General features: G+C 61.1%; 4 protein-coding genes across 8 annotated transcripts; 1 reads left to right on the forward strand and 3 right to left on the reverse strand.

Moving 5' to 3' along the window:
- Window positions 1-12,315: 12,315 nt before the first annotated feature.
- On the reverse strand, window positions 12,316-16,810 carry C4H8orf90 (chromosome 4 C8orf90 homolog). The gene is given in 3 exon segments (XM_085024291.1): window positions 12,316-12,366; window positions 12,368-12,822; window positions 16,744-16,810. Coding segments are annotated over 3 exon segments (573 nt in total).
- An 8,449-nt stretch (window positions 16,811-25,259) lies between these two features.
- Window positions 25,260-87,297, forward strand: LOC100517649 (maestro heat-like repeat family member 5). Of its 5 annotated transcripts, none has more exons than XM_085021004.1 (30): window positions 25,260-25,434; window positions 32,073-32,254; window positions 33,358-33,503; window positions 34,078-34,206; window positions 37,840-37,999; window positions 39,542-39,594; window positions 47,058-47,165; window positions 47,455-47,571; window positions 47,849-47,968; window positions 48,878-49,024; window positions 49,587-49,709; window positions 50,426-50,505; window positions 52,679-52,814; window positions 54,138-54,233; window positions 56,063-56,167; window positions 57,979-58,114; window positions 58,414-58,583; window positions 62,215-62,364; window positions 62,866-63,020; window positions 73,486-73,645; window positions 74,594-74,775; window positions 79,457-79,594; window positions 80,026-80,140; window positions 80,811-80,954; window positions 84,092-84,268; window positions 84,776-84,931; window positions 85,308-85,430; window positions 85,557-85,659; window positions 85,865-85,939; window positions 86,213-87,297. In XM_085021004.1, the coding sequence occupies exons 1-30, from the start codon at window positions 25,355-25,357 to the stop codon at window positions 86,308-86,310; spliced, it is 3,864 nt and encodes a 1,287-aa protein (XP_084877130.1). In that variant the 5' UTR covers window positions 25,260-25,354; the 3' UTR covers window positions 86,311-87,297. The 5 variants fall into 5 exon arrangements, with proteins under 5 accessions (XP_084877130.1, XP_084877132.1, XP_084877129.1 ...); XM_085021006.1 differs by having other exon boundaries at window positions 85,311-85,430; window positions 86,213-86,439; XM_085021003.1 differs by having other exon boundaries at window positions 25,272-25,434; window positions 58,411-58,583.
- Window positions 87,298-88,551: 1,254 nt separating this feature from the next.
- On the reverse strand, window positions 88,552-94,813 carry PTP4A3 (protein tyrosine phosphatase 4A3). The gene is made up of 5 exons (XM_021088815.2): window positions 94,268-94,813; window positions 92,473-92,565; window positions 91,142-91,272; window positions 90,574-90,648; window positions 88,552-89,270 (listed from the first exon to the last, which is right to left on the reverse strand). Exons 1-5 carry the CDS (start codon window positions 94,370-94,372, stop codon window positions 89,153-89,155), a joined length of 522 nt encoding a protein of 173 aa, XP_020944474.1. The 5' UTR covers window positions 94,373-94,813; the 3' UTR covers window positions 88,552-89,152.
- A 96-nt stretch (window positions 94,814-94,909) lies between these two features.
- Window positions 94,910-110,135, reverse strand: LOC146403639 (uncharacterized). The gene is made up of 6 exons (XM_085024285.1): window positions 110,075-110,135; window positions 109,837-109,937; window positions 108,692-108,856; window positions 107,838-108,097; window positions 107,019-107,247; window positions 94,910-95,137 (listed from the first exon to the last, which is right to left on the reverse strand). Exons 1-6 carry the CDS (start codon window positions 110,133-110,135, stop codon window positions 94,910-94,912), a joined length of 1,044 nt encoding a protein of 347 aa, XP_084880411.1.
- Between the last annotated feature and the right edge of the window lie 27,736 nt (window positions 110,136-137,871).

Here is a 137,871-nt window from a genome sequence, read left to right on the forward strand (position 1 = left end):
GTCAGCAGCACGCGGTGATGAGACGGCAGCTCCCGCAACGGGAGAGCCACCCTGAGGAGTGGGCCCTGCCGAGGCCTGAGCTGCAAACTGGGGTGGGGAGGACCCAGGGAGGACCCCGTGGGGTCTGAGAGCAGACAGGGGAGGGGCATCGGGCTGCCCCAAGGGCCTCGGCACCAGGCAGGCCTGGCCGCAGCCCCTGGTCGTTCTGGAGCCCTGGACAGGCCAGCTCCAAACCCCGCACCTCTATGCCCTCCTCTTGAAAACCGACCTTGGGGCCCTTCCGCAAGGTTTGCGGGAAAGATGGGGTCATTTTTAGAACTCTGCAAAGGCCAGCACCTTACAGACACTCTGGATCTCCAAGACCTCGGGGGCGGGGGGCGCAACTGTCCCGTGTTCCAGTGAGAGGATGGTCCTGGGAGGTGACGAGTGCCCAGGGCCACGGGGCTGCGCGGTGGGCGGCGGCGGCAGGTCTGAGCCCGGGTGCCCTGATGCTGCAGCCTTGCCACGGCCTCTTCCCCGTTCTACACTGGCCTGGCCTCTGCAGTCCCAGGACCCAGACCCAGGAAGGACCCAGGCCCAGGAGTGTCACAGAGGGTCACAGAGCCAGAGGTGACATCTGGATGTAAGGCCACACATGGGGATGCTGCCAGGGCCACGTTCTCCTGGGCAAGGGCGGCTAGGTGACCTTGTTACTCGAAATAGAGCCACAGGTGCTCTTCCCCACGCCCCCCGGGAGCGCGGCCAAGGGGCAGCGGGGGTGCCAGGCTCCCGTGACAGTGAAAGGACTGCCCGCAGGCTCGTGTGAGGCCAACGGTACCTGGCTCTGGATTGGGACCTGGTTTTCGGGCATGTGGCCCTGAAGGGCGGAGGCCCAGGAGCAGACTTGTTGTCACCGCTGCGACCTGTGCTCGAGCATCAGGCCCTTCACGGGGCCCTGGTTTGGCCCCATCAACACCAAAGGGGCAAAACATCAAGCGAGTTACTGCGAAGGTGGCTGTGTTACTATGTGGGTCCCTGAAAGCATCTTGGGGAGCCCCCTCGGGGTTCCATGGGCCCCACTTTGAGCGCTGGCAAGTTAAGGTGTGAGCTCCGGGAGGGCAGGCATTTCCTGGGTTTGGTTCCTCCAGGAGCAGCACCGGCTCTTAGGGGCAGGTCTGTGGAGTGAGGCGTGATCCCACTTTCCACAGAAGCCCCGAGACAGAGGGTGCTGGGCCCAACCCCACACGCCAGCCCGCCCTGCCCTCCGGGCCCTCGCCCTGTTTGTTCTTGTGCCCAAATGCCGCGTCCCCACACCTCCTCCCCCCAATTCAGGCTCAGCCACGAGGTGCCCTCACCCCAGCAGCCTCCACCCTGCCTCCCAGCCACCCTCACCAACCACGACCCTCTACCTGCATGTCTCCCACCACTGCGACCCAGGCTCCTGCGGGAGGGACGGCTTCTCATCCACGGTGTGTTGCCTGGTCTGCTCGTGAACCTCAGCCTGCCCCGGGCGGCCTCTGCAGGGCCCATGTCAGGGGTCTGGCTGACCTGAGCACAGCCCCGGCCGTACCCCTCTGCAGCGGTGGAAACACGGGGACCTCGCCCTGCATTCCGCAAGTCTGTGATGGAGTCTGCACCCCGGGCTCAGCGGCCAGAGCCACGGATAATGGACACAAGCCGCCATCCCTCCCTCGGGGCTCAGGGATCCAGCCAGGCCTGGACTCCCAACTCCGCTGGGGTGGGGGGCGGGTGGCAGGAGAGCAGGTTTGGGGCAGGCGGGGGGAAGAAGAGATGAGTTTGGGCGCCGTGGGCCCCCGAGAAGAGAGGTCTTTGAAGGAGGGACAAGGACCCCGGCCTCACAGAGGAGACACTGTGGAGGAGAGGGGAAGAGAAGGAGGGTCCCTTCCCAAAGCCTTAAGGGACTTGCTGTTTCCACTGGAGGCTCCAGCAAAGGGGCAGGGGTGGTGGGTGTGCGTCTAAGGGCTCCGTCCGCGCACACCCTCAAGGTTCCATCCGTGGCTGGGATCCAGGCTCAGCCTGGGGCCAAGGTCAGAGTTCAGCGTGTGGCTGGGATCAGGGCTCAGCCTGCGATCAGGGTCATGGCTCAGTACACAGCCAGGGATCAGGGCTCAGTTCACGACCAAGATCAGGGTTCCAGTTGTGACCAGGGTCAGTGCCCTGGCTGTGGCTGAGAGAGGAAGGTCAGCCAGGGCCAGGCCATCTGGAATCCCCACCAGGCTCTGACGCCGGTGCCCCATGGGCGTGGCGTCTGCGAAAGGGGAGATCCAGAGAGACTGGCTGTCGCTTCTGATGGCAAACCACGCTTGTTTTGCCTGATTTTTTTCTCCCTTCCCCTACCCTCAGCCCAGCCAGGCAGCAGGGGAAGGTGTAATTAAAAATCAGGTTTGTTAACACGAACGCGGCGTACATAATATTTAAAACATCCAAGCGCCTTTAACTCGCTGCCGACATGCATTTGCTCATTAAGCAGGAATTTTTTTTATGGCGACAACACTGCAAATAGCTCTTATTAAAATGCTCAAAACACCATCTGGTCCTTCGCTGAGGCTCCGAAGCGTTGCGGAGGTGGCCCAGCATGCCTGGGGTCCCGGAGACTCCCAGCGGGCCGGCTGGATCCGCTCCCCCAGCTCCCTGAGTTCTCCGGAGCCGTATCTGCAGCCTGGCACTTGGCCCCGCAGCACCCCATCCTACAGACGAGGGGACTGAGGCTGGGAGGCCCTTGCCCGGAGGAGCACAACTAATAAGAGGACACGCCTGGCTGTGAGCCCGAGCCTCTCTGGAGGCAGGAGGTACGGAAGGCGCTGGGCAGCCTCATCTGTCCACAGACTCTGGACAGAGGCGTGCAAAGCTGGGCTGACACAGTCCAGCTGCAGGGCATCCCAAAGGGGCACCATCCCCTGGGGCCTGAGTCCACTCCCTCATGGGCTGACTGCCCGCCCACAGGGTGCCCCAGGGTGGGAGGGGCTGCTGGGCCTCCTGAGCAGCCCTGGGGTCCAGGCCATGTCCAGCAGGGCTGAGGAAGAGCCCCTGGGATGGGTGGCTTTGAGCACCGCCCCCCCCCACAATCTGCTGGCTGGGAGGTCCCAGAGAGGTTGGGGGTGGGGCATGTTGCCAGGAGAGCTGAGAGTCCAGGGCCCTTCTCAGTGGCACCCCTGACCCCATCCAGAGCTTCAGCCAGAGGGGCAGATGCCCCGGCCATCCGGCCCAGGCAGGGACAGGTGCAATCCTCCCGCCCTCCTCACCCACGGGGCCCACCCTCGGCCCCTTCTCCTGCTGCTCCCTCCGCCCTCTGCCCACTCCCACCCATGCTCTGGCCTCCTTCACCACTGGGCGAGCTCCCTGCTCAAGCCCTGTGCCAGGACAGACTGACAGACACGAGAGAGCCCCACCTCCGCCCTGAGGACTCGGCCCTCAGGCCGTTTACAGACCCAGGAAGGTCAGGAGCCCCTCCCCGCCCACACCCAGGGCAGGCATCGCAGCTGACACAGCGGAGACCTCCTCGGCAGAGGCAGCCCAGGCCACGTGGAGCCTACCTGCCATCCCCCCGGTGATGGGGGAAGGGGGGGCATAGGTCAGCTTTGAGGGCAGGGGTGGGGCCCAATTCTGGCCCAAGGTTCTAGTCCACAGCCCCCTCACCAGCGTTTCCCTCTTGCCTTGGGCACGCAGACACACGAGGCACAGCCCTGCCAGGAGCAGATGGCACCGAGCAGAGAGAATCACTCAGAGCGACAACAGGAGAACCCCAAGGGATCCCCACCTGGGGTGTGGGAGGATCCACGGAGGCTTCCTGGAGGAGGTGTGCAAAAAAGGAGATTATCTGTGCTGAGGGAGGGGAGGCCAGAGAGCATCGGGGGAGGAGGTGCCCGGGTCTGTGCCAGAGGGATGCGGAGGCCGGAGAGCAGCGGGCGAGGAGGTGCCTGGTTCCTGGGGGTGGGCCTGGGGGTGGGAGGAGCCAGGGAGTCATCGGCAGAGGATGCCAAGTGAGAAACTGGTCCAGGGGCCGCAGCAGCCATGCTCACCCTTCAGCCTTGGTGGGCTTAGAGGTGCTCTTCCTGAAGCCCAGGGGGCCGGGGTGGGGGAATGGAGGGTCACCCTGAAAAGGCTTAAAGGGAAGACGGGTGGGGGGATGGAGGGGGGTCCCATGGGGCAGGTGGGGCTGGTGAGAGGGCCAAGACCAGCCAGGAGGGACAAAAGAGACGGAGGGAGGCAGGAGGGACCGCAAAACACTGTGTCCTGCCCCCACCTCTGCGGCCCTCCCAGCAGTGACTTCTGCAGCTTCCAAGGGGCTCTTGCGGACACAGGTATCCCAGCTGGCCCGGTTCTCAGCTTGGGGGACTCTGGAAGTTCCCCTGAGCCCTCTCAGCCTCAGTGTCCTCATCAGTAAAATGGGCGGACAATCACAGAGCTCAGAGAGCTGGGAGACAGGGGGCAGGGGCGGGGGGGGGCAGCTTCAGGACCAGCAAAGCCTTTGTATTATTTGTGAACAAAGACCACAGACACACACACACACACACCCGCACACACACACACACGTCTGCACAACCACGCACATGCACAGACACGCATGCACATGAGAGCTCGGGGCTCTGCACACCTGTCCTCAACCCCCCGTCCACAGATGTGGCTTCCGTCAGGATTAAAAGACATTGACCTCATACTCTGATTATAAGAACATACCAACCACATATTGCAGTTAATAAACTGATTGAAGACCCAATAAAAATTAAAACACAGATGAAGCATTCCACGCGGGCAACCTGCAGAAAGCCTCCACACAACCTCTGGGACTCTCACGGCTCAGCCCGACCTCCCAGCGGCAACCCGTCCTGGGGTCGAGCTCCAGGCTGGGCCTGGGGGCTCAGAGAGTGGGGGACTCCCGCCCCTGCTCCCTTCCCAAGCAAGAAGTGGCAGTTTTTAGAAAGTGTCAACTTATTCCCAGCTGTTGTTGCCGAAAAAGGAAAAAAAGCAAAACCTCTCCTTGGTTTCAAGGAAACTCACAACAACTTCTGAAAACCGTGTGAAGTGATGGGTGTGCTCCTTTTCCTGAATATTCAGCAGAGGCCAGAGGCCCCACGAGGTTTGGAGCCACTGGAAGTGGGCGGAGCGGCCCGGGACCTCTTTGGGGTCTGGCATGGTTCCTCCCGGGGCCACGCCAGGCTTCCTGAAAGGAAGCTTCTTTTCTTTCTCTTTCTTCCCAGGAATAATGGCTCTTGACAGAAACGACTCCCGCTAGCAATTAGCCGTGAGGAGTGCAGAACTCGGCTGCAGAAGTAGAGGAAGCTCGCCTGGAGAGGGTGGGCGACAATCGCACATTCAGGGACTTGGAACAAATGTGCATCAGGGGAGGGAGGGAGCTCCCAGGACTCTTCCCAGCTGACACCAGCGGGTGGTGGCTGACGACAGGGCTGGGGGCAGGGGACGAGGCCACCCCAGGGACTCTCATCCATGACAGACACAGGTGGCTTGAGGCTCCGAGCCCATGACCTTGAGCGCTAGGGGAGAGGACGGGTCTCCCCTGGGGACCCTGCAATCCTGAGCCGGCTGAGCTGCACGGCCTGTCCTCCAATTAGCACCATGGTGAACCCCCAGCTGCACACCCAGCGCTTTGTGTCACAGATGAGACCAGGGATCGGAGAGGCCGGGGCCCAGGGCCATCTGAGGAAGCAGAAACCTGCTGCGTCCCTCGGCCCGGCCGTGGGCAGATTTCAGTCTCCCCTACAGGGAAAATGGGGAACGTGGGAGCCGCCTGGTCTAGGGCACGCCCTGCCCCTGTCCTGGGGCCCTGGCCGGCCCAGCAGATGCTTGAAAGTGACAGAACCCTGTAAACCTCCAGGCCCTGCCCTCCGGGCTTGTCCTGTCTCCACCCCAGCTTGTCCCTGAGACTCCCACAAACTCTGTTGTTTGGGAGAAGGGTGCCTAGGCGCCAGTTCCTCCTCTTAATTTAATTTCAGGGCTCGTTAGCGCTCAGTAATTAAAGGCCACGGGAGCACTCATCACCCTGGCAACAGCCCAGCACCGAGGTCTTAAAGGGACCTCAGCAGCCCCTGCTGGGGATGGTTCCCACCCCTAGGAGAAGAAGCAGACCTGAGGCCAAGTGTCGGCGTGCCCATTTCACAGATAAGAAGCTGCCCAGCCGGGGGGGCTCCAGGAGCCCCTCTCCTGCGCCATCCAAGCATCTCAGCCGCCACCAGACAAGCCCTAACTCCACGCTGAGTCTGTGTCCAACACGCACATCTGCCTTCAGGCCCCACCCTGCTGAGCCTGCCACCCCTGGGCCCCCAGCTCCCCAGGGTGCCTCCTCTGCAGCACCCCCATCTCAGGGCATGGAAACCCCACCCTTCCTGCTGCCCCAGCCCCAGCCCCCACCCCAACCTTGGGCCTCCCTGGCTCTTTGTCTCTCTGTTCACATTGACCTTCAGGAAAGCCCACTGGCACTGCCCCCGTTCCGTTGGGATCTCCGGCAGGGCTCACCTGGACTTCTGCCACTGCCTCCAACGCTCCCCGCCTCCACTCAGGCCCGCCCCCAAGCCTATTGTCAACCCACAGCAGCCAAGTGATCCTTCGAGGCCAGTGTTTCTCAAGCCGGCTTCTGCTATCTGCCCCCAACACCCAAGGAGTCTTTTTAAACACGTTTTCGTGACTTGCCCCCGTGAAATGTTAACAGCACAGGTGAGCCGGGCACCTGCGTGTGCAGAGTGCATACCTGTGCTTCCCACGGGGACAGTAAGCTTCCATCACTCCCCAAGAACCAGATTCTCCCCTTGGGGCAAAGTTGGCACCACCCCCTTATGAATGCATACTTTAAAGCATTAATGAGATCATATCCTGGCTGGAAACCCACCCACAGGACAAGCCAGAGTCCCCTCGGTCAGGTCCTGACCCCACTTGAGAAGCTGGCCTCCTCCACTTGCGCCCACTTGGGCCCCAGTGTCGGACAGACACGGACCTGCCCCATTCCCTGCCCCCTGTTCCCTTCCCCAGCCTCTGCCTCCCCTCTGCTCACAGATCCACCCTCTGGGGGCCTCCCCCCCAACCTGCCCGCCGCCCCTCACCACCCACTCCCTCCCAGGGCAGGGCCTCCAGTCCCCACTCCCCGCCAGGTCCCAGGGCAGAGAGAGAGTCTGAAATGCAGCAAGACCTCAGGGAGAGGTGAGAAGGAGCCTCGGGGCCCAGGAGACGGAGGCTGTAGAAGGGCCGGAGGGGGCCACGCCAACCCTCCTGCCACGGGCCCCGCAGAACCGCCTCCATGACGCCTCTTCACAGCCCCCTGAGCCTCTTTTACAGATGAGGAAACTGAGGCCCAGAGAAAGGAAGCAACTCGGCCCAAGTCACACGTCCACGTCTGCAGACCTAGGAAGGAACCCAGGTCCTGGGCAGGTGGCCTGGGCACTCACGTCCCTGAGTTGGTTGAACTCTCTGCTCTCACTAATTGTGTTGTTTTGTTTTGTTTTTGGCCAAAGTTCCGGGACCAGGGATCAAATCCGCACCACAGCAGCCATAGGAGCCTCAGCGGTAACGAAGCCAGATCCTTAATCTGCTGAGCGACCAGGGAACTCCCCCTGTCTCACTTTGCACTGGGCCTACACATCCTGCAGCCAGTCCCGCCTGCGGGAGCGTGTATCAGTCAGGAGAGGCTAGGCGATGCTGCAGGAAGAAACACCCCCAAATCGCAAGGGCTGGGGCAACAGCGGGCAATTTCTCACTCCCGCTGCAGGTGCCTCCCAGGACTCAGGATGGTGGTGGCACTGTCACCAGTGCCACCGATCACATGGCAGAGGGAGAAAGGACTCCAGAGGGTTGCCCTGGCAGTAAGTGCTCTGCCCAGAAGCGACAGATGCCATGGTGACCACAACTCGCTGGCCAGCACGAGTCACTGACCCCACCAACGGCAGGGCGACTGCAGAGGCAGGAACAGCAGACATTTGCTGAATTACACGAGTGGCCCACAGTCCCACACCTAAGCCAGAGCCTCGGGGAGGCCCTGAGCTTGGCCTTGAGCTCTTCAAGGGGGCTGCGGCCTGGCCCCGGCCTCGTTGTTCTTCCAGGCTGAACACAGACTGCACGGAAGGGGGAGGGACGCCAAGTGGTCTTCGCAGCAACTCAGATAATCCTCCATCGGAAAGTCTAACACAATCAATTTGGGGAGCCGGCCGACATCACAACACAGCAATTAGGAACAACTTTCAACTCTCGGCTTCCTTTGAAGATTGTAATTGCAATTAATTAAACATCCTCACTGCTCCTCGGAGTCTGTTCCGAGGAAACCGGAGCATAGGAGGGGGGTGGGGGGGGGGGCCCTGACCCCTGGTCCCAGCAGCCCAGGGATCAAATGGGAACCACTGGCTCCTTTGAACATGGAAGGGCATGAAGTCTCTGTCTCCCTGGGAACGCGGTGGGCTGGGAGGGAGAAGGAACGCCTCTTCGGGTTCTGAGCTTGGGGAGCCCCAAGACACCCAGCCCCTCTGCTCAGCAAGGTCACAGCCCCACGCCACATTCCCGCATTCAGAGCCCCCGCTGCTACCAAGCAGGTTCTAGGGGCCTGCCCAGGGGGCTGCGGTGCCAGCTGTGAGGTTAGTCACAGAGGCGTGGAGAGGCGGGATGTTCCGGGCTCCGGGGAGGAGAAGCAGGACCCTGGACAGAGGAGGGGCCGCCCTGAGTAAGGTCAGAGCAGCTGGCCCCTGACACAACAGCCAAGATATTTCAGCAGAGACCAGGGGCTTGGTTCTGAGAAGACAGCCGAATCTTCTGGCAAGTCAAAGGGAGGATGGTGGGGGTGGAAGGTTGCCACCCAGATCTAGGATCTGCAACTTTTAAAAGAATGGGGTTCCCTCCAATTTTCAAAACTAAGTGGAATCATCATTCTTAAAATTCTAACCCCTCAGCCTAAGACTTGAAAGCCAGCCCCAGAGAGGACAGTGAAGCCAGAGCAGAGAGGCAAGCAGCCCAGAAATCAAGCCCAAGAATGCTTAGAGCCAAGGGGCACAGATGTGCTCTGAGCATCCCAGTAGCCAGGGCAAAAAGGGCAGGGAGAAGAAGGCTCCATGCTGTCCCTGTGAGGGAGGCGGCTCCTGAGTCCTGGGAGGGATGGCCCCACACTCATCTAGGGGCACTGAGCAGATGTCCTGATGTCTCCCAACCCCAACCCGTGGGCTTCGCTTTTTGCTGCTGTTTTTTTAGGGCCGCACTCACGACACATGGAGGTTCCCAGGCTTTGGGTTGAATCAGAGACACTCTGCCAGCCTGCACCACAGCCACAGCCATGCAGGATCTGAGCTGCGTCTGCGACCTACATGACAGCTCATGGCAACTTCGGATCCTTAACCCACTGAGCAAGGCCAGGGATGGAACCTGAGTCCTCATGGATACTAGTTGAGTTTGTTACCCCTGAGCCATGATGGGAACTCCCCTGTGGGCTTCTTGATACAGGCCAGTCTTCCCTCCCTGAGTGCTTGGTCCCAGCACCAGCCCCACAGTGAGTGGGTGGTCAGGAGACAGGTTAGACAACCAACTCTGCCTCACGTGAAAGAGCAGAGCCTTGCTGTGGCCATTTCTGACCTAGCTTCTCCCCGGGAACAGCATATCTAACAGGAAGAGAAAATGCATAATTTGGTAGAAAAAGTCACCCCTGGGGCCCAATCCCAGCCCTCACGGCTGCCGGTTGTGATGGACGAAGCGGCCATCTCCCCAGCATCTCTTCCATCCTCCCCATCCTGGGCCTCCATGGTGTTCCTGGCCTTATTCTTACATTCTAGCCAAGGTAACTCCACCCTCTGGCCACAGGGATTGGTTCAGGAAACACATGTCTAAGCCAATCAACACAGAGTACTCCCTGGTTCGGGAGTGGGCGTATGACCCCACTGGACCAATGGGCCATCCAGGGAGGCTTCTTGGGACTTGAGATGGGTTCATTCCTCTGCGGGACCAACAGAAAACCAGTGGCTTCTCTCCTTCTTGGCATCCAGGGAGGCTGAAAAGGCAGGAGGTGCATCGGCCATGCTGCTACCATTGAAGACAGACTGGATCAAACCTTGAGCCCCAGGATCAAGCCTTACCTGAAGCTCAGTTTATTTCTGGACCTTCCAGTCGCATGAACCATTTCTGAACTTTTTGCAGTTTAAGTCTGTTGGAGCCAGACCTTCTGTGCCTGTAACCTGAGTCCTAACGGCACGCTGGCTTATACTCCTGGGCAAGTCCCTTCCTCTCTCTAGACCCCAATGTCCTCATCTGTCCACTGATTTCACGGAAGTGCCCAGAGGATGAAACGATGCAGCGAACGTGAAAGGGCTTGGGGATTCTAGAGCACCGTGCCCCACGAGGGGTGGCCTCCATGGGACAGTGTGTCTCCCTTCTTGCTCTGACCTCACAGCCCCTGCGTCCGGTCCTGTGATCCTTGAAGCATCTCTTCTTGCCCAGCCTTTGCTCAGGCTGTCCCCTCTGCCTGAGCACCCTCCCCCGTGTCCACACGACCGCCTCCTCCTCCTCAACCACCCTGTTTGAAAGGGGGCCTGTCCCTACTCGTTTTCTTCGTAGACCTTACCACTGTTGGGCTTTTTTTTTTTTAACATCATGTTTATTTCTTAAGTAGGTTCCTTATTTGGGGTCTTTCTCCCCTAGGTTAGTGCTTCTCAAACTAGTGGTGGTGAAGGACCAGCTCTTTTGATTTCCAATCTGTCACATGCCAACACTTTCATAAACTACATTAAAAATACATTCCCAGAAAAATTTCTAGTTAAAGAGCATACTACATGTTAACCCCAAATTCTTCTTATAATATACTTATTGTTATGCTTTGCAGTCATACAACTATTCTGCCAACCTGTTATAAAAATTCCTAAACGGTTCCTCCGCATTTCTGCTGTTTTCAGGGGAGGTGCATGCTCGATTCCCACAGGGCAGGGAGGCAGTGATTAAACACCGACTTCCCTGTCCCTGGAGGGATGGTGGTCCCCCGGGTTGTCTCTTGGGCTCCCCAGAGGGACCTCCAGTCACCCACAGGACTAACTTGCCCCTTGAGGCTTCTTTCCCTTCTCTGTCTCACTTCCTCACGCCCCTACCTGTGTTTCCGTGTCACCTCCCACATGAACCACCTGCACTCAAACCCACGTCTCGGGGGGGGGGGCCTTCTGGGGACACCCAAGCAATTCGCACACAACACAGGCTACATAATCCCTGACACCATTGCTCTTGCACCACTGGGGTTCACACACGTGAGGATTACACTGTACCCACGGCACGTCTCTAGAAAACTGGAGAGACAACTCCACAAGTGGAGAGGAGGCAGGAGCAGGGCTGAGGGTCTTAGGGGGCACTGGTGGAAGAAGGTGGGGACCCATCCTCCAGAGTCCAAGGCCCCCTCATCCCCAGCTGAGCGCTTCCTGTCACTGGTTCTCTGGCAAATCAAGCAAGACTTTAGAAACACCATCTCTGCCCGTGACCAGGGAGCTATGAATAACTCTTAGGTTAGAAGAAACGGGGAAAACTCTGATCCATCTGCTCTCGAGGAAGGATTCGCCCTCCCAGCCCACCTGCATCCCCTGCACACCTGGAATCCAAACCCCCAAAAAGAGGAAACCTGAGCCTCTGGCCCACTGGTCTGCTGGTCAGAGGAGGAAGCCACCGGGGGTCATGCATACAGGGGCTCAGCCGGGCCACCGGCCACCCACAGCAGACAGGCGTCTGCCAGGGCTGGTCACCTACAGAGGGAAACACCCCCGGGATGGAGGCCGTGCCCAGTTCTCTCAGGCCCACCCACAAGGGGTAGGGGTGGGGTGGCAGGAAGCACCCCCTTCCTCCCAGAGCCAGCGGGGGAGCAGCTGTGCTGGGCACTGTGCCAGGCAGTGTCCCCCCCACCCCACCCACATCCCTTTCCCTGTCACATGCTCTGCCCGCCCACCCTGCGCTCCAAATCCTGCTGCCCCAGCCCCTTTGCTCTGCACCTACCCCCACCCCAGATCCTGATGCCCCACTGGCAGGGAAAACAGGACCCCTGCTGAACTTGGGGGCAGACAGGCAGGAACCAACTCCCAGCTGCTCCCCAGAGCAGTCGGGACCTCAGGTCCTGACCTGCCAGATGGGCTCGTCAACCCGGACTCTGGGCTGTGTTCACCCCTCAGAGCAGGCGCTGTGGTGGAGGGCGGGCCACCACCCTCACCATCGGAGGCTCTATCTCTCCCGCGGGGGGCTCCAGCCTGGCCAGCCCTCCCTGCTGACACTGCGACTTCACTCCTTCCTCCACCCTCGGGGTCCAGGTGGCACCAAGGCAGATCCGCGGGGGGTCTGGCAAAAAGCCTCAGGTGGGCGAGGCAGAAGCACTCTTTATTCACTTTCTCGGGGGCTGGGCTTAGCCCAGCCTGGGGGCACCCCCGCCAGGGGAGGCCGACTCGGGCCCAGGGGGCCCCAGGAAGGCACTGCCCACGGCGGGCACGGGTGCGAGCAGCACAAGGCCGGGCCGGGGGCCGGCGCCCGCGTGCGCATAGCTTAGCGCCAGCTGCTCCAGGCGCCGCTTGCGCACGGCCGCCTGCGCCGTGTTGTGCAGGGGCCGCAGCAGCGCGGGGGGCGGCGCGCCCGGGCCCCGCAGCAGGAAGTCGAAGCCCGTGCGGTCGTGCGGGTCATAGAAGAGCGGCCCGCGGGCTGGGTCGGGCCCAGGCGGCCAGGCGAACGGGAAGGGCAGCGTGAAGTCCTCGGTTAGCACGCGGATGGCGAAGTCGTCCTCCTTGCCCAGCGCGCGGTAGGCGCGTCCGATGCCGCGGAAGTGCGCCTCCCAGAGCTGCGCGTCCCCGCCGTAGATGTCCGGGAACGGGAGCTCCTGGGGCGCGGCAGGACCTGCGGAAAGGGGTCACCAAGTGGCCAAGGATAAGCGACACCCGACAACGGCCGGTGGCCAGGAGAGAAGCCATGAAGGCAAAGGAGGCCACGTGGAGGCCGAGAGGGAAGGGGAGGCAGGAGGGGGGCACACCCCCAAGAGACAGCACCGGTGGGCTCTGAGGGGCAGAAAGGCCTTGAAAGCCGTGTTAGAGGGAGCCGCTAAATACAATTTGGGTGGAACGTTCCAGATGGAGAGGAGTCTGAAGGGTTTGGCAGGACCATGGTGTAGACCCCTGCGCTTGCCACATCAGGGGCGACCTGTTCCCTCTGGGTTGAAAGTTGATCCTCGGCCATGCAGATAATGGACTGTGGGGGCCCAGCCTGCAGTCGGGTCAGATCCAGGTAAGGGTAGAGTGGGACAAGGACAGGAGAAGCCCTCGGCAGGGCACATGCTCAAGAGCCAGATGTCAGGCTTGTAGACGGAGCTGGGCAGGAGCCCAGCCCGGGCGCAGCAACCCTGGGACCAGCGGGTGGAGCAGCTTCGCCCAGAAAAGGGCTGAGGTAGGGAGCCCAGCTGGTTCTGTGCCTGATGGACACTCCACCCCCATGCCTGGGGCACATCCCAGGAGAAGTGGGACATCTCTGGTCGCGTGGATTCCTGGAGGTGAGGCCTGTTAAATCCAGTGCCCGCTCTCAGAGGACCACGTGTGGATGGCACAGCACTGCGCATCTGCCTTTGGGGCCCCTGTATCCTTGAGGCTCATCCACGGCCCCAGGCAACAGTCCGGGCCACTGCTCCAGGCCCACCCCTGGCGTGGGCTCCCGAGCCCAGCTCTGGGCCCCTCATTCAGGAGAGACCCTGTGCTTCTTGCCTGCCTTCCTTCAGCAAAGGTGCTTAGCTCTGAGGGTACCGAGGGGAGCAAAGCAGCCATGGGCGCTCGGAGCACAGCCCAGGGAGGGGTACAGACAAGCCTCGAGGACTCAGGACAGCCCGGACCGCTCCCTGGGCACAGGTAGGACTGGGGGGCATGGGAGGAGGCGATGGATGAACCTATACAGGGCTGTGACCGTGGATGCTCAGGTTTTCCAACACCCCTGCAAGGGGGTGACAGTGTTCAAGGGGAGACAACGCTCAGCTGTTTTACTGCTGAGGATACAGACCCAGAGAAGCCACGCACTAATCCGACCGCACTCCCAACCGTGTGACCATGCGCCACTGTGCCACACTGTCCTGGCTCAGCACCTCTCCTCCCTTCACCCAAGGACCCGTGGGGCTCTGGCTTGTGCCAGGCACCACCACAGCTTCAAGCAACACATGCTCAGCTCCTCCCAAGTGCCAGGGCCAGGAACTGGCAGCCCTGGGTCGGACGGCCTCCCGTCCACCTGGAGAGCCTGTGCCTTAGATTCCCCTTCTAAAAAAAATGGAGCCGCCGAGCCTGTTCTCCCACCACCGCAGCTGAACCTCTTTGTCACTGGAAAGTGCTTTCCTTGCTAGACGAGCCAAAGCAGCTGCTCCCAGAGCCATGGACATGGGACGTGGGACTCGGGAGAGGCCGTGGACCAGCTCTGCCCGAGGTGTGAGGCCAGAGGGACCAGCTTGGGGCCCGTTGCACTCAGCACCATGGACAGATCCAAGGCAGCCTTGCAGGTGCTTCAGATTCTGATGGACAGAAGGGCAGTGCCCGCATCCCAGGCAGCCTGTCCTTTCCACCAGGCCACTCCTCCCTGAGGGCCTCCAGGATGCGTGGCTGAGACACAGGGCTGCCCTGGTGTCTCCACCACTGGCCTGGCCTGGCAGTTAGTACTAGTGCGTGGGTGGGCAGTCAAGGGGAGCTGTGGGCTGTTGAGGTGGGGGTGAGAGAAAGCTGGGGGAGGGGAGTGTGGATGGGCCCTCGGGAGAGGGGAGGGGAGGCTGCTGGATGCAGGGGAGGAGTGACCCCTCTGACTTGCAGTTAACCAGGCGAGTCCTGCGTTTGGGGTGCAGACACCTGAGGGGGGAAGGGCAGCAGCACAGAGACCAAGAGGCAGCCAGGGCCGTGACCCAGGGAAGAGGGCTGGGGGCTCGGTCACGATGGCCGAGAGAAGCTCGCAGATTCTGAGCGTGTCTTGAAGGTGGGACCCACGGGCCCTGCTGATGGAGGGGAAGTGGCGGGGGCGGGGGTGTGGAGGGAAGATACTGAGGTTTTCAGCCTGAGCAGCCGGAGGAAAGGGGCTCCCGTTTGCCGAGAGAGGAGCAGGGCGAGGAGCCGAGCGTCTCATTTTGGAAGGGGATGTCTTCAGACAGGCCGGGAAGAGTGCAGAGGCCCGAGGCTGGAGTTGAGACGGGGGCTGCAGGCTGGAGCTACACAGATGCCTCGGAGGGAGGTGGTATTTAAGCCACAGAACTGGATGGGACACGCCAGGACAGAAAGAGAAGAGGCCTGAACAGCCAGCCTGGGGCCCCGGCTCAGCGGGTCAGGGAGAGGAGGATTGGGCAGTGACGCAGGGGGACGACCAGGAGCGTGAGCAGTTGTGGGAACCACGCGAAGAGGCTGGGAGACCCCCAGAGCAGAGAACGGACCCCAGGTTTGGCAGCGTGGAGGTCACCGATAACCCGGAGCTGCCGTAGCCAAATGCTAGAAAGAAGGAGGTGGCTCCAGGGGCTTCAGGAGCAGAGAGGGGAAGGTGGAGGCAGCAGGTGTAAGTAGCCTTTTCCAGGAACTTGGCTAGAAAAGGGGGGCGGAGGACTAGGGTGGTAGCTAAAGGGACGTGGGTCAGCAGACAGGACATACAACCGCATGCTTTATGCGGGAAAGGTCTCAGGGTACAGGGGAGGAGGGCGGGGAGGTGCTGGGGCGGTGGGGAAGACCCGCCTCGCTGGGGAAGGGGTGGGCCATGCGGGGAGCAGGCGGGAGACGGGGGCAGGCACAGGTGCGGGCGGGCGGGCGGCCCGTGGTGCTGGGAACCTGTGGGAATCCTCTTTCTCCATGCAAAAGGGAGCAAGGCCAGCAGCTGAGTGGGAGAAGGGAAGGAGGGGTGGGGGCTGCGGGCGGAAGGTGCAGGGTTGTTGCTAAGAGAGACGAGTGACTGGACAGGAGGAGCGAGGCAGTGGGACCCGTGGCTCGTCACGAAGCCTCCCCTGCAGCTCGCAGTCAGGAATTGAAAGAGAGCATGAGCGCGGTTGAGTTTATCCCCAGCTCCGCTCATCTGTATGGGTGCAGGTGAGGGGTGGGCGGAGAGCTGGGGCTTGCCAGGCTGTACAGTCAAAGGACAGGCCCGGGGAAGGGTGGGGGGAGGACGTGAGGAGCTGGTTCAGCTGGGGGGGGGGAACAGGCGGGAGGAGGCGGGAAATCTGCTGGAAACGGGACTGCGGTTCTGCCCACGGAGCGCCCAAGGGCTGCTCCAGAGACGGGGGTCAGGGCCCGCTGCAGTTTGGATGCCGCCAAGGCCAAGGACATGACCAGGGTGTGGGTGGCTGGGGAGCGGGGGCGGGGGCTGGGGACACGTCTCCTGGAGAGGAGTCTGGGGACGGAGGGGCCAGGAGAGGAAGGAAAACCCCAAGGTGATGAGAGAAGAGACAGAGAGGGGGTCAGTGGCCAGAGTCAAAATTCAAGCAGTGGGGGACAGTGACCTCTGGGGTGGGTGACTGCCCCTCCCCAGCACCAATGAGAATGAACTTCTGAGAATCGAGGCCCAGCACCGGGGTTTTAGGGAGGGGAAGGGAGGGGGCTCTGAGGAGTGAAGCGGACCCTGACCCACCTCCAGGTTCAGGGGCCCAGGGCTGCAGGACCCCTGGGAGCGCAGCAGGACAGCAGGAAGAACGGTTGGGGATGAGGTCCATGCCCCCTGGCCTAGCCCCCCGCCCAGGGTAGAGTGGCTGCCTCCTCTCGCCCTTTCTCAGAGCCTGGGATGCCGCGGACACCCCTTCTCCTCCATCCCTGCCCCCGCCACGCGTCTCACCTGGAGGGGCTACAGGACATGGGGGCAGACCTGCCGTGCTGGGGTCCCCGGAACAGGGGGAAGCCATGGCAGCAGCCTGGGGTCTGGCTTGTTTACCTGGCTGCCCGGGAGACCGGGGGAGGGGCTTTCTGAGTGGGAGAGAATCTTGCATTTAAAGGGGCCCCACCTGGAATCATGGAGGGGGAGAGTCAGCAGACACAGGGGCCCCTCCCCTGCACCCCCCAACTCACCTGGCCCTGCTCAGGAGCCATCGGGACCCCACCCCAGCACTCAGAGACTCCCCCTGCACCAAGCTAGTAGGCCCCAGGAAGCCCTCCCTGCTTATTCCACACCTTAGATCCTACAAGGCCCAGCTGGCTGTCCCATTAGCAGTCACCTTGTCAGATTAGGTCCTGCCCCTGCCGCCTGTGGGCTCCGTGTATCCTGGTGAGGACACCGAGGTGCAACAGGTGACACGCAGCCTCTATCTCTGAGTCCCCAGCCCCTACCGCTTAGCCGCCGCCGCCTGACCAGTTCGGGCTCTGCCCGCCTCATTGGAGTCACCAGTCAGGTGCCACCCTCAGGCCTTGGAAGATACGTGAGCTGGAGGTGGGGACACTGTGATTCCCAGCCTTGTCCTCTCCCCTCCCTGGAAGCCCCTCAAGGGCAGGCCTGGGCATCTCCTCTGGGCCAGCCCCTGTGCATGGGCACCCAGTCCTGTGGGAGGCCCAAGTCCCTCCTCCCCAAGTGAGCACACCCACCCATTCCCACTCGAAAGAAGAGGAGATGGGGCAGGGGCTCCTGCAGGCTGGAGGCAAGGTACCACCCTGAACCTGTTCCCATCTGCAAAATGGGCTCAAACCAGCCTGCCTGAGGTTAAATGGGAAAAGCCGTGAGCTTAGGGGAGGGAGGATACCCGGTGACAACACGGGGAGACTCCACCTGCTCACAGATTGAGCTGGCTGCCCTCCAGGTGAGGGATCTTGGTGCCAAAGGGCCTCCACCTTACAGGGCATCGGGGCTGGACCGGACCCTCCAGCTCTCCTCTGGAAGCCCACCCTAACAACAGAGGCAGCACGGGCACTAGAGAGAATCCCCGCATTCCTCAAGCTGGCAGACGGGGTGGCACGGTGTGCCCCTACCCACCCCAGCTGGCCCGCAGCTACCCTCTCCTGTCCCAAGATGCCCCAGCACCAGCACCAGCCCCGAGAACCGTTTCTGGGGTCCTGCCTCTGGCACAGAGGCCCACGCCCTGAGTGCCCTTGGGGACCCAGAGCCCCATCAGCCCCCATATGGGGCTGATACCCTGCCAGGTGGGCCCTGGGCTGGGACGCAGAGGAGGCCTGGAGGCTGAGGGCTTGGCCCTCCCAACTCGTGGGCAGGAGCCTAGCCAGCCCTCAGGGCTCAAAGGCAGCTCTGGGTGACACGTGGCCATGTTTCACAGCCCCAGCCGTGTTTTCCATGGCCCCATGTTCCAGCCATACGGGCCCCCAGATGCCGGCTCTGGGGGGAGGCGTTGTACCGGCTCAGTTCAGCCTGGTGAGCTCCCGGCAGCGGCTCGCTAACCACATGGAGGGGCTAACACTGGAGAAAAACCCTTGAGTGACATTCTCACTTAAAGACGGACACTGAGCAGACAGGACAGGCGTGTTAGTGCCGCTCAACCACAGTGTAGTAGGGGGACATCTCAACTGCAGTGACAAAGAGACCCCGACACAGTGGCTTCAATGACGTGGAGTCTTGCCCCCGGCCCCACAGGACCCAGGCAGCCTGGATGCCCAGGGCGGGTCCGGGGCCCAGGCTCCTCCCCGCTGTGGCTCCGCCCCTCGAGGGCGTGGTCTCCTCAGCGGATGCCCCAGGCATCCTCACCCAGGAAGAGAGGGGTAGGGGGCAGTCACAGGCCAGCAGCTTCCTTTAAGATCAGTAGCGGGCGACCAGGCACTCGCTTCTCAAATGCCAGGGTGAGGATTAAGCCACGTGGTCGCTGTCGGCTGCAAGCGAGGCTGGGGAATGTAGTCCATACCTGGGCAGCCAGGTGCTCAGCGTTGGGAGGGACAGCTTGCCCCCTGCCACCGTATTCAAGTCAGACCCAGTGTGTGTTCGTGTGGGCCGCCCTCGAAGCACGTTGTCCTGTTTCCTCCGGCCTCTGTTGACAACACAAACTTGGTGGTTTAAAGCTGTGTCCCTGGGGAGTTCCCTAGTGGCCCAGTGGATTAAGGATCCAGCGCTGTCCCACTATGGCGCAGGTTGCTGCTGTGGTAGATTCCATCCCTGGCCCCAGAACTTCCGCAAGCCGCGGGTGCAGCCAATAAAATAAAACAAACTAAAAGAAAGTACAGTAGTACCACTGGGATGTCATCAAAGTGAGCGCTCCCCCAGCCCCCAGAGAGAACCTGCTTCTGTTTCTGGCAGCTGCCAGCATCCCTTGGCCCCCCTGCCCTGTGGGCACACGGCCTCCTCCTCTTCTGCCTGTGTCGGAACTTCCTCTGTCTCCCTCCATAAGGATGCTGCGATTGCTTTAAGGGGCCACCTAGATAATCCGGATAATCTCCCCATCTGGAGATTCTTATCTTAATCACAGCCACAAAGCCCTTTTTTGCCATATAAGGCAACAATTACAGTTCCAGGGATTGGAACTTAGATATCTCTGGGAGCCATTATTCAGCCTAGCTCACGGTAGAGACAGAAGGAAGCCAGTGATAAAGGGTGTTATCTGGCAAGTGGTTATCTCTGGGAGCCACTGGGACTCAGTCCCACGGGCCAACCTGTCAAGGGGTGAGGGGCTAGTCTCCCACCTGCCTCATCAGTCATGGGTCAAGCCCTGCTCCCAGGTGGGGTGACTCCCTGGCACCTTCCGCCAGGGACCAGAGAGCCCTTCAGACAAAGAAACACAGGGCCTGGCATTGAGCAACAGGAATGGGAAGGCTGGCATTGAGCTCCCAGGCGACAGGGTGGGAGTTCTACATCACCTGCCCCAGCCCCCACCTCAGGGGGCCTTCAGCCTGCTGGTGAGAGGGACACGGGACAAGTCAGCAAATAAGCGCCAGCGGTGATGGGTGTGGAGGAGGCAATCAGGGACCGCGTGAGTGGCAGTGGCAGGGGGACGTCCATGCACTGCTCCAGGTCAAGGGCAGCTTCCTGGGGAAAGGATATTGAAGCTGAGGGTAAAGATGGGGTGTCCCGTGAAGGGAGAGAAAGAGGGTCTGAGGACGTGCAAAGGCCCTGTGGCAGCAAGGAGCTCAGTACCCTGAGGAGCCAGAAACAGCCCAAGAGGCCTGGTGGCTGGCAAGCAGTGAGCGGAGAGAGGGGCAAGGGCATGAAGCCAGAGCGGGGGAGACCCGTGGGGAGCCCGCCGAGGGCCTTCTGCAGCCTGGGGTCCACACCCAATGCTGCTCCCTCCTCCACCAGCACCTTTGCCTCCCTTCTCAGCAGCGCCCCCACTGCACGCTCCCCCCACCTCCCCCAGCAGGGGAGGGAGGGGCGGAGGGGGCCAGGCTGAGGGCAGCGGGCAACATGGGTGCAGGCTGCGGGCACAGAATGGGGAGCTCCGGAGGGGGGGTGCCAGGCCCTGCAGGACCCGTGCAGCCCACACTCCCCGCATAATCCTCTCCGGGCGCTGCCTCCGCCTCCTGGTTATTTTTAAAATCTCATTTTCAGAAAGTGGAGGAGAAAACCTCTTTCTTTGCCTTTCTTCCCCTCTTTTTTCTGGGAAAGCTTAGGAGAGGGGTGTGGGGGGAGGAGGGAACTGGCGGTGCGCCTGGTGGCAACCAGGGCCCGGCTGACTCTGCACCCATCCCGTGGGCCCCAGAGACGCAAGGCAGGCCCCCTCCTTGGTGGTCTTCTTCGAAGGGGCTCATCTGCTGCTTTCACCCAGTGGGCGTTTTGTGGGTACCTACCAGTGCGGGGGCACTGCAGGGAGGGGATCCTGGGTCTCCACCTTCATGGGGCAAAGAGTCTTATGGGGAGAAGGCCCAACGGGGGAGCCCCAGGGCTGGGAGCTGGGGGAGGGGCAGCGGCTGCCTGGAGCAGGGCAGGGGGTTCTAGCGGGTGAGGACTGGCTGCATGAGCAGGGCCCGTGAGCCTGGGCGGGCTGGCAGGACCCAGACGGACCCAGGGGCCAGGGACGCCATGGGCCTGCCAGGCAGGTGCTCCCGCAGAGATTCAGCAGGGGAGGAACTCCCTGAGCCAGCAGGTGCCAGAGCCGAGGCCGGAGGAGGAGAGCCAGGGGAGGTCCCAGGGCCCAGGCTTGGCATCCCAGCTCTGCGACCTGAGGCTGGGCTGGGCATGCGCTCTGGTTTTAAACTTGGGGGAGGCTGTCAGGTGGTCTGATGGAGCCACTGTGCTCCTGGGAAACCATCCTTGGGGAGGAGAGCCTGCCTGCCCGGCACCTCCCCTTGGTACCCCGGCCTCCACCACCAGAACTCAGAGAGGTCATGTGGAACCAACCACAGCAGCAAAAAGAAATGCTACGGGAGCCCAGAGAAATCAGAGACGGCATCACAGAGGAGGTGACCTGGGCTGGGGTTCTCCAAGGGCGAATACGAGAGCGCAAGGAGTTTCTTTTCTTTTTTTCTTTTTGTTTTCCTTTTTACAGATGCACCTAAGGCCAGGGGCAGCACTGGAGCTGCAGCTGCTGGCCTCACCACAGCCACAGCAATACCCGATCAGAGCCGCATATGTGACCTACCCCAAAGCTTACAGCAATGCCAGATCCTTAACCCACTTATCGAAGCCAGGGGCCAAATCCACATCCTCCTGGAGACTATGGCGGGTCCTTAACACGCTGAGCCCCAGGGGAACTCCACCAAGGAGTTTCTTTAGGAAAGCAGGGATGGGGGCATGGGCTTGACACTGGAGATGGTATAGCAGACTTATTCGAGAGCAGGGACCACAGTGATAGAGCCGTGCAGGGGGAGAGACTGGGCTCGGCTCTAAATACAGCAGGGCCAGTGGGGGTTTACAGCCAAGGAGCGGGATGGCTGTGGGAGGCCAGTGGCTGGAAGATTACTAAGAGGAGATATCAGGCGTGGGGGGTTCCAGCTGAATTGCTGGATGCTCACGCCTCACCTGGGGGAGGTGGCGAAGAAGGAACCTGATCAGGTGGGGGCAAGCAGTTCTTGCTAAAGCTGCATTTTACGAGGAATGCACAGATGGGCCAGGAGAAGGTTCCAGGGCCCGACTAAAGCTTGGTCAAGCAAAGAATCTTTGTCAGGGGTTCCAGGAGGAAGCACAAAGGCTCAGTGGGCTGAGCTGGCAGCATCTGGGAACCAGAGGAGCTGGATGGGTGGGGGTGGGGGATGGGGGGCCTGGGTAGCAGGGCAGGGGCTGGGCTCCTGGGCCCTGGCTCAGGCCCCTCCTCTTTGGGGCAGTAACAGCAGCCTCCTGTATGATCCCCAGCAGGAGCTAGAGCTCCAGGCTCCCAGGAGGGGGACACTGTGCCACGGCCAGAGGTGGGATGAGCAGGAGCTCTCCCACAGCTGCCGCCCCCAGTGGGTAGCAGTGTCATACCCCCCAGGTCTGCCGGGTGCCCGGGTGATGGGATGCCAGGGCCCCGTTCCCGACCTGCTGTATGGATCAGGAGGGCTGCAGGTGGGGAGAGCCCATCACTGCGGACGCCTAACCACCCTCCCCTCCGGGCACCTCCGCCTGAGTCCTGCCTGGGCCCGCAGTGCCATCTGCTGACAGATCCGGGAGGCGCGGGCAGGAGGGGCCCCAAGGCCAGGTGAGCTCTGCTACCAGGAACGATGGGTGTGCTGGGGAGACAGGTGTGAGGGGGTCCAGAGCCCTCACGCTAACTCTGGGCTGAGGCTTGAGGGCCTGCGTTTGAACCTGGCTCCACTGACTGCTGTGTGACCACCAGCCAGTTCCTGACCCTCTCTGAGCATCATCCCGATCCCAGGGTGGTGAACACACCTGGTTCCCAGGTTGCCGTGAAAAGTGGCCACCAGGCTGGGAGCCCACAGCCAGCTGAGGCTGTGCCCCTGATGCTGGAGGTGCTCCCCAGTTCCTGAGAGGTTCACGTGGGAAGCAGGCATGAGGCATGACCCAGCCAGGAGCCTGCAACCGAGATGTCTCCATTTTCAAACCAGGTGAAGGGAGCCAGAGATGGACGAGGATGAGATCCAGGTCTCAATAGGTGTCCTTCCCCCTGTCCCCTGGGGTTAATGTCTGTCCACCCCCACCCCCACCCCCACCCCCATGTGATGCTGGAATCCCTGCCCCCCACCCTTCCCCCTCCCCGACTTCCTGCCTCCAGGGACCCTGCAGGCATAGGGGTGCACTCCCTCTAAAGCAGCCTGTTCATTGTCCGGCCGGGGCTCGCTGGAAAGTTCTCCCGTGGAAATGAGGTTGCAGAAAAGCACTGTCATCCAGATCTGAATTAGTCTAGGGCCTTCCAAGAGCCCAAAGGCCCCAGGCGAAGGTCTGGGGCCAGGACCCACAAAGCCCCAGAACTCATCCTCCTAAGAGGCCAGCCTCTCTCCCTACCCTACTTCTCCTCCCCGGAATCCTATAGAGGGTGGGTAGCCGTGGAGGACGCACCCCCACATCCCTAAGGGGAGGACTGGGGGCCCAACCTGCCTGGTCCAGATCTAACAACCACTCACCGAGAAAACAAATAAAAAAACAGACACCCTGGCTTGAAGCATCGCATGTCACCATGGCGTAGATGCCCCAGCTGCCACAGCGTCGGGCAGAGATGCTCGATTCCTCGCCACGTGTAGCTGGAGAGCCGGCTCTAAATAACCTCTAGGACAGAGGTGACGGTAAAACACTCAAATCAGCAGGAAGGATTGAGTTGGGGCTGCTTACTGAATCTGTTTTTAGTAGAGTCCACCTAATTGGAAGCGTCTATGGCGGGACTGAACAACCACCTCTCAAAATGGCTGAGAATTTCAGCACCAGGCAGGCAAGCCTGCAGGCCACCAGGCGAAGTGGCTCAGGAACACATCGGGAAGACTTGGGGGCCTCAGAGAGGGGACACGGCCAAACGCCTATTCCGGCAGCTGTGCTGGGTCAGGTCTCCCAGGGACCCTCCTTCTCCAGCGGCATTGGGGACCCAGTTTTCAACAGTGCCCTTCATGAGGCTGAGAGGAGGGGAGAGTGCGAATCGGGCTACGGGAGGCTACCTTCATTTCAGAGCCACCTGAGCAAACAGCAGCCCCTCTGTACCTTGGAGAGAAGCTCAGAAGCCAGCTCCTGGCCTGAGGTGAGGGTGAAGACGCGAGGGGTTCTGTGAGCCCCCCCATAAATACGCCCTCCTCCTTCTGCTCCCCGCGGCCCTCCCAGCCCCGGATCCCCGCATCTCAGGGTGGGAACCCGTGATCCCTTTTTACACGTGTTGTTCACCAAATTTACAGCTGGTGCGGCCGCCCAGGCATCCCGCTTGTGCTAAGCGCCTCTTGCAGAAAGTGATTTGAGTCTCAGGACAGGCCGGGGAGGGGGCACTGTCAGCCCGTTTGTTAGGTGTCACAGCCTCAGAAAGGTCACCCAGACCGCCGAACCAGAGCCGGGGGTTGAACCCGGGGCCAGCTCTAAAGCCCCCGAGGCCTCGGTGGTGGGCACTTGCCAACTGTTGTCCCTGAGGCTGTCCCCGCAGTGGCCCTGGCCCCGTACCTGGCTGTCTCCAGGATGCAGTGTGGCCACGGGGACTCTTCCAGCCCCTGGCTGGGCAGGGGAGGGGCCAGTGAGCCAGAGCAGCAGGTGCAGGTGCCAACCGCCCGTGGGCCCTGGAGCCTCCTCTCCGGTAGCCCCTCCGTACCCAGCCCCGCGCCGAAGGCCTCCAACAGCTGAGAATGGTGACAAGGGCACACGCTGGGAGTCCCGTCTGCCTTCTGGACCCAGCTTCACCTGCAGCCATGCAACTGGACCACAAGTGGGAATCCCTGGGAGTTCCTGTTGTGGCTCAGAGGTAAGAAGCTGACTAGTATCCCTGAGGATACGGGCTCCATCCCTGACTCCTGCGTTGCTGTGGCTGTGGTGTAGGCCAGCAGCTGCAGCTCCAGTTCAACCCCCTAGCCCGGGAACTTCCATATGCCGTGGGTGTGACCATAAAAAGTAAAAACAAAAGCAAAAACAAGGGGGAGCCTGCTGTGGAGCAGCCCCGAGACAGCTTCTGTGCGGCAGGCCTCTCACAATCCTGTCTCTGCCACCTTGTCCCTGCGTGGAGCAGGTGGTAGTTATAACTGCTGCGTAACAAACGACCCCAGACTTAGGAACTGAAGACACACATTTACTGCCTCACGGTTGCTGGGCTCAGGAATCCAGGTGTGGGTCAGCTGAGGCTCCCGCCTCTGGTGTCTCGCAGCTTCATCTAGGTGTCTGCTGGGGCTAGCACAGGTGGCCAGGGGACAGCTGAGAACCAGAGGTGGGGGGTTAGGGCCCAGGCCACACGGGGGAAATAGACACACACACACACACACACACACACACACACGTGTCGTGCCCAGAGCACAGCGGCCAAATCCACCTTTCCTGTCCCTGGGTCCGTGGAAAGGTGCCGTGGGTGCTGGCACCATTATGACCTCAGGGGTGAGGTCAGGGCTGGCTGGGGTGGGGGAGGGGCACTCAGAGATGGGGCTGCCCCCCCAGGCATGAGGACAGAGCTGGCAGCACCTCCAAACTGCACTGCAGCATGGACAGGCAGCACTCCGAAAAGCCACACAGCCACTCCACGGCTGACAGGACGTCCTTAGCCAGGTCCCAGAACCCCAGGTCAGCCCAGCGCCAGAGGGGCACGTGCGAGCCAGGGCAGCAAGGGGCTGAGGAGGGAGGGTCCTGCCACCAGAGCAGCCCAGGTGGCGGGGGCGAGGGTTGGGCCCCCACCTGGCAGCCCTTGACCTGGTGCAGGGAAGGGGGAGGGAGGGGATGGGGGGGACACGAATTCCAGCAGTGGCTTCACCGTCTTGCTGCCCAGTGACCACTGACTGCTGGTGGGGGCAGACGAGCGTGAGCGAGCGAGTGGACAGATGGACAGACCACGGACAGACTGTCCACCTGCTTCCCTCAACTTCAGCTTCTTTGTCTGCAAAACAGAGGACACGGCAGGGCCACATCCTCACAGGCTCAAGGAATGGACACAGAGGGAGGCTCCTCCTGGGTTCCAGCCCCGCATCCCCGGGGTCCCGGGCAGGCCCAAGGGCAGCTGCACCTCCCAGGTCCAGCGGTGGGTCGGCAGCTGCCCAGCGGGCTCCCTCCGCTGCCTCCCCGGCCCCCCATCCCTGGGTGTGCGCCTCGGGGCGTTCCCGGCCCCATGGCTCATGGCCCCATGGCTATGGCTGTCGCCGAGGGGGTGGCTCGTACCTCCTCTGACGCAGCCACTGACTCTGCTGCGTCCCGGCTCACGTCCAGGGTGGGAAGACCTTCCCCCACATTCTCTGTCTTTAGAGATGCCGTCGGCTCTGGTCGCTGGGGCTGGGATGCAGCTCTGGGCTGAGTCTCAGAAGCCTCCTGGGCACAGAAGGAGGCTGGCTTGTGTGAAAGGCCAGCTCTCTGAGAGGCCGTGGAGGCCGGGCCTTCCAGGAGCCGTCCAGCGAGCACTGAGCCCGGCTGGCCACGGTCCGTGGGATGCAGGCCTTGGCGATGGGAGGATGGGGACAGGCAGCCTCCTGCAGAGGCTGCGCGTCCTGGGACGGGTCCCTGAACCTCTCTGTGTCTCAGCACCTTGTGGGCTTGCGGTGAGGACAGCATGGACAGGATCGAGCCCCCAACACATGGTCTTCCTCGTTGGTGGCAGCAGAGGCGCTGGGGAGAGGGGTGGCAGGTGGAGGGGAGGTGCTGGGAAGGGAGGCCCTTGGCCCCTCTCAAGCAGGAGGAGCAGCCCTGTTCCCCAAAGGCCTCCGTCCACCCCCACTCAGCCATGTCCTCAGTCATCCCTCTGGGCACCTCCTGGACAGCTTTACCAGCCAAGCCTCCCTGACCCTCCTATTTAAAATAACCCCCACGGGAGCTCCCGCTGGGGCCCAGCAGGACAGCCCTGGGACACAAGTTCAATCCCCAGCCCGGTGCAGTGGGTTAAGGATCCAGTATGGCCACAGCAGAAGCTTGGCTCTGATCCCTGGCCTGGAAACTCCATATGCCAGGGGGTGGACAAAAAGAGAAAAAAAATAACCCCCGGAGCTTGTCCACTGCCTGTCTTACTTGACTTTTGTCCTTGTCACTGTCCCCAGAGCATGAGTGCCACAAGGGAAGGAGTTCGTGTTCTGTCCCCTGATGAGCCCCCAGGTCCTGGAGAGGTGCCTGGTGCATAGCAAAGCCTTTGCTAAACACTCACTGAAGGGAGGCAGGCAGGAAGGCGGCTGCTCATGGCACCGCACTGGGCTCAGGGACTGCGGAGCTGGTCAGCCATCCTCGAGCCCCCAGTCTCCATTCCCTACACTCTGCCGCCATCCCGGCATGTCCCCTGGGCACTGGAGCTTCCTGAGGACAGCACTGAGGCCACAGTGTCACCAACACTCAGACGTGCAGGAATACAACTCCTTGGGCAACCCCGGGAGTGTCCCCTGCCTGGCCACTCGTCCCCAAAGAGGCAGATGGTAGGGAGGTAGGAGGGTCCCCAGGCTGGGTGAGGTCAAAGGGTGGGGAAGGGGGTCCCCCCACTGCAAGCAGGAATGCCACCTGGGAGGGGCTGAGGGAGGCAGGGCAGCTGGTAGCAGCTGCAGGACAAGAGGGGGTGGTCCCACCAGCCAAGGAAGGACCCAGGAGCACGCCCTTGGCAGCCTTTGCTCAGGGCCTGCGCTGGGACATGCCGGGGGCCCAGAGGCAGCCAGCACACCCACAGGGAGACTTGGGAGGGAAAAGGAACCAGGGGTTAGTCAGTGATGCCACCAGGGTTCAGAGCACCTCGGGGAGAGCCACAGGGGACCATCGACCAGCCAGGGAGGCAGGGACACAAGCCCGGATGCTCCTACCCAGCCAAGAGGCTGAAGGGTGGCTTCAGGTGGCCCTCGCAGGGGACAAGGAGGAAGCAGGGTGACCAGCGGCCGTGGCTCAGGCTCCCTGCGCCGCATCCTCACAGCCCTTGGTGTTTTCCGGGTTTTCTGGCTTCATCCGTGTTGCAGCAGACGTGTACCGATCCCCCACTGCGGTTCTGTCCCTCGTGAGGCCTGACGCCATGGGCTTTAGGGCTAATTTGCCACTCGCTTTTCCCCTTTGGTGAAACATCCATTTGAATCTGTTGCCGGTATTTTCTTAGGTGTTCATGTTTGTGTTGCATCGTGTGCGTTATTTGCATATTTCAGATACAGTCCGTTATCAGATGCGTGATTTGCAAATACTTCCTCCAAGTCCGAAATTTCTCTTTCGTTTTTTTTATAGGTGTCTTTCAAAAAGAAGCTCTTCATTTTGGGAAATTGATCCACGTTTTATTTTACAGATAGTGCTTTTGGTGTTACATGCAAAACATCTTTGTCCAATTCAAGGTCACAAAGAGTTCCTCCTATATTTTCTTCTAGAAGTTTTAGGATTTTTGGTTTTACCTTAAAGTCTGCTATCTATTTGGAGTTCACTTATATAAAAAAAATGAGGTATAAGTTGGGATTTTTTTTATGTGTATATCAGATTATTGCAACACTGTTTGTTGACTCGACTATCCTTTCTTCTTTTTTTAGACCATCCTTTCTTAACTGAATTGCTTTTGCACCTTATCACAACGTGTATCTTTCTCTGGACTCCACGTTTCGTTCCACTTGTTTATATTTCTGTGCTTTCATCAGTATCACACTGTCAGGATTCCTGTAGTTTTATAGTAAGTCATCAAATCAATAGTGTTGATCCTCCGTTTGGTCTTCCTCAAAATTGTTTTGGCCATTTTCTTTCTTTCTTTTTTTTTTTTTTTTTTTTTTTTGTCTTTTGTCTTTTTGTTTTTGTTGTTGCTATTTCTTGGGCCGCTCCCGCGGCATATGGAGGTTCCCAGGCTAGGGGTCGAATCGGAGCTGTAGCCACTGCCCAGGCCAGAGCCACAGCAACGCGGGATCCGAGCCGCGTCTGCAACCTACACCACAGCTCACGGCAACACCGGATCGTTAACCCACTGAGCAAGGGCAGGGACCGAACCCGCAACCTCATGGTTCCTAGTCGGATTCGTTAACCTTCCCCTCAAAATACTGCCATCAAATAGTAGGGTTAATATCTACCTTGTCAGTTTTGGAGAGAGGGATATTAAAATCAACTGTGGCTGTTGATTGTCTATTCCTCCTTTCAGTTGTGTCTTTTTTGCTTCCTGTATCTTGAAGTTCCTTATTAGGTTCCTGAACATGTACAACTGGTAAGTCAAATTGATGAATGACCTTTTATCGTTATAAACTGATTCTCTTTATTCCTGGTTATATTATTTGCCTGAAAATATCCTTTGATATTAATATCCACTCCAGTTTTCTTTAGATTAATGTTAGCATGCTGTATCATTTTCCATCCTTTTATTTTTGCTCAATTTGTGTGAATTATATTTCAAATGTATTTCTTATAGGTAGCATATAATTGGATCTTGCTGCTTTATTCAGTTTGACAGTCCCTACTATTTGATGGCAGTATTTTGAGGGGAAGGCCATGCCCATGGCATGCAGAAGTTTCCAGGCTAGGGACTGAACCCACACCACAACAGTGACAATGCTGGATCGTTATCCCACTGAGCCACCAGGGAACTCCTTGATTGCAGTATTTAAATCATTTATATTTAATGTGACTATTGACATGATTTGAATTTAATCTTCTGACTTGATATTTCTTTTCTCTTTGCCTCCTCTTGTCTTTGTTCTATTTTTCCTTTTTATTTTCTATTTTTGAATGTTGCTTCACTGTCCTTTGCCTTTTGCATCATTTCTGACAAGAACTAATTCTTATTCTTACGGCCCTCATTCTTACCTTTTTTTTTTTTTTTTTTCATTCTTATCTGCATACCTTCATACAAAATGTGGGGGTTTTTTTCCTCTGAATGTTTTTAAGATTTTCTCTTATCATTGGTTTTAAGCAATTTTGTTTCGCTGTGACTTGGTGTCATTTTCTTCATATGCTTTTGCTTGGGATTCAATGCGTTTCCTGGCTCTATGTGTTTATAGTTTTCATTAACCTGAAAACCTCAGATAGTATTTCTTCTTTGTCCTCTCTCCTTCTCCTCTGAAGACTCAAATTACACTATGCCCTTTTCCACTGTCCCGCAAATCACTGATGCTGCTCCCTTTTTTTCAGTGTCTTTCTATTAGTATTACATTTTGGGGTGGTTTCTGTTTTATCCTCAGGTTCACTCATTTTTGCTTCTACAGTGTCTAATCTTCTGTTAAAACTCATTCTGTATATTCTTAATCTTAAACGTTGTATTTTTCGTCTTTTTTACAATTTCTGTGTCTTTCCTTACTGTGCTTGTGTTTTAATCTCCTGTGTTGATCATAAGGAATAGAATTACAATAGCTTTTCATGTCCTTACCTGTATCATTTGTGTCATTTGTGTGTTGCTTTTGATCAATTGATTTTTCTCCTTACAATGGGGGTCATATTGTCTCGCTGTTTTTGCACACCTGGTAATTTTCTATTCAGTGCTAGGCATTGTGAATTTTTACCTTTTGGGGTACTGAATATTCCTGTACTTTATAAATATGCTTGAGCTTTGTTCTGGGATGTAATTCGATTATTTTAAAACAATTTGGTCCTTTTGAGGCATGCCTTTAGGCTTTGTCAGGGAAGGAAAGGCATTCTTGTCTAGGGCTGCATTTTCTCCTCCGCTGCTGAGATAACACCATTCACAGCGCTCTGACTAATGCCCTATGAATTACAAAGTTTTCCACTCCGGCTGATGAAAAAAAGGAGCTGTTCTCAGCCTGGGTGAGCTCCAAGGATTGTTTCCTCTGCTCCTTTTGGGGGGCTCCTCTTTGCACATACACTGATCAGCACACAGATAAAGCCTTGGGCTGGGGGTCGGGGCAGGCGGGCTGCTGGAACCCTCCGGAGCTTGCATTCCTTGCCTATGCCCTACAAACTCCGGCCACCTTGGCCTCCCCCGACTTCCACCTCCATTTGCTCCACTCAAGACCACTGGGGTTTCTCAGGCTGCCTTCCCTTGCACTGCAAATCGGAACTTTCTAGGCAGGAAGCTGTGGCAATTTGGAGCTACTTTTGTTGGCTTTATACCGCTCAGGGATCGCTGTCTTGCCCTGCTTGCTGTCTGACATTCCTGATTTTGTGTATTTTTCCCAGTGTTCCAGTCCTTTAAGGCAGGAGGACGAACCTGGTCCTCGTGAGTCCATCTTGGATGGAAGCGCCGGAGTCACCACCGTCCTTTTCAGGACTTGGGCCCTTTCCTCTTGTGCAGCGGGCACCGTGGGAGATTCTGAGTGACGTGATTTGACACACGTTTCTTATTTCACTGTGAAGAGGGCTCAGCCACACGTTTCTTATTTCACTGTGAAGAGGGCTCAGCCACACGTTTCTTATTTCACTGTGAAGAGGGCTCAGGCACACGTTTCTTATTTCACTGTGAAGACCCCACCTTCTAATACACCACATCATGCCCCTAATTAAGTTGTCGGCTCTTGGTTGTCTATCTTGGTCCCTGTTCCATCCCTTGGCCCTAGAAGGAGCAGACCACTGCCCCCACGGGACGTACAAACGGAGAGTGAACACGAAATGAGGTCATGAAGCAGATGGGGCCCCCACTCCCACCACGGGGGCTCCCTGGGGGGACCGGCACCCTCGACGGGCTCCCTGGGGGCACCAGCACCCTCGACGGAGGGTGTTTTCTTTTTGGCCCTTTACGACAATGTCCACAGTCTGAAGGGATCTTTCTCCACAAGAAGGGGAAAGAGGAAGTGGGAGGCAGGCGAGGGAGAAGCGGCTTCACGGGGCCCACATCCCCCTTCACTCCTGCTGCACATGTCTTCTCAGAATCTCTCACACAAGAGGCCCCGAAAGGGTGGGGCCTGGGCACAGGTGAGGGGGCCCCATACACCCAGCTTCATGGGTCCTGCCCCTGCAGCTCTCACACCTCCCTCAAAGACCCCCACCACGAGGTCTGGGGAGCCAGGGCATTCTCGGGTGTGGTCCTGAAAAGACTGGCTCCCCCAGGTCAGGGAGAGAGCTGGAGCAGGGGTTGCCAAGCCCTGTGCCCTCCACATCCTGCCGTGTCTGTCCCACCAGCACGTGCTAGGGAGCCAGGCCCCACCAGGCCCACGCAGCAATGTCCCTGGGGTCTCCAGACCCCCGCCTCCTCCAGGATGCAGCCAGTCCACTGAACAGATGGGCAGGTGCATTGAAGGGTGGCCCTGGCCCTGACCGAGGTGATTCCCAGGGTCTCTGCACCTGCATCCAGGAACACACCCAAGGGCACCCTGGTGTGTACACCCGGGATCCCTTTTCCATTTCAGAATCTCCTTCCCCATCTCCGAATCCGTGAGGACCCAGGCATCCACAAAGGTACCCCAGGCTTCTGCCCACAGGAACAGACAGACGCACCCCACCACCATCGTGCTCTGCAAGTCATGGAGCAGCCAGGCTGCCCTGGAGCCCAGGGAGCACACGACGGTCATGGAGGAAGCCTACAACTCAGGTACCGCCGGCCTGGGACTCAGGCCGGGCAGGGGTGGTCAGGCACCAGCCGATCCCACAGTCCTTCCATCCGAAAAAGTCCTGGGGAGGACTTCGGCAGAGGCCGTCCACCTCCGGGCCCTCCGGGAGGTGAGAGGTGTGGATGTAGTGAAGCTTTCAGCAGGTGCCTGTCCATCCTCCTTGGCTCTTCATGCTCCTGAGGCACCATCCAAAGCCAAAAAGGGCCCCCTGTCCCCCCCCCCAAAGCCCTTCACATCTTCAAGCCCCAGCGTGGGCCTGGCCCTCCCTCTGAATGCGCCCCTCCTTCGAAGGGTGACTGGCCCGCATCCTTCCAGGCAAAGTTCAAGTGCCGCCGCCTCTGAGAAGCCAGGTCTGACTGTCCTTCCAGCTTAGGATTTATTGCCTCTCCCCTCTCTGTGTGCCCAGGGCCTCTTACACGACTTCCCCACCGAACCCAAGTCCACTGATGTGGGGTAGGGTCCCCTGGGCTGGGGGCTCCTTCAGAACAGAGCTAGACTGGACTCCCCTTCGAGTCTTGCACAGCCCCACGAGCACATAGTGAACGAGCATCAGTGAACGCCGGGTGACTGGATGGAGGGTGAAGGAAGGAGGAGAAGGAGGGATAGAGGGATGGATGATTAATCCATGAATAGACGGGTGGAGGGGTGAGTGAATTCGAAAATGGATGAGCAGTGAGTAGATGGCTGAAGGTGAATGTATGAATGGGTGGGTAGTGGGATGCGTCCATGGGTGGAGAGATGAGTAATTTATTAATGGATAGATTGCGGATGAACAAAGAGTGGGCAGGCAGGTGGATGGACGGGTGGATCGATGAAAAGGTGAATGAAAGATGGGTGAGCAATGGATGGATGAGAAGGAGGCTGAGTCTGAACGGATGGAAATGCACATGGGAATGCGTTCCCTGCGCGCCCTAAACTAGCTCCATCCCCGGAAGGACCAACCGAACACTCAGGAGGCTGAGACCCTCCCAGTGTGTTCCGGCCGGGTCACATGTCCCATCCCCAGCCCCACGCCTTCCTCGCCCACGCAGCCCAGCGGGCGCACAGGACCCCCCACACCCACCCTCCCACCTTCTCGCCTTAGCCATCTGCTTCAAGATGCTGCGGGACCTGACTGACTCCGACCCCCTCCACCTGAAGCACATCACCAAGAAAATCAAGAGCATGGCTCGCGGGGCCCCCAACCCGGTGCTGGAAACCATCCATGAGTACTTTGTAGACAACCCGGAGGTGGGGGCCATTCGGGCCCTTCGGGGCAGGCGTGGGAGCAGAGGGAGGGTGGGATCCGGGGGGATCCGGGGGGATCCGGGGGGATCCCGGACCTCGGAGCGGCTCATCTCCTGATCCCTCCGCGCGGCAGCGCCGTGATCTGGGACGAGTCAATCGCCCCATGGGTCCAGCCAACCGAGGGACGGGGGAAGAAGGTGGACGCCCCTGTCCTGTCCACAGTCCCCTGCCACGAGGTCATGATCAAGGAGACAGGAACCTGAGGCTCAGGGAAGGGAGATGATTAGCCGGAAGTCACAGAAGGATGGACGCTCTGGCGGCGTTTTAATGGATGAGTGTATGAATGAGCGGACGCAGTGCTTCCAAAACCCCCCAGCAGTTCCCCGAGGACAGGGACACATTTTCACTCTGCAGCACCTAACTCGGGGCTCCTGTGGTTGCTGGATTCACGGCCAGATGCATCTACTGTGCTGTCTCCTCTCCTGCCTCCTCACGTGTCCCCCCCACCCCGGGATGCTCCCACAGGTGCCTCCCTGCGTGGCAGACCCTGAGCCTCTGTCCACGCTGTCGCCCCCAGATCTCCGTGAAGCACAAGTTCCGACTCTTCCACGTCCTGGAGACGGTCATCAGCTCCAGCAACGCCCTAGACGAGAGCTGGGAGAAGACCTTCATGCAGCTGGCCCTGGAGAACATGACCAAGTCCACGGTGGGCCCCCCCGCCCCGCCCCCAGCAAACAGGCTGCCCCACAAGGGCTCCGGGGAGCGCAGGCAGCTGCCCGGAGACCCAGATGTGCCCAAGTGATTCTGCCCGATTTCTCACTTTCTTACCACCAACCCCTTCAGAGAGATACCCTCACACACCCACTCTACAGATGAGAAAGGTGAGGCTCAAAGAGCTCTTTGCTGGCTGGTGCCTCTCGGCCACCCCCCAGGCTGTAACTCAGCCCTCAGCCGCCTGCCTCTGGGTCCCCGCCTGATGCGGGCCACGAGTTTGGACCCAAAGTGCCCCTCCCCTGCCACCTCGGCCCCGGGCTCAGCAACAGTCTCGGCTGATTGCTGCTCCAGGGGCTTGAGGGTCAGCGGCTGTTATTCAGACAGATGAGCCCAGGGCTGCCCACGGCAGAGTGGACACTAAATGCGAGTCGTGGTTGGAGAGCAGTGACAGGTTCCCGAGCCCTGGGCCCCACGAAGCAGCAACAGGCGTCATTTAACCCTCCTGCCACAGCTTTACAGCCCCGTTTATAGATGGTGGGGCCGAGGCTCAGAGTTTTGGACACGTGCCTGAAGTGATTGCCCAGCTGGCAAACGGCAGGGGTGACAAGCTCCCACGTGCCCCACCCGGAAGGTGTGGGTCCGTCTGTTCTACTGTGAACATCAGAACAAAGCGGGAAACAAAGTCCATATCCACCTTGCTTGTTTTCTTTCTAGAATTGCTTTTAATTTTAAAAAATCATTCATGATTTTAAAACATATCAGGCATATTTTATGATATTTTTTAGGGCCGCACCCATGGCATAAGGGGGTTCTCAGACTAGGAGTTGAATCAGAGCTGTAGCTGCTGGCCTACACCACAGCTCATGGCAATGCCAAATCCTTAACCCCCTGAGCAAGGCCAGGGATCGAACCTGCATCCTCATGGATGCTAGTGAGATTCATTTCCTCTGAGCCATGATAGGAACTTCATATCAGGCATATTTTAAAAGTTCAAGGCATCTAGGTCCAAATCACAGCCTGTTAATCATACAAGGCTGTGGGCGAGGGGCGGTGGGGACCCAGGCTGCCGAGGCCTAGGGGACAAACAAAGCCCGCCAGTGTCTGGGTGACAAGAGCCCCCCTGGGCAGGGCCAGGCTGGCGGGGCTCCTTTGCACTTTCTGCTTCTAAATACACCGCAGCCAGCCTCCAGCTCTCCAGCAGCTGGGAGCAGGCACTTCTGGGGGTCGCACGAGCTGGTCCAGGACTCACAGCAGAGAGCGGGGTCAAGCCTCACTAAGGTCAAGCATCTCGGTACCCAAAGGCCAGTCTTCAACTCCAGTTGCCCCCCCACCAGGGTCCCCTCTCCCACACTCAGGCCGCCCTCTTCCCTCTCCTGTGTTGGAGACTCGATCTCGGCGGCTTTCTGAGACAGTGTGCTCAGGACGTGCCGTTTCGAGACCATGAGTTTGTCTGCTTCCCCTCGGACTGTGTGTGTTGATGGTGAGATCACACCCTCCTCCTCCCCCAGGGCTGCAGTGGGGACTCCAAGCCCTTCTGAACGCTGGCCCTTCATCCACCTGCCTTCTGCAGGCAGGCTCGAGACACCTCCGTCCTGCAGGGCGGGGCTGGCTCTGCATCTGTTTTAGCCACCGTGCTTGGCCGTTCTGCATCCTTGCAGTCTGGCCACTTGCAGTCTTTTGCTTCTGGAAAATGCTCGCTTAATTCATTGATGACACCGTCGCCCATGTTTCTCTGCCCCAGGCTTCGGAAATGCCTAACGCTCAGACGTGGAACTTTCGATAGCTCCTGAGATTCTTATCTCACCTCTCCCTTTCCACCTCTCTGTCCTTGTTCCCGTATCTGAAGCTCCATTATCTTCCTAACCTTCTACTCAGTTTTCCATGCATGTCTGTGAGTCTTTAACTTCCGAGAGATCTCTCCTTTTGTTCTCAGAATGTTCCCGTTTCATCCCGTTTATAGCTTCACGGATGCTGTATCTTCTCTGATCTCTCAGGATATTAAAGAGTGTTTGGCTTGAAGTTTCATCTCTCCACTTGGCCTCTATTGCCCCCAGTAGCTTGTTTCTGGATTTCATCAGGTTTGTGGTTGTGGCTGTGTTTTAGTCCCTCCCGCGTCCTCGGCCCCTGTGTGGGGCTTGATAAGGCGCTCTGAGCGCAAGGGTGGGTGATGGGTTGGGGGTCCATCACAGAGTTATGAAGTGAGTCCGCTGCTGGCCTCTCCATGTCCCCTTCCCCCACATCAGCACCTCTGTGTCTTTTCTCCTGCGCCGTCCAGATCGCCCAAAGAAGACCCCAATCCGGTGCCCAGCCCCGGGCGGTGTTGTAGAGGGCCTGGCCCAGGAGGCGTCTAGCCCCTGGGCTTGCAGGCTTGGCCTCCCGGCCCGGAGACCCTCCAGTGTGCAGAGTGGGGACAGTGTGTGGACACCTGACCCCTTCTTAAACCGCTTTACCCTCCCCCCCTCCTCCCTGACTCTCGCATCTGGGAGACGCAGCCTCTAGGACTTCTGCCCAACAGTGGGACCCCGTGCAGGGTAGCTGGGGCTGGTTCTCGGCTTAACCGACGGCCAGCTTGGTGCTCAGCCAGTCACCTCTCCCTCATCTCCTTTGCAGCTTCAGAATGAGGTTGCTACCGTCCTTTTGAAAAGTCTCCTGACTGTAGTGTCATTGAGGCCCTTTTATGAAAGAACAAAATCAGATTCAATCCGTCACCTTAACAAGAAGCCCTCATAGCCACGCTTTCAACAAATGATAAATGAAATAGCAACTTCATCGGCTGATTCAAACAGCAGGGGAGGGACCAGAGACCCCTCACTTTCAGATGCCACCTGATGCAGGGCAGACGCTGGTCGTAACCCAGCCACGGTCCCGTGGCACCTCCCTCACACCAACAGCCAGGGAACGCACCCGACGCGCCTACCAGGAAACCGAGACGAGGGCGACTCAAAACTGGGGCAAGATCCCCAGAAACACCAGCACCCTGGTTGAGAAAGTGGTGGCCGTGGCAACTCAGAGCCAGGCTGAGCCCTCTGGTAGAGTGCGGCGGGCCTGGCAGGTCTACGGAGGGTCAGGGGCCCGGCCAGCTGGGCCTCTGCCCCCGAGCAGCTGACACTGTCTCATGAGGCCAGGGCACTTGAGACAAGCACAGGCTCTTGTTCCGAATCCGTGGTGATTAAGACTCAAAGGATGTGACCTTGTCCTGAGCTTCAGGAGCTCAGGACGAGGTGACATCAAGCAGAGGCATGCAAGCAGGTGCGTCTCCTGAGTATGGGCCTGGGAGTGAGCTTTCAAAGTGGACGAGGAAATTAGAAAAGAAGAAAAGAAAAGCGGACCCGGGTTTGGATACACAGGGTGGGAAGCACGGCGTGAGCAACGCCTCAGATGTAGGAAGAATGCCAATGAGTTTCTGGAACGGTCAGAGGACCAGGCGCGGTGACAGTCACACGTAGCTCTGAGCCCCGAGGTTGAATCTGCTCTTCGCCCGCCAGCTGTGTTCACTGGGCTTCCTCCCTCAGTTTCTATCCCGAAGCTGAGCTGACAGTCGCTGTCTTCCCCACCGACCCAGAACGTGTGTGTGAGACACCAAGGCCCGTCTGAGCGCCCGCGCTCTCCTTCTGCCCCCACCCAGGAGCTGGAGGAGGCGTACCAGGACGCGGCCAGCAACGTGCTGCTGGCCATCTGCAGGCACTCGTGGCAGGGGGTGGCCCGGCACCTGGAGACCGAGCTCCTGAAGGGCGTCTTCCCGCACCGCAGCCTCCTCTACGTGATGGGCATTCTGTCCTCCAACGGTATGTCCTGAGCTTGGGGCCCAGACTGGGCCCCCTCTGTCCCCGAGCCAGCAGGCGGGATGGAGCGGGTCATGGGGAGAGGTCAAAGGGTGCTCAGCGGGGCTGCTGACCAGTGGGATACATGCAGGACCGTGCATCGGCTGCACAATTAATGAAGCATCTCTGTGCCAGAGGGTCTCAGGCTGCGGCATGGGCACCCCCTCAGCCCACCTCCCCTCAGCCAGCCTGGGTGCACTGGGGACTTCCAGGACAGGGCGCCAGGGCTCAGCGGTGCTGCCCGACCTGACCGGCCCAGCGCACGCCCCTGCTGCCAGCATTTCAGCAACAGGCCTGGAGGGAACCAGGATGGAGCTGGGAGGTGCCAGGCGGCAGCCCTGCACCACTGCAGGCTCCTCTCCCTCGACCCCCCAGCAGCCAGGGAGGCTGAGCTCACGGAGGCTGTGTGACGGGGAAGGGGACCCAGCCACCATCACAGGCCTGCAGGGCCAGGTCTCCGTGCTTGCTCTGTGGCCACTGTCTCTGAGCCACTGGAATGGCCGCCCTGGACAGTGGGGGGTCTCTGAGGATCCCGAGGGAGGAGCTGGAGGGAGAGGTCTTGCCAGGAGGAGGGCTCAGCTCCTACGAGACCCCACACACCAAGCACCTGCCCCGTGCCTGGCTCTGCCATCAGGCGCTCACAGCCTCACCAGGGAGGCAGCTGCCAACTTTGATTTCTCATTTATTCGTTCATTTATTTGTTCACAAGCATGAGCTGAGCTCACGGCTGCCCAGCTGGGGAGGTCCTGGGCCACCCTGGTGGCCATCAGGGAGGGCTTCCCAGAGGAGGCAGCCAGCCAAGTCTGAGCCACGCCTTGAGGGATGAGCAGGAGTTTGAGGAGGGAATGTGGTGAGCATCCCTCAGGGCCTTCGGGCGGAGTTGGTCCACAGGCTCAGTGAGGGCCTGAGGTCGAGGTGGAAATGGGTGTGCAGGCCCTGCTCCCTACAAGAGGCCCAGCCCAGCAGGGAGGCCTCGAGGCCACACTTGGGACTGTAGACTCTAAGCCTTGGGGGAGGCAGGCCCCAGCCTGGCTCAGCTTTGCATGCGCTGCCCGGGACTGGTAGGCTGGGTGGAGGTCCCCCATACCTCAGGGACCTCCGAGACCCCTGGGGACATCCCGAAGCAGCCCCTCCCTCTGAGACTGGGTTTCCAAAGCACATTCCAGCCTCCCAGGGTGCCCCCCTCGGAGCTTCCTTTTCCCACCCTGGAGGGGACTCAGACACAACCCAAGGGACCGTGCCAGAGAGCCCTCCATTCACCATCGATGAGCCTGAGGCCCAGAGAGGGAACGCTGCCCACCTGAGGTCTCCAGCCAGGGTGGTGGGGCCACAACTCCAGCCAGCTCACCATCCTCCAAGCTCGCTTCCCCACGGAGCCGGGATGGGCAGAGACAGGACACTGTCACCCTGACTCAGTCATGTCCGGGGGTGGAGGAGATGGAGTCCAGACCCAGCCCTGGCCATGGACATCAGGCCTGGCCTCCAGTGACCCCCTCCCTCTCACAGACGAACTCTTAAAGGAAGGAGACAAGGCATGCTGGGAAGAGCAGCTGGCCAAGGTAGGAAGGGCCACCAGGGCCCTCTGGGGGAACGGTGGGGAGGCAGGCAGCAAACCAATGTGGGTGAGACCCTGCAAGGTGGGAGGAGGGAGGAGGGGGCGGAGGAGGGGGGAGGGAGAGGCCCACTGTTACAGACGAGCCCAGGCTTGGCGGGGAGAGGGCTTGACCACAGTCACAGGACTGGTCTCTGGGCAGTTGAGATTATTGGAAACTTGATCCCAAGACTCCTGGGAGAGCTAAGTGTCCAGCACACCCAAGGGCCTTCCCGGCCATCCTGGGGGCTGGCTCCACGATGAGGGGCTCAGAGAGGATGCAGAGGCCAGATCTGGGGTCAGAGGAGGACACAGCGAAGGGCAGGGGTCAGGCTGGTCCATCTCTGACCACACACCCAAGTGAAGGGCTTGTGTGGCTGGGAGAAGGGATGTGGAGCCCTGGCAGACCTGGGTTCAAGTCTAGATTTAACCAGTCACAGCCGTGTGTCCTGGGTGACCTGCCTCACCTCTCTGTACCTTAGTCTCCTTGTCTGTCCAGTGAGGGTAAGTGCCAACCCCAAACGCTGGTTGTGAGAGGACGGGAAGGAATCCACAGGGTTTGGCTCTGCACCTCACAGACGGGAAGCCTCCGATACCTGGTAGCTGATACCATCACGTAGTAGCAGCACGGTGGTAACTAAGTGGCTTTCAGTAGAAATAATACCAGCAGCAGCAGCAGCAACACAGGTAATTAACAGAAAAAGAGGACAGAAAATCAGTAAGGATGTGGAAGACTTGAACAAAGCAATTAACCAAATTGATGGAACTGACATTCCTTTCAAATGTAAATAAAACATTCACCAAGATAGATCATTTGCTGGGCCATGTATCAAGTTTCAATAAATTTAAAAGGGCTGGAATCAAACAGTACATTCTCTGACCAGAACATAAATTAGAGATCAATAGCAAAAGTATATCTGGAAAAATTCCAAATATTTGGGAATCAGACGACACGCTTTTAAATAACCCATGGGTCAGAGAAGGAGTCACAGAGGAAAAGAGAAAATATTTTCAATTGAATGATAAAGGAAATGCGACATGAAAGATGGTGGAGGTCAACAAAAACTAATGCTGAGAAGGAAATTTCTATTTTGTAATGCCTCTATTAGAAAAGAAGAACGGTATAAAATCCCTTATTTAAACCTTCATTTTAAGAAGCTTTCCAAAAACGTGCAAATTAAGTCCCAAGTAAGTAGAAGGAAGGAAAAACTAAAAGCTGAAGTAGAAGTCAAAGAAAATTTTTATACAGACCAAAAAAAAAAAAAAATAGAGAAATTTTAAAAATAAGGCATAAACCCAAAAAGTAAGGTATTCAAAATTTTCATGAAATGATAAGCTCCCTGATAGACTGATGAAGAAAATAAAAAATATTTAATATCAGAAAAGAAGGAACACCACTGCACATGCTTTAGACATGGAAGAGTAATAAAAAATGATTCCAATAAATTAGTCGACCTAGACTGAATAGACAAATTCCCTAGGAAATGCAAACTGCCAAACTGACACAAGAAGAAGCAGAAAATCTGAGTAGCCCTGTAACAAAGAAACTGGAATCCTTGGCCTTACCCCAAAGGAAACTCCAGGTCCAGGCACTCCTGTGCTTAATTTTATCACAAGTTAAGGAAGAAAGAATACCAATCCCATACACATTCTCCTAGAAAACAGAAGAAGGAGCAACACTTCCCAGATCATCTTACAAGGCCAGCCACGACTCTGACACCAAAGCCAGACAAAGACATTACGAGAAAACTGCAAACCAATATCCATCATGAAGACGGACTCAAAAATCTTCAAAAAAAAAAAAAAACACCAAAATCAACCCGGCAACATAGAAAAAACATCCACATGTGTTTACCAACCTGGAAACTGTCAGACTCCCGCCCTTTGGGGCTTTTATGGGGCTTCGTTAGTAGGTGTGATTAATAACATCCTTGGCCACTGGAGTTCCCGTTGTGGCCCAGCAGGTTAAGAACCCCACACGGTGTCCGTGAGGACTTGGGTTCCATCCCTGGCCTCTCTTGGGGGGTGAAAGAAGCGGCAGGGTGGTGCACAGATGTGGCTCAGACCCAGTGTTGCTGTGGCTGTGCTGCAGGCCTGCGGCTGCAGCTCTCATTTGACCCCTAGCCTGGGAACCTCCATGTGCACAGCACAGTGATAAAAAGAACAAAAGAAAAAAGAAATCACTGACCACCGACAATTAAAGCCCACATCCAGCCCCTTCGCCTCCCGAGGTTTAGGGGTGAACGAAGGTTCCAACCCTCTAACCACGATTGGCTCCCCTGGCAACGTGCCCCCATTCCGGGGTTATCCAGGGTTTTGAAAGTGGGACCAGGCTTGCTGTGAATAGCAAGAGACACCATGACAGTTCCAGTCTCTTAGAGGAGTGCTTTAGTTTTGTGCTAGATGAAGACGGAGCTGAAGACCAAATACATATCTTATTCTCCGTTTAATTTTAATATATGTTTACATAATCTTATCTAATTACGTAACTTTATCAAACATTTATCATAAGTGCATCACAATATCATAACGCGAGAGGCCCTAACGAAGGAGGAGCAGGCGGAAACTGACATCGATGAAAACCTTCCAGTGAACGTAAGTCATGAGGAATGAACAAACCCCTTCCCACCGGAGCAAAGTAAGGCAAAGGTGTCCACGCTCCACTTCTGGTCCACACTGCCCTCGAGTCCCATCAGCGCCATCAGGTAAGAGGAGGGAAGCAGACACACAGCTTGCAATGGAAGACGGAAACCTTCTTTCTTAGCAGTCACCATAATTGCAGGCAGAGCAAATCTCAGAGTTCCCTCGGGGCTCAGTGGGTTAAGGATCTGGTTTTGTCACTGTGGCTTGGGTCACTGATGGTGCAGGTCTGATCCCTGGCCCCAGAACTTCCACAGGCAGAGAGCATGACCAAAAACAAAAAAAAAAGGAAAAAGAAAAAAAAAGAAAATCTTGCAGAAAAATGTCTTTTTAGGGCCACACTTGTGGCATGTGGAAGTTCCCAGGCTAGGGGTCAAACAGATCTGCAGTTGCCAGCCTAGGCCACAGCCATGGCAGTGCCAGACCCAAGCCACATCAGCAACCCAAGCCACAGCTTGGGGCAATTCCAGATCCCTAACCCACTGAGGGAGGCCAGGGATCAAACCTGCATCGTCATGGACACTCTGTCAGGCTCTTAACCCACTGAGCCACAATGGGAACTCCACCACAGAAATTTTTTTAATTCTAGAACTATTTATTACTAATAATTGAATTTAGCCAGATCTTAGAATAAAAAATCAATATGCAAATGGCAGTCAAATTTGTATGTACTTACAACAAACAATTGGAAAATAAAGCTTAAAAAAACAATGACACAGCCCTATTAAAAACATAAAAACTCTAAGATAAATTTAGCAAATATGTGCATGATTCTTACAAAATCTTGCAAAAAGAAATTAAAGGAAACCTAAACAAATGGAGCTATGTGGTCGCGGATAAAAAGAGCCAATAATGCTAAGTCTTCATTTCTCCCAAAATTAATTTACAAGTTTGATGCAATGCCAATCAAAATCCAAACCAACTTTATTACAGAATTAAATATATACATATAAATATATATATATATATTTTTTTTTTTTTTTTTTTTTGCTTTGCTTTTTAGGGCTGCACTTGAGGCATATGGAAGTTCCCAGGCTAGGGGTCAAATCAGAGCTGCAGCTGCCGGTCTACACCACAGCCACAGCAACACCGGATCTTAGCCGCGTCTGCAACCCACACCACAGCTCACCGTAACGCCAGATCCTTAACCCACTGAGCAAGGCCAGGGATCAAACCTGCATCCTCGTGGATCCTAGTGGGGTTTCTTAACCATTGAGCCACAAAGGGAACTCCCATTATAGAATTAAATACAATTTAAAAATTAAAATTTTTACATGGAAATTTCAAACGACCTAGAACAGAAAAACAATCTTCAAAAAGAACAAAGTTGCAAGAAGTACGCTACCTGACTTCAAGATTTCCCACCTAGCTACATAGCTCAGGAAGACAGTGAGGGTACATCCCCTCGTGGCGCCGTGGGTTAAGGATCCCACATTGTCATTGCAGGGGCCTGAGTTGCTTCTGTGGAGTGGGTTCAATCCCTGGCCCAGGAACTTCCACATGCCATGGGTGTGGCCAAAAATAAAAGACAGGGAGGAACTGACAGATTAAACAAGTAAATCTACAGAACAGAATAGAAACTCCAATATAAAACCACACGTACATGGTAATTTTTTTTTTTTTTTTTTTGGAAGGTACCAAAGCAATTCAATGGGGAAAGTCTTCTGAACAAACAGTTCTGGAACAAACCATTTTTTCAAGGGGAGGGGAAAAGGAACTTTAACGCCAGCCTGGAACCATACAAAAATTCATTTGAGATGGAACCAAGGCCCAAATACAACAACGAAAATGAAAAAGCTTCTAGAAGAAAACACAGGAGAAAATCTTGCCAACCTTGGAGTAGGAGAATATATCTTAGGACCCAGAGAACCCTCATCATAAGAAAAAAAAAAATGGATAAACTGGAACTCATCTGCATTAAAGCCTCTGTTCTCAAAGAATACTACGAGAAACATGAAAAAGGGGAGCCAGAGACATGGAGAAAATATTCACGAGACACCTTTCTGACAAAGGATTGTGTCCAGAAGAAATAAAGAAATGAAGGGAGAAAAAGACACCAGCCCAACCGCAAAAATGGACCAAAGATCGAAAAAGGCACATCGCAAAGAAAGGCAAATACATGACCCATCAGCCAAAGAAACCACGGTCGGCGTCTTGAATCCTCAGGAAAAAGCTGGTTAAAACGGGTGTGAGCTGGCACCACAGGCCCCGGCCGAGCTCAGACGGGAGAGAAACCCCACCAATGCCAGCGGGGAAGCCCACGCTGCTCGTGGGACCGCGAGACCTCCTCGGAAAACTGACTTTTTCGTATAATGTTAAACCCCTGACTCAGCAATTCCACTTTCAGGCTTTAACCCCAGAGGCATGAAACCCTCGTGCACAAAATTACACACACGAGCCCGTTGCCGGCAGCCTGATTCCTAATAGTCTCAAACTGGAAACAAGCTGTACTTGGCCCACGGAGTCCCTCACCTCGGATCTAAAATCAATTACTTGCCTGTCCACCTGAGGAAACGCGAGAAAGCCCAGCTGGTTCAACTGAAACCGAGCCTCAGAAAGGAAATCAGAAAAACGAGAGCAGAGAAAGAGAAGCGAACTTGCTGATCCACGCAGCAACACGGGCGGATCTCGAGAACACGCGGAGGAAAAATCCCAGACACACACAGGTGCGCACGGCACGACCCCAGACCCCATGGTGTGAACCTCTAGAAGAGGCAAAGCTAACTCGGGCGAACGAAATCCAGTCAGTGTCGCAAGGATGAAGCTCAACTGGGAAGGAGTAGAGAGGGTTTTCTGAGGCAGCGGAAAATGTTCTAGATCCTGATGGGGTCTGGCCATCCGACGACACTCATCGCACCGCACACTAAAGATACGTGTGCTTCGGTGTAAACATACCCAATTTAAAAATCATTAAAACTTGGAGTTCCCGTCACGGCTCAGTAGTTAACTAACCCAACTAGGAACCATGAGGTTGTGGGTTCGATCCCTGGCTTTGCTCAGTGGGTTAAGGATCCGGTGTTGCCCTGAGCTGTGGTGCAGGTTGCAGACGCGGCTCGGATCCTGCCTGGCTGGGGCTGTGGTGTGGGCCGGCGGCTACAGCTCTGATTCGACCCCTAGCCTGGGAACCTCCGTGTGCCACAGGTGTGGCCCTAAAAAGACAAAACAAAAAGACAAAAAAAAATAAAATATTTAAAACTGAAAGAGATTAAGTTTGGAAACAGATGTGTTTCAAATTTAAGAAGAGGCAGAATTGCAGGGAGAGGTCGAAGAACTATGTAGTTTATGTACAGTCAGTAAACAGCCTTAGCTGCATCTGGGGCAGATGCAGAATCAAATATATGAATTCTCTCTTAACAGAAACGGGCAAAAGTCCCGCTCGTTCCCATAAACAGGGTCACATCAGTTTGCACCAGCTTTGCCACCAAACGCTGGCACGTGCAGCAGCGAACAGAAGAATATGGTCGTTTGGGGGAGGGCACGGGAGCCCCTGGTGCTTCTAGAAAACCTAGGAGTTTCCAGGAGGCCGGGGTCCCATGGGGATTCAGCAGACACCTGTCCTGTGGGTAAGTGAGAGAGCACCCAGGTTCTGCTGTACCCCAAAATCCTGTAAATGGGCCAGATGGGGAGCATAACCAAATCAGACAAGCTCCTCCGGATTCTGGCATAAGCGAGAGCAATTTCCATTTCAGGGTCCGAAGGAGTGTGGCCAGAGGGGGTGCAAGGGATCCTGCCTGGGCGGGGGCGCAGGGGCACTCTGGGCAGGTCTTGCATCCAGCAAGGCTGCGGGGAGCTCCTGAGCTCCAAGGGTGGCACTCTAGCACTCCTCCAGGGGCGAGTCCCGGAGATAGACTCCCGCGGGGAAATGCATGCACGTTATAAACTTCAGTCAGCGCTGCCAAACCCTGCGCCTGACTGCAGTCCAACCACCTCCCCGACCCAAGGTCAAAGCTACGTGCTGAAATTTGGCGGTTTTACTTTCTGCCAGTCTTGGTCAACATGATATGCTCTCTTCATTCCCATTCCTTAAATATTAGCAAGGCTGAGTTTATGCAGCTCCGTTTTTATGTGCGTTGTCATCCCTTCCGGCGCGGTTTATAAAGCGTCCTTTATCCGTGACATTAACTCTTGGCAATAGATCACAGGCAAAAGGCTGCTACGTCTTTCAACTTAATTTATGGCAGCTCAGCTGAACAAACTTCTTGAGATGTTCATCTTCACTTTTGCCAACCTTTTCTTCTTGTAAGATTTTTTGGATTGGGAGCAAAATTAGAAGACCTATCTCCACCCCCAAAAGAATCTTAGGATCAAACGTCGCGGAAACGTTGGAGACGTTTGGTCCCGTCTCAGTCAAACCATAAAATCATGTGAGATCAGGGCCGAGGTTTTAGGACTTTATAATTTGAAGGGATGTTTCATTTATTTAATCATCGATTCCCTCATTAAAACATATTAATGGAGCGTTGACGACTTGCTGGAGAGACAGCTGTGGACACACAGGACACACACACTCTGGAGGAGCCGCCTTCCGTGGACAGGGGCCGAGCATCTCTGAGGACCGAGCCCCTGCCCAGCACTGGGGACATGCTCGGGCTCCCGGTCTCCAGCCCCCCACCAGAACACCTCCAGGGAAAGGAATCTCGAGGAATGAGGGCTGGCTAACAAATCAGGGAGCAGGCCGTGGAGCCTCAGAAGGGGGAAAGGAAGAAGACAGCGTGGTCGGGGCTCTGCGGGGCCGGGGGTGGCCGGGCTGCTGGGAAATCACTTAGGCTGCCCACCCCCGTCTGCACACAGATGGCCATCAAGTCGGTCCAGTTTCTGGACAGAGAAGCGTGGTCCAAGGACCTGCTGGAGGCGCTCACCAAGCCTGACCGGACACATCAGGAGCAGCCCCCGGAGAAGGTGGCCCCAAGCCCCCCTGCTGCCCACGGCCAGGCCCGGGCTCTGTCCCTGGGCCGCACATCTAGAGCGAGGCCTGGGCCCCTGGAGGAAACTGGAGGGACGGGGGCTGGCAGCAAGGCTGGAAGCCACACCCTTGGAGCTTTGCCACCAGGCAGGGGGTGGATGGTCCATCCCCAGGCTGACGAGGGCCAGGAAGGCCAAGGCGCCCGGACAGGGGAGGGGCTGGTCCCCAGGGTGGACAGGGAAGGGGGGGGTCCGGCACAGGACTGGACGCCAGACCCGCCCCCAGGCCTTCCTGTTCATCTTCTACGGGCTGGTCCTGCAAGCCGAGGAGAGCGGCACCACGGTCAGGACACACCTGAGGAGCCTCCTGGAGACGTCGCACCAGTGGCCCAAGCAGAGGGAGGTGAGGCCCCGGCCCCGCCCATCCCCCACCCGCCTGCCCCGACCACGGCGTAGCCTGAGCCTGGTCCCACCCCGAGCCCGGACCCTGCTCACATGCGAGTCCTGACTCCGGTCACCTGCCGAGCCCCTCACGTCTGGGTCCTCCTCCTTGTCACATAGCTACTTCCTGAACAAGTCCCCTCCCTCTCTGGGCCTCGGCTTCCACCCCGCCCCCCAGGTGAAGGGGAGGCCTGGTCCTGCGACCCTGCCTCAGGGACCCGGGTCCCCTGTCCCCGCAGGGCATGGCCCTCACTGTGGGACTGGCCGCAGCCCGCCACCTGGACCACGTCTGGGCCGTCCTGGAGCAGTTTGGCCGGAGCACGCCCATCAAGTGGAGCCTGCACAGCTTCTCCCCGAAGGTATCGGCTCCCCAGCTGTCCGAGGCCTCGGCCAGAGCGGGGGAGGTTGGGACCCCTCCCTCCATGAAGGTTTAGGCCTCCCCAGGGAGATCCTGGAGCCAATTAGGGGACCGTCCATCTCTGGGCCCCCTGTGGGGTGGCCCCGGGGCCTCAGCCCTCTCCTCCCGAGCAGGGACTCCCGCCTCCCGCTGATGGGATGCCAGTGAGCCTGGCAGGAAGGCCAGCACAGCAGGTGCCAGGACGACAGGGTACCTGTTGCGTGTTGGTTAATGGCTCTTTGATCTCGGGCCGCATCTGACACCCGAGGCACAGGCCAGAGGTCAGCCCTGGTTCCGGTCGATGGACGGAGCAGCCACCTCGCCCCGGGCAGAAGCAGAGCCTGGGGCTGCAGGAGGGGAGCCGGGTTAGACAAATGGGGGAAGAGCCATAACTAAACCACGGCCTCCTGGGTGCCCCTGGCCAGCAGGTGGCAGAGCAGCACTGGGGACGTATGTCCACACCTCAGGGGTCCACTCGGCAAGGGAGCCATGACATCCTCAGGGGATGTGGGTGGTGTCCCAGGTGTCCCCTCACCCTCTGGTCTCGCCCAGAGCCAAAGCCCAGGGCCCTGGGCCAACTCCCTAGGTCCGGGCAGGACCTTTCCAGGCCCCCCGGCCACCCGAGGAGGGGGCAGGAGGGAGATGGGTGCTGGGCTCCTGAGGACAGGGCTGCCAGTTCCATGCACCCCCAGGTGACCCCTGAGGCCCATCCTGGGGCGGTAAACCAGGCCGCCAGCCCTCAGGACACCCTGCCTCCAGGCCCCTGCCGGTGCCTGCGGTCCCTTCTGTTCTTGCTCCCAGAGCAGGGATGGGGGCGGGGGGTGTCAGCAGGGCCCTGATGCTCTGCCTGCCCCACCCGCACCCCGCCCAGCATCCCGAGGACCTGCGGTGGAAGTGGGCCAGCAGCACCCTCCTCCTCGCCTACGGCCAGATGGCAGACAAGGCCAGCGCCCACGTCCTGCCCTGGGTGGACAGCACCCTGTCCCGGCTGGTCTTCTACTTCCACTACAGCACCTGGGTACCGGCCCGCCCAAGCTGGTCTGCGCACTGCCACCCCCCGGCCGAGAGCCCCCTCCCCACCCACCCGCACCCCCGGGCTCCCGCAGGGCCGGGTCCGGCCTCCTCGCCTCCTCCCCACCTAAAGCCTCCTGGCCTCGTCAGGGCCCCACCCCGCCTCCCCTTGAAGCAAACCCTGGCTTTTCCCTTGGCTGCTGGGGGGCCGGGCACCTCCCACCACGGCCTGTGACAACAGACCCTGCTACACCCCCCACCAGGACCTCTCCCGCACTCGGGGCCCGGAGCCTGGGGGGCCCCACAGCTGGGGGGGGCGTGCACAGGTGCCTTCAGGACTCTTCCTGATGCCAGAGGGCCATCCGTGTATTCTTACTTTTAAACAAAGTCGCATGGGTTCCCCCCCTTCCCCCAACTCCCGTGGGGCCCCCGTGGGAGGTCTCTGCCAAAGCCCCTCCAGCCGTGGCCCTGCTGCCACATGTGACGGGGGCTCTCCTGCTCTCCTGCCCCTCGGTGCCTCCACTCCGGACCCCACCCCCTTGCTCGGCGACCTGTGCCCCCCGCCCCAGGACGAGACCCTGAAGCAGAGTTTCCTCACGGCCGCCCTCATGCTGGTGCGGGCCCTCGGCCGCAACGCGGGCGCCCAGAGCTACGAGTTCTCCCAGGTCCCTGAGCTCCTGGAGTGTCTGACGGTGAGCGCCAGGCCCCGGGCGGAGGAAGGGCTCCCGGAGGGGGCCTCCCGCGAAGCAGCGTGAGGGGCACCACCGGGAGACGGTGGGCACCTTGGATTTCGAGTGGGCACAAACCCTTCACAGGCCTCCACCCCTCATCACTCACTTCTTACCATGCCCCTGAGCTGGAAGGTCCCCTTCCAGCCGACGTGGCTGAGACCCAGAGAGGCCAGCGCCACCCGTTCTGCTGAGACCAACCTCGTTCACAGCATGGTTCCTTGAAACCGGGGCCCCAGAGAACCGCTCGGGGAGCGGAGGAAAGACACAAGGGGTGCCCAGTTAGAGCAGAGATGACAAGGGTAACAACAGCTCTAATTTACCGAGCTCCCGCTGTGACTCAGACATTCTGCTTTGCATGCCTTGCTTCACGTGCAACACAGGGGCCACGACGTGGTGTTATCTGTGAATGGACAAAGCTCAGAGCAGTTGGGAGACCTGCCCAGCGTCCTGCGGCTAGTGGCAGGGCAGCCAGGGCTCAGACTTGACCTGTCGATTCTAAAGTCTATGCTCTAGTTAAGTGGGGGCCAGGGCGCAGGGGCTCCCTGGGAAGGTGAGGGGTGTGAGCCTGTGGATTCCAGGGATGCTGGGCCCCAAGGTCCTCAGGCAGGGAGAGGACTCGGGGTCAGAGGTGGGAGAGGCCAGGCCTGAGTGACTCCGCCCTCCCCTGGGATTTGCAGCTTCTGATGGAGAAGGAGCCCCAGGACTCGCTGTGCACGTCCGCTCGCCAGCAGAGCCTCCAAATCATCTCCAGCCTCTGGTAGGCTTCCCGGCCCCACAGAGGCCCTTCCTCCCATCCAACAGCAGCCGCTCGCCTCGGGCTTGGTGCCAGCCAGACAAGTGAGATGAGAGAGACCAGACATCAAGGCCCGACTGGGCAGGGCTAGGGACCTGAGCCTGTGCGGGCCAAGGGGGCGGTGAGGACGGGCAGCTTATGGAGACCAGAGCTTGTGGTCTCGGCCACAGCCACTGAGCAGAGTAAGCTGACCGTCCGACCCCCACAGACACTCAAGGTCAGAGCAGTCAATTCGTGGCAAGACCCCAGCCACACGCAGAGTCTAGAGCAGGCTCTAGCGGTCGGGGAAGGAAGTGCCAAGGGAAACTGAGTCTAGACGCCAACCGACCTCCTAGGGGAGGGAGGGAGGCTGGCTAAGGTCCGGAGGGAATCCCAGCGCCAGAGGTGGCTCCCGACATAGCAGCTACAGGTGGGGCGAGGCTGGACCAGCCTCCCCGCTTGGCCAGATCAGAGTGAGCCTGACGAGCCAGCGGAGGCCGGGGAGTTCAGCTGCCTGCTCTCAGACCGCAGAGCAGGTGCGGGCAGGAGCCAGGCATCCTGCGGGCCCTGCGTGGCCCTGGGCACAGTGGCAGGTGGAGCTGGGCGGCCTTCCCCAGAGCAGGTAGAACAGGCCCGTGAGCTCTCCGAGCCTCAGCTTCCGGATCCGGTCATTCCCAGTGACCTCTGACCACCTGCAGCATCCCAGGCACTGTTCTGAGTCCTAGCAGCCCTGCTGGGAACCCGCAGGGAAGGTCCCTGTGCTCTGAGAGCTGACAGCTGGGGAGGGGGCACAGAACGAGCAAACCATACATTTCAGAGACTGACGAGAATAATGAAGAAAAATGAGACGGGATTAACGAGACAGGGAGGGAACGTGAAACCCTCGGGCTGAGAACTAAATGAGGCTCAGGGCTGCGACAAGGAGAATCAGTCGACCGAGTATCGGTTGACTGAGCACCTCCCTGGCGCCAGGCACCCCGAGGCTTCTGTCGGAACGACACTAAGCAAAGACCTGAAGGTGAGAGAGGGAGCCGTGTGGGTAGCCGGCCGGCCGAGGGGAAGGCAGGGGCAAAGGCCCGGGGGCTGGAGCACAGCTGAAGAAGAACCAGCGAGGGCTCAGAGTGGTTGGAGGGGAGTGAGAGAGCGGCGGGCACGGCCGATGCCCCGGGGGTCACAAGGAAGGTCGTGCAGGGATACTGGCTCTTGGCTGAGCGAGGCGGGGCCCCTGCATGGACCGCCTTTGAGAAAGACATCTGGCAAACATGGCGCGTTGATGGCACCGCACAGTGGGCAGGAATGGGGAGCCCGGGTGAGGCCCAGACGGCAGGCCCGAGGGCCCGAGGTTGTGGTCGTCGGCATCCGGATAGCATTTAAGGCCAGGGATGGAGGAGAAAGGGCCCGAGGCCTGGACATGAGAGGGTGAGGAGGGGGCCAGAGCCAGCAAGGGAGTGGGAGCAGGTGCGTGGGAGATGGGGGCAGGGAGACCCGAGCCCGGGAAGGCCCTTCTGAGAAGGAGGCGGTCACCTCTTCAAAGCTACCGATGCCCCCGAGACCAGGCCACGGAGCTGCCAGGTGGAGCCCACCTGGGACAGGCCAGGAGCAGGGGGTGCTCGGGCAATGTCTGACCCGGTGGACTCGGGCGGGCAGAGCGGTCAGTGCAGACCACCCTTGCAGGGGCGGGGGGAAAAGCGGGAGGAGAGAGGCGGGCGCTGCCTGGAGGAGGAGTGGAGTCGGGGAGGGTTGTGGGAAGCAGGAGAAAATGCCACTCACGGGAGTGCCAGGCGGCCGTAGCCCACGTAAAACGCTGGATGGTGCTGGCAAGTAGGAGGCAGGCAGTCAACAGAGCTATTATTCCTTGAGACCTCGGAGAATGAAAGTTTGGCATCAGTCGCTGAAACGGTGCTGTTAAGGTCCCAAAGCTGGCTGGGGCAAGACCAGCCTGCGCAGGAAAGGGAGCTGGGCTGAGGGCTGCTCGAGGCCCTGCTCCCAGGCCCAGCATCCCTGACAAATCCTGTCCAGAGGTCCACACAGCCCTGGGGGCAAAAGGCCGGCAGACAGTAGTGTGCCCGTGAGCCGCTGGGCAAACGCAGGAGGGCCTGGGTCTGTTCTGGCAGGTGCCTGGCCCCCACACCCCGTCCCTGCCCTTGTTCACACACAGTAAGCTGAGGCCGCCCCTGGACTTGGAGAGGAAATCTCGGCTTCTGTCCATCAGCCTCCACAGTGTGCTGTCCCTGCCACTGATGGAAGTTCTGGAAAAACACACCTGCCTCTTTCTGGAGCCGCCCAACATACAGGTGTGAATCTAGCATCCCCACAGCCTACAGGAGGGGACCCTCAGGCAGGGTATCCAGCTTTGCCTGCTGCTCTCGGCTCGGGAGGGGGCAGGCTGGACGGGCAGAGGGCCTTGACACCACCCCACCCCCCTGCCCCAGGCCGGGAAGGAGCCCTGACACGCTCTCCACCCCCTGGCGGAACACCCACCCCACCCCAGATTCCACCGCGGAGAGATGAAGCGGCTCAACTGGGAGGCGCCTGCCATTGCGGGCCTCCGCCACCAGGGGGCGCGCGCCATCTCACCAGGTCCTGCCAGCACCTGGCGCCTGAGTGTGGGTTGCAAAGGGCTGGGAGGCCTGTTAACTGAGCACCTGCTGTGTGCCAGGCGCAGCATCTGCGTTAGCTCATCCTTCCAGTAGCGACTGTCCAGAGAGTGAGGAAACCAGTTCAGAGAAAGAGGGTGTCTGGAGGGAGGGTCAGCGTTGCCCCACCCCCGACCCCGGCCCTGCTCTTCACACCACACCCCCAGGCCGGACCCAGGCTGGAACCTTGGCTGAGGGGTGAGAGTGAGGGGCCCCATGGGCCGGGGGCAACACCACTGCAGCAGCCCTCCAGAAGGGAGGGTGTCTGCCTGCACCCCAACCCTGCAGGAGTCCAGGGTGCCACTGTGGCCAGATGACTTCACAGCTGGCTGCCCCAGAGAGCACAACCGTGGAGCCAGGCACTGAGCAGTGGGGCTCTGTCTATTCACAATCAGTGTCCACCTCCACCCTGGCAGGGGGCTGGCTCCAACCAGTTCTCAGGTGACAAAGGCAGCTCAGAGAGCCGAAGTGAGCTCCCCAGGACCCCCAGGGAGTTGATGGTCAAACCACCCCCCCTGCCACCGCTCTGCTCCAGTGGGTCCTTCCTACAGCCCCTCCATCCCTGAGCAGACCAGGCTAGCAAAGCAGCAAAAGTGGGGGGCTCCTGTGTGAGACCCAGGAATCAGGACCAATGTAAAATGAAAATGTGACTTCCATTGGAAATTTTTTGAGAATTTCAAGATGGCAAGAGCAGAGCGCTAAATCAAGCACATAGAGCCTTCTGAGCCAGGTCTTGTGCAGGTTGCATGCCTGTGAACTTGGAAATGATGTTGCCTCAGCCACCTGAGAAACCTGTGCCCAGCTGCCCAGTGGGGATTCCAGGGGCCTCCCTGGGCATGATGTGAACTCACAGGCCAGGTGTGCAGCCTGGCCTGGGGAGTGTGCAGGAAGTGGGTGCCGCCAGCATCGGGAGGCCACTCGGCCAGCCTCCATCCCACCCGGGCTCGGCGGCCACCTGACCTGCTCCACGTCCCTGCACAGACCCTCTATAACCAAACCTCGGAGGCCCTGGACCAGATGCTGCAGAGCTTCATCGTGCAGAACCCCACGGCCGACGAGCTGCACTTCCTGCTGTCGGTGAGGGCGGCAGTGGCGGGGCAGCTGGGGGTGGCATAGGCGGGGCAGAGGGTGGACAGAGGAGGATGCCCCAGAGGAGGCAGGGCCTGAACCAGGGGTAGGAGTGACCCAGGAGCACAGATGCTCGAGGACTGTCCGTCACTAAGGATCACGGGGGTTTGAGACAACAGGTGCAGCCTGGCAGCAAGCGGGCCATGAACACCACACCAAAGGGAGCCAGTGGCCTGGCCTGGAGGGAGCTGCCCTCCCCCCAAGGGACTTCCCCTGCAGCAGTGTCCCCAGCCATGAGGGGGGCTCATAAGCCCACCACCCCCACTCCTGTCACTGCCCTCTAGGAGTCCCTTCCTGAAAGGAGAGGCTACCCAACAGGAGGGACAATCCAGTGTCGGTGGGGGGTGGGGGCAGACAGAGGAGGCTGCCTCTCCTGGGAGGGTGGGAGGTCGGGGCCAGTGGCCTTCACCTGGGTGATGACAAGAAGGCCACTAGGTGGGAAGGGAAGGGAAGGGCCCAGCAGGCAGAGGGCACAGTGGGGGCAAAGGCGAGCAGCACCAGTGAGCACAGTGGGCCAGAACGGAGAGAGGGCCCTTGAGGCTGGGGCCTAGGGAGGGTGCTGGGGGGGTGGGGCTCCGAAGCAGGGGCAGCCAACCCGGAGTGCACAGATGGGAGTCGGGGTGTGAGCGCATCCAGGAGGAAATACTGTCTGCATTTTCCTTCACCTTGAGCTGCAAAGCAGTACGCCCCTCCCCGGCAGGGTGGCAACAGACCCCAGCAGTGCCAGCAGTGGCTGTCTGCCTCCAGTGGAAGGCACAGTGGTTGTCACAGGATGTGACCGAGTCACAGAATTTCCAAACACGTTATCCTCGGCCAGCGTCAGAATCACTAGCTCCGATGATCATACATACATTCCCTTAACAGAGAGGCTCAGACGTGGCTTAGAAGTGCCCAGCATAACTGTTTTTTGTTTGTTTGTTTGTTTCCCGCTTTTTAGGGCCGCACCCAAGGTACATGGAGGTTCCCAGGCTAGGGTCCAATTGGAGCTACAGCTGCTGGCCTGCACAGCCAAAGACAGCCACACCAGATCTGAGCTGCGGCTGTGACCTACACCACAGCTCACGGCAATGCTGGGTCCTTAACCCACTGAGTAAGGCCAGGGATTAAACCTGCAACCTCATGGTTCCTAGTCGGATTCGTTGCCACCGAGCCACGACGGGAACTCCAGCATAACTGTTTCAATACGCCTCAGTATTCCTTTGTGATTCCATGCCTTCATTTATGGCGTGCATAGAAAAGCATGGTTCTGGAAAGAGGTGTACTGCGAGAAACCAGTAGGAACCAAGAGACTCAAAGGGCTTTGAGCAAGAGGAGCGTGTCTGCTACAAAAAAAATGACTCTTCCTCTTGGTGCGAGGTGGCCTAGAGCCGGGGGATGAGCCGAGGCTGTGCCAAAGGACAAGGAAGGGGAGACGGGAGAGGGGTGGAGCCCGAGCCTTGGCTGGGAGTGAGAGGGGCCTGATCCGAGGCGGTGGTCTGGTCTCGGGCGGGTGGTGTTAAGCCCCTGAGCAGAGCTGGAGAGCGAGTGAGCTGGAGAGCGAGTGAGCTGGGCCTGAGCCAGGAAGTGGCTGGGCATGATGATGGGTGTGGCTTGAGCCAAGGGGTGTGGCCTAGGCTGAGGATAGGCGAGACCTGGGCCGGTGGGTGGGGCCTGGGCCAGGGGTGTGGTCTGGGTTGGCGGTGGGCGTGGCCTGGTCGGTGAGCAGGGCCTCCGCCCAGGGCAGGGCGGAGCCAGCCCCGAGCAGAGGTCCCAGGTTGCAGCACCCTTCCCACCTGCAGCATCTGTACGTCTGGCTGGCATCTGAGAAGGCACACGAGCGGCAGCGGGCTGTACACCTATGCATGAGCCTCCTCAAATTCCTGAGCCACAGCCTCTACCTGGACGTGAGTACTCGGCTCTGCAGCCCCACACCCACACCCCCTCTGCTCCCCGCGGAGCCACCCTTCTCCCAGAGGCTGCGAAGGCTCATGGGGTTCAAGGCCCGTTGGGTCCCTGCCATCAGGACAGGCTGGGTCCCGGACTCCCGTGTGGCCCGGCCAAGTAATCCTCCTTTTTATACGTGAGGAAACAGGCTGGGTAGGGGGTTGGGGACACGGGCTCAAGGCTGCCAGCTGAGCGCTGAGCCCACGTGCCCTGAAGCCTGGTCCAGGAGACGGCTCTTACCTCGAAGCCTTGGGCAGGGTCTCCCCGCTGAGCCTGCGTTTCTCGGGAAGCGGGAAGAAAGGAGACCTCGGAGGGCTACAGTGGGAGTCAGGTGGGGTCCGGGGCCGTGAAAGGGCTCGTAGAGGCTGCAGTGCTGCCCTGGGCTCAGGTCGACGGCCTCGCGGGAGCCGCCATCCTCCCCGCGCCCTCGCGCATCCCAAGCCCATCCTCACGGATCACAGCGTACCCGCCGTCTGCCACGAACACCCTTAGGGTGAATGAACATCAGCATGGGTTCAGGGAGCGAGTGGTGCTGCGTTCCTCAGCCCAAACCAGCATCAGCTCCTCAGGGAGAGGAAGAAATGAGTTCCCCGGAGGAAATGAGTTCCCCCACCTGATGCCTGGCGGGCAGCGCCTTTTTAAGGGAGGCGGAGAGGCAGGCGGACTGCCAGGCGGTGCGGGCTGGCTCTGCCCGAGGAAATCTCCCCGGACAGACCTCCTCCAGCACTCCTTTGATGAGGGGGCCTCTCTCCAGGGGTTCAAATTGCCTTCAATTTACTCAAAATCAATTTCCAAACACAAGACTGGATCCGGAAGAGGCAAGAGAGGCACTTACCTCTGGGCACAAAAAATTATGGAGACACCAAAATACTCTCTCTGCAAACAAGATCAATATTTTAATGTGCGGTTTGGAACAATCGAATCGCCAGACTATGGCCACCTGTGGTTGGGAATAAAGTTGCATTGGAACCAGGGCTGGGGTTAGGGTGAGGTGAGTGGGGCCGGGCGGTGGATGTGCCGGTCAGAGCCCGTCTTTACAAAGTTTTGAAGCGTTATTCCTCATGGGTTTTTTGCCTTCATTTTGACTTTTATAAATATCACCTTAAAATACTATTTCTCAGAGTTCCCTGGTTGCCTAGGGTTAAGGATTCTCACTTATTGTCATGTATGGTCACTGCTGTGGTGCGGGTTTGACCCCTGGCTCGGGAACTTCCACGTGCCATTGGTGCAGCAAAAAAAAAAAAAAAAAAAAATACATATATAGGAGTTCCCATCATGGCGCAGAGGAAACGAATCCGACTAGGAACCATGAGGACACGGGTTCAATCCCTGGCCCTGCTCAGTGGGCTAAGGATCTGGCGTTGCCGTGAGCTGTGGTGCAGGTCACAGATGCGACTGGGATCTGGCATTCCTATAGCTGTGGTCTAGGCTGGTGGCTACAGCTCCGACTGGACCCCTAGCCTGGGACCCTCCGTGTGTCGTGGGTGCGACCCTAAAAAGACAAAAAAAAAAAAAAGCATACATACAAATATATACACACACACATATACTTATATGTTCGTGTATATGTATAGATGTGTGGGTGTGTATGTATGTGTGTATATAGTGTTATTCCTCTTGAGTTCTGAGTTTTTGGTGTACATTTTGCCAGACCCAAATCCCAGCCCTGGCACACGATTTGAGGGGATCCATTCTGACGCTGGCTGTGCTGCCATGAATGTGTGGCGGGGCAGGATCTGCCGCCAGTGGTTCCCCTGTGCTCTCACCACAGCCAAAAGAGGACCTCAAAAGGATGGGGCAGCTGGTGGGCATGCTGGGGATTCTGTGCCAGGACCCGGACAAGGCCACTCAGGGCTCCAGCCTGGAAACAGTGGGCCATCTCTACCAGCTCCTGATGCGCCAGAGAGGTGAGCTTCTGCCAACCTGCACAGCAGGCCCGCTCCCACCCCAACCACAGCCTCAGCCCAACCCACTCCCGCACCCCTCAGCTCACCTCCCCGCAAACTTCCTGCCGACTCACGTCTAACCTCAGCCAGAGCCCAGCAATGGCCTCCATCTGCCTGCCACACTCTGACTCACAACCCCAAACTCTGACACTGGTGTGACTGATTACAAACAACCCCACCCTACCTCCTGCCGGCCCCAACCTGGACCCCAACCCGCCTTTGCCTGCCCTCACCCCTGCCCAATCCCACCTGGCCAGCAGGGGGAGCTTCACAAGTGCGAGCCCCGGCCCCCAAGCACCTGTCCCAGGCCAGTGAGGATGGAGCCCCCTTCTGGAGCAGCGGGGACCAGAAAGCCATTCGCTACAGCCCCCAGGAGATGGAGCTTCCAAAGGAGGGCACCTTCCAGCCCAGCAGCTCCCAAGTCTTCAAGGTCAAAGCCCTTAGAATCCTGGGCAGGTCTGGGCAGGGCGGGGTGGGGGGCGTGGCCATGCTCTGCCCCAACCCCCACTCTGCCTCTCTGACGGAGCTCCCCCTGGAGCCGGGTATGAGTATTAAAACCGAGGCCAGGACCTGGCCTCCGCCTCTGGTGCTGAACGGAGAGCTCTGGAGAGCCCTCAGCCCCCAACCCCTAGCCTGGGAAGGGGTGGATGGGGGAGGGGCCTGGGGGAGGGCTGGGGACAGACTCTGGGTGGGCAGCGAGGCCTGAGCCCCAGCTCTGTTGCTCGTGGCTGTGCAACCTCGGACTAGCCCCTTCTGCCTGAGGCTCAGTTCCTCTTTGAAATGGGCACAGTGGTGCCAATGACGTTCCGGGTGCCAGGAGCTCCTAATTATCGGTGGTGCTGGCAGGGCAGCTCCCACAGTGGGCATTCTCCTGGGCACCAGGGGACAGCTTTTCAGTTGGTCTGATTTTGCAGGTTGACCGCTCTGCAGCTATAGCCCCAGAGGCCTCACTCTCCCCCCACCACACACACCCCCGAAAGCCAAACCCTCCTCTTTTGAAGGCATAGCCTGTCTCCCCTCTTCCACGGTCCTCGGATCTCCCGCTGCCACACCCTCCTCGGTCAGTGGCTTGGGGGTGTCCAGCAGTTCCAGTGTCCAGCTCAGTGAAACTCCGTGTCCCTGGCACAGTCCGTATCTGTGTGAATTGTGTCCTTTTCTGAAGATGAGCGAGGCTGGGGCACAGGGTGTAGGCTGGATGGGGCTTCGTGTTCTGAGGGGTCAGTTCACGACGTCTCCACTACGGTGACTTCGGCTTCTTCTTCCAGTTGAACCCCCGCCTGATGGAGGCCCTGTCTTGCGGGGCTTGTCAGTCTCCTCGTGAGACCTCCAGGCCAGACAGGGGCCTCGCCAGGGCCCAGCACAGGGCCGGGCTTCAGCAAACACCGTAAAGTTGAACCAAATGATGAAGCAGCAGCACAGGGCTAGTAGGTGCCCAGCGGGTTTTGAATCCAGCCCTGCCTGACTCCAGAACCCGTGCCTGCTGCAGCTGCAGTGGGTCGTCAGCATGCTGAGGCTAATTGGAAGTTTAGTACAGAAAATCTGAAGCCCTGGGGCCACTACGTCAATTTCCAGGCCCAGAATGGGGACACCAGGCGTGGCTTTGGTTTCTGCCAAAGATCCTGGGCTGAGGGCAGAGGAGGGGCTGAGAGGAGGGCTCCCTGGGGACCAGCTCGGGGGAGGGGTGGACCCTGAGTGCACTTGAGCTCTCAGGTGGGCTGAGTGGCTAGGAACATAAGGTCCAGGACCCGGGAAAGGCGGTCCGCCCCACTCTGCATGGTGCCCACACAGGGGGAGCGGGCTTTCAGCTCTGGCTCTCCTTGGACAGGAAGCATGACGGACAGAGCACAGAAAGGGAATAGGAGGGAAGAGTCTGCTACTAAAGGGATGGTAGTTCTGGCAAAGTTTAAGATGGAGAACAGACCTAGATTCTGGTCCCAAATAAGTCCCGGATTCCGCGTGTTGTCTTATATACACGATACCTTCCTCCCCACCGTCATCACCATCATCTCACCATCATCTCACCACCATTGCATCACCATCGCACCATCATCACCATCATCTCACCACCATCGCACCACCATCTCACCACCATCAGACCACCATCTCACTACCATCTCACTACCATCTCATCACCATCGCACCACCATCGCACCACCATCTCACTACCATCTCACTACCATCTCATCACCATCGCACCACCATCTCACCGTCATCGCACCATCATCTCACCACCACGTCCACCATCACCATCGTCACTGCCACCACATTAACCCCCAGAACCGCATCCCCACCACCCCCATCAGCCCCCCACCACCACAACTGCCGTTACCATCTCACCACCACCACCACCACCAATCCCATCACCTCCATCACTGATACCTCCATCTCACGTTTACCCATGCCCTGGGTTAAAACAAGATACCTCAGGAGTTCCCCTGTGGTTCAATGGTAACGAACCTGACTAGTAACCATGAGGTTGCGGGTTCAATCCCTGGCCTCGCTCAGTGGGTTAACGATCCGGCGTTGCCGTGAGCTGTGGTGTAGGTTGCAGACGCGGCTCGGATCCCGCGTTGCTGTGGCTCTGGTGTAGGCCGGTGGCTACAGCTCCGATTCGACCCCTAGCCTGGGAACCTCCATAAGCCTTAGGTGCGGCCCTACAAAGCAAAAAAATAAAAATTAAAAGTAAGATACCTCAAAATATCTACCAATCCTGAGATAGTAGTCTTCTGGATTTAGCCAGAATTTAACAGTATAGGGAACAATTTTAAATGTAATATAACAAATGTTCTCACCAGATTTATGAATCTAATAGTCTAACACAAGAAGTTCTTTTTAGCTACAAATACTCCATTAAAATTATCTTAACATTCTAACCAATAACTAATAACCTAACCTTCTCCCATTTTACCAGAATTTTAGAATAGTGAAATCCTAATAAACCTTCTAACATTATTTCACACTGATTCTTATGTCTAACGTACATACAAACATCCTCGCAGACTTTCAAACACCTCAGCAAACGCCTTAACCTGCAAAGAAACAGTCTATCGTCCTAACATCCTCGCAAGCATACAGTTTTCCATCAGGCCCCCCAACCATCTCTCCCTCAGCAACATCTGTCTTCTTTGGTCTCCAGGTGCTCAGAGTCGGAGCTTTCCAATAGGACTTTCTGGGAGAATGGAGCTCTTAGCAATTGAAATGTGGCTTGTGCAACTGAGGAGCTGAATTTTCATTTTTACTTAACGTGAAATAGCTCCGTGTGGCTGGTGGCTACCCTCTTGGGCACCACTGCTCTGTCTTTCCAGAAGGTTCCACCCCTAAGCACCTCCTCTAGAAGACTGTGGTCTGAAGCTGTACAGCAGGGACCCCACCTCCCCATCTTGCGTTTCCCAAGAGCCCCTTCATCCCCCGGAGTGGTTCATGGCCTGGGGTCAGAGGTGACACTCACCCCCCTGGACCTTCAGGGTCCCTCCCGGGAGAATGTGAGCAGCAGCAGAGTCAGGCTCCCGGGCAAATCCTGCTGGGGAACAGGAGCCCTGGGTTCTGGACACAGCCTGGCCCTGCCCAGCCCTACTGTGCGCCATAGACACACCTTCTCAGGCCTGGGCGGTGGCCAAGGTGAGCTTGAAGATCCTTCAAAGGGCTGGAGCTGGGTTGCTCTTGACTGAAACTCTGTAAGAAGCAGGACTGGGTGGCAGCTAGCAGATGAGGCAGCCCCTGAGGTGAGGCCAGGGCAGAGGAGGGAAGGAGAGGACGCTGGCCTGGCTACCAGTGTCCCAGGACAAGACTGGGGTCCGAGTGAGGAAGGGGGCTGTGTCCTGGCCCTTCCGTGGGCATCAGCCCTCTCATCCTGCCGCTGGGGTGTCATGGGCGCAGAGACGTGCAGACGTGAAAAGTGGGTGACATGCTGGGCACCCAGAGGAGTGGGGCTCAGGCATCTAGATTCTAGTTCAGAGACTCAGAGAGCCTGGAACAAAGAGGAGGAGAAGCAGTGGAGGTGGGGACATGGGCGCCCAGCCCAGGTGGCCACGGTGACCCGGGCCTCCATCCCGCTGCTACAGGAAGTCATGAAGCAACTCACGATGGCAGAGCTGGCCGACCTCATCTGGACAGCCGTCAACGGCCTGGGCTCCTCCAGCCCCTTCCGCGTGCAGGCGGCCGCCGACATGCTGCTGGCTGTCATCCAGGAGCATGGGGCCAGGCTGGAGACCGTGAGGGCGTCATCCGCTGAGGGCCCACCAGGACGGGGCAGGGGGCAGAGGGACGGGCCCAGTAGTCAGCACCCGGGGGCTAGAGCCTCAGGGCCAAGGCCGTGTCCCTGAGCATGGGCCTGAGGGGGAAGATACAGTCCCCACTCTCAGCAGTGACCACTCTGAGAGGTTCCAATGGGGGGCGGGGAGGAAGGGCCTGAGCAGGTGTCCCAGGGCCCTGGGTGTCGTGTGCAGGGTCTGGGACAAACATGCATTGACTGAGCGGCTGCTCCACGCCCAGTGGGGCAGCAGGGGCGGTGGAGGGGGGGGCACATGCAAGAGCGAGTGGAACTCGTCTCCCCATCAGGCTGGGACACCCTCTCTGACCTGGTGTCAGCGCAGACTCCCCAGGGCAGGGCTGTGCCACCCGCTCAGAAGAGCACATATCTGAAGTGGCTCCAAGGGGGGGCCTGGCCTCCCCCCAAGACCAGCCCTCGCCCCATACGCCTCCTCCCTGCACAGGTTGCCAACCTGAGCCGGGCCATCCACCTGCAGCTCTGCTCCGTCCGCATCCCCCAAGCCAAGCAGAACGCCCTGCAGGCCATCACCCTGCTGGCCCGGAACCACACCCCCGAGCTGGTGGCCGCCTTCCTGGACTTCTCCATACCTCTGGACAGGTGCCCAGACCACCGCCCTCCCTGCCCCACGGCCACGCCCCCATCCTCCCCGGGGAGGGGGGACCCTCCCCCACCCAGGGCTGGGAGCCACATAGCTGCTCATTTATCGTGCACCTCCTGGGGCCGGCTCTCGGGAGGCACTGCTCACCGTTCATTCTGTCGGTTGTAGCATCCAACACTCCCACCCCAGCCTCGACCCCCTGTCACCTGACCCAGAGGGCCCGGAACCCTGGGTGCTCCTGGCAAGACCCCAGCCAACACCACCCCTTGCCATCCTTCCTGCTCCTCCAAGGACCTCCCTTCCTGCCCCACGGTGGCCACCACAGCCCCCAGACCCCTGAGCCTGGAGATGGTACTCTCTCTCCCTAAAATTCCAGTTCCGAATCCTGGGTCTTCCGTCTCTACCACCTGCTACCATTCACCACGTGCCTGCCTTGAGGCACTCCCTGGACCTTGAGGACGTAGAGTGACCTTGGGAAATCTCACCATGTTTCCCTGGCCACGATGTCGCAGTGTCTGGATCGCCCCTCTTCCAGCGATCTGGCCTCCATCCCCCCCTCAGCCCCCACTCCCACGGTCATGCCCTTGTCTCCATCACCCCCAGATTCAAGCATCTCTCCCCTGCTTCTGACCACCGCCCACCTCACTGTCTCTGGTACCCAGTGAGCCTCTGCCCTCCAGGACCTGCCCATTCCCTGCCTTGCCCACCTTCTCGTGGCCTCTCACCTGTCTTCATCTCCCTCCTGCCCGCATAGATTCCATCTTCCCGGGTTTAAGGAACTCCCTGGACACACGCCAAGCCCCTGGGCCCCTCTGTAACGTTTGGCTGGCAGAACTCACCTCCAGTTAAACCTGCCTCTACCCTGCACGCCGGCACCTATGCAGCCAGGTGCAGGAAGAACACACCCCACCCTGCGTATCCCGGTAGCACGCCTCCACAGGCCCCTCAGTGCTGCCTGGAAACGAGCTGCCAGTCCCCGCCTCTCCCTCTCCTCAAGCCCCGCCCCTCTGCCCCCTCTTCGCACCCAGCTGCCAACCTTGGTTCCATTCCACTGAAAAACCAGAAGCCACCAGAAGAGAACTCCCACAAGCTCCCAACACCTGCACCTGCTCCCGGGAAGATTTCTAACTTCCTTGTGACCTTTTTGGTTCCGTTAGTAATGTCTAGTTTTCTTGCCTTGTGACCCGAGACTGGCATCTAAAGTGTCTGCTTTCTGGAATTTACTGATCCTTTGAACAGTTTATGTGAATATTCCACGGGCAGCTGAGAAGCTGTCTTTTCTGTTATCAAATGCAGGACTGGCTGTACAGCCACAGGTTTTAGCCTAGTGATTGGTGCTAGGTCTTCTGCCTCCTGACTCAATCTGTGTCCATTTGATCTGTCTTGCACTGAGAACGGGGAATTAAACCCGCCTGTTCTTCCCATGTTTCTCTCTGTGTATCCTGCCATCTCCTGGGGTTTAAGTCACAAGGTCGCCGTGTTATTTGGTGTGTACTTATTCACAAGGGTTCTGTCTTCTTTATGAATTGTGACTTTCAGCATTAAAAACTGCCCTGCCTGTCGCATTTAATGCCCGGAGGGCTCGAATCCCACTTTGTTGTCAGGAGCACTACCTCTGCTTTCAGTTGTTTCCTACCGGCCCAGCAAGCATTCGTCCATGTTTTAGTTCAACCTTCCAGAATCTCTTTGTTTTAGGCGCTATCTTGTAGACAGTATATAGTTTGGTCTTGATCTGTGATCTAAGGTGAAAATCTTTTTCATGGGTGAGCTAAGTGCATTTACATTTTTTGATATGAATGAGAGGCTGAATCTCAACTCTGTCGTAATATTTTGTAATTGTGTGTGTTTTATGTGCTATGTTTTTTTTTCCTATGAGACGTGTATTCTTTGATCTTTAGCTGTTTTTTTTTAAGAAGGGTTGTGTTTTTGTTCCAGTTGTTGCCTTTGTACTCCTAACCTATTTCAACACCCTTAGCCCCTTGTTTTCCTATTTAATCTTTCAATATTAACTAAGAACATTTATCAGTTTTCACGAATATCCTTAAACGCTCATCCATCCATCGCCCTGTAACAACCAGTGAGATAATTCTGTCTTCCTCTCAGCACTGCCTTCACTTCTTTGTCCAGATCTTTCCCTGTGATGACAACTCTCAGGACTTAGAACAACTTTCACATAAAATAGACCTCACATGTTATTATATATTATAACACAGGGTATACTATTAATACTATATTAATAATGTGGCACATGGCGTCCCTGGTACTTATCTGTCTTATAACTGGAAGTTTGTACCTTTGACCCCCCTCATCCAGTTCCCCCTCCTCCCCTACCTCCCACAGCCTTACCGCTGGTCTCTCTTTCTATGAGTTTATTTGGGTGTTTTTGGTTTTGTTTTTGTCTTTTTAGGGCCGCACCTGCGGCATACGGAGGTTCCCAAGCTAGGGGTCAAATTGGATCTACAACGGCTGGCCTACACCACAGCTCACAGCAACATGGATCCTTAACCCACTGAGCGAGGCCAGGGATCGAACCTGCATCCTCATGGATCCTAGTCGGGTTTGTTACCACTGAACCACACTGGGAACTCCCTGATTCACTCTTTCTATGTGTTTCAACATGAGCACCACGGTAAGTCAAGTCGCCACCTGTCAGCACACAAAGATACCACATTGACCCTGTGCCCCACACGGTAGAGTCGTCCCCATGACTTAATCATTTTGTAACTGGAAGTCTGTACCCCTTAATCCCCCTCTTCTCTTTCTCTCTTGATTATAGTTTTGAGTGTTAGTGGTGCTCCATTTTTGGGCGCTGTCTTCAGAGGCTCCGGTCCCTCGAGCGCCAGTCTTGCCTCTTGCCTGTCTTCCACTTCCACGACTTTCTCCGTGGCCCCTTCACGCCTGTCTTTAACGCATCTTTATTTTCTTGGTGGTCAGAACGCTTCCTCAATGCCCCTTACCACGGTTTTTCATTGGAGCCTTATCTTTCCTGAGCACCTTGTAAATTTTTTCCACTTCTAAATTCAACTGGCTCTTTCCTTTCATATTAGAGGCGCTTTTTTTTTTTTTTTTTTTTTTTTTTTTTTGGTCCTGTTTGAATTTAGAATTCAAAGTGGTTTTTTATATCTTCAAATGTGTTCTGGAGTATATTGGCCCGCATCTGGAGTGCTGTCCTAACAACTTTTCTGCTTCATGGTCGTTTTTCGGGGAGGAATTTTCTCATTTGATGTGTGTCTTTTTGTTTCCTGGGAGGTTTTTGCAACAACTCTACAGACCTATAACTTCTCTCCGGTTCATCTACAACACTGTTGGAGTGTTTGGTAGGATTTCAAGTTCAATGGCACCCTCTTCTGTCAGTCCAGCGAAGTCTGGATAACCTAGCAGGTTTTCAGCTTGGAGGTAGGTGGAAGGAAAGGCTAGGAATCCAGTTTTTGGGTGCTTGTTTCTCTTGCGGGTCCTTCAGTTTTTCCTTTTTGCACCTTTTTACCTTTTTACCAGCCGGTTTCCAATGGGGACGTCTTTCTCTGGTGCCCTTTTTTCCTCCCCAAAGCTGTGTGTCTTGAAAGCTGCCCTTCAAATGAGCCTACTTCTCAGTCGCCTTCCTGTGGTCCCTTGGTCTCCCTTTTCACTTTTTTAATATTTTCAGACTTCAGACGGACCTCGTCTTCCCGAAGTTGATCTAGATTAACTCTGAGCCCGCTGCTGGCTCTGTCTGCTCTCCTCTCCTCTCCGTGGCTCCTCCCGTGCTGCCTGCACCTGCCGCAAAGCCTTGCCGCCGAGCAGAGCTGCGCTGGGATGGAAGCGGCTGCAGGCTGGGGCAGGCAGGTCGCTTTCCCGCTTCTTGCGTGTTTCTCGGAAGTCACGGTGGGGTATAGTTTTCCTTTCCCTTCTTGTTTTTCAAGGAAATCCTTATCAGCGGGGCACCCAGACGGCCACAGTGGTCCTTAGTTGCCCAGGTCTAGAATTCAGTTTTTTCCGTGCTGGAATCCACATCTTATTACCTCAGTTCTCAGAACCCCATCTTTTCCCGCTTCAACATCCGTGAGGTGGGAGCGCGTTTTACATTGATGGTCTGACGTGGGGTCTCAGTCACCTGGGGACCCTCTCAGCCCGAGACCCTTCACATGTAAAAGTCTCTACTGGAGGGGGTTTTTTGTGGGGGCACTGGTGATGTGAATTCAGACCCCAAAGTAGACTTTATGGCTCGGATTCTCAGGAGAACCCCCTCTGCTTTCCTCAGGTGCTGAGGGAGCATCAGGTTTTCTTGCTGTTTCTTTCTGCAAAGGCAGGGTTTTCATTTCCTTCTATCGCCTGCAGCCCTTGGGGTGCCCCCATTAGACTCCCACCTGGATAACTTTTCTTTCTTAGAAGCCCATGAAATCATAGTGATGTGTCCTGAAAGCATAAGCAGAGTCGAGTGGGAGGTGCCTTCCAGGATTCTCTTGTTATCTGTCTTTTCTCTCTCACGTTGTTTCATGCCTCAGTGTTCAGTATATCTGGAGTTTGTTCGTGTTCGTTGCTGTATAGTATTCCATCGCTGGCTGCGAGCTGCCCAGTGACCACAGTTGGGCACTCAGGTTTGGGTCTTTGGTTATCAGTGCCACTGTGAATTTGCTCATACGGGTGCCCCGAGGCCCATCCACACCCATTTTCCGTAGTGCTGGCACGTAGCCACCTCCAACATAGGATGCAAAATGTTGACAAAGTGCTAAAACCCCCACTGGCTCCCACAGCAAGAGTTCCTGCTGCTTTACATCCTCACCAACACTTAACAACAATGCTTTAGCCACAACCATCAAAACCTTAGCCCCTCCGGCAGGTGGGATGAATCATAGTTGCATATCGAGGTTCACTTTGCTGATTCGACAGTGAGGCTGTCCGTCTCTCACACGCTTTTGGCCACTGAGACGCCGCCTTTGGTGAGATGCCTGTTCAGGGATCCTACACACTTTCCTATTGCGTTGTCCCTCTTTTTCTTACCCATTTCTAGAAACTCTTGATGTAATCTGCATACACGTCCTCTGTTGCTTATCATGTGACCTATCTCCTTCCGTTCCGCAGCTTTCCTCTCTCTCCCTTACGAGGGTCTTTGATGAAAAGGAGTTCCAAGTTCCATCAGCCTCAGAAGTGACCTTATACAACAAGGTCCTACTCTACAGCACGGGGAGCTGTATTCAATATCCTGTGATCGATTACAATGGGAAAGAACCTAAAAAATCAGGTAGCGTTCCCTGGTGGCTCAGCGTGTTAAGGATCTGGCATTTCTGCTGTGGCTCAGGTCACAGCTGTGGCGCAGGTTCAGTCCCTGGCTTGGCAACTTTTGCATGCTACAGGCATGGCCCATAATAACAACAATAATAATAAATAATGTATATGTATATATACGTATCCCTGGATCACTTTGCTCTACAGCCAATACTAACACAACATGGTAAATCAACTATACTTCAATATTTTTTTGTCTTTTTTTGCCTTTTCTAGGGCAACTCCCACAGCATATGGAGGGTCCCAGGCTAGGGGTCTAATCGGAGCTGTAGCCACCGGCCTACGCCAGAGCCACAGCAACGCGGGATCCAAGCCACGTCTGCGACCTACACCCACAGCTCACGGCAATGCCGGATCCTAACCCACTGAGCAAGGCCAGGGATTGAACCTGCAACCTCATGGCTCCTAGTTGGAGTCGTTAACCACTGAGCCTCAACGGAAACTCCGACTATACCTCATTTTTATTTCCTAGAAGTCCTAGGGTTTGCCTTTCTCATTCAGGCCTCCACCCACCTGGAAGTGATTTCCACGTAGATGCGAGTTGGGTTCCAGCTTCTTCTACTGTCCGGCATCCTTTCTGGAACACCCCTGCCTCTTCCTGCAGCTCTGGGTGCTTCCTTCCTGGGGTCGAGGGCCGTATGCTGGGGACCTGCGTTCGGGCTCTCCCTGCTCAGCACTGCTCTGCTGGTCTGTCCCGCGGCCATCACCTGGGGTTCTAATTCCTACAACTTTATAATAATTCACCTCCCGGATGCAGAAAGGGCCCCCTCCTCCGCAAAACTGTTTGCATGTCTGCGTAACTTTTAGAATCGTTTTGCCAAGCTTTCTGCTTTTCCCTTTTTCCTTCTTCACCCTTGGCCGGCTGCCCTAATTAGATCGGCCCTCGACGTTGGGCCAGGAGGAATCCTTGGTTTGTCAGGCACATCCATCATCGCTCTATGCATGGCCTGCTTTAATTTACTTCTCTTCTGAGAGCAGGGATTCTTCTCGGTAACGGAAGACACGCCTGTGCGGCCATCACCCGGCCACAGCGCGGGCCTTGGTCAGGAGCCACGTCTAAGGACAGGGATGCCAGCCGTCCCTGCTTCCTCCCCCGCCCGCTCAGCCACCCAAGCCCCCTCATTCTTTCTTTTTAGACAGTGTGATTGCATCTAAACATAGTCCTAAAAACTTTCTTATAGCTCTTATAATTATAGTTTTTATAATTTTTTATAAAGAGTATCATGTCACGTGTAGCCTTTGGAGAGGTGGTTGCTGGCCGGAGAGCAATAGAGACGTTTAGATCCGGGTTGTCTGTTCGAATATAAATCTATTCTACTATAAATTCCCTTCTTTAGTGTCGCGTTGTGTGTCCCTTTCCATCTTTTTAATAGGCTATCTTTCTTTCTCGGGGCGTCGTAGGTGTGCGGGAGAATTAGGCAGAAAGCACAGCGCTTTCCCCCACTGGCTTCCTCCCTCGCTGGGCTCCTGCCTCGGCGCCGTCTTGCCTTGGTGGGGCTCGCTTGGCGCAGCGGCTGAGCCCGTGCTGCTACATCGTCACTCACTGACGTCCACAGTCTACCTGGGGTTCACTCTCGGTGCCGCACGTTCTGTGGACGTGGACAAGAACTCACGACTACAGTATCACGCGGACTAGTTCCCCCGCCCTAAACCCCCTGCCCTCTGCCTCTGCCTCCCTCCGCCCACAGCCCCCTGGCAACCACTGATGTTTTGACTGTCTCCATGGTTTGGCCTTTTCCAGAATGTCACGGAGTTGGGATCACTCTATTCCAACTCTGTGTGCAGCCTTTTTACGTTGGCTTCTGTCGCGTGGTGAATGCAGTTCAGGTTCCCCTGTTTCTTCCCGGCACTCACTCTCACCCTTAGGAACCCTTTCTTTCTTATTTCCATTTTTTGGGGGGAGGGGGGCAAGGCGACATGATTACCATCGTAAGTCCAGTTAACGTTTGTCATCATACATAGTTACGGATTGTTTTGTTTTGAGAACTTTTCTTTTTGGTTTTTTTTTTTTTTTTTTTTTTTTTTGTCTTTTTGTCTTTTTAGGGCTGCTCCCGCGGCATATGGAGGTTCCCACGCTAGGGGTCTCATCGGAGCTGTAGCCACCGGCCTCCGCCACAGCCACAGCCACTCCAGATCTGAGCCGCGTCTGCGACCCACACCCCAGCTCACGGCCACGCCGGATCCTTCACCCACGGAGCGAGGCCTCATCCTCACGGATACGAGTCGGATTCCCACCACGATGGGAAAGTCAGGTTTGTACCTTTGACTCGCTCGCCAGTGTCACCCCCAGCCCTCGCTTCTAGCAGTCGCCAGCCCGTTCTCTGCACCCGTGAGCTTGGGTTGTTTGGTTGGGTTGGGTTTTGGTTTCATTTTCGATTCCACATCGAAGCAGGACCATACGGTGTTTGTCCTTCTCTGTCTGACTCAGTGCCCTCCGCACAGTGCCCTCAAGGCCCATCCGTGTGGTCCCACCCGGCAAGTGGGCCCCTCCTTATAGAGCTGAATAAGGGGTAGATTTTATATATATATATAAAGTGCTGTATATGCTACCTCTTCTTTATCCATTGATCACCTGATGGACAGTTAGGTGGTTTCCATATGTGGGCGATTGTAAATAACGCTGCTGTCAACATGGGGGGTGGACAGCTCTCTTTTCAAGTTAGTGGTTTCATATTCTACAGATAAATACCCAGAAGTGAGGTCGCTAGATCGTATTTCCGGCTCAATGTTCAGTATTTCGATGACTCTGCGTGCTGTTTTCCGCAGAGGCTGCGCCACTTTACATTCTTGCCGACGGTGCACGAGGCTCCCTTCCCCACAGCCTCACCAGCACCCACCGTTTCCTCTCTTCTGGGCCACAGGCGTCCTGCAGGGGCGAGGTGAGGTCTCCTTGTGGTTTGACGAGTGATGCTGAGCATCTTTTCATGGGTCTTTCGGCAGCTGTATGTCTTCTTCGGGAAAATGTCTCTTCAGATCCTCCACCCATTTCTCAGATTGCGTGGGGGTGTTTTTATTTGCTTTTGCGATTGAGTTGTGTCATGTGTTTGGATAGTGACCCCTTTCATATATACAGTCGGCAAGGGTTTTCTCGCATTCGGTACGTCGCCGTTTCATTTTGTCGGTGGTGTCCTTGGCCAGGCAGACGTTTTTGGTCTGAGGTGGTCCGGCTGGTTGGTTTTTGCTTTCGTCGCCTTTGCTTTCAGATCCAAAAGACGATTTTGACAGAAATGATGCCAAGGAGCTGACCACCTGGGTTTTCTGGGCGTTCTATAGTTTCCGGTCTCGCATTCACGTCACCGATGCCTGTTGAGCGCATCCTGTGTGTTGCCAGATAGAGGCCCAGGTTTATTCTTTCGCCCGCGGCTGTTGCGTTTTCCCAACACCGTCCTTTCTCCGGTGTGTGTTCTTGGTTCCTTTGTTGTACATTAATGGACCATGTTTGTGTGGGCTTATTTCTGGGCTGGGAACACTCTGTTGACTTGGCTCCCAGAAGCCCACACCTGGCTCTCCCCCCAGCGCCCCCTGACTTTCGTAGCTCGGAGGCCACAGGGCTGAGCCTCACGCCTCATCTTCTCTAGTGGCCGCTTCTATTCCCGTGGCTTAAATATCACCTAAACCCCGACGCCTCCCACGTGCTCACCCCTGCTGATGGCCGCACTGGGACGTCTAAGGGGCAGCCCACACTTGGCCAGCGCAGACCACAGCCCTGACCTTCCCCTGCACCTGCTGGTCCTGCAGACTCCCTGTGGCAGACGTGGCGATTCCATCCACCAGCTCGGCGTCATCCTGGCTCCTCCCTACCTACCCCCACAGCCCGACCTCAGGGAAATCCTGCAGTTCCCTGCCGCTCCCCCGCTACCACCACCCCCGTCAGGACACGACCAGCCCTCACCGCGAGTCCTGACCCATTTCCACCCCCTCCCTCCTAGCAGTCCTTTACATACAGGTCAAACCACCTCTGGCGCCAACGGAGCCCCAGCCCGCTGCACACCCTCGCTCCCAGAGAACATATCACCTAAGCCTCTCTAGGCAGCTTTGCCCCCAAGACGCGGAGTGACTGGCCTGGGTCACCCGGCCAGCTCGGGGCAGAGTGGAGATTGGAGCCCAGGCCCTTCAGACACCGAAGGCCCCCCTCCTTCCAGGTGGCTGGTGACCTCAGTCTGGACTCTCCCAGTGTCCTCTGAGCCAACGCAGCCCAGCATCAGACGGGACTGGGGTGGCCTCCCCAGGGGTCAAGGGCAGCCTGCCTTGGGTCTGTCTCAAAGCTGGGGGTGGCAGCTCATCCGGCCCCCAACTTTGCTCTCCCAGCCCCCACCCCATCGTTCCAGAGTCCCTCCTGCCCTTCCAGCCCCTTCCACCCAGTGCTCAGGCCAAAGACACCTAGTGCAGAAAACAAGAGGTCCGCCACAGCCGCTAACGTGGGAGAGCCTCAGGGCCCCCGCCTCCGCAGGCCTCACAGGACCAGGCCGAAGGGCTGTGGGACGAGGCAGGCCTGACCCCAGCACCGGCTTCCGGGTTCCAGGCAGGGCCCTGATCAGGGCACATTCTGCCCCAGTCCTTGGTTCCCTCACGTACACAATGGGCGCAAGGACACTGCAAAGCTCTGCACACGACAGTGAAGGCCCCTCCCTTGGCCCAGGTTAGGCCCAGGGGAGCTGGATTCCAGCAAACCCAGGCCTAAGAGGAAGCACTCAGGGAAGGCTTCCAGGAGGAAGAGACTGCACAGTGAGCCTTAAAGGCTGAGCGGGAATAGGCCAGGTGAGGAGGCCCAGAGGCAGGAGAGGAGGGAAGGCAGACAGGCCCTACAGGTCAGAGGGTAGGGGTCAGAGGGTGACAGATTTGGGCACCAGCTGGACTGGTTCTGATAGTACTTGGGAGCCATTGAAGGTGACAGAGTCAGAGTCTGAGCTGGGGTGAGAGGGGCCTGGAGGAGAGACCCTGAAGGTGGGGAGACCCCGGAACACAGTTCAGGGCAGCTGGCCCAGGCTCTGCCTCGTCGCCCAGGCAGTGCCCACCCTGTCCCGCCTCCACCCCTCCCCCTCCTCGAGATGCTCTCATCCACCCTCACCCACCCACCCTGCCGGGGTCCAGCTCGGGATCCAGCCTGCCCCTCCCACCCCAGGCCCCTCACCCGAGGCCCTGGTCACGGTGGCCAGCTAGGTGTGACCCAGCGCGGCCCTCACGGCCCCTCTCTGCCCACAGCCACACCTCCCTGCTGTGGAAGGCCCTGGGGGCCGAGCAGCCCTCCAGCCATCTGGCGCTGGCCATGCTGCTGGCCTGGCTGCAGGAGCGGCCCCTGCCCACCAGACCCAGCGACAGCCGCCCCCAGCCCAAGGAGAAGGGCCACCTGCTCTCCATGGCCGTGAGTCTGCCACCTCTCCCAGACGCCAGCCCCACGGCCCTGCCGGGGGCCTTCAGCCAGACCGTGCACCAGGCCCCCATTCCCAGGCCTCTGAAGCCCAGCCCTGCCCAGCCCTGCCCAGCCTGGCCTGGGGGAGGGGGCCTCCTCCACACAGGCCCTGGGTCCAGGCCCAGTTCCCCGCTTCCGGCTCTGACCACCCCAGCCGGGTTCAGCTGGAGCGGAAGGGCGCGGAGAGATCCGTGAACCCCCACACTTGGTACTGTAAGTGGTCGATTCTGGAAAGATCCTAGAGGCCGCCTCCCGCAGCTCCCACCTTCCCACTGGAACCTCCCCTGACCCCAGCTTTCCCCACAGGCCCTGCACGCACAGCCCCAGGAGCAGGGAGCTCACCTCCTAACACACCACACCTGCCCCCTGGGCTGCACCCCAACCCTGTTTTATGCCAGGCTAAGAACGCCCACCCCACCCCACAAGCCCCCGAGCTGTGGCCCAGAGCCCATAGCTGCCCGCCCCCACCCGGAGCCCCCCAGACAAGCTGCTGCCCGCAGCAGACAGGCGCAACGGCTGAACCTGGCCAAGGGAAGCCCCAGTCTGTTCCCACGCTCACCCAGGGTCAGCCCTGCTCTGTGGCCCCCAACCCCCCACCCTCCCGTAGAATATCACACCTAGTGTGGGGCCAGCAGGGCAGCCCACACAGGGGACAGCGACTAAGCTGGGCAGGCAGAGTGACAGGGTCAGTGGGATGCAGGGCCCAGGCCGCAGGGGGAGTGGCAGGAGATGGGGAGGCGGCCAGAGGGATGGCCGGGCCGGGAGGGGGGGACGTCTCGGGGCCTTGGCTCTGGCCCTGGGGGCTGTGGCCAGGGAGGCGCGGCAGGACAGGGGTGTGGGCAGAGGGCTGCTCGCGGGCCTGGCCACCAGACCCCTCAGCAGCCCCCGCGGCCCCAACAGGCCATGAACGTGCTGCACGAGCTGCTGTTCGCCCGAGAGTTCGAGAAGGCCACGCGGGAGGCCTTCCCCGAGCTCCTCCTGGTCCTCCTCACCCAGATGCACTACGTCCTGGAGCTGACCCTGCCCGAGGAGCCACAGCCCAGCCAGGAGGCCCCGGGGGCGGCCATGCCCCGGGCCCAGAGGTAAGGCCAGGCTTCCAGTGGAGACACTGGCTTTGGGGCTGAGTGCAGGTTCCAGGCCGGGCAGCTCGGAGCAGCAGGCATTCATTCTCGCACGTCCAGGGCGAGGGGTCGAACCCCCTCGTGCGCCTCCGGCTTCGGGCGCCTCTGCTGTGCTTGCTGTTGCTGGTCGGAGACGCGGTCCTTGTGTTTCCGCCTCATCTTCACTGTGCGTTTCTGTGTCTAAATTTCCCTTTTCTTCTAAGGACACCTGCCATGATGAGTTAGGGCCACCCCAATGACCTCATCTTAGCTTGATTCCATCAGCAAGGCCCCAACTTCCAAACGAGCGCACACGCATGGGGACCCAGGGTCAGGACTTGAAACAGCTTCTGGGGACACAACTGCGTCCCCATCAGATGTGACTCCACACACAGCTGTGGCCAGTACGGCAGCCAGCACGCAGGGGGCATCCTGCCTCCCGGTGACCGTGGGTGCCTGGCAGCAGAGACACCCGGACACAGCGGGCACATGGGGACTCCAGGTGCCACAGGGGGCACCATGTCTCACCCACTGTGGTCCCTGCGGGATTCTGCGAGATGAATGTGCCCCTTTCATAGATGAAGAAACTGAGGCTCAGAGAGGGTCAGAGGCTTCCCCTGAGCCACACAGAATGTCCACGCGTTGCTAAGCCAGAGCCTATAGGATGGTAGAGGTGTCTGCCCTGCCACCACTCGGCCCCTGTCCACAGGGCTCTGGACCCTGGCACGTTTTTGCTCTGGTGACATAGACGGTTGTCCGTCTGCCCCACATGCCTGACCGGCGTGGACAGGATTTGCGTGGGAGGATCCGTGCCCCGCCAGCCACGTTCAGGCCATGGCACGAGCTGGCATCCTTGCCTTCCCTCTGGACAATAGGTCACATCTTGAGAAACCCACCAAGCAACTCTTTCAAAACCGCCGGGGCCCAACTCTTTTCATTTGTTTGTATTATGATGTGAGCTCCCGACAATTTGTCAGTTTTAACAGCTCTCCCCAAGGCACGTCACAGGAAAAAAATGTCACTTCTTCTCATATTGCTTCTGAATTCGAATGTGCATTAAGTTCCTTTTTTATTCAAATCAACCATGCAAAATGCATGAATCTTCCCTAATAAGCTAATAAAACATTCTCCTCCCAGAAATAGGAGGGTTAGGAGAAGGCTGTGATGAGCCGCCTCCATCCATCAGCTTCCTCCCCACCCCGCACAGGTCCAGCCTCCCCAGCTGTCCCTGCTCCCCCCTTCCCCCCGCCCCCACTTGCTCCCCGCCCCAGCTGCCCCTAAATCAGATCAGGTGGTGCCTGTGCTCAGAAGCCTCCCTGCTCCTCCCCAATCAAGCCGAGAAGGACGGCACCCTTACAGTGGCCCACTGGCCCTTCTCATCTGGCTCCCCATTGAGGAGGGCAGCTGCTACCCCGGGCCCTCGGAGGGCAGCACTGCCCAGGTGGGCCACTGTGGTGATGCCAGGCAGGTGCGATGTTACCATCAAGGAAGTCCAGGGCCAAGGAGATCAGGGCACTCACTACCGAGAGTGCCCCTGTCTGGTGGGGGGTCCCCGCAGAGTGGTTTGACCCGGGACACCTGCGGCAGGCTCAAGGCAGGGTCAGACTGGTGCTGGGGTCTGGAGTTCCTGACATCCTGCTAAGCTGGACTGGCCCCAGGACCAGCAAGTAGGGGTTGGCAGGGCTTGCTGCCAGGACAGGAAAAAGTGTTACCAGCCCTGCCTATGGGCCCTTCTCATTCCTCTGCATCTCCAATGAACAAAATCCCTTTCTTTTAGAGACACTTTCTGCTTTGGTCCATTCTCAGCCAGGCCCTCCTCAAGCCCAATTTCCATCCTGCCCCATGTAGGACTTCTTCCTCTTGTTTCATCCCTTGTGGGCTGAGTCTCTTTAACGGCAGTGGAGCGTCTCCTTTCTCTTTATTTCAAAGACACTCCCTTCAACAAATTTCCTTTTTTTGCCCTGGCTGCCAGGAAGCTCCTATATAAAGTTAATGTTCAGTAATCCTTCACTGCAGCACGGGGACGCTTCCTTTTGTTTCTCACCTCCTGATCAGTCCTCTTTTAAACATAATTATTAAGTTTAATTTAAAGCTCTTGTATTTAAAACACTATACATGGTCCTGGGTTTTGGCAGTTGACCCGCGATGAATACACCATTAATACTGCTATGCTGTTTGGGGTCCGGATCTGAGAGCTAAGATCACATCCTAACCCCCCTGCGAGCCCACTGAGCTGCTCTCTCCAGCTCACGGTCTGGTTTTTCCATCTGTGCCATGCGGCCGCTCCCCACCGGGTGCAGCAAAAGACCGGGCTGCTCTTTTCCGGCCACTCTGGGCCTCCATTTAGGGTTCGAGTTCCTCTCCTCCACTTGCTCACTTGGGCTGATGTGGCCTCGGGCCCAGGGGGCCTCCTGCTTCCTCGGATCCGCAGAGGGTGGTGACTTCCCAGGGGGGAGCAGGGATCCTGAGCGGAGAGGGACCGACGGGGAGGTGTGCTGCGCCGTCCCAGCCTGTCCTCCGCTTACCTCCCTGGTGTCCCCACAGCCCTGCGCGGACCTGCCTCCTTCCCCGGCCCCTGGCCCCACCTCAGCCTCCCTTTCACTCCGTGCTCCCCACAGCTCTTGGTGGAAAAGAGGAAAGGACTGAAGGGACTGTTGATGGTTGTGCCAGCGCTTGCCAAGCATGCCGTGTGCCCCACTCTTTTACTTAATGAATGCGGTGGCGCCTGCTGTGTCACAGACGGGGCTCACCACGCCACCAGGGAGCTGTCTCTGTGCTCAGGAGCTCACTGCCCCAGGGGAATGTGGACAGCATCAAGTAACAGCCCAGGGACACATGACACACCATGGACAGTGCCCTGATGACCCGGGGGCGGGGGCGCCTCCGGCACACGGTTGCTGAGAACTGGGCCTCTGAGCACAGACCCGAATGGTGGTTAGAGCTCACCGTGTGGGGCAGAGGGCCTTCCGGGCCAGGGGACCCCAACGGGGAAGGGACAGGAAGGAGGTGACCCCAAGGCTCACCCCAGAGCAGTGGGGAGCCTCGGGGAGCCCGTGCAGAGGGAAGGACGAGCTGCGGTTGGCACTGGGGCGACGTGCAGAGACGAGGAGACAGAGCGCTGCCTCCTGCTGCTCACGTCTGATGCGGGGGTGTCTTTTGGCTCTGGGTCCAGAGGAAAGGATGGTGTCCCACTTCCTCATCACCTGGGGACATCTGCAGTCCGTGCCCGGTGGCACTGGTACACAGGATGCCTCAGCTCTGAGCGGACCCTGCAAGCTCCCCACACATCCGCATCCTGCCTCCCACCCCGTCTAATGTGCCCCTTGGGGTGAGGCTCCAGGAGGGCACGACCTCGGCCACGGAGGAGAGAGGCGTCCCCAGGGGCTCCATCTTCTGCTGGTCACGGGGCTGCAAGGACTTCAGGCGACAGGGTCCCTCTGTGTTGCCAGGGATCCTGGGCTGGGGGTGGTCTTAGATTTTGGGACCCGCAGGGGGTTTATTCACCCCAGCCAACAAGGGCGCTCCCAGCCCAGCCGAACTCATCTTCCCAGAAGCCCTGGTGCGGCTGCAGGGACACAGTGACCGTGAAAGATGGGGCCCAAAGCGCCCCAGGACCCGGAGTTTCCAAGAGCCGTCACAGAGCAGACAAAATGCCACCGCGCCCAGAGTCCCCTTCTCCGGAAACCGTCGTCACTCTGGCTGAGACCAGTGACCTGGAAAACCTCTTTGAGTGGCACCGCTTGGGGCCGGATGACAGGCCGGCTGACATTTGAGTTGGCGCCACCGGGGACTTTGGCGGAGTGGCATTTCAGCCCTTCATATGTGGTTTTTGCAAATTCCATCAGAGCCGTGCGTGGTCCGAGCCGACAGCCCAGTTCCAGGGCTGCGCCTGCTCATCCAGGTGATGCCCCCGGGCAGGGTACCTGGGGAGGCAGACAGGCCACAGAGCGCTCTTCCCGGGCCTCACCTGGCTGCCTGCGGCCCAGGGCAGCCCTGGGCCCGCGACTCAGCCCCACTGTGCAGGGTTGGAGCCAGAACCTGGCCAGACTCTGCTTCTGCCACCCCAGCTGGGCTGCGGGACCAGGGCGGTGCCTGGGCAGCTCCTGTCCCTGACCAGCACACCACCTGGCCGTGCTTCCGCTCTGGCACTCCTCCGTGAGTGCAGGCGTGCAGGCAGCCCAAGGAACCCGGGTTCCCTGGTCCTCAGGAGTCGCTATGGACCCTCCCCTGGGCTCCCACGATGCCACAGCCCAGCGTCCTCCCCTCTGCTGCACCCCCTCTGCGGTCTCCCCGGCCCTGTCCCCACAGCTCCAGCCCTGGACAGCCAGCTGTGGACACAGCTATTGCCTCCAGAGGCACCACCCTCCAGATGTGTCTAGAGCGTCCCCTGGGCCCGCCCCCTCAGGAAGTGCCTCCGCTCTCCAGCAGCACCCTGGGGTGCTAGGCCTGGGCCTGACTGGGCACGTGCCGCCCCCACCCTCAGCATAGCCCACACCCATCCCACACGCCAACATTTCTGTTGAAGGAGGGGGAACGAGCTGCCCCAAGGACCCCTGTGCTACCGACCCTGAGCCGGGATGGGAGCCAGAAGGCACCTTTCCAGGGAGGGTGGCGGGTCCCCTCCCCGGGCAGGGCTGGCCGGTGACCCCCCGCTCTGCCGCAGCCTGGCACTGGAGGCGCTGAAGAGCCTGCTGTCCAGCACCGGGCACTGGCAGGACCTGGCCCTCCTGGAGCTGCAGGGCACCTGGGAGCTCTTCGCCACCATCCACACCTACCCGCAGGGCGTGGGCCTTCTCGCCAGGTAGGGGCGGGGCCAGGCTGGGGAGGGGCCTGCCCGGTCACCCTGACCAGGAGCCCGGGCAATGGACTGCAGTGACCCCCAGGCCAGCCCAGGAGCCCACAGACTCACGCGGGCATACAGGGCTCCAGGGCACGGAAGCACAGGGACCCGCCCTGTCTCACATGCACACCTGGGGGCCCAGGATGCGGGGATCGTCCTCCTGCCCCCACCCTGGCCTGAGGCCTCCTAGGGGACAAGGGCCAGGTGGGTGCCCATCTATCCCATGACCGGCCCAGGCCTGGCATCCAGGGGGCCGCCAGTGGGGCAGAGGGAGCTGGAAGCGGGCAGAGGGGCAGGGGCGGGGGTGGGCCTACCCACCCTCCGTGACTCCCGCTGGGTTGGGTGGTGGTGGGCGAGTGGACACAGGGTCCTGCCCTCCCCCTGTGCCCCAGGGCCCTGGTGCAGAACCGCTGTGGGCAAGTCAAGGCGGTGACCACCCAGCTGCTGCCCAGGCTGCAGAGGCAGGAGGAGCGGGAGAGGAAGGCGGCCGTCGTCATCCTCACGGAGGTGGGGGGGCCCCTTCAGGACCACACCGGGACCCGCCAGGCACACACCCCACTCTTCCTTCCTGCTCCCGGCTCCTCAGAGCCCACGGTCGGGGCTGCTTCTGGCTGCCCACCTCTCAGGCACCCCTCAGCCTGCAGCCTGGGGGCCCCATCTCTCTCCCCCGCCCCTGACAACTTGGGGTCCCACCCCCAGACTGTGAAGCTGATAGGGCAAAGGCTAGAGCAGTCAAGCGCTGTGCCAGCCTCGCAGCTGCCAGCTGGGGCATGGGGGGGTCATTTCCATAAGGGCCATCAGTAGAGGAAACTCCTCAAAGCCCGTGCCACTCTCCATCCCACCCACGGTCGGAATGTGTGGGCCTCCCTCCAGGAGCTTTGTCCTCAAGCACCCCAGGAGCCAGGCTGCTGAAGTCTGTTCCCAGCCTCGCTGTGTGACCTCAGACGAGGCCCTTGCCCCTTCTGGGCCTCAGTTTCCCCAGCTATATATGGAAGGATTGAACCAGCTCGGAGGTGGGTTTCAAATACTCACTGACCAAGATTCCCGAGAGAGCAGGTCAGCCACCCTCCCCGAACCCCCCCGCCCGGGCCCTGGGCCTAGAGCCTGGCCCCCAGATCAGGTGAGGCTCCCTCCGAGAGGGTGCCCGGCCTGACCCGCCTGCCCTGGGGCTGCCCAGTTCCTCTACAGCCCTGCCCTGCTGGAAGTGCTCCCCAAAGAGGCAGCCCTGACGGTGCTGGCCCAAAGCCTCAGGGACCCCTGCGCCGAGGTCCGCGTGCTGAGCCTGCAGGGCCTGGGAAACATCCTCTTCCACCCAGAGAAGGTAAGGGGAGCGGCCAGGCTGCGGTGTAGACGAGGCCCACTGGGCTGGCATCGGGCTCTGTCCCTTCCAGCAGTGTGGCTGGGACACGCGACTTCCCCTCTGCGGGGCTCAGTTTCCTCACCTGTAGAATGGAGCCGGTGCCGGCCCCTCGGCAGGGCTGCGGGAGGGTGCGGCATCCATTCCCCAAGGCGCCCAGCAGGTGGCACCCCAAGGCAGGCCCACAGAGGGGAGCTTCCCTTTCTACCATTAAACACGAATCTCACTAACTGGGCGCTGGCACGGATACTGGGAGACCCGCATGTAGCCACCTGCAAAAGTCCCAAACCAACCTCGCCTTCACCGAGGCAGAAGTGCGTTTCTCTCCAGCCGCGTGGCCGTCCCATTCTGCAGCCCCTGGGAGCAGGCTCCTGGTTCGCTGCGCCCCACCCTGGGTGCCGCCCTTCTCTGCGGGGCCCGGGCGGCCACCCCCACGCCCACTCCAGCCAGCAGGCACAACCACCCATGGGTCACGGGCTTCTGCTCCAGGGCAGTTGGCCAAGCGGTCCCAGCAGCACAGGAAGGGTGGGAAAGTCCACCCCTCGGGGCTCCCAGAGGCCCGGCCACAAAGTGGTCTTCTCGCCAAGGAACAAGGGTTGACTTCCGCAGGGCCCCCCACCCCCTCCCACTACTCACCTCAGGAGAAGGAACCCCGACGACCCGCTCAAAAGTCCTCAGCCCACACTGTCGTCTGACGGTCCCAGATCTGACGCTGTTTTCAGGAATGGCGCCCTGGCCATTTCGTCCTCGTTAGAAATTATATTTTTGCTTTACAAAGATGCTCCCAGCATAATACCCACATCTCAGTGAAAGAGTCCACTGGAAACACTGCAGGTGTAGCCACCAAAGGTTACACAGACACCCTCCGGCGAACATCCGCGACTCACAGCTGACCTGAAGTCGCTCCACCCACTGGGCCCCAGAACCCCTCCCTCACTCGGTCCTTCTCCCACGATGAGGGTGGTGCCTGGTCAGCGCCACTGGCTTTTCCTCCTGTTCTTGGACCCTCTCCCCATCCCTCTTCTCAGTCTGCTCGCTCCTACCTTTAAGGACCATCTCTTAGCCAATCGCTCCCAAACCTGAATCCCAAACACAGCCCCGAACTCCAGCCTACTTCTTGGATTCTAGCAGCATCTCAAACTAACCTGTGCAACAAACCCTCCCCCAAACAGGCTCCTCCCATAGCACGCACGCCCACACACACACACACACACACACACACACACACACACACACTCACACCCGTCTCAGTTGATGGGAACTCCACCCATCCAGTTCCTCTAGCCCCAAAACTTAAGTTCATTCAGTCAACAAACCCCACAGACACCCAGGCATGCCTTTGCACGCGCTGCTCCCTCTGCTGGAATGCTCTTCCGGTACCTCTTTGTAAGAATTTGCTCAGCTGTCACCTTCTCAGTGACACATGTCCTGATCCTACTGACAAAAATTAAAACTTTACGGAGTCTTTGTGTGGCTCAGCGGGTTAAGGATCTGGTGTTGTCACCGCAGTGGTTCAGGTCGCTGCTGTGGCACAGTTTCAATCCCTGGCCCAGGAACTTCCACATGCCGAGGGCACAGCCAAAAACAAAAAACACCTTCTAACCACCACCTGTGCCACCCCCGCACCCACTGCCCTGACGGATCGTTTCATTCATCAACGGCTGACGCACTCGTGTTGTAGGTTCAACACTGGGTGCTCCCCATCAGAATCCATTCCGCTGTCCAGACCCTGCTGGACCTGGCTCCCAAGCCCCTGGCTGCACCCAGGTGGTGCTTAGAAAGTGTTTGGTGCTGTTAAGTGAACAGCTGAAAATGAATTTAATATTGTAAAGCCAAACAGATCTTCTTTAGGAAGCCAACGAAGTTGCCTAAAATTTACTGTTTTAAATTTGTAAAAATTGGTAGTTCCCATCATGGCTCAGCAATTAACGAACTCGACTGGCATCCATGAGGACATGGGCCCAACCTCTGGCCTCACTCAGTGGGTTAAGGATCCGGCGTTGCCGTGAGCTGTGGTGTAAGTTGCAGATATGGCTTGGAGCCCTCATTGCTGTGGCTGTGGCGTAGGCCAGCGGCTACAGCTCTGATTGGACCCCTAGCCTGGGAACCTCCATATGCCGCGGGTGTGGCCCTAAAAAAAAAAAAAAGACAAAAAAATTTGTAAAAATCCGCCTGGCTTGCACCCAAGTCATTGATAAGGGGCCTGATGGCAGGAAACACTATTTGCTACCGTGTTATTTTCTGACAGTTGATTCAGACAATTCCTGATCACACCGCACGCAAGAGGAGCAGAAAGAACTGGCTGAACATGAACTTAGCTTTTCCTCTTTAAAGTAACATACAAATGGAAAAAGGTCATTGCAACAGGGACAGTCGGGAGACCCCCCTCTATGCACCCAGCTCCCTGTGACATGAGGTGCCAGTGACTTCAACGTGTGCCCACATGACCCACCTTGTCATGCCCAGTCCACCAGGCTCCCTCTGACCTACGGGGAGGCCGGGAGTCAGAGCAGAGGCAGGGTGGGTGAGCGAGGGGAGGCTGGTCTCCAGGACTTGATCAAGGCTCCCTTAGCCCCTGGAGGACGCCAAGTGGCTCAGAGAGGGAAAGCCCAGGAGTTCCCATGTGGCGCAGTAGAAATGAATCTGACTAGTAACCATGAGGTTGAAGGTTCAATCCCTGGCCTCACTCAGTGGGTTAGGGATCCGGTGTTTCTGTGGCTATGGTATAAGTCACAGACGCAGCTCGGGTCTGGCGTTGCTGTGGCTGTGGTGTAGGCTGGCAGTTGTAGCTCCTATTCAACCTGGGAACCTCCATATACCTTAGGTGCGACCCTAAAAACCAAAAAAAAATAACAAAAACAGAGAGAAAGCCCACCCACAGCCCACAGCTGCCAGTGGATGGGCCAGGGCTAGGAGCACAGTTCCCTGGAGGGCAGAGCCAGGCAGGATCCCAGCCAGACAGGGGCAGGGCAGGGGCCCAGGGGGTCTGGGAAGGGGCAGAGCCTGGGTTTGTCTTGGGTCAGCTCGACAGGGCTGCGGGTGCAGGGGCGCAGGGGCGGCTGGTCCTGGTGCCCTCGGCCCACTGCCCCCGCCTCCCACAGGGAAGCCTGCTCCGCAGCCAGCTGCCGCCCTTCCTCGACGGCTTCTTCCAGAGCAGCGAGCCGGTGGTTGTGCGTCTCATGGGCACCGTGTCGGACGTGCTGCACCACCTGGGCACACACGGCCCGGGGGCCCAGAGCCTCGCCATCGCCACCAATGCCCGCGCCTTCTTCGACGATGTGAGTGTGCCCATGCCCCTCCTGGGCCTCCCCTGCTCCCTGGAGGACCCCAGGCCACCGTCCAACTGGAGGCGGAGGCCCCAGGAGCGCCCTGGGTGTGCACCCTGCGCAGGTGGGCCGCCTGGGGGGCCTCCAGGTGGCACTCATCTCTCTCCAAGTGGCTGAACTGGTGCCAACACTGTCTCTCCAACCCCACCTGTCCCCTTCCTGACCTGCCCCACTCCCGCGACGGCGGATTAGCCTTCCCTGGGAAATGAGAGGGATAAGCCCCGCTCCAAACTGCGTTCATGACACTTGGGCCGTCGGGACGTGAGTGTGAGTGGGAGAGAGATGATTTTAGTTTCTTGAAGACGGCCCGTGACCCACCCTGGAAGCCCCGAGCCCGGGGAACAGGGTCCCGCTGAGGGGACTGAGCCCGTCCCCAGCACAGAGCGAAGGGCCCCAAGTGGGGTGGGGGCCAGGACCCCCAGGCAGGCTTGGCTGTGGCTCTGAGCCCCCACTTTGCAGGAGCGGGACAGGATCCGGGCAGCAGCCATGGCGCTGTTTGGGGACCTGGTGGCGGCGATGGCCGGCAGAGCGCTCAGTGGCCTGCGAACCCAGGTGCACCAGAGCATGGTACCCCTGCTCCTGCACCTCAAGGACAGCTGTCCGGCCGTCGTCACGGTCAGTGCCCACCAACCGGCCTTGGCCTGGGCAAGGCTGAGGGCCGGGGGTCTGCAGATGGCAGTGGGGCTGCCCGACAGCAAGGGGTGCTCCTTGGGGCGGCAGGTTTGGCCCCCTCGTTGGTTTCCCCACTCTCTCCACGAGCACACACCCGTGCACACACACGTGCACACTGGCCAGTACACAGTCTCTCCTGCTAACTGCTGTGTCCCCAGTGCCTGGCCTATCGTGGGGGCTCAGGTTGTTCATTGAACCTGTTGCAATACAGCCTGAGCCCTTCTGCGGCCCAGCCCACGCGCCACACCAGGCCACTGAGACACATCTCTGCTCAGAGCCGCCCCCTCGGCCGGTAACCCCTCCCCCGCGGTGCCCACAGCAGGCCAAGCTCACCTTCTACCGCTGCTCCGTGCTGCTCCGATGGCGCCTGCGGCACACCCTCTTCTGCGCACTGGCCTGGGAGAGCGGCCTCAGCGCCCACCACTTCCTCTGGACCTGCCTGGTGAGCGGCCGCAGCGGGGGCCAGGATGGGGGTGGGGACTGGCTGGGGCTCCCCAGGGCTGGTGGGTGGTCTTGGTCTGTGCAGGGCCAGCGCTCTGGCCCTGGCGAGTGACCGGCCTGCCCTCAGATGAGCCACAGCCAGGAGGAGTTCAGCATCCACCTGGCACAGGCCCTCAGCTACCTGCACAGCGGCCACCACCACATCAAGACCTGGGCAGTGCTCTTCATAGGTGAGCGGGGGCTGAGCTTGGGTCCCCAGGCCTGCCCCACCCGAGTGACCCGCACACATCCTGGCCGCCCATCCCCAGCGCCTGCCACACCACTGCAGCTGGAGCTCAGGCTCCACAGACAAGGAAGGTGGGGAGTGAGGGAACCTGGGAGGGGCGGGTGGGCCTGAGCCCCGACCCCCAGCGTGCTCCTCCCTCTGTCTCGCAGATTATACCATCTGCTACCACCCCCGGGCCGTGTCCCAAATGGTCAATGACACGGACACAAAACTGCTGCTGTACAGTAAGAGGCCCCACCCCGTCCACACCCCACCCGCATCTACAGGGGGGATGGGCACCTGAGGCTGGCATGAAGCAGGGCCCTGGGTCGGCACCCCCCCCCAAGCCCCAGGGGCCGGCATGGGGCGGGGTGAAGAAGGGATCTCCCCCACCCCAGCCTGGAAGGCCGAGGAGGCGGGGTCTGGGCGCCGATGACCTGCCCCACCCCCACCCCAGGTGGGCAGATGGGACCTGGTTGGGGGGTGGGCACCTCTGACTTGTCCTTCTTCTCCTGGAGCTTTTGAAGATCTCAAAAATGACCCAGAGCCCGGCATCCGCGAATTCGCCACCAGGCAGTCCTCCTTCCTTGGGGAGGTGGCAGCCAGACGGCAGTGACCCCCAGCCATCCTCCCTCACCCTCCTCCTCCCCACCCCAGGCCCTCCGCGTCAGGCAGCCCGGCCCTGCCCGCAGAGCTTGGTTGCACAACATTTTTCCACTAGAAAGAAAGATCTAGATTCAACAAAGAAGCGTCCCCTGTACGCTCCCTGCCCACCATCCACGGGCCCTCCAGGAAGGCTGCAGCCCCAGAGACAAACGGTGAAGTCTGTGCAGGGCCCCGCAAAGGACAGCTCAGCTCCCCTCGTGGGGATCAGGTGGGGTCCCCTCCAGCGGAGCGCGAGCCCCAGCCCGCCAGGGCCCTGGGTGCTGACAGGGCCACTCACCAAGGAGCCCCTGCGGTCATCAGCTTGTCTCAGCTTAGAGCTCCACCGTCACTGAGGGGCTGACAGTAGGGGGGGGGTCCTGGGCTGGTCTCCCTCCGCCTCCATATCCAGCCTGAGTCCAGTCAGGGCTGGCACCCAGGCCTGGCAGCAGAACCAGCCAGCACCCAGAATCAGACCTCCCGGTGGCCTGGCCTGCCCTGGCCAAGCTGTGTGGCTTGAGGCGGGGTCTCAGCTCTCTGAGCCTCGACTGTCCCACCTGTAAAATGGAGAGTAAGACCTTCTCCCAAGACCCCTCGGAAGGCTGAGTCCAGCAGTAAACTGACCCCGAACTCCCAGGGAGCCCCCGGAGCCCCACATGACCTTCACCAGGGCCCTCCCCTCCCAGCCTTGGTTTGCCCACTTGCAAAATAGGCAGGTTGGCCCCCCCCTTACTGTGCGTCCAGGGAGTGTCCTGAGACCCTGCCGACCGGGGTTCCCTCCAGGGCTCCAGCCCAGCCGCCCCCTGCCTCTTCTCGCTTGCGCCTCCCTGGCCGACCCTGCTGCACTCAGCACCCCCCCGCCCCGCCGCCCTGGGAGCCCCTCGGGGCAGGGATGGGGCTGCTCCGGAGGCCCCAGAATTTGGATGGCGGGTTGAAAGAATACAGCGCCTTCATAACCTCATCCCAGACTTGCTGACTTTCCTGGATGAGTTCGGGGAAAGGAGGAAATAACCCTGAGTGGCGCTGGCGGCCCCGCTACCCAGGACGCCCGTTGTCCAGCCCCGAGCAGGGGCTTTGGGTGATTCTGCCTTTCAGGACTCCCCCGTCTTGTCCCCTGGCCTCCGTGGGCGCCCACCAGGCCCTCCTCTGCTGCAACCCCCTGGCTGGGGCCGGACCCAGGGGGCTGGGGGAGGGTCCCCTCGGTCTGGTTGGTGGGCGGGGTGCCATCTCCCTTCAAAGGGGAGGCTGCCCTGGTCTCCCTGAGCAGGTGCCCCTGGCCGCCACTGGGCACCGCGCGGGCAGGCCTCCTGCCTGCCGCCCCCTCCCCGCCCCATTTGGGTTGACTCTTCCTCCAGAAAGTCTGCTTTAGTGAAAGCTTGGGGCTGGGTGGGCCTGGACCCCATGGGCTCCTGGAGCCAATGGTAATGAGACTAAGCCCCCAGGAACACGGAGATGGGCTAAGTCTGGAAGTGGAGGGAGGTCCGGTCTCGCCAGCAGGGAGGTGGGCTCGAGACCTGGGCACAGGGAGAGGCCCCGTTAACAGCACCGGCGGTAACAGCTCACTGCCAGGCCGGCCATAGCAGGCCGGGGGCACAGAGACGGGGCCTTCCCCCACGCAGCCCACCCAACCCAGGAAGGGGCCGGCCCCCGGCTCTGCTGAGAGCTGCCCGCAGGAGCCCGGAACAGCGATCCAGGCCCTCACGTGCCCCGGCCCCTACACACACCCAGACCCACCACCCAGGTGCCCGGGTCACCCCCGCCCTCCCGCCTCCCCTCCCTGGTAGGATGGCGTGTCTCCCCCCCCCGCCGCAAGCCGGGTCAGCCGTCACCCCCACTCCTTTCTCTGGGCCTCTGGCTGAAATGAAGACGCCACGTGGGGGCAGGACAGGGCAGCCACCCTGCCCAGAGGATTTACCACGCGAAGCCCACCCCACCTGCACAGAGACAACGCTGGTGACCTGGCCTCGCTTGCTATGGCCCCAGCCCCCAAAACAGCAACCAGTGGGCGAAGCCTGCTCAGGTCAGGCCACAGCCCTGGCTCTGTTCCAAGCAGGGTCCCTGCGCTCACTGGCCTGGACACCAGGGGGCGCCCTGGCACCAATGGCCGGTGCGGCTGCGGCTCAGGCCCTGGAGAGCGGCCTTCCTGGGCCCCTTTTGCCCTGCATGCACCCCAAGGCCGCCGGGCCCACACCCCACTCCACAAGCACACACAGCCTCAGGGTCCGGTTTTATTGCCTTCGAGTGTCCGGAACACCTGACCGCCCCAGACCCAATAACTTAAGGTGCCAAGAACAGGTCAGGGTGAGGGGCTGCAGAGGAGGGGCCGGGCCCAGTGGTTAAAAAATACACCGTCTGCCCCCAAACAAACAGGCCAGAGAAGAGAGCTGCCAGGGGGCGGGGGTCATTCATGGGCAGGAGAGCCAAGGACACAGGGAGTGGGGGGACTGAGGGGCAATAAAGCCTCAGAGGGACAGAGTCACAGGACCCAGAGAGAGACACAAGGCACAGGGACAGAGAGTCACACACAGGGCCCAGGGACAGACACAGGGCACAGAGGGAGAGACAGGTGTAGGGCATGGAAACAAAGGGAAGGACGGACCAGACGGTGGCAGACACACACACACACACGCACACGCACACGCACGCACACGCACCAAGACGCGAGGACAGGGACGCAGGGGTCAGACGAAGGAGCCGGCGGGGCGGAAGCTGGACCACTGGTGGCGGGCGTGCTGAGGTGTCGGCAGAGAAGGCGAGCCGGAGGCACCGCGGCCAGGGAGCCCTCGGACCCGGCGGCCAGGCGCTGAGGTCCTGAGCTACATGACGCAGCACTTGGTCTTGTGTGCGTGCGGGTCCTTGAACCGCAGTCTCTGCTTAGGCCGGTACTTTTCCAGGTAGGTGAGCTGTTTGCTGTTAATGGCTCCACGCCGCTTCCTGGGCAGACAGGACCGGGGCAGGGGTCAGGCGGGACCCGAGCTCGGCCACCTGCCCTGGCGCAGAGTCCAGTGCAGGGCACGGGCCCTCGTGGCCGGCAGAGCCCCTCCCACCCCTGGGCCTCTGCCTGAGCTGTTCCCACGGCCAGATCCCCCTTCCCCCGTCACCTGCCATCACCCCTCTGGCCTTCAGCTCACCTGGCTATTGCCTGCTCCTGGCTGACTCCCTGACCCCCTCTCCAAGGCTTATGGGTTGACCCCAGAGGCCACAGGCTTTCTGGGAGCGAGCAGGGAGGGGGCCTCAGGTGTCCAGGTATAGGGGCACCCAGGGCCAAGCACCAAGGCATTTGTGGAGGTCATCTGACCCCCCAGCCAGTGACCTCAGGTGTGGCCATGGACTTGCTCTGGCCAACGAAACGTGAGCAGGAGAGAAACAAGCCTGTATGGCTCAGGACCCGGGGTTGGGCCCAGCCTCAGAGTCACGGGCCAGGGAACGGCAGGCGGGGGCGGGGTGTGAGAGAGGAGGGGCCGTGGGGAAGGCCCGGCTCTGCCCTGGGCACCCCGCGGACCTGTGCTCACAGGGAGAAGTGATCTGTGCCCGCGTGTGTGCCCGGCAGGTGCACGCGGGGCTGGCCGCTTGGCTGGGAGAAGGAGACGCTGTGCCCACGGAGCCGCCGTGGGGGGGCAGTGCAGGAACACTCCCAGGCAGAGCTGCGTGTGCCACATGCACACTCACTGTGGGCTGTGTGGGGGTGGGGGTAGCCACAGGTCCCCCGTTCTCTTGGGGGAGCGGCAGGCAGGAGGCCCTCCCCATGGAGAGGGAGGCGGCAAGGCTCCCTGAGGGGCTGGGGATGGGGGGGGGCAGGGACCACGCCATCAGAAGGGCAACTCTGAGACCCTGGTGTGATGGCCTCTGGGAGGTGAAGGAGGGGGCCCCACAGGAGGACCACCGGAGGCTTAAGAAACACCTGCCTCGACTCCTTCCCACCCTGATTGATGCCCCCAGGCTGCGGGAAGCACGGCTGGCAATGGGGCCAGCCAGGCCCGCACCCGGCCCCCCTCACCCACCTCCCCCAGCACTGCTGAGCAGGCCATATACAGGGGCTGGTCACCCATGGGGACCAGGGGGCCTGGCCGTGGGGCCCACTTGGCCTGGGGGATGCGTGAGGTGGGACCGGGGGACACCTCAGGGGACATGTGGCGGCTGGGGGTCAGGACTGCCTGCTGGCCGGGCACTGGCCCCTGTGGGGTGGGGGGGCAGGAAAAGAGCCCCCTCGACCCGGCCCCCTGCACCGGGCACTCACTGTCGGATGAACTGGATGGCGTCCTCGTACTTCATCCCGCTCTCGATGAGGGCCAGCGCCACGAGGACCGGAGCCCTGGGGAGACAGCAGGGCTTGGTCGCCCAGCCTCCACATCCACCCCCTGCCCCCAACAGGCCGCCTGATGAGACTCAGAGCAGATCCCCGCACCCTCAGGGCCTGAAGGGCTGCCCGGACCCCCCCAGTGCCCTCCTCTCCCTGCTGTGTGACCTCAGGTGGGCCAGGCAGCCTCTCTGTGCCTCAGGCTCCTCGAGCGTAAATGCATTGGTGGGAGGGTCGAAGGAGGGAGAGCGAAGCAGGGAGCTCAGGTCTGGGGATCAGAGCCCAAGACTCGGCTCTCGCGCCTGCGCGCTCCTTCCTGCTCGGGGCAGGGACGAGGTCACGACCGCAGCAGGAGGCAGCGGGTCAGACGTGAGAAGGACCTCCTCCCGGCCCACGTCTTGGAACCCCCAGACGGAGGTCGTGCGTGATGTGGGATCGGCACACAGCCGAGAGCGAGCGAGCCAGGCCACAGGTACCAAGCTCGAGGGAGGCTGCCCCCCCCGCTCACCGTCCCAGGCCGGCCACGCAGTGCACGGCCACGCAGCTGCCCGGGTCATCACAGAACTTGGTCTTCAGCAGGCTCAGCCAGTCCTCCACCACCTTCCCTGGCGGGGGCGCCCCATCGTCAAACGGCCAGTCCTGCAGAAGGGGGCCGCCTGTGAGGACCCCCAGCCCAAAGGCGGGGCGAGGAGCGGGGCCCAGGCCGGCCCGCCCACCAGCACTCGGAGAAGCTTGGAGGATGTCAGGAGCCCAGGCCCCGGAGAGCTCCCACTGCCAGGCTCCTCCTCATTCTCGCCTCCAGGAAGCCTTCCCAGAACACCCGGCTCTGCTCTTCTGCGAGCCTGGGAGCCCCCAGGCCCTCCCGTCAGGCCGCCGTGCCTCTGGGGTCAAAGGCTGACCCTCAGCCAGCCTGAGAGGTTCTGGGTCAGCAGGCCCAAGGGGTCTGGTCCATGAACGCAGTTGAACGTGGCCTGTGTCCCCAGCCCCAAGCTCAGCTGCTCAGAGCCCGCCGGGCCCCAGGAGGACGAGCTACTTCAGTGCCATGAGGCAGATGCAGGCAGGCCAGAGGGGCTGCCTGGAAGAGGCGCCCTCGGCGCCAGGGGAATCCGCGGGGGCCACCAGGGTCAGGCCCCGGGTCGGCTAAACCCGCCCCCAGCCTCCGGATTCGCAACCCCTGGAGGAGCCTGGTCTGCCTGGTGGCTGTATGTCCAGCCGACCCCTTCCTGCTGCGGTGGGAGGGGCGGGAAAGGCCCCGGCTCCCTGCGCGCCTGCTTCACATGAGTTCACTGGGGCGCCTCTCAGGCGCTCAGGCTCTGCAGGGGAGGTGCCTGGGGCCACACCACGGGCAAGGGGCAGAGGCAGGATTCAGGCAGGCCTGTCTGACCCCGAGGCTCTGGCCCCTTCCACCACCTTCACGACTGTCGCCTGCCGGAGTCCATCCCACAGGGCTGGCGCCCGGGCTCTGGCTGCTGTGGCCCATCCAAGACATGTGGCAGCAGAGCTGTCCCACCTGCCACCTGCATGCCAGTCCCCACAACCGGGGACCAAGGAAACAGCCCCAAGGGTCCCTCCCCATGGCCTGGGCAGAGCCTCTCCAGGGCCCTGCCAGGTGGCACCCTCCCGGAGGCACCTGCTGCCTGGCAACGGGGCCCCAGATGCCAGGCAGTGAGACAGAGATGAGGCCCCTGGGAAAGCCCAGACACTCAAGATGGGGCCTGTGCCCAAACACAGAGAGGGTGGCAGGTGGCACGTAGCGAGGCCACGTGCCTGCCTCGCAGCGAGGGCCCCCAGCCGCCCACCCCTGTGGCAGCAGCGAGGCCACCACGGCCGCAGCCTCACCACGACAGTGATGCCGTCCTTCTCCAGCGGGGCCTTGTCGTAGGTCACCTCGCAGACACGCACCACCGTGGTGGCCCCGTATTTCTTCAGATCCTGGCAGGGAGGAGGAGACAGGGCTGCACCGGGGCTGCGGGGCTCAGGGGTGGGGGCCCGCCGACAGGGCCCTGCCTCCCCGACAAGACCAAAAGGCTGACGCCCCGTGACTCACAGCGGTTCACAGACTTTCGGGCTCAGGGACTTGTGGGGAGTAGAAAAGTCCTTCCTGATGCTTCTGGGACAACTGACCCTGGGCCCAGCCGACAGCACGGAGGGAGCCCCCACTGTCCCCCGCCCTCACGGCCGTCACCTCCCGGCCTCTTGGTACTCGGGACCCTAAATTCCCAGGAAGGGACAGAACACCACCAGCCCACGTAGCGGCCCCCGCACGGTCCTTGCTCTGAACAGCCCTCCCGGCCAGGGCTGCAGGGACAGGTCCAGTCAAGGCGCGCAGCCAGACCCCACGGGGCCTTCAGAGGCTTGGCGGGGCAGGCCTCTGAGGGCGCCTCAGGGAGGAGAGCAGGCACCTGCTCAGGGGTCAGCTGCCCAGCAGCGGGGAAGCCCCAGGTACCAGGGAAGAGGTCAAGGCGCCTCACGGCCAGGCATGGGCATTTATACCCGGGGGCGGGGGGGTGGCGGGGGCCACCCCACAGGGTCACGTGCAGGGCTGCTCCCACCCCACCTGCCCCCGCAGCTATTTTAGGAGGGGTGAGGCATCAGCTGCTGGACCCTGCTCATCATGCGACAGGGACGCCGGACAGTGAGGGCAGCACAGAGCTATTCTGAGAATGGAGGGGGTGTTCAGGGCTCTGAGACCCAAGGGGCACCTCAGATCCCTCCGTGTCTGCAACAGAGTTGCTGCCACCCAGCCAGGAATGAGCCCTGACCCTGTCACACGCTGAGCCCTGACCCTGTTCAAGCGCTGAACCATGACCCTGTCACACTCTGAGCCCTGGCCCCAGTCACAGGCTGAGTGCTGTGCTGTCTTTCCCAGGCCCTGCTCTCACCTCTAAGGTCCCAGCTATGCAGGGGACAGCCCTCCTCTACAGGGTCGCCAGCTGCGTGCAGGGTCCAGGTCCCCCGAAGGCCCGGGGCCCACTCCCTCCCTCTAGACAGTTGTTGAAGTCCTCTTGTGCCCAGGCCCCTGATTCCTCATGACAAGTGCTCGAGGGGCTTTCTCTCCCGTTGCCGAGAGAATGGCTGGAGGTCTGAGATCACCAACGGCCCTGCCCACAGCCCCAGGCTCTGCAAACAGCAAAGAGAGCTGCAGAGGCCTGGCTCCTCTGGGGGCCTCGCGGAGAACGGCCGGCTCGACGCACACCTGCGTCCAGTGGTCACTCTCCTGTGGCCATCGCTGACCCCGGCCAGGCCCCTCCTCACACAGACCCCTGTGCCCTGAAGCCCCCAAGGACTCCCCAGAGCCCGTGGGCTTCCTGCAGCCTGGGCTGGCCCTGGAGCAGGCCTTCCTGCCTCCTCTTCCCGCCCGCCTTAAGCAGCCTCTCCTCGCCCGGGGGGGCCCTTGCCTCCTCCTTCCTGCTCAGCCTCCGCCCAGGACTGGCCGCCACCCCACTCTCCTCCCTCTGAGCCCGCCTCTGCCCCACTGTCCACATGCCAGCCCGCCTGCAGGGTCCCCGTGGCCCCCCTACCCCCAGCTCCAGGCCTCTCGTGTGCCCCCGGGGACCCTGTAAACCAGGGTGGCAGTTCTGCTCCCCGGCGCGGTCCTCGGGAGGCCGTGCGGCCAGGCGTGCGGGCCACTCACCTCAATGAAGGTGCTGAGGGTGGCGTTGGTGGGGTTGTGCGTGATGAGGAAGCGCATGTTCTTGTACTCCACCTCCACGGGCGCCGGCCGGTTCATCCGCGCCATGGCTGCGCCCCGGCCGAGGGAGCGGCCGGCCCACCGGCACCCCGGGCCCAGGCAGCAGCGGACCCCTGTGCTTGTCCGAGAGCGGAAACGCTTTCTAAAAAACCCGCCCCCCACGCCCCGCACAAATATTGTGCAAATACTTGGGGGGGGGGGATGGTGCCGGGGAGGTGAGGATGTTTAGGAAACAAAAGGAACGAAACGGCCCCCAGGAAGGAAAACGGGCGAGTCCAAGCGCGCGCCTCCCAGAGCTGGGTAATGACAAGGGGGCAAGAGAGAAGATGACGACGACCCAAAAAACTCAGCCGAGGAAACTTTCCAAAGGCCAAGGGGACGGCGGCCGCCGCGGCCGTGGCTGTGGCCAGCGCTGTGCCTGTCGCCGGGGACACCCTCTCTGCATCAGTGGACGGGTCACCGGCCGCCTTGGCTCAAAGGCCCCAAACCCCCAGCGAGCAAAGGAAAAAGGAACTTGAACTGAACCAACGGGGTGGCCCTGGGGTGGCGGGCAGGCGGCGGCTATGGCGCGGGGCGGCCGTCACGTTACCCCATCGGGGCACGGCGAGTCCTGGAGGCGGGCAGGGGGCTCAGGCGGCGGAGCCGGCCCCGGGCCGGGCAGCGGGGGCCATGGGCGGGCGAGGGCAATGGTGAGGGCCGGGGGCGCGGGGGCCTCAGCAGCGGGCGCGGCGGCGATGCTGGGCGCGGCGGTACCCAGAGCTGCCCTCCAAGCCCCTCTCCATAAACCCCAGGCTGGTCAGCAGCAGGCGGCGTCTGCAGGAACAAGAGAGGAAATGAAGAAGAGCGAAGGCAGGTGAGCCCCCGCCCCGCGGTCACGCCAGTGCTTCTCCCCGGCGCCCCTGAGGGCCACTGAGCTGAGGGACCCTCCTTGGGCCTCGGTCGCCCCGCCCGCGAGCTCGAGGAAGGAGCACTCCCACCAGGGCTGACCCGGAGCCCTGAGCGACAGGACAGCCACCAGGACGGGGCAGAGAAGGACGGAGGGAGGGACCCACACCTCCCCAAAGACTGTGCTGACCCCCAACATCAGCCTGGGCCCCTCCACGGCACCCCCCCCCGACAGTCACCCCTCCTCTGCGGAATTCTGGCCTCTGTGGATTTTCCAAGCCCAGATTATTCAGGGGGGGCCAGTCCTTTGGGAGGGGGCTCAGGCATGGGGGCCAAGGTGCCGGAGCACCATGGGGTGTGATGCCCCCATTCACAGCCATGAACTGCCTTAAAAAGCCATGAACTGCCTTAAACGTCTCCCACGGCCCCCGGGGAAACCTGTGGCTCCGGTCAACCTCAGCCCCTGGGCCACGGTCCACTCCTCGCCCGCAGGGCTGGCCAGGCACCGAGGTAAACAAGCCAGCTCTGCCTCCAGGCGCTGAGAAGCAGGGACAGACCACAGGGGCCAAAGGGCCAGGGCCAGCCACCAGGTACATGCAAGGTGATGGCCAGGCAGGCGGCCAGGAGAGGGGTCTCACTGTGACAGAGCCTCAGAGAGGGACGTCGCTGGGCACAGAGACAGCCATCAAGCACCTGCATGCCTGTCTCTCCCTCTCCAGGCCCCGAAGGGCCAGGGCCAGGGGCCCCGGCAGGAAAACCCAGCCCCACCCCCACCCCATGGACTGGCTGGGAGACCTTAGGCACGTCATTGGCCTCAGTTTCCCCATCTGCACAATGAGGGGCCAAATAAGTTGTCCCCCGGGGTCCCTCTGGCACCCTGGGCAGGGCCGGCATCCCACCTGCGCACCCCCCCACCCAACACCTCTTACCTCTGCCCCTGCCCAGCACCCCCTCCCCCAGCTGCCCGCCAGGCAGCCTGGGCCCCTGAAGCCTCAGCCCAGAGGCAGGCAGGGCCCGCGACTGGGACCCCAGACAGCAGGGGGGAGTGGGGTCGGCGGGGCAGGGCGGAGCGGGGGAGTTTCACCTCTGCTCCGGGCTCAGGGCAGGTGCCACAGCTCACCCTCTGCCCCTTGCCTTGTCCAGGAGGGTGACGAGAGGGCCCCCAGGGCTGGGGGGGAGACAGGGAGCAGGCAGGCACCCGCACCATCCCAGAGAGAGCGAGCTTTGGCTGGGAGTGCAGGCGAGGAAAGAGCCCGCCGCGGGTGCCCAGAGCAGCACACAAACACCCGCCCCTCCTGGGGCTGTGGGGTGTTCCCGAGTGCGCACGTGTTTACCAGACAGAACGGAGGGAGAGGCCCAAGGAGGCCACAGGACTACAGGCTCCTCCTGAGGGGCTGACCCCGCACCTCACCGCCCACAGCCGCTGGGCACCTGGGGACACCCCCTGGACAAGGGCAGATGGCCTGGCTCTGCTGCCAGCATCCCTGGGCGGCCCTCAGGGCTGAGGGCCCAGAATCACCCCACACTACTGCCCAAGTGAGCCTCAAGTGTCACCTGTTGGCAGGGGTCAGGGGTCAGACTGGCCACGGGCACGGAGCAGGGCCTGAGCCACATGGGGTCAGGGTCTGGGCCAAGGTTAGACCAAGATCACTGCCAGGCTGGGCTGAGGTCTCGCCACACGGCGCACTTGTCTCCACAGTGTCTGGGGCCTCCACCCATGTGGGAGCAAAGCAGTGACTGCCCCCTCCTGCCCCAGGCAGCCCCACAGCTCACTCTGGCCTTGACCTCTCCCAGACAGGGGCCCTCTGTCCTGACCACACCCCCTTGATGAGGTCACTGAGCGGAGCCCCCAGGCCACTCCCTGCCACTGGCCCACAAGGCAGCGCTGGGAACCCCCCCCACCATGCCCAGCCCGCAGGCTCGGAGCCCTCTCCTGAGTCCAGCACAGCCCCCCTTTCCTGACCTTTCAGGGGAGCCGGGCCTGGCCCTTGTTCACAGAGGAGTAAACAGGCCAGGCAGAGAGGGGGGACTTGCCTGGGCCCTGACCAGACCAGGCGCGGGGACACTGCTCCCCCGCGGGGTTCCTGAACCTCAAGTCCTGGAGACTCATTCCTGGTGGCACAGCCCGTTCGTTAAGAGCTGGCCACCTTGGACTCCAGAGGGCTTCCGAGAGTGCCAGCCTCCCTGGACCTAGCCGCCATAGGATGCCGGGGACAGGCTGGAGGACTAGGGCTCAGCGGGTCCCAGGGGAGCCAAGGTGGGGCCGCGGGAGCACCGTAGGCAGGGCTGGGCCCGGCGGGCTCAGGTGGCGCCGCGGGCGGGGGCACCCTGTCCCGCGGTGCGGGGGCCACCGTGCGGTGCGTGCGGGCCGCGGTCGCTGGTTCCGAGGGGTGCGGCTCCCTCCCCCGGGCGGGGCTGGGGTGCTCCCGGCACGCCCCCCGCCCGCGCCCAGCGCCCGCCCGGCTCACCCGCGCGCAGGCGTCCCGCCGCCGCCTCCATCCGCGCGGGGCCGGCCGGGCGCGGCGACCGAGACCCAGTACGCGGAGCCGAGCGCGCCGGCCTCCCCGCGGGTGCTCCGCGGCCCGTCTGCCAGGGGCTATTTATAGCGCCCGGGCGTCACGTGGGTGGCGTGGCCGGTGACCAGCGAGCGACCCGGCTAGTTGTGGCTCCCACACCTGCCTCCTAAATATAACCACGGGCCGGCCCGCGCAAACAAAGGGGCGGCGGAGGGCCGGGCCCGGAGAGGAAGCGCTGCAGAGGAAGGGGAAACGCAAGGGCGGGGGCGCTGCCCACGCAGCCCGCCTTCCTCCCGCGGTGCAGGGGCGCCCCTCACCCGTGCGCGCCCCCCAGAACGCTCTGGGACTCCCCACGGCCGCATCTCCAAGGAAGGATTCCCGCAGCTCAGAGGGAGGGGCTGCACCAGGCCGGAGGCGCTCAGCTTGGAGCCGGGCTCCTGGCGGGGACCTCGGCCCGGGGCCAGGCCTGGTGGGCAAGCTCCGCACGCGGAAAATAGAAAGGCGAGGGCCTATGGCCCAGATGGGGTTCCTAGGTGACCTCCCCAGCATGGTCTGGCTCTCCAGCAGCAAGCCAGTGGCCCCCTCCCCTGCCCGAGCACCTACTAGGTGCCAGCCATTGCCAGCCATGCTCTCTCCCTGGCCCTTGCTCAATCTCCACTGCTGTCTTCCCCGGCGCCCCCACAGTGTGCAGGTGAGCAGAGGAGGCATGGGGACACACAGCAAGGCAGCATTCACCCAGGGGCGGCTCCATATGGCTCATCCTCCAAAGCTCCCCGGCAGGCCCCTCCCCCTGAGGCCTCTGGGATGGGAACCCCCACCCCTGGGCCGGGCCTGCCCCCACCAACAGGCTTCACCTTCACCTCCTGGAAGCACCAGGTCAGGAACACACGTGCTCCCCAGACTCCGAGCCCCAAGAGTGCAGCCTGGCGTTGCAGTCAACCCTGTACCTGTCCTGGCAGCCCCCAGGCCCCGGAACTGGGTGGAGCAGGGTGGGTAGTCACCCCGGCACACAGGATCCCCAGAGGCCTTGGCCTCGCTGGGAACCCAGCTCTGAGTCCAGCTCCCAGACAGCCCGCCTGGCCCCTGCAATCATCGGTCAGCGCCACAGGGGCGGGGTGGGAGGAACTGGCCAAGGGCCAGCCCAGAACACAGCCCCCTCCCAGACTCTCCCCCCACACATCCCGGGGTGTCAGCCATGCCTGGGACCCACACTCCCACCCCCACTGGGGGAGCAGGCGGAAAAGCGGCAGAAAGCCCGGCCCCAGCCAAGCCAGGGGCCGAGCCCCCAGGCAAGGGCTCCTCCACCCAGAACCGGATGGGCTCGGCCAGGACTCCCGCTCCAGGGCTCTTAGGTCCCCACTTCCAGCAGCATCCTCCTGAAGGCCAGCTCTGGGCACTCAGTACCCAACCCCCGGTCTTCACCTTGAGAGCGTCCTGAGGGTCTGTCCCCTCAGACACTGTGCAGACACCGTCCGTGAACGTGACACAGAGGTCACCATATTAACAAAACAGCAGCTCAGAGGGGTCGAGGGATGTGCATCCTCTCCCATCACGCTCTGCGATCCTGCACCTGGGACCCGGGGCCACCCTGCCGCTCGGGCCACAAATCTGAGCCCCAGCACCCGTCCCCCTTGCCTGGGGCACCCGCTCTGGCCAGGCCTAGGGGGCACCTGCCGCAACTGGCACCGTCCCAAGCCCTTCGGAGAAGTCTATTTTTATCAGGGCAGGAGCCGTTCCTGGAATCCTCCCAGAGGGAGCCCAAGTCCACACGGGCTGGGGGGCGGGGAGGGGAGACCCGATCCCCGGGGAAACCTTCCCAGAGCCTTCCTGCCCTGCACGCGCAGCACCAAAGAGCCAGCACCCCCTGCTGACCAAGCTCCGCTGCCTCTCCTCCTGCCACCCCCCGCCCCCAGCCACATGCCCATCAGAGCAGTGTGTCCGGACCCCGAAGGAGGGGGCCGGGGGCTGATCCCGCCCACCTCCAGCACTGGGCCTGGCACCAGGGGGCTCTCCACGTGTTGTGGAAGGAGAAATTACCCAACGTTCTGGGCAACGATCCAGATCTGGGAAACATCCAGAACCCATCATGGGATCTTAGCTCTTGAAGTCCAGAGGAAACTCAAAGGTCATCTAAGCCACCTATACGCCAGCTTGCATACTTCTGGTGACGGGGAGCTCACTGCTCCTTGGCAATACCTGCCACCTTCGGGCAGCTTCCCCAGTATGACCCTCCCTCCAGTGCCTCCTGAGTGCCCACTGCTGGGATGGGAAGCAGCAGGAGGAAAACTTGCGGGCAGGTCAGTGGCACGGCCAGCGGTGTGGGGGGCAGAATCAGAGGGTCAGGGGGTCGGGGAAGGCGTCCTGGAGGAGATGAGCTCATCCTCAGGGCTTGACCTGCTGCCCTGACGCCCTGTGCAGCCCGGGCCATCCCTTGCTCTCTCTGGGGCCAGTGGCCTCCTCTATAAATGGTGACACTGCCAGGAAGGAAAGCCAGCTTCTCTGGTGGTGCCAGCTCCGAGCCAGTCACGGGGCGCCCAGGCTGTGACCTGGAAGCAGAGCTGTTGGGATCAGGCTTGCGTTTCCACCCGGGGAAGGCACCTGTTCCACCCGCCGGGGGCTGCAGATGGAGGCAAGGACTGCAAACACGTCCCCAGAGCTCTGTCCCTGCCCACGGGCGCTGCATGGGGCCACCCTCACCACACCTTGGCTTTAATAGTGCCCCGAGAGGCATGGTACCCACTTGCCAACCCAAGTGGCCCGCCCTCATGTACCATCAGCCACCAGCACTGCCCGGGCAGGCTACAGCTTTACTGCGGACAGGGAGCTGCAACTGCCACCTCCCTGGGCAAATGGGCACCCGTGTGAGTGCGGGCAAGGCTGCTGGGCTCCAGCCTGGCTGTCAGCAGTGGTGGGCACAGAGCAGACAGGCAGGCAGCCAGGCGAGCCAGACCAGCCACCCTTGGGTCTCCTGACCCTGTGGCCACCCGGAGCCCACCTGGCAGGCGCCATTACTGCCACTGAGGCCTGCCGTTGCCACAGTCCTGGCCAGGGCCTGGCCCCTCCCCTGCCGGGCCCCTGTAGGACAGGAAAGGAGCTGAGCGGAGGAGCAACAGGAAGGCAAGGCCGAGCCTGCCTGCCAGGTCGGGACCGGGCTTTGGGCTCTCAGGCCTGGGGTCAAACCCCACACTGGCTGTGACACCTCGCTCTCCAAACCCTGGATCCCACCTGAAAGAAATATGGCAAGCCTTGCTTGCAGGGGTGGCCAGGGGACAAAGGGCCAGCAGGCACCGATGACCAGAAAGGGCCTCGGTGGCCACCAGGAGGCAGCTCAGACGAGGACACTGAGATCTAAGAGGGAAGCAGGACCCCTGAGTCCCGCGCACGTGCCCCTCTGCCCCCAAGAGCCCCCTGCGGCCAAGGGGGTAGGGTGTCTCCCCGCCCAAGGGCCTGAGACAGCCGCCTCCCTCAGCCCCTCCCCTGACCCACAGCCCCGGGTGCAGCCCTTCCTGCCTGGAGCTCACAGCTGGGGCGCAGATGGCAGGGGTCAGTGGCTTGGAAGGTATGGCTCCTACTGGCCAGGCTGCCTGGGACATCGCATGGTGACACACTGGCCGCAGCTCCTCCGGGTGTCCAGCGCATGGGGGCCTGCACCTGGGGCCGCCGGCCTCTGCCCGAATCCCCGCCCATCACTGACCGGACATCCCACCCCCACGCTGCCCCCTCCCCAGGGCCTCAGTGCTGGCTCTGAGTCCTCCCCCCGTTGGCCCCTGCTCCCCTCCCAGGACTCCCTCCAGGGGCACCAGGGAGCTGGCATTCGCTCCTTCCCTCCTTCAACTCTAAAGACATTCCCTGAGTATCTCCCAGTGCCGGGGCTGCGCTAAGTTCAGGGCACACAGGGGAAGAAGCCACCAGAACAGGCAAAAAGCCGGCCCCACCCCACCCTGCCCTGGGGAGACACGTCCCAGACCCGCCTGGGTGGCCGGGTGGTTACAGTCCTGCCCAGAGGATGCAGGTACCCGCATCAGGCAGCACTGCTGGGTCAGGGGTCACCTCGCCCTGGAGCCAAGCCCCTGGGTTCATCACAGAGATTTTGCTCCATCCTGTGCCTCGGTTTTCCAAGCTGTCACCTGCATGGTTAGAATGTGGCATTTTCCCAGGGTGACCTGTTCCCCAGCTACCCAGGTCCCACCTGGGCCACACCTGCCACCAGCCCACCCGCCCCTGCCCTGGCTCCTGCTGGGGAAGCATCACTCCCACGGAACTCCCACCTGGCCTCCAGGCCCTTGACTGTGAGCCCTCCCCGGGGACTGCCCTGTGCGCCCCCTGCAGCCCACCTCCCTAGGCTCCGGATCAAACATCTTCTCAAATCCTTACTCTCTGCACCTCCGCTTCCTCATCAGCAAAAATGGAAACAACAGCAGCTGCCCGGCAGGGCCTGGCACGGAGCAGTCACAGCCTGGCCGTCGGCATTGCCCGTAGGACCCTCCCCACAGAGCACAGAACGCCACCCCCCTCTCCAGTCTCAGCGCGGCCACCTAGGCGTCCTCCAAGGCCAAATGTAGTGCCTCCGACCCCTGTCCCCACATCAGGGTGCTGCCTCCCAGGCCCCTCCCCCAGGCCCCTTCCACCCCGGGACCCCACCTGAGACCCCAAATCGGGGACACAGGGCTGCCCTCAAGGATGCCCACCCGCCCCACCCCCTCAGGGGAGGGGAATCCCAGGGATCCCCAGCTCCCCACCCCTCCCTTCTCTCGACCAAGCCCCCCTAGCCAGCCGGCTCACCCATCCCACCAGCGTGTGAGAGATCGAGTATTCTTGGAGTTTCCGCTGTGCAGCACACTTGGGACTCAAGTTCGATCCCCAGCCACTCGCAGTGGGTCAAGGATCTGGCGTTAACCCAGCTGCGCCTTAGGTCACAACTGTGGCTTGGATCTGATCCCTGGCCCGGGAACTCCATATGCCGCGGGGCAGCCAAAAAAGAGAGAGAGAGACATGCGTTCTGGCCTCAGAGGGAGGCTCAATATGGTTTTGATACTGGGATCAAGGGGCCCACCCACCCAGTAAGCGGTGCCACAGCGAGGCCTGGCCTGAGGCTGGAGACAGGAAGGTGGTACCCACCCAGCTGCCTCTCACACACCATCTATGGCTCCCTGTGGCCTGCGAAGCTGAGTTCTGACTCTTCAGCCTGGTCCACTGACCCCTGCCCCTCTACCCGCAGCATCCTCTTGGCTCAGGGCCCCATAGTGGGTGCTGGGGGTCAGAGGTGAGCAAGACCCCAGGACCCCACCCTCAGTCTGGGATGGGGGTCCGTGGGGGGGGTCCCACAATAACCAGGCAATGGGAGGAGGGGGGGCGGGGGCAAACACCGAGGCCTCTCTGAGGAGGTGGCCTTTGGGCAGAGACTCAGGACCCACACCAATGGTAGGGCCCCCGAGGGGGACGCAGCAGACTCTCTGCGAGCCCCATGGCCAACAGTGAGCCCGTCTAGGGCTGCTCGCCAGCCCAGGATCCGGATCACGCCTGCTGGCTCCGTCACCCTCACCCACCACGCCCCCATCTGAGGCCGCAGGCTCTGAGCCCCTTTCTGCACGAGGCCGGGGAGGCGGAGCAGAGCCATCTGGAGCCTGGTTTTCTGGTTCTCGCTGCTCCAATGCATCGCGCACATTCGGGATTCACAGCCCAGGACCTGCGGCGCGCCAATGTGCAGGAGGCCCGCAGAGCAGCGGGAGGGGACGCCAGGTGGCCCAGCTGCAAGCACCAGCCACCGTGCAGCAGGCCCCCAGCTCAGAGCCCAGCACCTCCTCCTTTGCACACAATTGTGACCAGCTAGAAAGCTGTAGAAACTTCTTCCAACCCCTCAGTGGACAGCAGCGGATGACGGGCTCAGCCAGCCCTGGCAGCCACCCCTTGGGGAGAGCCCCCTTCCTGACACAGCCTAGAGATGATCGGGGCCAGAGGGTATTAGCCGGAGGTCCCGCACCCCTGAGCTCCCCCTGGTTCATGCAAGGGGACTAAACACAGACCAAGCAGGTCCCCGTACAGCTCAAACCCCGAAACGGCATTAAGGGCCATGCCAACCTCTCAGGACCTCCAAGCGCACCTGTGACCACATGACCTGGGACAGCTGCTCACCCAGCTGTCCTGAAGCAGTGACTCTAGCCGTCTCCTTTCTGTCCCCAACATGACAACAGATGATCAACTACGCGGTCCCTGTGCCCTGACCCTCACTTAACAACAGGGGACGCGGCCACAGAGGGCTCAGGAGCACTTGGCTCCCCCCACCGCTGGCCCTGAGTCCCTGCCGTGCCCTGTGATCCCATCCCACCTCTGTCCGTGCGACCAGCAGTCCTGGTCACCCTCTCCCCCGCACCACTGAGGCAGGAGTGCTGCGGCCCGCAGGCTCGGTGCACAGCACTGGCAGAGAGCCGGGAAGGGGAGGGTACGTGCCAACACGGTCCAGTTTGGGCTCTGGAACGAAAGGGACCCCTCACCCACTGGACGGAGGAAAGCACTGAGGCTGCAGGGGAACTGAGCGCAGGAGCAGGAAGGCCTGGGGACCCTGGGCCCCGCCCCCTCGGGGGCTCCCGGCCTCCTAGGTGCCCGCGTCCTGGTCCTCACCCACCCCCGAGCCTGCCAGGAGGCCTCAGACACTCACCCTCTGTCCAGAGTCCCAGAATCCGGCAGAGGCCGCACCCCCAGCCCAGCTTTATCCCAGGCGGGCCTTCCTCCGGCCCAGACCGCCTGCCGGTCCGCCCGCCCAGGAGGCGGGGGCTCGGGCAGGGGCAGCATAGCTCCCAGGGCAGCCCAGCAGCCAGCCGAGGAAGGGGGCTGGGACGCAAATCTGAGGTCGCGGCGGTGCCCTGGGCCCAGGAAGAGGCCAGGAGAACCCCCCCCAACTGGCCGGGCTCTGGGGCCTGCAGGGGAATGGACAGTCCCCAGGGCCCTGTAACTGCTGGCAGCCAGAGCTGAAGGAGCAGGAGGGGGCAGGCACACAGTTAACCGGGGAGTGGCGGGGTGGAAATCAGAGCCCCCCCCCCACAGACCCTGCAGCTGGCAGGGTGGGGGTCTCTGGCTTGTCTCCCCACTGCGGGCTGGGAGAGGTGCCAGGGCCGCTCCTTTGATGGAGGGGGAGCCCCCTGCACCCCCCAGCCGCCCCTGCAGAAACAGCCCCGCCCTCTGCTGCCTGCCCCCGACTTGAGCAGCCCCCGTGCCCTCCACGGACCGCTCAGGGGGCCTCAGGGTCTGTCCCTCTCAGGCTCTTGCTCAGAGCCCCCCCTGAGCTCAGCTCTCAGCTTCTCTATTGGGTCTCCTCCATGAGGCCAGGGAGAAGGTCAGCTCGCAGGCCAATCGGCCCAGCCCACCCCGGCCTGGGATCCAGGGCCCTGCAAAAACCCTGAGGAAGTGGGAGCCCCCGCCAGAGGGGGAGGGGCTGTTCCTGCTTCCCAGGGTCAGGGTCATCCGTCCCTCCCCCGCCAAGATGCGGCCCCAGGCCTGGGACCTCAGGAGGGGTGGAGCCCAGGGAGTGAGGGGGAGGGGCTATCTCAGGCTCACCCAGCCCCCACGACTGTACCTCCTAAGGGCAGAGAGAGGCCGCCAAGAAGGCCATGCTATGCCCCACCCTCAGCCAGGTGAGCAATGGGGGCAGTTCCCAGCTGGAGGAAGGGCCTCCACCCCCTGCCCCCCAGAGAGCTGCCTCATGACCTCACCACCCCCGGCCCCATCCACATGTCCCACGAGTCCCCACAGGCCGCCACCCCAGGCCTAGGCCCTTCCCAAGGGCTCGCCACCCAGGCTCAGCCCGTCACAGCCCCCCAGTGCCTCAGCCAGTCCTCTAAGCCCTTCTCGGCCACGCAGGCCACCTGCCTCTCTGCTGGGACCCACACACTTGCCACAGGGCCTCGTCCCCACTGCTGTGCCCTCCCTCTGGCTGCCCCTCCCCCACCACAGGCAGGACCCTCCCCTGCTCCAGCCACAGCCCCCCCTCCACTTCCCCACCCCTCCCTCTGAGCCAGTCCCAGGGGCACCAGGGACCACCGACCAGCCTAGGCCCCCCAGGACGGGGCCACGGGAGGATAAAAACCTCAGAGGGCACCGTGTGCTGGTGGACGGGACTGCGAGACCCAGCAAGGGGACAGACAGCACCACGACAGCTCAGGCGGGACGTTCAGCACCCACCCCGTCTCCGTGTGGACACGGCCCGAGCGCCGCTGTCAGCGTGTGTCGGAGATGCACACACTCACCTGTGCCACACACAGGGATCTCCAGACCAGATGCTGTGCCCGGCGGGGTGGGGACCTGCCGCCCGCAGCGACCCTCCACATAGCCCACGCCCCCTGGCCCACACCCCACCTGCGTCTGACCTGGGAGGCCTCCACCCAGGCTGGGACGGGCGAGCCCCCCCACCCCACCCTCCAGGGACCTCTGCCCAGAGATGGGGGGGTCCACCTGTCTGAGCCCCAGGCCTCACCGCCCACTTCAGGGCCCAGGATCTGCACTCCCACGTGCAGCGGGGCTGACTCCCAGCCTCCCCTCTCCCGGAGGGCTGCGAATCTGAGATGCTGGAGGCTGCTGCCAGCCCAGAGCCTGGCGCTCTAAGGTATAGGGTTTCGGGTTGGGAACTTGTGGCCCAGACTAGACAGGAGCAGAGCTTCGGAACCTGCCCTGCCCTCGGGGTTAGACGTGCGCCCACGTCCCGCCCATTCCTCCTGGGCCCCGCTGAGCTGGCACCAACCCCTGGCATCATACCACCACGTCTCCAAGGCCCCTAAAGGCCGGTGCCCAGAATGGGCGTGGTGTCCCAGCAGGGCAGGGAGCTTCACGGAGCCACTTGAAGCTAACAGCCCCTGAGAGGCCCTCCATTCCCCCCCCCCGCCCCTGCCGCTCAAACCCCTGCCAGGAACGTGGAGGCCCCCAGGAGGCCCAGAGGAGGCCCCCAATCCTGGCCTCCCCAAGAGCTAAGCCCTCCCCAGGCAGAGCCCCAACCGCTCCTGTTCCATGAGCAAATACACAGGACCTCAACAGCAGAGGGAATTCTGGGCTCAAACCGGGCCCCCAGGCTGGGGCCTCAGAGAACAGGGGTGGGTGCCAGGGCCTTCACAGAGGGTCCATGTGGCCTAACGGGACCTCTCACTGGCCAGGAGGAGGCTGCCCACCAAGTCCTCAGCCCCCAGGATCAGCTGGAGGCCCCACAGGGGGTCCCCAGCTGGTAAGGGAACAAGGCCTGCCCTGGGATGCCCGTGGCAGTTGAGAAAGCCCGCCCCTGGCTGCTGTGTGCCCTGGGCCCACCTGCTCACCTCTCTGGGCCCTTCTGAGACATCAGCACCCTTCGCGAGGTGGGAAAACGGAACTGCACCCCGTAGCTGCCATGGAGCTGTCACGTGGCCGGAAAGGCAGGGGCGGGGTGCACACGTGTTAGGCAGGTTCCAGCTATGCCCGCTTTGCAGAGTGGGTCCTGAATCACGCTGGGCACGGCCCCCAGCCCCTCTCGGGGGGGAAGCAGCTGCGGCTAACTCCTTGGGACTCCTGGACAGTGCAGGACAGGGAGGGAGTCGAGGAGGAGAGCCGGAGCAGAGAAGACGGGCCGTCAGCAGGCACCAGCACCTCCCCACTCCCGGGCACCCCCACCCCAACAGGCAGCAGGGTCGGGTCCCACCCCAGCACCCTCGGGGGGGACGGTCTGCCCTCAAACACTGCACACTGGGGAGACGGGGCGCAGAGCCGGCCCGTCCTGCAGGGAGGACACTGCGAGTCCCGGGGGTGACTGGATCTCGGAGCACCTGGAGTGGCGGCCCCTCTGCTCAGCACCACACCCGGAGGCCGGCCCAGAGCAGGAGGGATGCGTGCTCCTCAAGGAGATGGAAAGGCGGCCCCCCAGCACCCCCAGGCCACACTCGGCCACTGCCCAGCTCACCATGGCTCCTACCCCCCATGGCTGTCCCACCCCTGGGCTCCGTGTCCAGTCCTACGAAACGGGAGAAGGCCGGAGCACTCCTGCCCCATCCGCACAGTCACAGCCCCCCCACAACCACCCTCAGCCCAGCGCTGGAAGGCGCCCGCCACCCCACCGTGTGGGTGAGGAAACTGACGCCCAGGCCATGCCATCAGCGACTTACCTGAGGCCACACGGCCGAGCTGCCAGCCCCAGGCGGCTGCAGGTGGTGGGGGGGGCACTTTCTATGTCCTTCCCCCTTAAAACAGCCCCTGAAGGGACACTGAGGCCCAGCCCTCCACTAGCTGTCCAGGCGCCTGCCTCTGTCCCCAGGGTCCCCTCCCCTGGTGCCCCGGAGCGCAGGGGCACCAGGGGGTCAGGCGGGCAGGAAGGGTGAGCGAGATCCCAGAGGTCGCCAGGGCCGCTGGCCAAGGCCCGGGTGGACGCACGTCAGAGGGGCCGGCAGGAGCCACGGGAAAGAGCTCTGACCTGGCTTCGGGAGGCCACGTCCAAAATAACCAGCCCCACCGCCCTGCAGGGCCCCAGCCGGGCGCACGTACGCCTCTCCTCCCTGGGCGCTGCCAAGCTGGGTGCGGAAGGTCACGGCTATTTCTGGGCCGGCCTGGCAGGGAGACGCGGCCCCCCGGCACCCCCAAAGAGCCAGCGCAAGAGGGGCAACCGAGGCCCGTCAAGGCCGGTCACAGCCACGGGACATGCGGCCTCGACCTGGCGCCGAGGGCCTGCAGGGGGGCCGCATGCTGCTGCCCTTCCTCCCCGAGCTGACTCCCTTTCCAAATGCCCCTCGGCGCTACTAGCATGTCAGGGTCACGCTGGCCCCTTCTCAGTCCACCAAGCCCGTGCGGGGCCCTTGGCCGGACAAAGAACCACATCTACCCCGAAACAGCCGTGGGCCCTGCTCTCTGCTCTCCAGCAGTCCCGACCCTAAGCAGAGCAGAGCCGCAGGAGGCTTTGACCATGGCGGGGACCACCCCCCCACCCCGTACCCACACAAGAACCCCATGTCCTGCCAGCCCACACCCCCAGAAATGCCAGCACTGCCTCCTGCAGCATGCAGCCTCCAGCCTGAGGCTCCACCTGCCCCCGTAACTTTGCGGGCGCCGATGACCACCTGACCAGTGGGAACACGAGGCCCAGAGAAGGCATGAGGCAGCCCCACTCAAACCCCCAGGCCAGGCAGGCTCTCTGGGGACAAAGGGGCAGGGAGGTAACAGTTCCCTGTCATACCCCATACCCAGGCTTCTGCCCCACACGCTCCTGCAAGCTGCTACTGCCCACAGCACCTGCCCCCCAAGCATGTGGCCAGATGGGGAGCCTGGCCTGCTTCCCATTCTGGCTCCCACACTGCAAGCTGCGTGACGTGGGGCACATCCCTCAACCTCTCTGTGCCTCAGTTTGCTCATCTGTTACGTGGGTTCACTAGGAGGCCACCCCTCATGGAGCTGCTGCTGGCTGTCCCCCTGGGTCTAGCAAGACGCTGCCTCCCGAGCAGCCTTGCCGGAGTCCCTCGCACGCGTCCACGTGCTGGGTAGCCACAGGGCTCTGACAGGACCCTGGGATCCCGGGGAGCCCACATTCACGTTGGTGATTCTCCCCGTGGGTTTCTTGGACACCGAGGGGATGCCTTGCCCCAAGGACGTCTCTGAGCTTTAATTCTCTACGGACACGGGGATCTGAAGGGGGGGCAGTCGATGGTGCGTTTCCAGAATGTTTCTGAAGCCAGGTCCTAGCAATAAGGTACATCACAGACCCGCCTCGGCAACGCCAGGCCAGCCGGGCGCCCCTGCTTCCCCAGCGGGAGGGTCTGAGAGCCTCGTGGCCAGACCCCCACCTCCTGCTCGCCTCGCTGAGCCCAGGCCCCATCTGTGAAACGGGACCCTGCAGACCCCTGGTCGTAGCCACAAGGAGTGGCAGGCAGGCCACGCTGGCGGTCCCTGTGTGACCATCATAACAGGGGAGGGGGCAGAGCCCAGGGCCGGCCGCTCCGACACCCCGAGCCCCTCCCCGGTGTCCGCACCTTGGCTGTGCCTCAGGACAGTGACCTGAGGGTGGCAGGATTAGCTCCTGGATGCAGGTATCCCCTGCCCTGAGAACTGGGGCCCAGCAGGAGCAGGCAGCAGAAAGGCCCCACCACAGGGAGCCCCGCCAGGTGCCCAGCCACTCACCCTCCCCACTGCCCCTGCCGCCCGCTTGGCAGCCCCGCCAACAGGCAGCCCCACCAAGGCCAAGAGAGCTGCTTTCCCAGCCAGAGGCTGCACAGCGCGCCCTGGAGAGCCAGGCATCAGCACCCAGGTGCCGGCACCGCCTCCCTTACTGTGTGCCTGTCTCCAGAGAGGAAGCAGGGAGCCATCAGAGCGGGTGACCTAAGGACCTGAGGATCCCCGGGAGGGACGGGAAACCTACCGGCCTTTACGAGGGGCTGAGGCACCTTCCAGCCCAGGGGCCCTTGGGAGGCCCTGTGCATCGCTGCCAGGTGGCAGGCAGCTCCCACCACCCCACAGCCTGGCTTTCCCTGGGCTGCACGGCCCCCAAGGGGAACGCTGTGGGGAGGGCTCAGAGGCACTGGCCTGAGGGTGGCACCCAGGGCCCAGGAACTCGGCCCCACCTGGCAGTGTCACACACAGGCCAGGCTCCCAGGCCTTCTCCAGCAGAGCCTGGTCAGAACTCGGGAGGATGGCTGCCGGTCAGCATCTCGGGGACCAGGAGGCGCTGGGCAGCACCTGCTCCACGCCGGGCACAAATGCCCAGAGCCAGGAGGTGCAAGCCCGGCAGCCCCTCCTTGGCAGGTCCAGCAAGGCCACAGTAAGGACAGGACAGAGACAACCAAGTGTGTGCCCCCTTGGCTCTATCTGCCCCTCGGCCGCTCTGTGAGCCCCGCACAGGGCAGGGCCCGGGGTGCAGAGTGGGGTGGGGCGGCCCAGGTGCCCGGCTCAGATGGGGCTGCCAGCAACACCCCCAGCCACGACTCTATGCCTGCACCCCGTGCACCCTGCCGCCCGGGCTCTGGGGACCCACAGCAATGGAAACACCCCAGGGCGGAGAGACCAGTGACACACCCCCGACAAAGAAGCCAGGCCACGTATGTGGGGGGCCAGGGTCACAGAGAGGGGAGCAGGGACCCTCTGCACACAGTCGTCGACCTGCCCCTAAGCCACCTCCTACCTTCCCTGGACAACACCCGGGACGGGGCATGGCCTACCTGTCCCCCCCGCAGCTGAGCCCCGCGTCCCAAGCAGCGAGCAAGTGCTGGCTTCACTTTCTTCTCGAAGAGCGAATGAAGTCCCTGCCTGCCGCCAGCCCGGGCCACGGCCAGTTAATCCTATTTTGCAGACAAACCGCGACCCGATCAAGCCAGGCCACGTGGCGCAGGGGAGCTGTTGACTTTGTTTTTTTGAATTGACATAAAATTCACCGGTCATCACAGTCACCGTTTCAACCATTTTAAAGTGCGCGCTCCAGTGATTTTCAGCGGGTGCCCTGCGTCGTCTCATTGTCACCACCCCCGAGCTCCAGATCACGGCCTCGCCTCCCAAGAGACCCCACGCCGGAGGCCCGCCTCCCCCCACCCCGCCCCGGCAACCAGGAATCTGCTCCTGATGGCTACGAGTTGCCTGTTCTGGACACGTGGCCCCCACGGAACCACCGCCGGGTGGCCCTTTGTGTCGGCTCCTCTCACGCAGCGTGACACTTCCAAGGGTGGCGCATGCCTCGACGCAGCTCAGGACACCTTCCCTCGTGGCTGAGTAACAGTCCCGGGGGTGGGGAGATGGCATTTAGCCTCTCTGCTCTTCGGCCGATGGACGTTTGGGTCATTCTGGTTTCCTTTCACCCCCGGGACTGAGCAACAGCACATACCAGGGAGAAATGCTGGACGGGGGTCCAGGTGACACGGGGTGGCAGGTGCCTGGCAGCCCTTCCCAGCCCATCAGGGCTGCGCCAGGCTGCCGAGGGTGCTGACAGGCCTGAAGGGACAGAGGCCCAGCAGACCAGGTGGGAAGGGCCCCCCCAGGGTCCCAGGTGGGACGGGGCTGGCCTTCAAGAGTGGGGGATGTGCCAAAGCCTTGCGAGAACTTAAAACACAGGCGCCCCGCAGAGAGTGACCAGGGGTCTCAGACCTCCACAGTCGCTTGCGACGGGCCTGGCAGGAGGCAGCGCCGGCTCAGAGGGTGTGCAGGGCCCTGACTGTGCCTTCAGCCTCACAGACTGAGCGCTAAAACCAGAGACGGGAGCAGAGACGGGCAGTGATCCATAGGGCAAGGCCACCCTCGCCCGGGCGAGGCCACCTCCTCCACCAAACAGCACGTTCATGCGTGACTTCCCGCCTCCAGGAGCCACTCAATCGTAAGCAGGCAGGACATCCCCGGAGAGCTGGGCTGGCCCAGGTGGCGTCCTGGACAGCACCCAGTAGGACACAGAAGGACATGCCACCCCCCTTTGGCCTTAAGAGAGCCAACTGGGTGAAGGGGGGTGGCTGCCCCAGCAGAGGGCACATCCTGAGCAAAGGCCATGAGGCAGGAAAGGGCAGGGAGCTGCCCACCATGGCAGGCGGGCTTTGGGTACATGGATCAGAACCGCTGCGAGGAGATGGGCAGGTCTCCGCAGTCCCACATCCAGGCTCGTCAGAGTCAAGTGCAAGGTGAGAAAATGGAAGCTCCCCAGAACCCCCAGCTCGGGACAAGAGAGCCACTGGGGTGGTGGCATGGTCACACCTGGGGCCAAGTGCTTGGAGCCACCTGGGGTGGCCAGGAATCTGGGGAGCATCTGCCTGGAGCCAGTCCCCCGCTGGCATCCCTGGCACCCCCACCCTGCCCCCTACTCCCTGCATGGTGACACCAAGTCGATCCTGTCCTCCTTGGCTGAAACCCTCCAATGGCACCCAGGTCACACAGAAGCAAGGCCTATGACGTCCTCAGCACCCACTCTCTTCTCAGGCTGTTCCAGCCTCATCTGTCCTCCTGCTGCTGCTGAGACCTGCCACAGAGATCCAGCCTCTGGCCCTTTGCACCTGCTGTGCCCTCTGCCAGGAGCTCTCTGTCCCTGCCTCGTCCCGCGCTGCCACAAGACCTTTGCCTACAGGTGCCACTTACCTAGGGGCCCTCCTGGCTCCCCTGTGCTGCCCAGACCCCGCCTCCGGGAAGGCCTGCACACCAGCTCACAACCATCGAGCACCGACTGGAGGCTGCGGCTGGGCTGCAGGCCAAGGGAGCTCTCAGGGAGAACAGCTCAGGTCCTTGTGTGATGGTGACCAGGTGGTGACCCCCAGGCACCCCCAGGCCACAAGCCCAGCAACAGCAAGAGAAGGAGAGGGACCCTTGGCTGCCAAGGAGCCCCTGCCCCAACCACACCCCCAACACACTGAGGAGCTCTGATCTTTGACCCAGTTTCCACCCGGACGCCCTCACAGAAGCGGAGGGCCGTGGAGAGCCCCAGCCCCTCAGCTGCCACCAAGAAAACACGGTGCACCCAGGAAGAAGTCTGGGGCTGAGGCTACCACTGTCCCAAGGCCAGCCTCCCCGGCTCCAGGCCCACGGCTCCCCCAACACCCCTAAAGCTTCTCCCATTTCAACGAGCGCCAGGGCCTCCCCGCCTCCTGCACTCCTGGTCACGTACGCAGCCAACGCCCCTTAAAGAAGGCACCCTTCCTTCTCCCTGCTGCGTGGGACTCAGTGTCGCGTTACAGGCAGTGGGTGAGGTCAGCCGCACTCTGCTCGGGCAGGTAGCTGACCCTCCACTAACAGATCAGCGGTGAGGCTGGGTCACAGAGCAAGCCTGGCGCACGGTAGGCGCTTGGCAATGGTCAGCGACCCTCCTGAGCCGGGACAGGCCGGCAGACACGCCTCCTGGCAGTGGGCTCCTGGATCCCGGATCCGCCCCAAGCCCTGGTTCTCACGCTCACTTCCTGGGGGGCGGCGTAGGGGCGGGGTACCCAGCACACTCTCTGGGAGGGCTTTGCCTATAAGGCCCCTGCGCCAGAGCCTCCCGGGGCAGGGGAGGGAGGGGACCAGGGAGAGAAGCAGAGGAAACCAAGGTGGGCGCCCCGTGGCCTCCCCACGGCTGCCCAGGCGGAGCTGTCTGACACCGGAGTGCATCAGGCAGGCGCAGAGCAGCCAAGACCACAGCCTCGAGGCCCCAGGGCTCAGCGTCCCTCCTGGGCCAGGCAGGCCCAGCTGGCAGTGTCCGTGGGAACGGTCCCCAGGCCCGGCCAGCCACACTCGGGTCAGGCAATGGGCATGGGGCTGCGGCAAATGCCAGGGCAGCTGGGCATGTCCCGAGGGGCGGAAGCCCAGCCCGGATCCTGTGCCAACTGAGTCCAGACCCACAGGCTGGTCTGGGGGTCTGGCCCAGGTCCCGAGGGAGGGGCGGGAGGGGCAGAGTGAAAGCGGGCACGACCACTGCGACCTCCACCTCGCCTCCTGCCACCCCCAGCCGCAGCCCCACCCTCCCGGAGGCTGCCCTCTTCGGCCCCGCAGCCCCGTCCCCCACCGCCTTCCCCCGGCCCCTCCTCCTTGATCCTGAGCTGGCTTCAGAGTCTCTTCCTCAGGCCCCTGCCCTGCGGCTTGGGGTCTCCCCCTCCAACTTCCGGAGCCCACACCTCCCCTAAGGTCACACACTCCCCCAGGGCTCCGGCTGCGGCGGCCTCGTCCGGGTCTGCAGACCGAGACTTCGTGGGCTGCAGCCGCACTGCGCCTCGTCTGGGGCCTCGGGGGGCAAGGCTGGCTGACAAGGTGCGTGGACACAGTGGACGATCGGCTCGGCCCACACTCCAGCCCACATGCTTGGCAAGGCTCTGCCCGGCTGTCCCCCGAGCTCCCTGCCCCCCACGCTCCACCCGGGGACCCCCAGCCACTGGCTGTCCTCACAGTCCTGGGGGCCCCTTGGGACGGCCCTTCCGGTGACTTCCTGCCAGGGAAGCTGGGGGGAGGGGTACACAGGCCTCCAGATGGCTTCCTGCGGCTGCCTGGCCACCGTGGGAACAGCCCAGGCCTCGAGGCCACGGAGGAGCCGGGGGGGGGGGGGGGGCGGGGGGGAGCGGGGAAGGGCTGCTTCCCCATCAGCAGAGCCCTTCGGCTCGCCTTGGGAGGCCCCCTTTTGCACCCCTAACCTGCCCACAGAAGGGGCTCCCACCTCCGTTTACAGAGGGCGGAACGAGGCCGGGACAGGTGAGTTACAGCAGAGGCGGAAGCAGGACCTCCAGCCCGCTCACCAGGAGGAGGCAGGTCCTCCCCGACCTGTTCGAGAAATAAGAAAAGGAGCTCCCTTGTGGCTCAGTAGGTCAAGGATCCGGCATTGTCCCTGCAGCGGCTCAGGTCGCTGCTGTGGTGCAGGTTCGATCCCTGGCCCAGGGACTTCCACAAGCTGTGGTATGGCCCAAAAAAAGAGAAAAATAAGGAAAATTGAGGCCAGAGAGAGGAGGGTCTCCCAGGACAGGATAAGCAGGTGGGGGCCATCCTCCCCCCCACTCACACCCGTAAACGAGGGCTCCAGGCCACTCTACAAGGACCGCACAGCCCCAGCTGAAGGGGCACCGGGCGCGACACGCCCGCCACCCTGAGTGGGGTATGTGGCCTGGGAGACGAGGCAGCAACAGCCACTGCCACACAGCCGACCGTGAGGATGGAGGCGGCGGGCTGGACCAGCGCCGCTCCAGCCCAGGGCAGGCTCAGGATGCTCTTACCCCGGGGCGGGAGCCTGCAGCTGCCTCCACCCAGCCCCGCCCCCCAGGACCCCGCCCTCCAGCTACTGGGATGCCCGCCCCCCCCAAGCCCAGAAGACACCCCTCCAGGAGGGCAAAGCGGCCCCCTGCAGGTCCTGTTCACCCACGGTCCCTGCTGGGCTTAGGACCACCCCTCTCCGTCTTCTCAGTACAGGCCTGGCAGGCCCTCCAGAGGCACAGGAAGGGAAGAGCCCATAGCCTGGGTCCCCCACCCCCTACACAGCAGCCAAGATGTGGTGACGGAGCCAAGAGGAACGCAGGGCGCTGGTTATGAGCCCATCGCGAGGGGTCCAGCTCATAAACGGGGTCCCTCTAGCCTCGGGGCCACAGTTGCCATCAGGAGAGAGGCCCATGGCCACAGCGACATTTCACATGCGATGCATAACCACACATGTGGGCTGGGAGATCCAGCCTGTGCCCAGCAGCCCAGAGCCCGCAGCAGTTATGAGAGTCCTGGGCTGTTTGGATTTTCAGAAGGGACATGACCGAACCTGAGCTTAAAGCCCTAACCGAGAATGCTGTTTGGACATCACCCGAACCCCAACATAAGTTCCTGGTGTCGGGTGGCACTGTCCCTGGAGGACCCTGGGCCCTGGCACAGGGCCAGACCCAAGAGCACAGCTTGACGGGCAGGAACTGAGGCACCCATGGACAGCCCCTCCCGAGGTCGCTGGCCTCAGAGACCACAAACAGCGAGTGGGTCACATGGGGCAGACGGAGGGCCAGAGGTGGGTTACCTGGCTCCCGGGTGACTCAGGCTTAACCAGCAAGGCCACCAGCTTTGTTCTGGTCCCTCCCCAGTCTGCTGCGGGGTCCAGGGTCTGCTCCAACCTCCTCATTCTCTAGAGACGAAAGCTGAGGCCCAGGAAGGGCAGGGGCTAGCTCAGGGTCACCCCGAGAGGCCTGGCAGAGCTGGGGCCATGGCTCTGGGCTCCCTGGGGCTGTGTGGAGGGGACAGTGAGGGCGAGGTCACTGTGGGGAGCCCCAGGCACCCTCAGGCACCCCCTGAGCTGTGCATGGCAACTCCCAGCAGATGGGCCACAGGGCAGCAGGCCAGGAACGAAGGCCAGAAGGAGGCCCAGCAGCCGACCCCATGGGGAGATGAAAGACAAGAAAATGTTTGGCTTGGCAGGGCCCGGGGCCAGACCAGGGAGGGAGGAGGGGGCCTCTCCCAGCACCAGAAGCGGGTCCCCGGAAGGTGACAGCAGAAGCAGCAGGCAGGCACCCTCCGGGGGCAGGCGCCGAGCAGACAGCAGGTAAAGGCCACCGTATGCAGCCGTGGGGCGGTGATGGGACGCACAGGCAGTGGCGGGAACTCCGGGTGGGGTGGCAGGGAATCCTCGTCGCCCTCTCGAGCCTCTTCCAGGAAGCCTGAGTCACAAGAGGGGCCCCAAGGCCAGGAGAGCAGCCGGAGCTCCAATCCCACGGGGATCGGATGGGGCAGGGCTCCTCCAGCTGCGCCAGCCCGGGCTTCGGGGTCTCTGTGGCGAGTGGGGCCGTGGGAACAGGCCCCTGCAGCTCCCAGGAGGGGCTGGGGGACGGAGGGGCTGATGACAGCAGGTCAGAGCCCCCCCCCCCCCCGCTGCAGAAAGGGAAACTGAGAGCCCCGAGGAGAAAAGCTGGCCCAAAGCCAGACGGCTCATGACCCGTCATCCACTAAGCGTGCTCTGGGCAGCCAGGCCTGGGTGCTGGGGAGAGGCCCTGCAGCGCCCTCCACGCCTGGCCGGGTCCTGTTCCCACACGTCAGCCATAGGCCACGCACCACACGCCATCCCACCAGCCCGCTCTAGAACGTTCAACGCCGCCCCTGCACCCGGAATCTGAGTCAGGAACTGGAAGCACAGCCTGATGCAGTCTGGGGGTTCCATCTACCCACGGCAGCAACGCCTCCCGCGGGGGAACCCAGCGTCTCCCGGAGGATGTGTGGGAGCCCCTCAAAGAGCACCAAGCGACTGGGACTCGTCCCCTTGACAACCACGGATCTGCTCCAGCCCCTCACCTGCTGGCGGACACCCACCCCTGGACTCAGCCAAGACCCAGCCAGGCTCAGGCTGGGCACACAGTAGATGCACAATAAAGGCAGGGGCTGAGAAGACCCGGCAAAGAACCTGGGGCAGTGAGAGGAGCCGTGGCGGGCTCAGGCCTCACTCCTGGGTGAGCTTCTCCTAAACTCCTCTCCAGCTTCGATGGCCCAGAACAGCAGAACCCCCCCAGCCCTGCTGCCGGAGCATCACCTTCTCACGAGAACGCTGGTCTCCGGGAGGCCTGAGTCCCCCCCAGGCCCCCTGAGGCCTCGGGCACCATGGCTCATGTGCTCACGCCCAAACGTCCACACCACCTGCCTTGTGAGGGCTCGCGGAGGACACGCCCTCCCCACTGAGGCCTGGGCACGGGGAAGGGACAGGCCCCAGGCCAGGGCAGGGTGGCCGGGCAGCAGAAAAGTCACTGCGGCAGGAACTGGGCTCAGCTGAGGCTTCCAGCCACCCCTGGCCTGGGCAGCCTTCCAGATTCCCAGCCTGCCCGCCCGCCCGGGGGCTCAGAGCAGCAGGCCGGGGGCGAAGTCAGCCTCCTTCCTGAGCCACCACAGCCCAGGGACCTCGGGACATGAGGAGCCTCGGCAACCTTTGGCCTCTCACTGCAGGACGGGTGGACAATGACTCCCAGCTGCTGGGGGACAGACCAGGCTGCACACAGCAGGGACCCCACACACCCTGGCGACTACCTTCTCCGAGCCTCAGCCTCCCCACCTGGAAGTGGAGCCACCATGCTGCTGCCCAGAGCCGAGGTGGCAAGAGACACTCTGGCCCCGGGGACGTGGACAGAGCCTTGCTCCACATAAAGGATCTGCCCTCGTTTCCTCCAGCCTTCAGAATCCCTCCAGGCCTGGCTTCCTGGCCAGAAAAACAGCAGGGCCAAGCGTGGGGCCCTCCAGCCAGCCAGGCAGCCCAGGCCCCGAAGGCAGGGTCCGAGGGGGCAGGGTTCCACCTGTGCCGTTCCCTGGTCCTCAGTGCCTGCAGCCCCACCTGGACACATGCACCTGTCGGCACACACGGCCCCATCGGTGGCGCAGCGTCACTGTCCCAAGTGAGAGACGGTATGGTGAGGCTTGGCAGGGACGTGCCAAGATGACACAGCCACACCAGCCCCTCCTGGGGCGACCCTCCCCCACCCCCCGCCAACCCCCAACCCACCTCCACTTGGTCTTGGAAGTCATCCCCTGTCCGTGGGGGGGGGAACACCTCCCCCGACTGCCAGCTCCATGGGGACGGGGCCCGGGTGCGTCCTGAGAACAGCCTATGGGGACCCAGCCCCCAGTATGTGCTCCAAGTGGGGAGCCTCAGTGGAAACCGAAGCCTGACTGGCTGCCGAGAGCCAGATTCCAAACCACCTGGGACTGCCACTCAGGTGACAGAACCCTCCCTGCTCCCCAGAGGAGGCCCAGTGCCACGGCCGGAAGCTAGACCCGCCATCAGTCCAGCACAGCCTAACACAGACTGACTGGTAAACTCCGTGGGGGCACGGCTTGGGGGCGGCAGCCTGTCCCCCAAATACCTGCAGTGAGGGAGGCCTGGGTGGTGGGGGGGAGACCCCAAGCCTGTCTCGAGTCCCCTGTACTCCTCACAGCAGCCTGCCCAGGAGGCCAAGCAGAACCCACTTCACAAATGGGAAAACCAAGGTCTGCAGGCTGAGAGGCTGGACAAGACACCTCCTCTCTGGGCCTCAGTCTTCGCATCTGAGAAGTGGGATGAATAACCTCATGGGAGGATTCAAGGTCCGCAAAGCACGGCGCCTGCACAGAGCTGCAAAGGGTTCTCCTCCGCTGGGCCAGGCCAGAGGCCCCCTGCGTCCACCTCCCTCCCTAGCCCGCAGCTCCACGCAGCGCCAGCCCAGGGGCAGGGCCCTCTGGGTCCACACACCATGGAGGCCAGGCATTTACTGTCACATGCCGGGCTGACAGCAGAGCCGGCCAGCCGAGAGAGGAGGCGCAGGGCATGTCCACCTTCAAAGCTGGGGTGCCCACCACACAGTGACCTGCTGGCCTGGATCCCACAACCCCAGAACCACTGTCAGGGTCCCACCTGTGGGGTCACCACACTCCACCTGGGAAGGCCAGGAGGCCAGGGCAACAGCTGCTCTGCTGCCTTGGAGGTAACATGCTGCCCACCCCAACTCTGCCACCAGCCATCCACCCAGAGCACAGGAGCATGGCGTAAGCCACCTAGGACAGGGCTGCTGACCTGCTGGAAGCCAAGGTACTGCCTGGATGGATGAGGGCCCGCCGGGCTACCTGCCCCAGCATGGGTCTGAGAGGCTCCGACTGGTACCACAGGGACCTGGAGCTCAGCCTTGGCGACATCCACTGACACCCCTCCATCTGTCAGGCAGCAAAGCCCCGGGGGTTGTGGTGGGCAGAGGTGCCAGAGCTCAAGTCCCCCCAAACTGTGCAGAGGAGGAAACTGAGCAGGGAATGGGGGGACAGCGAGATTCCCGGCCGGCCCTTGGGGAAAACGGACTCGGGCCGGGGGTCGCTGGCCCCCAGAATTGGGAGCGGGGGGCATCAGGTTACCGCGGGGATAAGTGGCGGACGGACGGCGCCCCGACCGGCCCCCGGGTTGGGAGGCGCACGTGGCAGCCGCCAGGCCCGCGTTTGCGCTGGAGCGGCCGCCAGGCGCGGGGTCCCGGGACGCCGGGAGGCAGCCTGCCCTCGGCCCGCGCGCCCCGCTACGCGCCCGCACCACGCGCGCGCCCCCGCACCACGCGCGCGCCCCCGCCCAAGCGGGCGCGAGGAGACTGACCTGGCAGTCCGGGCGCCGGCTTCACGGGCGGAGGGCTTGGGGCGCGCGCGCGCGCACGCGGGCCGGCGCGCGCAGGCGCGGGCCCGCTCCGGGGGCGCGGGCTGGGCCCGCAGGGTCACGTGGACGGCGCGGCCCAATGGGAGCGCTCCCCACGCAGGGACACGCGGGCACACGCGCGCGCGCCGGGGCCCTGCCGGGATGAGAAGGGGCGTGGCCGGGGGGGGGTCCGCCTTCGGTCAAGTGTCCCCCGCAAGCCGGCTGCGGCAGGACGGCGGGGCGGTCGGCAGTAGCCTGACCCCGAGCGAGGGTGAAGGGGGCGGGGTGCGTGGAGGCTGAGGGGTGGAGTTCGGGGTCCAGAGGTTCTGCCAAACTTCTGGCGTCCCCGCCTTCCCCTCGGGCGGAACCCCGCGCGCGCGCGCGCGCGCGCGGGCGAGCACCCGGCCCGGTGACTGCTCGCCCAGCCCTCTGTTACAGCGGCCGGGAAGTGGCTTTCCGGGGCTGGGGCCCTGCACCTTTTAAGGCCAGGCCCACACGGAGGTGCTCGGAAAGTGGCAGCTGTCCCTGTAAGGACCGCAAAGAACCCGGCGGAGGTGGGGTGGGGTGGGGTGGGGTGGGGTGGGGGTGGGGGACCTGGGGAGATCTTAAGGTGCCCCCTTGGGGACCGGTGAGGAGGTCCTCTTCTGGATCAGCCCTTCCTCGGGAGCTCACTGCTCAGCCAGTGGTGACATGTGGAGACTCAGGGCAGAGTAACGAGAGGTGGGCATGGAACCTGACGGGGTCTCTCCCTGGCATCACTCACCCAACCCTGTCCCCCACACCAGTCCCTGGACCCCTGGACCCCTGGACCCCTGGAAGGCAAGAGAGCCTGCCCTTCTCTGCAGAATACTACTGGCGGCATCTCACTGTCTCCAGGCCACCTGACCAGGCTCCCTCCACTTGCCACCTCCCTGCCACAGCCTCATGCGCCTTCACACTGTTCCTCCAACCATCAGGGTCCCAACTGCCTCAGGGCCTTTGCACTTGCTGTTCCCTCTGCCTGGAAAGAGTGCCCCTTGATGCTGCCCTTCACACGTGCTCCCTCTCAGCTGCAGCCTCCTCCCCTCACTCAGCCCCGCTGTGCCGGAAGCTCTGCCAGGGAGCCTCCCCCGCAGGCGGTTACACACACCGCTGACGATCTGGGTGAGGACCCCGCCCGTATCCCCATCTGTGTCCCCAGCGCACAGGCCAGCATCTGGCCCGCCAGAGGTATGCTCGGCCCTGGATGGGGGGTGGTCAGGTGACCCCCAGGGGCCCCACCCCATTCCTCCCTGAGACAACAGGGGGTCAGAGGGCAGAGCCCTGTAGGCCTGGGTTCAAACTTCAGTTCACCAGCTCATTGAATGTCTGTACAGCCTCCTGAGGTGAGGACTGTGGTTCTCATGTGTAGATGAGACACAGAGAGGTTAAGCAACTTCCACAGATCACACGGCAAGTTGGGGGTAGAGCTGGTCCAGGCCTCCCACATTTAACCACCAAGCTGGGGGGTCCCTGTCCTCAGTGACTTCAAGCAGGGGACAGTGGGAAGTCTGTGCTGCCAGGAGAGGCAACAGCTGGCATGCATTCCAGCTCTGAGTTCCAAGGGCCCCGCCGCTGAAATGGGAACTCACACCGCTAATGCAGCCCATTTCCCTCATCACTGTGGGGCTTCCGGGTCCATGTTAATTATTCCTTGGCGCTGTTTTTTCTTTTTTTCTTTCTAGGGCCGCACCCGCGGCATATGGAAGTTCCCAGGTTAGGGGTCAAATCAGAGCTGCAGCTGCCAGCTCACACCACAGCCACAGCAACGCAGGATCTGAGCCGCATCTGCCACCTACACCAAAGCTCACGGCAACACTGGATCCTTAACCCACTGACTGGGGCCAGGGATCGAACCCTCATCCTCTTGGATACTAGTCGGGTTCGTAACTGCTGAGCCACGTGGGAACTCCAGTTATTGCTTTTCTTTTAATGTTTAGTTTGACCTCCCGGAGCAGCGCGTGCATCCCTGCAGGCTCCTACTCTTCCTCTTTTGCTGCCCGCATCTCAGGGAGGTTTCCCCGGCGCCCTTTGTGTGGGGCCGTGGGTGTGGCCCTCCGCACGGGCTCGCGGGCCGGAGTCTCCTTCACCTCCACGCTCCTGGCATCGCTGTGGGAGGAGGATCCCGGGGCTCCATTCCCCAGGCGTTTGCTGAATGCCAGCCTCGGGCCATCCCACCGAGTCCACGCCGTGCCCTGCCGAGGAGGGCCCGCCACCCTCATCGTGCAGAGGAGGAAGGCAGAGCTGGGATTCGAATCCAGGTCTGGGGAGGCCAGAGCCTGCACCCCTGCTGTGAGTGGAAGGGGTGGGGCACAGAAGGGGAGAGCTGAGTGGTGGTTTCCTAGCAGGAAGATTGGCCCAGAACTGGTGGCCTTTGCCCGGGAAATGGGCCGCTGGAGCTGATGGCTGAGTGAGGGGAAGGCAGAGTCGGAACCAGGCCTAAATTCCAGACGCCCAGAGCCTCCGTGGGACTGTGGCCCCAGCCCCACCTGCCCCCAGTCCCTGGACCTACTGAGAGGGGACCCCCAGCGGGGGAAGTGGGCCTGCGGGAGCCGGGGGTGGGTCAGGGGATCGGCCCGGGGCGGCGCCGCTGAGGCGGGCAGGATTAGCGGATTAGCACCAAGGAGGACAAGGACGAGGTCAGTGCTAAGTGGATTTCCAGAAAGTGGCCTCCAGACCAGCAGGCCTGGCCCCGATGCAGCAGAGCCACAAAGGGGAGGCCAGGGGTCCCCGCCCCTGGGCTGCCTTCGCCTCTTCTGGCCTCAGTCTCTTCATCCACACGGGGTCAGAGTGACAGCTCCAGCCGGGGCGGCGGAGGGTAGCAGTGCGGGCCTGGTTCCACCCGGCGCCGAGCACACGTGGATGGTTTTAGGACCGCCCTTCTGGAATGGTCCTCAGGTCCCAGCATCGAACAGGAGCAACGACAAAAGAGCTGCTGGTTCAACATTAGGTCAGGTAAACGCAAGAGCTGGCTGCGAGGTATAGGACCAGAAGAGCAGCCTTGGGACTGACCCCTGGTGGCCGTGTCACCCGCATTTTGGCTGCAGAGGCAACAGCCAGTTATGATCTTGGCAGGACCCTCCTGACCCTGACCGTGCCTCACCCCAGGTGTGCCCTGGGACCCTGAGGTGTTAACACCCAGGACAGCCCTCACCTGTGGTGCTCACCCCAGCCCCCCACCCCCCGCACAGACCATCCTCGGGGTGTCCTCTGGGGGGCCTGGAAGCCTCTCGAGGTCTCCACCGTGCCGACGCGTTGTCTGTCCCGCCTGCACTGCACCCGCGTCCCCACCGGGCTCTGCTGTCACGGGAACTGAACAGCAGCCGTGTTCCATATACGAAGAGGACATTGGACTTGGAGGACGAGCACTTGCGGGTTCATCTCTCTCGGGCCCCCATTTCCAGGAACACAGTCAGGTTGCTCAAATGATGAGACATTTTAGGTGTTAGCCATGTGTTGGTTACCCCGTGTGCTGCGAAACAGTCATCTCAGACTTAGCAGCTTGAAACAGCAATAACCACGTGCCCTCTCTGGGCGTCTGCGGGTCAGGAGTACCAAGGCTCAGCTGAGTGTCCTGGCTCAGGCTCTCTCGGGAGAGGCAGTCATGGCACCTCGGAAGGCACACTCGGGGCGCGAGGACCTGCCTTCATGCCGGCTCACTGTCCCAGCCGGCCAGCTGTTGGCTGCAGCCCCGTCCATCCTCTTGAGACCAGATCTCCAAGGGGCTGCGTGGGTGTCCTGGCCACACAGCAGCTGGCTTTCCCCCCAGTCAGCGATCCCAGAGAGCGAGGCAGAGCGGCCATGCATGTGTAAGCCAGTCCCAGGAGTTCCGCGTGCTCCTCCCACCCTGAGAACAGCCACAGCCAGGTCACCCCAAACCCTGCTGGCCCCTAGGTCCATGTGCATCAGCTGCTCCGTACCTAGAGCCTCCAGAGCCCCAGGCCAAGCCCACCTCCTGGCCTTTGCACAGGATGCTGTGGCAGAGAGCCAGCAGCCAGGGGACCCAGTGGACCAGGGCTCCCATCCACGAGGAGGCCCGGACACCCACACTGCCCACGTTCCCCACACCTCCCAGGTCAGTCGGGAAGACCCCTCTGGGCACCAGCCATCTGGCGCCCCTAACAGCCATAGGGCACGCCTCATGGACGCCCCCTTGTGGTGACTGTGGAACGGGCCGGTTGCCTGGGAGTAAGAGCTAGGGGGTCACAGGCCTGGGCTCAGGGCCCAGTTTAACGCTCTAGTGTCCCCATCAGGCAGCATTTATGAATAAGGAGGGCCGCGGTTTCACTTTGCGCTGGGCCCTGGAAATTATGTAGCCAGTCCTGCCTGGCCCCTCACCCAGCCCTGGGCACCGGGGACTCCAGGGAGATGGCGACAGTGAAATGTGTGAGCAGAAACCCTACGCCACCCCGTTCAGAATGAAGCACAGACACCGGCAGGCACCACATCCTGGGACTGGCTCCTAATCCCTGCCCAGGGCCACCTCAGGGAGGGAAGGAGGGCGGGCGCCGCCCATGCAGGACGTGTCACCACCTGCTGACAGTCCCGCTAAGCTCAGCCCGGGGGTAGGTCCCTTATCGCGGTCCTTTAGGGCCCCAGTGTATCTGAGGGTGTCCCCACCTCCTGTGGGCCCATCAAGGACAGGGTCCCGCCCCGTCTCCCCTCTGCACCCCAGGGGCCAGCAAGGCCAGACCAGAGTGGACGTTGGGATCGGGGCCAAAACTCTGCTCCAGGAGCAGGCTTGGGGCTCCAGAGCCAGGCGGGGCCCGAAGGGTGGCAGGAGGCTCAGGGCCTCAGGGTGCCTGCAGCCACCCTGACACTTCCACCCGCAGAGACCGCGGTCCTGGGTGAGGCCCCTGCGGGTCAGAACCCCTGCCACACAAAGTCCAAAACTTCAGCCCAGGCGGGTCTGTCCTTCCACCCCGACCCAACTGGGGAGAGCCCGGTTCAAGGCACGGACCCTCCTCAGCACATGAGGTCCGGGCTGATAAAGCCGGGAGCCCTCCCACGGGCGGCGGTCCACAGGCAGGGGGCCACAGTGGGCACTGAGGGTCACTGCAGGCCTCACAGGAGTTAGCACAGAGGAAACAGGGTGCGATGCCTATGCAAGGGGGGAGGGCGGTCTCTGTGGGATAAAGCCAGGAGGCTTCCTGGAGGAGGAAGCTCCCACCAAAGCGGGAGTGGGGCTAGGGTTTGTCCAGGTTACAGTGGGGAAAGGACGGACAGCCAGGACCAGCAGCAGGCCAGGCATTGGGGGAGGCAGAGAGGGAACGGGGGGGCGCTACAGCAGGGCCATCAACTGTGTCTCAGGAAGCTCACCTCCAATATAGAAACCCCCCCAATGTAGAAGCCCCCCAAAGTAGCATAACCCCATTCATAAGAGCCACAATGAAGGACCCGTCTCCCCAGCCCCCCCCGACCCCTCTCCCCAGCGCCGTCTCAAAGGTGGCAGCTCCTGACAGTCTGGGGAGCAGCAGGGTCAGCTGCTTGGAGGGTGGAATGGTGCAGGGAGGGTCCAAGGAGACCCCGTAGACCCAAGAGAGCAGAGGCGGCCGGCCAGCCATCTGGGACACGGGATTGGGCGAGAGCTGTGTGGCCGCCCAGGGCGGTGGGGACTGTCCAGCCAGGTCTCCCCACGTCAGGCATATTCTGACCCTGTGTAATGAGGCCCCCCTTGGGGATCCTTGTCGGGGACACACAGCAGCCTCAGAACAGGTGACACTGTCACGAGGTCATGGGGCCCCCAGCAGTGACACTTCCCAGGAGACAGCAGGTCCAAGCCAGGGAAAGCTGATGGGACAGGGCCCACGTGAATCCAGGGGTTACGCAAGGCCACCATCAGGCCCTGGAACCTGAAGATGCTCCATCTTCCACGTGTGTGTGTCTGTCTTCTCCGTGGGGTCTGTGATCCACTTTCTGCCCCTGCCCCTGCCCCCTGCATCCCCAGTGGCAGGACCCCCAGAGGGGTGAACCCTGTGGCCGGGAGAGCTTGGGCGCCTGCAGTCGGGGACCACCAGGGGGCAGCACCCCTCTCTCTGGAGCTCCCAGGGAGTAGGTGGCGAGAGGGACCCCGTGGCTCATCACACCCACCATCTCACACCACCCCAGGCTGACTGCGCCCCCCCCCCCCAAACAGAGACAGTGTGGGGAGGCTGAGCCCTCATTCCTGGAAAGCCGCCAGCGCTGAACGTACGGCCCAATGGTGCAATGAGCTCCCCGTCACAGGAACATCCAAATGCACGCCACGTGCTGAACCTCTGATGCTCTGAGCCCGAGGGTGCAAACCGTGGCGCCCTCCCTGCAGTCAGAGCTGGCCACGATTCAGGAGGTCACGCCCTGCACTTCACGCACTGGGACGTCTCTGCTGGGACAAAGCCAGGAGGCTTCCTGGAGGAGGAAACGCCCACTGAAGGGGGAGTGGGGTGGCTTGGCCGTGGCTCCCTGGTGGAAGGAGGGCCCGCCCTCGGCTGAGGCCCCCATCCATCCCCCAGGTCACCGTCTGCGGGCTCTCCAGGGGCAGCAGATGCTCAGAATCTGGGTGACATCAGGAGGGTGCTGCAGGTTCCCAGGTGGGCAGGCAGGGGAATGACAGGTGCAAAGGCAGAGGTGCAGAAGTTTGTGGCACGGTGGGTACGCGAGGGGTACGCAAGGGCAACTGGCAGCACCAGGATGTGGGTGTGCCCAGAGAGCAGAGGGCCTCGGACACCGTGTGATGTGCCCAGGCCTTGCTCTGTGGTGCAGGATGTCCTTCCAGGGCTTGGCAGGGACTTGTTAGGCGTGGCTATGGGCCCCATCTGGCATCTACTGGGCGCTCGGCATGTGCCAGGCTCAGGCCAAGCACGTTTCCTGCTGCATCTCCTCATCCTCATTGGACAGAGGAGAAAACCGAGCTTCAGAGAGTGGCAGGAGTGTGCCCAGCAACGGAGGAACCAAGGCCACCCGGGGCCAGGACACCAGTTCTCTTAGCCACTCACCTGCTTGGGTGCTGAAGACACACTGGGGTGCCCTGTGATAGAGGGGGAGCTACGACGATGGCCCAAGGCAGCAACAGAACAGGAGGCTCGGAGAGAGGGACTCCCATGTTTCTCTAGGTTTTAGAGAAGAATGGTAAAAAATGGACCCCACTCCTGGGCTGGTGATGAGCGCCCCGTTCTTGGAGGTAACCAAGCCCCACCCTCTGGCGGCAGATGCGCAGGCAACACCCCCAGTGGAGGGGAGACCAGCTTGCTGTTCCAGGCATAGCAGCATCTGAAACTCCTTTTGGGGAATTTTCTTGTGAGTGGTTTACAAGGCACAGGAAGGAGCAGGCGCCGCCCAGCCCCACCTCGCCTGTGCCCAAACACGGCGTTTGGCAGTGGGCACCCTCAGCTGGCTCCCAGCCCAGGAGGAGGGGCTGCCCACCAGCCAACGGACCCCCCACCCTGGCGCTGGGGACGTTTGGGCGGTGCTGGTGGAGGAAGCAGATCAGTGCAGGGTGGTGGTCAAATCTTTAGCAGATTTCTCTCTGCAAATAAAACTCCCCAGGAAGCCCAAGTTATGGCTCCAAATTTCTTTGTGATGCAGGGAGCGTCAGTAGAACACCTGCCTGTGCCAGGAGGAGACAGTGACAGGAAGACGCCAGGAAGCTAGGCGGCATGAGCCGAGGGCAGCAGCGTCTGATCCCTCCATGCAAAAAGCAAAACACACCTCACGTTCCATGTGCCCTGTGGGAGGCAGGGATTGTCAGCATCCACAGGTGCCTGGCAGGAAACAGAGGCACAGCGGGCACGTGCGCCTGCAGAGAGGAGTCGGGGTGAGGGAGGAGCGCTGGGGAGACGCCCCAAAGGCTGGAGGCAGGGACTCAGACCCAGCCTGTTCTCGAAGGTGCCAGGGCTCCGCTCAGGAAGCCAGAGGTGTAAGCAGTCCAGGTGTCAAAGAGCAGGCACCGCGCAGTCCATCCGCCGGGGAATGTTCCGCAGCCACGGGAAGGAGTGACGCCCGGACACAGGCCGCGACGCAGATGAACCTTGAAAATATCATGCTCGGTGAGGGCGCCGGGCGCCCAGGACCGCGTGTCCCTTTTGCACGCAGTGTCCAGAGCAGGCGAATCCACGGAGGCTGAGAGGAGACGAATGCTCACCAGGGGCTGGGGGAGGGATGGGGTGACGGCTTAATGGGAACAGGGCTTCTTCTTGGGGTGATGAGAATGTTCCGGCCCCCGAAAAAGGTGATGGTTGCACGACATTGTGAGCGGACCAGCGCCACGGGATTGTCCACGCAAACATGGCTAATAGTCTGTTATGTGGGGTTTTTTTGTTTTGTTTTGTCTTTTTGCCATTTCTAGGGCCGCACCTGCAGCATGTGGAGGTTTCCAGGCTAGGGGTCCAATCGGAGCTGTAGCCACCGGCCTACGCCAGAGCCACAGCAACGTGGGATCCAAGCCACATCTGCAACCTACACCACAGCTCACGCCAACACCGGATCCTTCACCCACTGAGCAAGGCCAGGGATCAAACCCGCAACCTCACGGTTCCTCGTCGGGTTCTTTAACCGCTGCGCCACGACGGGAACTCCTGTTATGTGTTTTCCTGAATGAAAGCAGGGTGGCAATGTGGAGGAGACCGAGGGCCCTGGGAACCCGAGGTGGGTGCCACTGCTGTGTGTCCCCCCTCCCAGTCTCGGCGGTCACCGTCCCACCCCTGACGTTAGGCGTGGCCGTGCCACTGACTTAGGCCCTTGGAACATGAGCAGAGCGACGGGGGCACTTCCAGGCCAAGCGTTTAAGAGCCAGTGACTGATGTCCCTCCTCCCTGTGGCAGTGGACCCCGAAGCCCCACACTGGGACAGCAGTGGCTTCATGTGATGGGGGAACCTCTGTCACTAGGGTCCGTCCCTCGGCCCAGGAGCCCCAGGTCCCTCCCCTGATGTGCAATGGACACGTGGTATGAATGAGAAATGCGCCTTCGCTGTTTCGGCCCCTGAAACTCGAGGCACAACCTAGACTGTGCTGACGTCTCACCCACTCTGGCAGATGGCATCTGAGCAGGGCCCTCCATGAGGCTAGAGGTGTCACAGTGCAACACAAGGGAAGAGCATTTCCAGCCAAGGGAACAGCAAGAGCAAAGGCCCTGGGGCAGATGTGTGCCCAGTGTGGTCAAGGAGAGCCAAGGTGCCAGCGTGGGTGGAGCCCAGAGGCCGCAGCGGAAGGCACAGCCCATGGGGCCTCTGGGGCCCCCAGGAAGCACAGGCTGTCCCTGTAATGGGATGGGAGCCCGTCGCTGTTTTAAGCAGGGAATGACACGGCTAGATTTAAGCTCTAGGAAGATGGCTCTGGACTGTGTGGAAAACAGGATCTTTGGGCAGCAAATGATGAAAACCAGCCCTACAGGGGCTTCCCCAGGGTGGAATATTGTCTCACACAACAGGAAACACAAAGGGAATGAGGGCTGCAGGCATAGGTTGATCAAGGCTCCAGCTGTGCTTCTCCAAGAGTCTCCCCCACCTTCACTTTTTTTTTTTTTTTTTGCCTTTTCTAGGGCCACTCTCGCAGCATATGGAGGTTCCCAGGCTAGGGGTCTAATCAGAGCTATAGCCGCGGGCCTACACCAGAGCCACAGCAACGCGGGATTCAAGCCGCATCTGCAACTTACACCACAGCTCACGGCAACGCTGGATCCTTAACCCACTGAGCGAGGCCAGGGATGGAACCCACAACCTCACAGTTCCTAGTCGGATTCATTAACCACTGAGCCACGACAGGAACTCCCCCACCTTCATTCTTAAGTGGGCTCCCCTCATGGTCACAAAAAGGCTGCCTGTTTATCCAGGACAACAGAAAGCATAGAAGCTGCAAGGTCAACACTGGTCACCTTTCACTGGCTTAAATCAGCCTATGTTGCCCATCCCTTAACAAATCACTGGCTAGGAGGGTGAAAGGGTGACCCGTGATTGGTCAGAGGGTTGCACTGTAAAACCTCCAGCCTGACTGCAGAGAAAGGCACTGGGAGCTCAGAGCCATGCACTGTCTGGAAACCTGGCCAGAGCCTCAGGACTCTATCCACCTCGGCACTGCTCGACCACCTGCCATGGCTCCCCCTGGCCCTCAGGGCGTAGCCCAGGCTCATGAGTGTGGCTCCCACCTGTGTTCCTAGACTATTTCATCCCTACAATGACCCTGAAAAGTCAATACTATTCCCTTCACCCTCAAGAAGAGGAAACTGAAGCACAGAGAAGTTAGATAATGTGCCCAAGGCCACACAGCAGGGACATGGTGGAGCCAGGATTCATACCCAGGCAGCTGGCTCAGAACCCCCCGCCCTTCCCACACTGCCTGCATTCTGGCCACTCTCTCCATGGATGGCCACAGCCCAGCCTCCTCTCTCTGCTAGTGATGGGCCTTTCCCTCCCTGCCCACCACTTTGCTCCCCCTCAGTCTTCAGAGACAACCAATATTCAGATGTCACCTCCTCCAAGAAGGCTTCCTGGACTCCACCTCTGAGGGAGCAGGGACCTGGAGGTCTGGGGCCAGGACTCTGGTCTGTCCCTGGTCCGCCAGTGACCTCTGAGGACTCATGTGGGAAATGGGGATGGTGACAGGTCTGAGACACCATGTGGAGGGTGCCCTGAAGTCCCCTGCGCCACCCCCACCACCCCCACCACCCCTGCCAGCCGGAATGAGCTCAAGACCTCCCTCCTGCACTTGGAGTTTCCGCTGACAGCCCCAGTGTAAACACACAGGGGCGCGGGAAAAGACATGTCAGCCAGCCTTAAACAAACCTGCTCAGCAGGCCGGAGACAAGGAGCAGGCCAGCAGGCTGCGGGGGCTCTGGCTGGAAGGGCTGAAGTGGGATTTAAACAGGATTTAATTTACACAGGGGAAAAAATAATTATCTACAAGGCCTCGGACAAAGTAAGGTCTGCTTGTTCTTCGATGGATGGAGGGACGCAGGGAGGGAGGGAGGGGGGGGTGATGGATGGAGGGTGGAAGGATGGATGGAGGATGAATGGCTAATGGACGGATGGAGGGTGGATGGATGGATGAAAGATCATGCCCGCCTGAGACTAACCTCGGGCAGTAGCTACGTGTCGGCCAGGGTCTAGGTTAGAAACTGGGAGGAGAGCATCAGTGTCCCCTCTGACCAGCATCTCAGTGTGCTGGTCGGAGCCAAAGTTGACCCACTGCTAGTCACTCCTGGCTGCACATCAGAATCACTGGGGAGCCTTTTGAAATGCTACTGGCTGCACCCCCAAACACAGCTGTCATCGCTTGGCTCCTCACTGCAGCATCCAACACCACTGTCCTCGCCACACAGGTGGGGACATGGGCTTGGAGAGGCTCCTTGGATAGGAGGCAGCAGGGCTAGGATTAGAGTCCAAATCTGCCACCCCCAAATGGCCCCATCCCCTCTGCTGAGGCCCCATCCCAGTCTCTCCAACCTCTCAGGGGACCAGGCCACGCTCAGACGTGGACCTCAGAAGGAGGGTCCCGAGGGTGGGGGCAGACTCACTCAGGCTGCTAACTGGCCTGTCCTGGCTCTGAGCCTCCAACTCTGTGCCGCCGTGGGGCCACGTCCCCATCTGCAGAAAGGCTGGGCCACTAACCCGCACACGGCTCTGGCAGACCCTAGCCACCCAATTTCACACACAAGTCCTGGGCATTCAGAGGTCTGCTGAAGCCACCCAGGACTCCGGATCCAGACCCCTGCATCAGAGGACTCGGCTAAAAGGACAGAAGATTCTAAGAGCTTCCTCTTAGGGAGGAGGGTCTTGAATGACCTGGTTCAAGGTGCCTGGTGGAGGCAGAGGAGGCCGGTGGCCCCACCCAGGGGTCTTCCTGTGGTCTGAGAGACGCACACCCACCTCCATGCCCAGCCTGCCGCCCCCCGCGACACCCACAGACAGGACACAGAGAAGCCAGTGGCCTCCAGACACAGCCCCCACTGCTCCCTGCCCAAGGTGACAGGAGCACCCCCAGAACTGGCTGTCAGCTGTGACTCCTGGCCCTGGCCCCACTCCAGGCTCCCAGTGGCGGGGTCTCCCTTCCCTTCCCTCCCCTCCCCTGTCGGACCTCAGCCTCAGTCCCACCAGCTGCCCAGGCCCTGTGGGCTTGGGGAGAGGGGCTCTCCAGGGGCTGGATGGGGTCCATGGAGCCCCCAGGGCTCTGCCCAGTCCTTGGGCTACAGCTCAGGGCAGAAGAGGTGGAAAGAGGGATGGCGGTCCCCTCCCCCAGCACCCCCAGGGCAGCCTCTCCCAAGTTTATTCGCGGCATCCGCGTGCGATTTCTTCAGACTAGCACCCCACCACTCCCAGCTTTGGGGACAGGGGCAAGGGACCTGCTCCCAGCTCCCTTCCCACTCAGGTCGTGGGGAGCAGTCCCTTCTGTCACCAGGGTCCTGAGGCTGCAGGTCTCCGAGGTCCGGCCTTCCCAGGACAAGTCAGCGGAACAGAACCTGGTGCTTCTCAGTCCAGCAGGTCCTCCCCCGACCCCCGGCCCTGCCCAGTGGTGACTGGCCCTCCCGCAGGCTTATTTCAGCCACACGGGGGAGGGGTTCTCTTCCGCAGCCATCGGAGCAGGGCCGTGGGGGAGCCCGTCTAGGCCTGGCAGCTGGTTGGCTGCCGTCACCTCTTACTGATGGTCCTGCTCCATCTCCGCCATCGCCACCGGGTCCACTGGTGTCTGTGCTCTATGACCCGTTTCCCTGCCGGATCTGCACGCTCACGAGGGGCCCGAGGTGCAGGGCCTGGGACCAGCACCCAATCGGGACACTTGGCTGACTTCCTGAGAGCGGGTGGGGGAGGGGCCAGAGCCTGGAGCCCCCCTCGCTGGAGGGAGAGCAGGGCCCATGCCCCCGACCTTCAGCCCAACGCTCGTGCCCTCTGCCAACTTACCAAAGGTCACCCCGGCGGGGATGGGACCCAGACTGCTGGCCACCCGCAAACACCCTTGACCACGCGCAGGCACCCTGACAGCCTGCAGAGGGCCCCACCCTGGCTGTCTCGCTCCTTCCCCAAGCGCCTCCGACCCACGCCGCACCCTCTCCCCCATCTAAACACCTTCTGGGTCTGGCCTCTGTCCTCCTGACATCCTGGTAAGCAGGAAGTAGCCAGCAGGCCCCGCCGGGCGGATCCCAGACACCACCAGCTTCGTGGGGAGAGAGAGGAGGGCTGGGGAGGACCTCGGGGAGCACCCAACCCCCCTTCCCCTTCAGAAGGAGGAACCCCCGCAGGGGCAGGGCCAGGCAGGGCACAGAGGGCACAGGGCCATTGCAAAGTGTGAAGGCCTTCCTTAAGAAGTGCCAGGGTCGGATGGGGGGTGGCATATCACCACGCTGGGTGCCCTGACTGCTGACTCCAGCCTGGTCAACATGAGCCCTGACCCAGGTCACACACTGAGCCCCGACTCTGGTGGTCACTGAGCCTTGACCCTGTCCCACTGTGGGGCAAGGGGCAGAGCTCTCCCTGTTTCTTGCTCCAGGGGAACCAGCTGAGGCTCGGGCCATGAAGCCACAGCCGTGGCTCCCACGGTTGGGCAGTTGCCAGTCTGGGACCTGAGCCCAGGTCTTGAACTGACTCTGGCACTGTCACTTCTCTCCCACCAAGGCTTCTGGAGACCTGGTCAGGGCCCTGGAGGGGCCACATGGGAGAGAGCACAGTCTCTCCTGGGCAAGTGCCCGGGGGCAGGGGAAGAGGGCCTGTGTCCAGCATTGACAGAGGGCAGCTGGGGGGCCGAGGCCCCTGGAGGAGACGGCTCAGGGCAGAACAGACTGATCTGGGGGCAGGTACTTCTTAATGGGGGAACACCTGGCCTTGCACCCCATCAGCAAGACCAGGGACTCTGGCCTGGTGGGGAGCAAAAGTCCCGACCCCCAGGGAAGACCCCGCTCACCCCATCTGTAAAATGCGCAAGACACTCAGATCCACAGCTGCTCCTGAGAACCTTCTGGAGTTGCATGCGTTTCTGGCTCCAATTTTAGAAAGACAATAAATGCATATACTGTCTATTTTGTGACACCCCCATGGGGTCTGGGGCAGCCCCCCTCACACACACACACACACACACACACACACACACTGGTGGTTCTGCAGCAGGAAGTGACAAGCTCACTCTGAGCAGGACACACAAATCCTAACACCCTCTGGCTGGTTTTGATCCACTGATGCCCCTAAGGAGGCCTGAGTCAAGCCCACCTGCGTGCTTCCCCATCTCAGAGCAGTTTCGTCCCCAGGAGCCTGGGCGGGGGGACTGTGAGGGCACGTGGCACCTGGCCTACGCCTTTGCCCGACTGCCTGCTGCCTCCCGCTGCCCGACACCGGCCCCCAGTGCCCAGCCCTCCCTCCAGCCCAGAGAACTGGCACCAGCTTTCCGGAAAGCCACCATCCTGGCCAACAGAAACAGTGTCCCTCCTCCTGTTCCCACCAGCCCTCGGGGCAGGGGCAGTGGGGGGAGGCGGGGCCTGCGTGGACAGGGACCCTACATCCTGCCACCACCCTTGGCTGGGCTTTGCTCCCCCTGCCCAGGTGGACAGACGGAGATCAGGAGACAAGCTGGGATGGGGCCGACGCAGGCTCTGCCAGCGGCAGGTGGGGCTCACATCCCCAAGTGCCTGGTTCCCTCCTGGCTCCACCTCCCACCAGCCTGGTGGCCTTGGGCCCTGCCCTCTCCAAGCCTGCTTCCTCCCCTGTAAGAGGGAGGCCGGTATGGAGGGTAGCCGCCTGGTCCCCGGGGGAGAGGGCCGGCCGAGCAGCTTAAACCCAGCAGCATCAGAAGAAGCCACAGGAAGGAAAGGTCGGCGTCCTCTTTGTAAGGGGGGTGGGTGGCACCGGGAAGGCCCTCTGGGGACGCCTGTAAAGGCGGGGAAGGGCTCCAAGGGCCTGCCACCCGCCTGCGAGCCTGCCTGCCTGCCCATTTAAGTGGGTGGGCATTTACATTTATTGAGCTCCTACTGTATAGCTGAGCTTCCGAGAGAGAGTAACGAGTGAGACTCTGGCCCTGTCTCGGGGACCGAGACACCTGGCTAGCGACAGAATACAGGGCTGAGAGAAAGAGGACTGGAGACGCCGGTCACAACGGTGTGGATGTGGCAGGAGCTCGGCCTTCCCCGAGTCGGTGGGGAGAGGCCGCAGGGTGGCCTCCTGACCCGGGGCGGTGGGCAGAGCCTGGGGAGGGTCTGTCCTGGAGCCTTAACCCCAGGCTCTCAGACGTGACAGCAGCTTGGAAGTCTGGAACCACAGACTCTTAGAATCGATGACGACCGGAGCCTGGGGTCTCTGTGTCCCTCTCCTCAGAGGTCATCGTCCCCCTGCCCACCCGACGCTGCCACCCACACAGCAGCTCTGGGGTGTGTCCATCCAGCCTCGGCTTGGCCACTCACAGGGACGGGGAGCTCACCACCTTCTGTGAGGGAAGGTGGACGGGGTGGTGCGGAGAACGGCAGCTGCTGCCTCGGTGTCCCTGCACAGACGCCACCCCCTCGCCGTCCCCGCTCCCACTCCAGGGCTGGGGAGTCGAGCCCAGGCACCCAGGCCACCCCTCTAAGGCCTGCTGAGCAAACAGAGACAGACGGGGCTGTTCTGGTCCCACGGGGCGGTCCAGAGGCCGGGAAGGGCTGAAATAGAAAGCGGGTCCGAGGCCCTGCGGGGAGGTGGCCACCCTTGACCTGAGTGGGCTGGACTGGTCTGGCGCCGCTGAGCGAACCGAAGCCCAGCCCAGGCCAGAGCGGCTTTTGGGGGCCGGCCTGAGCCTCTAGTGCAGGCTCTGTCCCTCTCTGGGCCTCAATTTCCCCACCGGTAAAAGTTGAAGGCAGCACAAAGTGAGCTCTGAGGGACTTCTGGGTGACAAATGGGGCCTGGAAGAGTGGCCCAAGGAATTCGGAGGACAAAGCCCAGGGGTGGCGTTTCCCTAGCATTTCCAAGTGAGTCCCCACGACTCTGCACCAGGCCCGCGCTCAGGGCCCTGCACGGTTCCGCCCAAGGTAGGCTGTGGTCCAGGGCTGGTTGTTTCCTCTAGGAGAAGGGGTAGGGAAGCCCACCCCCCACACTCATGTCTGGAAAATCCCACCCCAGGTTCTCCAGCTCCCCCACTCGCTGCGGTGGCCCTGACCCTGGGGACGAGGGTTCCCGTGGAGCGTCCCGCGTGAGGCGGGACCAGGACTTCCCGAGGGGAGAGGGGCCTGGCCTGGGGCCTTTCACAGGTCTTGTCCCCACTTTGCGGGGCAGACACTGGAGGTCGGAGCACATAAGTATGTGGTCCGACCCGGCTCAAGCCCAAGAGCCCCCCCACCCAGACGTGCAGCACCACGTCTCCCCAGGGGCAGAGAGAGGCCCTGACCACCTGGGCCTCCCCCGTGGGTGCCAGGCCCTGCCAGGGAGGCAGAGCACAGGAGGGGGCGCCTGGCCACCCGCCCAGCCCCAGCGGTCACCGGTCTTCTTCGGGTCACCCCTTCGGAGGGCAGAGGCCTCCCCCCGAGCTGGCTGGCATCCCCTCTCCCACAGGTCCCCTGGCCCCCCGCCACCGCCTCGCAGACAGCAGCACTCAGGGCCAGCAGTCCCGGCGTTTGCATCCTCCAGGGGCACCAAAATGAGGGGGCTGGTTGAGGTCTGGCACTGCAGGCACCAGGCCGGTGACAGGAGTGGCCTGGCAGTCGCGGAGTGTCCCCACCTGCCTCTGGGGGCCCTGGGCTTCGCTGTTGCTTTTGTGGTTTAGTCCCTCAGAACGGCAGGCCCTGCAGTGGCCCCGGGAGCGCTGAGTCCTAGAGATGCCATCGTGGAATCTCACAACACAGACACCGACAGAGACACAGAGGGAGGGCGGGGCTTCTGTGGCTTAGAGAGGGCTTCCCGACGGGTAGGGCTGCCCCACCCTAAACTGCTCACATCAGACCCAGAAAGGGTCTTGACCCTTGACTTGGCCAACATCTGACCTCTGACCCCAGACACAGACAGCCTGGCCTGGCCTGGCCCAGCTCGTGGGAGGCGACCAGGGTAAAATTGCTCCTATGCTCTTGTCTCTGCTGCGGGCCACAGGAGAGTCACCCCGAGCCTCGTGGGCTCCAGCACCCCCACCCCAGGACCCCTGGGAACTACGGAGAAGAACCCCAAGGGCAAGGAGCGCTCCCCCAGTGCAGGATGTCAGCCGTGTTCCCAAGAGCCTCTCTGAGGTCTCTGTGGGGACCAGCCCTCCTGTGCCAGGCTAAAGCCCGCAGCCCTCACAGTGGGCACCAGGCCTGGCCGTGCTGCCTGTGACTCAGCGGCCCATAGCCGTCTCCAGCTCATAAAATTTGGGCCTCCGTGTGGCTCAGCCCTCCTGCTCCCATCCTCCCCCCCAAACATCCTGGCCGCCTCCAGCACCCCGCACAGGAATAACACCGAATCCACACTGCTTCCCAGCCAGGGACAGTGACAGGGATGGGCCAGTGGCCCCCGCACCTCTCTGACCTCAGCTCCCCACCCCCGGAAAGTTACGACAATGTGCTAAGGAGATGATGCCAGCCTGAGGGGCTATGTCAGTGGGGGTCTGGCTGAGGGGGGCAGGCAGCTGGGACCACCCTCCCCCAGATTCTGCAAGGACTCCCCGCAGCCCCCGGGGTCAAGTTCCCTTTCTGCTCCCTGCCCACCCCAGCTTCCTGGCTCATCCCTGCCCCCGCTCCCACTCACAGGGA

The sequence above is a fragment of the Sus scrofa genome, chromosome 4 (assembly GCF_054392235.1).
Source record: "Sus scrofa isolate SSC_HxYL_T2T_F1_AM1 chromosome 4, Sscrofa_HxYL_maternal_Yorkshire_Landrace_v2.0, whole genome shotgun sequence".
In the NCBI taxonomy this organism is placed as follows: domain Eukaryota; kingdom Metazoa; phylum Chordata; class Mammalia; order Artiodactyla; family Suidae; genus Sus; species Sus scrofa.

Bases quoted from the DNA above. Each gene is read 5' to 3' on its own strand.
- LOC100517649 (XM_085021002.1), top strand. From the start codon at position 25,355: ATGGACAGGCAGCACTCCGAAAAGCCACACAGCCACTCCACGGCTGAC. The intron at 47,969-48,877 runs GTATCGGCTCCC...CACCCCGCCCAG, and splicing joins TGCACAGCTTCTCCCCGAAG to CATCCCGAGGACCTGCGGTG. The intron at 56,168-57,978 runs GTGAGTACTCGG...CTCTCACCACAG, and splicing joins GCCACAGCCTCTACCTGGAC to CCAAAAGAGGACCTCAAAAG.
- PTP4A3 (XM_021088815.2), bottom strand. From the start codon at position 94,372: ATGGCGCGGATGAACCGGCCGGCGCCCGTGGAGGTGGAGTACAAGAAC. The intron at 90,649-91,141 runs GTGAGCGGGGGG...CTGTCTCCCCAG, and splicing joins TGCGTGGCCGGCCTGGGACG to GGCTCCGGTCCTCGTGGCGC. The intron at 89,271-90,573 runs GTGAGTGCCCGG...CTGTCTGCCCAG, and splicing joins GCCATCCAGTTCATCCGACA to GAAGCGGCGTGGAGCCATTA.
- LOC146403639 (XM_085024285.1), bottom strand. From the start codon at position 110,135: ATGCACAGGGCCTCCCAAGGGCCCCTGGGCTGGAAGGTGCCTCAGCCC. The intron at 108,857-109,836 runs GTGAGTGGCTGG...CTTTGTCCCCAG, and splicing joins CGGCAGGGGCAGTGGGGAGG to AGAGCCTGCCTGGCCTGGGG. The intron at 107,248-107,837 runs GTAAGTCGCTGA...TGCACTGTCCAG, and splicing joins GCTCGGCCGTGTGGCCTCAG to GAGTCCCAAGGAGTTAGCCG.